We start from the raw sequence: 108,328 nt of genomic DNA on the forward strand, positions 1-108,328 counted from the left end.
CTAGAGTCTGCGCAGTAGAGATTGGTTTGGAGCCAGAGTCTAGAGTCTGCGCAGTAGAGATTGGTTTGGAGCCAGAGTCTGCGCAGTAGAGATTGGTTTGGAGCCAGAGTCTAGAGTCTGCGCAGTAGAGATTGGTTTGGAGCCAGAGTCTGCGCAGTAGAGATTGGTTTGGAGCCAGAATCTAGAGTCTGCGCAGTAGAGATTGGTTTGGAGCCAGAGTCTGCGCAGTAGAGATTGGTTTGGAGCCAGAGTCTGCGCAGTAGAGATTGGTTTGGAGCCAGAGTCTGCGCAGTAGTGTCGTGAGGCAGAGCCGCGGAATCAAACTCCCGCAGACCCAATCAAGCATAACGCCCCATTTTTATAGCATCAAATTACTACCTAAAATCAAACTTATCACAAAAACGAACAATTGAACATATATCAGCGTGATGATAACTACCTTAAATGACCAAAACCATATTTCGGAAAATTGTATTGAAAGTGTAATTCTTTTTATTTTGACTGAAGTCCCATTTGTTTACATAGAGAGGGCGGGGTTTATGACCTGTACTGCAGCCAGCCACCAGGGGGCGATCAAAGAGCCCGCAGCTTCACTTTTTTCCCCTTTATTACTTTTTATTGTATTTTAACAATACACATGTACATATAAATTTCCATATAACAGAGAAAACACACACAAAGAAAGAAAGAAAAAGCTTCTCAGTATTTTACATTAATATACATTATCACCTTTTTTCTTTTTGTCTTCTATCAACACATTTCCAACTCCACCCCATTTTAAAAACTATTTGAAAGGTCCCCAAACTCCATCAAAAATTATGTATTTATCTCTTAATATGTAAGTTATCTTTTCCATTAACATATTTGTTACCATTTCTTTTAGCCACCATCCTATATCTGATGTGCATATATACTTTTCCAATTTAAAGAAATAAGTTGTTTCGCTTGAAGAATACATATATTTATAAATATATACTCTGTCTTTTTTAAATTGATCTCCTTGGGATATAAATGAAATAAAACGATTAAAGGTGACAGTGGTATGTTAACATCAAGGATCTTTTCTTTCACATCTTTCACATCTTTCCAAAAATTCCTAACTTCTTCACACTCCCATATACAGTGATATAGAGTTCCTTTAAAGATGCTGCATCTTAAGCAAGTATCTGGGATATTTTCATTATACTGATGCAATATAACTGGAGTTGAATCCTCATAAACCATTTCTATTGTAGCAGTTTCAGTCGTGTTCATTGTTAGGGATTGAGCTTCCTTGCATGCTTCCATCCAGTCCTCCATCTAAATATCCCTGATCCGATCTCCAAGCTTCCAATTTACTGTTTGAAGAATCCTTTGAACCTGACACCAGCATATTATATAATGAAGAAATTAAACCTTTACTAAAACAATTTCTTGACATTTCTTTTTCCAAAATAGACAACGGTGGCATATCGAGGGAATTATTTTGTGATTTGAGGATAAAATTTCTTATTTGTAAATACTTAAAGAAATGTTTTGTAGGAATATTGTATGTATTAACTATTTCCTCAAATGACATGAGTATTGTTAACATATAGATAGGATTGGAAACATTTTTTTTAAGATCTTTCAATTCTGAGGAATATAAACACAAATTTAAAGGCAGGCCAGACTTAATGGCAGCCGATTCCATATCCACCCAAAACAGAATTGTTCTAAGCTGCACAGCCCAATTATACCAATGAAAATTACACTGTAGACCTCCTCTATCAGCTTCACTTTTAAGGACGAGGGAGACCCACCCGGATCAAATCAGTGACTTGCCGCCACCTGCTGCCAGTGTTAGTTTAATTTTTAATCTTTTTTTTCTGTTATTTAAATCATTTAATATTTAATATTCAAAATGTTTTTAAAAATTCAAAACCTCTGAACCTCATTATTTGTCTTGTGTGTTCTTCTGTGCCACCTCTGTAATACAAATTTATTTCTTAAATACGGATTTCATTTTAATTGGTAACTTATTCTTAATATACTTCTTATTCTTCTTGTTTTTATTCTGTTATTTTAATTAGAAATGTTAAAAAGCTTATATATATATATAATTTTTTATATTTTTTTACATAAAATGACATACTTTTAATAAAGTTACAGAAATGCCATTACAAAGGTAAAAACTAAATTCTCTGTAAATCACTTTAAGGAGTCAAATATCGCCTCATAATGGGAAGGTTAATTTTTTATCACAATTTTTGATTATTGATTAGAAGGTGCTCCTAAATTTTTGACTGTGCTCCTAAATTTTTTTAAGTAGAATTATCCGGAGTAGAATTATCCTTTCCCAAGTCCAAGTGTTAAGAATTAAGATAAATGTATTGTTCAAGTGTAGTGTAATTGAAATATTGTCCATAAAATATCTTTATTTGATAAAAAAAAAAATTATTAAGACAAACCAAATTAGGATCTGCCTTTTGGCAAACTTTTTTTTTCTCCCTTTTCAAATTTCAAATCACATCAGAAAAGCATTTATTTTTTAATAAAAATGAAGGAAATAATCAAAAAGTTGAAAATAAAGTATAGGGTAGGGTTATGGTAGGTAGGAGGGCTTTATTGTCCCAACAAGGTGGCATCCATTTAATAATTTTAATAATTTGAATTAAAATTAAAATTTACACTTTTATTTTTGCATTCTGTTTTATAATGTATTGCAATACTGAGGTGCAGATAATTGCCACTACTTGCAATAAGTAGTATAAAAAACAGAAAATCCTGCTATTTTAACTGTAAATAGAATCTATAGATATTTTCACTAATAGCCGCTGCCTTAAGTGATTCTACAACGGGATACATTTGAGAGATATTGAGTTAGAAAATACAGTAAATGAAGTCGCCTATGATTAGGTAATTAGTCTGATTAACATGACGCACACACAAAGAGACACTCAAATTGAAGGATTCTGTTGTTTCAGGTTTCTAGAGTCTAGGTTTATGTTTTTATGTAGATTTCAAGTATTTTAGTTCATACAATAATATATATTTATTTCAATCCCATGCTGAAAAAAAACTAAAATAGAAACCAGCACATAATTTGTAATGGTTTTACTGATTATAATGAGACTTGTATTGGTTTTAATGGAAACTGTAATGGTGCCTGTTGGTCTCTACTGGTAATTGGTCGTTTAAAAAAACCCCCAAAAAACCACTAAATCCGAATGTAATATGTCCCAAAACACACTACAGGAAACCATTAGTCTTGGTGAATTCTTTAATTCTATGTTTCAGTTTTTAGGTGCTTTATTGGCACAAGTAATATTTGTACATTCCTATTGCCAAAGAATTTCATTATTGTTACAAACAATCAAAACAGTGATATCTTAGCTATCAAAATAGATCAAGCAGAACTGAACCGTTTAGGGGTTTGACATGGACACGTGTCTGGATGTCTTCCAACCCCCCAAACAAAGCACATTCCCATTAACAAACATATTAAAACATTATATCGGACACCGACTATATCACAGTAGGAAACCAGACACCAATCCACCAAAGGTGTTGACCTAAAACACAAACATAGAAGCCAAAGTTTCTGATGGGGCTATAGCCCCGTCCTAGCACCGCCCTAGTACCGCCACTGGCTACAGGTCAGGAAGGAACTCCATAAAACCAGTTTAGTCAGATCTAACATCTGTTTTGATCTTTTGATTTACACACCCTAGGGTGACAGAGGGGTCATATAGCCATAAATCAGGTCATAAATCTGACCATGTACACATATGACAACCTGTCAATCAACGCTGGGTCATAAATCATCCATCTGACACATGGTGTCTGTAACAACTACTCCTGTTTTAAACAAACTTTGCAAACGCCTCTTTTGCAATTCATGCCTCCTCCAACTGAAATATGACAAACATAAAAGTACAGGCATGTCTCAACAGGTAAAAGTAGGCTACTTTCAATAAAAGATACACAATGCAACTTCAAAATTACATGAATCCATCTTCCAAAACGTGCTTTAGTCTTATGCTGAATCACTACACTGTAAAAACTGATCGTGATTTTAACGGTAAAAGACTGTAAAAATGCCACAGTAAAAACCTGTTAAATGAATAACAGTAACTTACTATATATGGTGAATAACTGTAATAGATCTAACCTTTGTTTTCGAGAAAGTAGCCTTAGAATTTGCCCTCATATACTGTCAGAAACCACACCATAAACCTTCATTCACTTGTCCTTACATTAGTTCACTATATAGTCCACTAGACAGTGATTGAGAACGAATGAATGAATTCAGACACTGATGAACACCTGCTGTTAACAAACACAATCACTACAACTGTCATACAATCAACTGAACTAACTTTAATGTTAGTTTGTCTCTGGTTCTTGTAGCTGTGTTTGTGAAGCACATTTGTTATGTCAAGTAAAGCCAAGAGAAATTGTAATTAAGAAGTTTTGGTTAGCTGCTGATGGCCATCATATGACCCGAGTCACTGATCTTAATTAGTGCTAAATGATATGGGTGAGACACAATTCATAAATAAATGAATAAAACACAATTCATGCCGCAAAGCATGCTGGGTACCATTGCATTGCAGCATGAATAAATTATGAAGCTGAATGTTCTTACTATTTTCTTTATTTGCTTTTATTTTGGTGTTGTTTTTGGTTGTGACTTTTCAGTAGACAGTTTTGTGATTTTTTTTTATAATTTTTGATTGTCACCAGTTTTGAGATTCATACGCAGATTGTTGATATCTGTGTGTGTTTAAGCGCTGCTGTAGTTCAATACATTTATTTGTGCATATTGTGCTTAGACCTGTTTAGCAACATTTGATAGCTGTAGTATCAGTGGTGCAAAAACATATCACATATTTAATAAGAGATTAAACATTGGGTAAAATCAGTGAATTAGACTATATCATGATGCTTCTGACGTCACAAATATCAGTCTCATCTGATCATAGATTTCTTCAAATTATGTTGCTTTAATAATTGTTTAATATACACAACTAATTAAAGCAGCCAATGAAAAGCTAACTTTAAAAAGGCAAGGTTCAAGAGCCCAAATAAAGCAAACACTGATCGCCATTATGGTGACTTCAAATGAAAGTACAACACCTAAAATCTCAATAAGAGCTTTTGTACCCATATGACAGAAATAAAATCACAGTGATAAGAAGCTGGTGATGCTGTTTGTGGAGTTATTTCATCACCCTCTGCTGAGATCTTGAGAGATTTAATGTGTTTTATTTCAGTTGATTTCATCTTTGGCTTTGGCTGTAAGTTGTTTCTCTGCTCTTTTTTTCTCTTTCCTTTGGTGATTCTATTTGTTAACAGCAGCTGTTCATCACTAAAGCTCAATCCTCATTTAATTAGTCACTTAATTATCCTATTAACTTCCTAACTGCTTCAGTGTTACTTCAACCTTAGTGTGGACACATATAAGTGCTCTTTAAAACCGAGGATTTTGCTGTGGGATTAAAGGGGTTAAATGTGTGAGATGAAAAAAAAAACACAGTCAAATGTATTTTTAACACAAATATACTGTTAATTTAATTTACGGAAGAACACTGTAAAAAAACCCCCCCAAAAAACAGTAGATTACTGGCAACCACAGCTGCCAGTATTTCACCGTAAAATCAAGAAAACGAAGGATGGAGAAAAAAAGATGGAGAATTATAAAACTATTCATTTAAAGTTGTTGTTTGTGTCTGTAAAACCAATATTTAAAGTTCATTGTAAAATATGCAAAGGCTTATATATATTCAAATATTTACTGTATTTTGAAAGACTAATTCAATTCCATAATTTGCAGTGCTTCATGGGAGCTAGCTGCGATTGTCTAATTGGTGGAATTTTATGTAAACAGATGGATTTATCAAAAAATAAGTCAGGCACTCTCAGATCTGGCCCAGTGGCTCTCAATTAGAGTGTGCTGCAGTTTTTCACTATCGGTTTCCACTGGAAAATTGTGAAGTGCTCTAGAGGTGAGGAGGGCTCAGGCACAGGGCCTGTTCAAATACTCACACTTGTCTTAGACACTTGAGAGCACATGCACACAACAGGAAGTAATTGCACAAGACTTAAAAACACCAAAGTGCAACACACACTAAACCCACACTCCGTTGCAGCATTCGAGGTTTTATCCCATCATGCATCGTGATCTGGAAATAAATTGTGAGACTTTTGAAAAGACTTGTGGTCTTCATGCTCAATTGAACACTTGGTCCAAACACAGGAAATACATCACGCAAGTAGACAAGGGCTCGAATGCAAAGACCACGTTTGAGAATTTGTCTGCCGAAACCATGCGTTAAATGTTAATATATTCTGTTAACATTCTACTTAAAATAGTCTAGAAATTCTGAAAAATATGCTACATGTTTACTATTTACCTGTATATAGAGGTCTATGTTGTAAGTATGTATTTTATTGGAGCACTGCCTCATCTGCCCATGCAGGCGAACAGCGGCTGTTTGAGTCTCTGTCCCAGAGGAACTCTCTGCACATCACTGGCTGCCAATAATGAGTGTTATGGGAATGCCTAACACCATCCCCTGGCTCAGAAAGCTGAGAAGACGGGGAGGGGCTCAGGCAAGTACAGAATAATATGGAATGGTAATGCATACATCAGTGTTACATCACAAGAACCTTCCACTTTTTGAAAACTTTAATGCATGTTTTCAGGTCTTGTCAGATTAAGCATTCAAGCGATTTAAACAGTTAAAACGAGCAAGATGATGTGAAAATGACTTCAATTCATACACATAGTCTGGCACCTCAGACAGTGCGCTATTACTTAAGTTCTCTTTTGCATCTAACCGCGCTTGAATGGATAAATAAACATCACATTAAGTCAAAATGCCCATTTTGGCCAATATTCTCATAAACTAATTTTACGGAGTTAACTGATTTAAAATAAGCAGTTGGGATCAAATCTGAGGAGTCTTCAAAAGCCAGTAATTCTAAGAATGAACATCATTCATTTAAAAAAAAAAAAGAAAGCAGTCCGCTTAATTTTTGCTGTATTTAACAGTGTAAGTCACCAATAATAATAATTTGAAAACTATGCAATTAGCATAAAGGTCCATATGTAAATTACTGCAATAATGGTGCATTCTGTAATCAATACAGCAAGACAAAAATGGATTATTAACAGTTTTCATGTTACAGCTCCCCTAATAATTTCTTGACATACTCTGAAGACAATATGGATGCTATAAATATATTTATTGATGTCTCTGAGACTGCATGTCATAACTCACACAACAGTTATAGCAGGATCTTTGTGGAAAGTGCAACATGTGCAATAAAATACAAACCCAGCCACTGGGAAAACTAACAAGCAAATGTTTAAAATCTTTTAAAAACAGCCTATATTCACTTATGAGAGATGCCTCAGTCAACAAGAAACAATGCAGCTGCAAAATCTGACCTCAAAACCATATGCGCTTGACCTCATTAAAATCTAATTACCGCAAAACTTCATGCAAACACAGAAAAGAAAACGACAATATCAACTATAACTTTACCTAATATGCCAACAAAACAATGGTAACAGCAGAGGCATCCCAAATATTCAGAATTTAGCCTATATTTCAACACTTCTCAGGGGAATGTAATACTTTTCCTACAGAACGCAAAATGCAAATGTTTTGTTAGCAGACACAAAAGCATTGCAATATATTTAATAGACATTTTATGTATCCTCTTTTATTCATCTAGTTGATCTTAAGTGTTAAAGAATGCAGAACGTGTCTGATCATGTCACAATGATTGGTTCACCCACAGTTTCCTCATTCCTTTGTCTGTGCCTGCTTGCTCCATATTCTGAATGAAATAAAAACTGTTAATTCTATAAATGCTTGTTGAAACCGAATCAGCAAATTGCATTGTGTTAAGTTCTTATTTCAGTATAACACTCACTAAATAACTTTAATGTGAACTTAACATTGTGCAGTTTAATAGAATTTGCACAGACACCTGGATACTGCAAAGTGAAAATGATAACAGTCTAGACACTTTCCCCAGGTTTCACAGACAAGTCTTAAACCTAATCCCAGACTAAAATCTAAATCTGAGCTGTTTCAAATGAAAGAAACTTGCTCTGACTGATCTTAAAATATATCAGTGCCTTTGTTTTGTCTCAAGATGCACACCAGTAATGTTTTTTTCTAAGGCACGCTTATAAAAAGTGCATAAATGTCCTAATTGAACAATTGCCTAATCCTGGTTTAGGCTAAGACCTGTCTGTGAAACCGGGCCATTAAATTATAGTTTAAGCATATACAGACTGAACCTCAAAAATATACAAAATTCTTCTCATACTTTAAGTTTTTTACATTTATCACTAGTAGTCAAGGCACTCATATGTATAAAAATGTCACGGATGATGATGGTAGTCACGCAACCGTTATCACAGATAACTGATCACTAGTCTGAGATATGCTGGATTTAAAAAAAAGAAAAGAGATATTCATCTTCCACAAGGCTAACGTTCCAGGAAATGTGGTTCCCAAGAAGTTCTCAAGCAATACTGCCCCCCTTGCATTTTACTCGCACACAATCTCATTTCGCACATGCAAACTTTCCCACAGAACATATTGTGAAGACTGCTTAAGTCAACAAGGTTTAAACTCCAGAATAGGTCCGAAACAGGACATAAAGATGTAGTGTGAATAAATCCATCAGTTTCAGTAGTATTGCATATTAAGGTTACAATCACACTGCAAGAATTGGTGCTCAATTCTGATTTTTTTGGTCCGATCTGATTTTTATATGGCTATGCACATTATCATTTTTAAATGTGGCCAATGTCAGATTCAAGTGTGAATGAACGACATAAGTCACATGAATTCAGATATTGATCAGACTGCGGTCATATTGCATCTGACCTGAATCAATTTAGGACCACATATATGAAAGGGGCCCAAAACAGAAGCAAAAAGATCAGATTCCATGCGGTTTGTGCAGTTCACACTCATGAAATAAAACGATGTGGGTCACATACACAGTTTAAAAAAAAAAGAAAAGTTGAGAACTCAAATCTGCTGAAGCTGGTTGTCTTAATTTTAAGTTGGCTCAACTTTTTTCTTTACAGTGTATGGGAACCATTTAAAAAAAAAAAAAAAAAATCAAATGGGCCACATTTTTGTAGTGTGAATGTAGCCAGTATGAGTTCGACTGAAAATACCCTCATGTCATTCCAAACCTGTAAGGCTTATTTCTGTGAACCACAAAACGGGCTATTTTGAAGAATGGTAACCATTAACTTCCACTGAGTAGAGTACACAACTTTGACTTTCTGGGTGAACTGTCCCTTTAAATTTTTTAGGTTTTTGTTTGTATGAATGTCTGTCTTTATTTTGATTTGAGGGTGAATAAAAGTGTATTTTTAAAATTGTGGTCCATTCAGCATACATGTCTCTTCACGATGTATTTTTTGGAGCTCTAAAACTTTGGATTCTATTCATAAGAACAAAAACTTCTGAAACGTTATTCAAAATGTGTTCAACAGAACAAAGCTTGTTCTGTACGAGCTTGGAAAGACACGATGAGTAAATGAACAAATCGGTTACCTATAAAAGTTAACCTTGTTCAGTTGTACAGAAACATAAGATATGGTGGTGTTGGAGAACCACTTCTCTTTCAAGTATAATATTAAAAGAGTAGAAAACAAAAAGAGTCTTCATCCAGAGTCTCTTAAGAAGTACCTTTAATACAATTTCACCAGGTTATTTTTTTCAAACATGGGTTCTCTCAAGCACTACAGCTGGGGCCTGTACCATGATGGTAGATTAACAAATTCAGAGTTACAGGATTAGTTGAGAGTTGACAAAACCAAACCACTCCAATTGTTTGTCAGTACCATGATGCTGATCATCAACTTTCTTTGTCAACTCAGGCTTTGATGAGGAGTTTGTGGAGCACGTGCACATGAATGTGTGACATCACTGGTGAACAGCACAAGCCTTGGTTTTGCTAAAGGATTGAAGAATGATGAATTTAACTGCATTTGTAATGAAAATCAATTACTTGTTTGTGAAAGAAATTAATTATCTAGCTTTATCAGTGCAGTCACAAGTGAAACTTGTTAAGTTAGTTTATATATAGTTGGAAATATACAGCGATAGACACTCGGACGTGTAAGGTCACGTAGTCATTCTTAAAGCATTATCTATTGATTGTACAACTTGGATTACATAGAATCTGTATATATTAACATTAATTTAAAATAAATGATTTATAATAACAAACAAAAATTGCTTGTGTGTAATGGATTAAGAGAGTTATTTTATATGATTTATATAATTATAAAAGCCAGACATTTTTTTTTTTTTTTTTAGTATTAGTGACCTTTAATTTGGAGCAAGACAAACTGGGGGAGTGACTTTTTTTGTGTCAGACGTGTCACTTTGCTCACATCTGATTGGTCCAATTTCAGTTTGAGATCTCCAACTCAGAACAGAAGCAGGGTAGCCGTGGAGTGTAAGTTACTATGGCAACAAACTTTTCAGCTTTGAACCAAGCCACGTTCATGGAACGTAAAACCCAGGATTGGTGCAAACTTAAAAAAAAAAAAAAAAAAAAAAAAAAAAAAAAAAAAAAAAAAAAACTTACCAGGCCCCTGAACTCAATGGTGTTTAATAGTTTACAAACGTCAGCAGGTCAGCATGGCACTGTGCATATTTCTCCACAGTCTCATGGTCTGCTGAGGGTCACGCTGGTGCACCAGGAGCAGGTCTTTGTGTACACAGGGGTTCTCTCGGTCTTGTGCCCGAATGTCAAAGGTCTTGAAACCGTCGTGTTTCGTTGCACTGATTCCAAGTGCCTTGAAGCACATCCCATTGTAGACGTCATCAATTGGGAAAAAGGGTATGTAAAACGAAACGTGGTAAAGAGACGGAAGAAGGTTTCCAGAAAAAAGGAATCCACCGCCACCAGCATAAGGAGGGTAAGGACCTTCATAGAACGACTGAGGAACATAATATTTTATTTTAGGGTCCCGTAACGGGCTGGCATCAGAAATTACCTGCCCGGTATACAATGCCGTGGCCTTTTCTGGCTCCAGAGACTGCAGATGATCCAGTATCGCTTGAGTGTTAGCAAAAACATCATCGTCACCCTTAAAAATGAAAGACACACGAGGACAGTCATCAAGTAACCACTTGAAGAAAACATGCTCCTTGAGAGTCAGGTTGTAAAAGGAGTCATGAAAATCCCAGACAAGGATATCTCGAAACTGCTGAGCTTCAAATGAAACCAGTTTGTCGAGATTGGGATCATCCACAGATGACCGGCCCAGCAGAAAGACAGTTCGTATCTGAAGTCCATTTTCATACAAGCCTTCTCTTCCCCAGGTCTCTCGGACTGCTTGCCGCCTCTCGAAGTGCTTTGGAATGGATTTGATTGCAAAAAGTAAGAAAATTTGACCCGGTCCGCTCTCTGACGCACACTTGTCAGGCTGATTGATTAGAAGCGGTGGGTCTCGACACTCCATGCTTTGAAGGAAGTCTCCATAAAGTGGAGGGTACGACTGAATATCCTGAATGTTGGTTTGTAGCAACTCAAAACTCTCAGGCTGGCAGTGAAACTTTTCACGTGGGTGTTTGTGTGCTTGATTGTCGATGCCGGAGTCAAACTGCCTGAGGAGAGAATGAAGCTTCCGGTTCCAGAAGGCACCGTTTTTGGGAACGTCTTTTCTGAAAGCCTCAGAAATTGTTAGTGGTGGGAGTTCATAAGGCATAGTACTTTCCATTTTCTTTTTGATGGTGCTTATCACTACAGTTGTTGGTTTTCTAGGTGTGGCAGTCGGAACTGAAGGGCTCTTAAGCAAGTCTTTTTGGCTGCGTTCCACATCCCTTAGCTTGGAAAAGATGACAACGCAAAAGCTGCTAACTAGTGCTACGATTAGTAACTTCAGATACTTCTTTTTCATTCTACAACAACTCTGTTAGAAGCAACGCACTCTTGAGAAGCAAATAAGGATGTTGGTCTTTACAGGAAATGGTGGGGATCGACACTACAGAACGTACTCGTGTTAAACATTCATCTTCCAATGAAGTCAGTTTCTTCAATCATATTTCCACTGATGTCAAGTTCAGCTGTAAGCCTAGCAGACAAGAAACAGTAATGCAAATGAGATCACAAGCATGTGACAGAAGTTATTTATATGAAAACATCACATTGCATACCAAACACCAGACGGTTTCCTCTGTGGTTTGTGTGGGTGATAAATGCTGTCGGTCTAAGTCTTACTTTAACATTTGTGAACTGGCGAACAGTTAAGGTGCGGTTCACTCAAAATAAAATTCTGTCATTTGCTAAAGCTCATGTTCGTCCAAAGCTGCATGCATATGCATTTATTTCATCATATGGACAAAAGAAAATCAACACATTTTTTCAAAGTCCAGAAGTCAGTCATAAATGTTGGAACGACATGAGGGTGATTAATGACGACAATTTTCCTTTTTGAGTGAACTATACCTCTTAAATAAAACTGACTGAAATAGGGATAGAGCTTTGTCAACACCAATAATACCATACATCAAAATTATTATTACTAATTTGTTCTTACTGTCTGCATAATTAACAGACATTTGTGTATGTGGATCTAAAATTAAACTACCTTTTTAAATTTATTGGAAAATTGGTCTCAGGTGATTAATTAAACAGCGCAAGTTCTAAAAGTAAGTACATTTCAGTCCCATGAGGACACGGTGTTGAGCTGGACAGATAATATACAGCACCCGAGAGAAAAAGTGCACGCTTTATGGTCTTAAAACCAATGTAGACACTCCTTTAGTACATTTTTTCCATTGTAAATAGATTATAGTCCTTCTTGGTGTATTCAGAATATTTTTGATCTGGCACATGATCTATTGTTTCAGCATTTGAAGTATACAGCAAAACTTGGCTTCATTTTTAATTGATAATACAGATAAAATGAGGTTTATAGTGGCTGTATCCCAAAGCGTTTAATCATGCATATAACACAGGCAATCAACTGCCCTATGATTTCTACCATATCGGTCTTGACTCATTTGTATTCTCTATTAATACACTGCAGTGTTAATTTATGTAGGATTTGAACACACAATGCATTTAAGCTGTAGCCTACTTTCTAGTAGCTAGTAAGAGTTGAGGTTACTATAGAAGCTTCAGCTACCATTGCAAGTTTTTTAAGGGTGCTAAATACTGTCAGTTTGATTGAAAATGACACTAACGTAATATTTTGAACAGAACAATGAGGCAAAACATAACATGGCTTACCGTGTGAGCGTCTATAAACATTCCTAGACCTGTAGTCCAAACTGCTCGTCTTGACAAGAGGAAACCACGTTACCAGCCACCATCAGAGAGAGAGAGAGAGTGTGTGTGAATGTGTGTGTGTGTGTGTGTGTGTGTTGTTTGACTGTAGTAAGAGATAAAAGCGCTACGTTGACCTGCCTCTTTTTTCCCATCAGCACCTGACTGTCTGTGATTGGTGCTCATCAGCCAACACACCTGAGCAGCTAAATTCTGTGATAAAATACTCATTTTCAACACTATTTAGGGCGGATATTGGGACGCTGGCATGCACTCATTCCTTTTTATTCCAAACAAACGCATTAACTATATCATGAAATATCTCGATTCTCAACTTTATAGATTATGTTAGTTGATCTAGTGAGCGATGGTCAAAGTAACCTAATAATGTAATCTATGAAATATGGGTGTCATGCCATAACATATTTTAATACGACTGACTTTATATTTAATTTGAATTTAACATTGAAAGTTAATGTGAATACTGTAAGTTAGGCTACTAATCATAACACTTTCATTGTACAGAAAGAGAGTAAACAACATTTTAACTCATTATGCATGCATAACTCATGCATTGCAATATAATAATATTAATATAATATAATAACCTAACCATCCTTTAACATATAGCCATATAGCCTATTCTGCGCTCAGTTGCGCCCATAAAGCTTGCACCGGCAACAGTAATGATTATGAATGTGTGCGGGGAAAGAAAACATTTTAATTATTTGTTAATAAACTAGTGCTTTAAGATGAAGTTGCGCATTTCCAACGATGTAATTAGATTTATTTTATTATTTTTTTCTATACTAGGCGCTGCGGTAATAGCGAGTAAAACTCAGATCAAAGGAAAAGCGATCTCTGGCATTCGTTTATTACCAGTTTCTCTGTCAATAATGAATTAATAAATTAAATAATGAACGAATAAATAAATACATTTTACATAATACAAATGCTTAAAAAACGGTCTGATACAATGAAAATGACTTCAAATGTTGAGTAATAGGCTATTAAATGTAGAATTTCCAAATAATATGAAAATAACTGATGAGAAATAACACAATAAAAGCCTTTCATGAACTTGCATATAACCACATTTATCTGTAAATTCACAAAAAGAAAACTCCTTGTTTCCACAAAAAAGTTTCACCTTTGATTAACAGTACACCACTCCAGAATGACGCAATGTCAGGACTGGCTGATTTTCTATTACAAAATAAAAGCCCATATATGACCATGATTTTAGGCAGCTCTAAAAAGGAAACTCGCTGTTTCCACAGACCAGTTTCAATTCAGATTAAAATAAAACTAGAGCTATCCAAAATCACAGGCAGAACAGGTAGAATATGAATTTTTAGAGTTTGCATATTTTGTCGCATATTTTGTAATGCAACATCAGATCGTCTTGAAACTGGTTGAGTGACACCCTGGGGTAGTGGACTATTAATCTGAATTAGAACTGGTGTGTGGAAACAGGGAGTTTTCTCTTTAGAGCTACCTAAAATCAAAGACAAAACTGGTCATATATGAGTTTTTGGAGGGCTTTTATTTTGTAATGAAACATCAGATCCTCTTGAAGCTGGTTGAGTGACACCCTGGGGTAGTGGACTATTAATCTGAATTAGAACTGGTGTGTGGAAACAGGGAGTTTTTATTTTTATAACTATGTGTATTTACAGATAAAAAATGGTTAAATGCAAGCTGTAAAGCTACAGTATCCATACTAATGTCAGCATACCACCATGAAGGATGAACCGCATCTAACAAGAGTAGCTGTCAACGCAACAGGAAACTGTCTGAAAAGGATGCACGGGTTATTAACCTGGCTTGTACACCAAAAAAACATAAAACCACAGCTGCCTTTCAGAATGAAATATGCACCTTGACTGTCTCGTTTCCACCAAAACTGTTTATTTGGAGCTTCATAAGGTCAATATGATCAAACTGCTATGGCCAAACCTTTGGTCACTCGTGCTAATGCTGAGGAATACCCAACCATTCTGAAGGACCACGTGGTTCAAACATTGTACCTGTGCCATGTATCAGCTTGTTAATGCACCAGTGCACACAGCACGACTGGTGACAGACTGGTTTGAGGAACATAAAACTGAAGTTCATCTTCCATGACCAGCACAGTCACCAGATGTGAATATTATTGAGCCACTTTGAGGGAGTAATTTTAAACTTTTTTTCTTACCAAATCTGTTTAGCTCACAGTCCACCAAACAGTGGGAATGACCCTTAATTATATTCATATTTAATTTATTCAGTAAATATACTTTATAAGACTAAAAGTTTCTTTTTCAGAATTGTCCTGGCCAAGATGAGCAGCTACAGAAGTTTAAAAAATGTTACAAATCAATAAATACGTATTTAAAACATCTGCGATTCGAATATTCCTTTACCAGGAAACAATTGGTAAAGTATTTTAATCACTAGATGTGTTATAACATAAAGCTTCTTTCTTTTGTTTCTTCTTACAAATGTAATTTAATGGGTAACAAGTTCTGTGTGTGTGAAGAGCATGCATTAACAATTTGCTGTTGAGTAAGAGAAAAATGGATTTATAAATGAACAAGTAATGCTTCAGTATGCATGTTGATGATGAAGACTAACATGCTATATTATACAACTCAAAATTAGGTCTAAATTGACCATTTGTTTTGAACCGGAGTGCACCATGAGAGAGCATGTCTAAAGAACATCAAAAAGCTGGCAAGTGCAAATTTATAACCATCTCCATAATCAAAAACTGGCAAAAACATAAATAAAATGGCAGCAGGAACTACTCTCTTTTTTTTGCCTCCAATGAAAAACAGGCTTTTTTTCTAAAATGAAACCCCAGCTTCAACTTGCGTTTAGACTGTAACTGATTTACCTGAGATTTGTCCTTTATTTAACCAGGAAATAAACTTTCGTTGTTCATATCTTTCGAATAGGTTCTATTTTACTAATAGAACAATGATTTTCATAGCAAGACTAAATGTTACATGTATTTACCAATGACTCATAAACAATTATAACTGATTACAAGGCAGGCGGAAAAAAGCCAATACTTGTTTCTCACTTTTTGGCAAGTCAATAAAACCACGCTGTACAGATTGAATCAGTCCTTCTTTTACTCTTTTTCTTCTCCATGTGTCAAAATAAAAAACAGGAATAGCATTTCAAATAATTTTTCAAGATTAGTCTACGCAGGAATCAGCAAGCAAAAAAATACAATAAGCAGAGATACAAGGTATGGTATTTCCTCTCTGTGTCAGCCAGATCACAAGGCATTTCTGAAGCTTGGTGTGCATAGCACCCCGTAATATTACAGTAGCTGGTTCCAGCTCTCATGCAACACTCCCTCAAATCTCATTTAAACAATCAGCCTTCCTTTCTTTAGTGTTCTTAGCAGTCTGGCAGTACGGCTGTGTCAGAGAGAGAGAGAGACAGGTAAAGCAAGGGCGTTAAGGCACTAAGAGTTGAGTTGGTGGTAAAAGAGGGTGATAGTCGACCACCATACTGAAGTCACGGTGAGTGGCAAGGGGCAGAGGATCTTAGCGAAGGTCGCTTTCATCATCTTGTATGGATTTCTTGATACGAAGCAGCATGGTGGTGAGCCACTGATCCAGTCGTGAGATGGTGTCATACTCTTTTACCTAAAAGATGGAGAGAAATAACAGTGAAAAGGATGAACAGCCCTGCTGCTGTTCCTATGAATTGACAGCCATTGATAGGTAAGTCATGTGGGTAGCTTAACTCATTTTTAGTGAAACTAGGAAGCTATGGTAGTGAAACAATGCTTCTCTAGTGAAATGAAAATCGTTTAAGAGGTTTTATAAACAACAGAAAAGGGAAGTAAGCGCTTTTCTTACAGCGTCAGTATATGCATCCACATTCTGTTCCTCAAAGGCATCTAAAAGTTTCTGTAAAAAAAAAAAAAAAAAAAACATGTTAAGCACAATTTATCCATTATCCCCCTGTCAGGACCACAATACCACTGCTGTTACCCAACACACTTCAGACAGAATGATTGCAGTCTATTCACAATACTTTCACATCACTGGCATTATTCTTTTCCACAAATGAGAATAAAGTCTTTCAGCAGATTTTTTTTTTGCACTTTTTAATATCACTGCATTAAAAATGACAACAAGCCAATCTAGAAGCATGCCTTCAGAGCAAAGTATACAAAAACAGTTTGCTTTGTCGGTTTATGAATCACCTCTACGGAAAATGGCATGTTTTTACAAGCTGAAAATACAGCAACCTCACTGACTCAGATCAGTAATTACTACTGTACAAAAAAAAAAAAAATACAGTATCATAAAAACCTCTGATTAGCCATAATGTTTTATGGAATACGTTAATGTGCATGAATAAATAAAAGTACAAAAAAAGGATAAATAAAAATAAATTTAATAATAAACGTATTATTGGATGTGTGCCGACATCCAGCCTTACCTTCACCAATTTGCATTCACGTGAATCTGAAAAGGCTGGAAACATTTCCTCATACTTCTGGACGGCAAGCTACAAGGGCAGCATGAAGGACAAAGTATATGAAAGGGAACTGCATAATGACACAGCTGTTTTCCATCAGCTTGTTAAAAGATGTGGTTGGGGTTTACATACCTTAGCATTTAGCATGTCCACACAGAAGTGGCAGAGAGCTGCCTTAAAGAAATAGTCCTTTGCGCTGTATTTCAACAGAGTGCTGTCCATTGCATGTGTTGCAACCTGGAAACCCACCCACACAAATAAAGAAAACTTAATAACTAAATCTTTCCATGTGCAAAAATTTTATATGCAACTTCTTGTTTGGAGCGACTGTATTGACTTATAGTGACCGATATTTGACCCAACAGAGAAAATGCCTGACAGGTAAAACACAGCTTATATTTCTTTGACAAAAACCCTTTTTTTCTCTATTGAAATCCATTCAAAAATAGCAATTACTTTTTTTTTTTTAAAAGCTACATTTTCGCATATGCAAAAAACACACTTAGCATATTAGGCAGTTTTGAGTAAATGTGACTGTATTCTCAAGATCTGTTTGTTAGATAATGAAACCCTCACATTTGATCTGTTTTCATTTGAGGAAATGAATGATAACAGGACTAAAATGTGGTATAAATGTGACACTTTCACTTTTAACAGCTACCTTTATTTACATATCCAAAAATAATGTTGGCTACACAGAGGCTAACTCTGTTTAAGGTAATATTTGTGATTGAACACTGAAGACCTCATATGGCATGTGGATCAGGTGTACTGAAATCAGACTGACGTGGTTTTGTTTACCTGTTCATAGATCTCAATGGCTTTAGGGTACTGCTCCAGTTGAGCTGCATAGATGGCAACTTTGAGCAGGCACTTGTTGGCTGAACTTTGACATCAGAGACAGAGCGAACAGATTAGAAACAGTTTTAGAGCATGACAGTTACAATTAAGGGGAAGACAAATCCCTCAAAAAAGATGAAGTGATAATGAATAATTGTGTCATATGCTGCCTGGAAGGTGGTATATCTCAATAATGGTATCGTAAATGTGAGACGGGGCAAGGGTCTTTACCTTCAGCAAACATGCTTGCTATGCATTACGTACTCATATTGTAACCAAAACCATTCACTAGAAAAGATCTAAGTTTATAGGTAACCTATTTTCTACTGGGCTTTTCTGCATTATCATTTAGGATCGATGAGTCTTGAGCAATAGGAGTAAAAGTAGCTTTAAAACTGCCATACCTCGTGGACTCCTCTCCTTTATAATAGTCTGCCGCCTGTTCATAGTGAGCTATGGCCTAAGGAAAAGGTTATAAAGTATTTGAATAAATCTTACTTTCTGATTCTGAATAAATGATTATAATAATCTAAATAACCAATCAATGTGACAAAAGAAATCGGACCTTGTCAATGTCAACCAGTTCGGTCTCATAAACTTCAGCAATAGTGACGTGGTGTTTCGCCGCAATAGTAAATCGACCCTACAAGACAAACAAATAGTATCACGTTTACAATCTAGGCATGATTAAATGCATAGTTTAGATAAAATCACCGACACTGATGACAGGTGAACAACAGCAATTTCTTTCACAAGTTCAGCTGAAAAACACAACTGCCCATTTTCCTCCACTGAAAGCCATCCAGATTATATTGATAAAACGGTTTCTGCAAGCAAAATATTTATTATATTTGCAAAACAAAATAATAATAAAATAATAATAATGAGTAATTCAAGGTTTCACAAATATCATGAATTACCAATTAAAAAAGATCAAGTTTTGGGGTCAAGAAAGAAAGAAAGAAAGATGAATTCTGCCTTTCATCACAGCTCAGGAGAGTCAGAAGTTAAAGGTTAGAGACTGTGGTTTCATCAGCCATTGTGGGTAATCATGTTGTCATTTTCCAGTTGTTTTTCAGAGAGATTAATCACTTAAACCTTTAGAGTTCTGTAGCCGTATTCACAAACAATTTAATCTTACCTCCTAAACGTTCTTGGCTAGAGGTTTTAGCTTAAAACCTATTCATAAAACTTACTATTTTACTAAGAAACTGGTAATATAAGAGGAGGGGTTGACCTCATTGCAATGGATGATGTCACTTTTTATGAGAGTGCTCTTTTAAATCGCCCACAGTGGTTGGCAGAGATGTGTAGCAGGTAGACAGTGGGAAGGACACTTTATTTGAAAATTATTTGATCCCCTGCTGATTTTGTATGTTTGCCCGCTGACAAAGAAATGATCAGTCTATAATTTTAATGGTAGGTTTATTTGAACAGTGAGAGACAGAATAACAACAAAAAAATCCAGAAAAACGCATTCCAAAGAAGTTATAAATTGATTTGCATTTTAATGAGTCAAATGAGTATTCCCTATCAATCAGCAAGATTTCTGGCTCCCAGGTGTCTTTTATACAAGTAACGAGCTGAGATTAGGAGCACTCTCTTAAAGGGACCTGTATAAAAGACACCTGTCCACAGAAGCAATCAATCAATCAGATTCCAAACTCTCCACCATGGCCAAGACCAAAGAGCTGTCCAAGGATGTCAGGGACAAGATTGTAGAGCTACACAAGGCTGGAATGGGCTACAAGACCATCGCCAAGTAGCTTGGAGAGAAGGTGACAACAGTTGGTGCGATTATTCGCAAATGGAAGAAACACAAAATAACTGTCAATTGCTGCCTATGACCTCAAGAACACCATCCCCACTGTCAAACATGGAGGTGGAAACATTATGCTTTCTGCTAAGGGGACAGGACAACTGCACCGCATCAAAGGGACGATGGACGGGGCCATGTAATGTCAGGACCAGGGCATTGAAAATGGGTCATGGATGGGTATTCTAGCATGACAATGACCCAAAACACACGGCCAAGGCAACAAAGGAGTGGCTCAAGAAGAAGCACATTAAGGTCCTGGAGGGGTCTAGCCAGTCTCCAGATCTTAATCCCATAGAAAATCTGTGGACGGAGCTGAAGGTTCAAGTTGCCAAACGTCAGCCTCGAAACCTTAATAACTTGGAGAGGATCTGCAAAGAGGAGTGGGCCAAAATCCCTCCTGAGATGTGTGCAAACCTGGTGGCCAAGAAACGGCTGACATCTGTGATTGCCAACAAGGGTTTTGCCACCAAGTACATGTCATGTTTTGCGAAGGGGTCAAATACTTATGACTCATTAAAATGCAAATCAATTTATAACTTTTTTTTAAATGCGTTTTTCTGGATTTTTATGTTGTTATTCTGTCTCTCACTGTTCAAATAAACCTACCATTAAAATTATAGACTGATAATTTCTTTGTCAGCGGGCAAACATACAAAACCAGCAGGGGATCAAATATTTTTTCCCCACTGTATGTATGTATGTATATATATATATATATATATATATATATATATACACACACACACACACACACACACAGGTCCTTTTCAAAAAATTAGCATATTGTGATAAAGTTCATTATTTTCTGTAATGTACTGATAAACATTAGACTTTCATATATTTTAGATTCATTACAACACAACTGAAGTAGTTCAAGCCTTTTATTGTTTTAATATTGATGATTTTGGCATACAGCTCATGAAAACCCAAAATTCCTATCTCAAAAAATTAGCATATTTCATCCGACCAATAAAAGAATGGCCATTATGTTCAGTTATGCACTCAATACTTGGTCGGGAATCCTTTTGCAGAAATGACTGCTTCAATGCGGCGTGGCATGGAGGCAATCAGCCTGTGGCACTGCTGAGGTGTTATGGAGGCCCAGGATGCGTCTCTCAACTTTCTCTTCACAATATCCCACAGATTCTCTATGGGGTTCAGGTCAGGAGAGTTGGCAGGCCAATTGAGCACAGTAATACCATGGTCAGTAAACCATTTACCAGTGGTTTTGGCACTGTGAGCAGGTGCCAGGTCGTGCTGAAAAATGAAATCTTCATCTCCATAAAGCTTTTCAGCAGATGGAAGCATGAAGTGCTCCAAAATCTCCTGATAGCTAGCTGCATTGACCCTGCCCTTGATAAAACACAGTGGACCAACACCACCATCACTGACTGTGGGTACTTGACACTGGACTTCAGGCATTTTGGCATTTCCCTCTCCCCAGTCTTCCTCCAGACTCTGGCACCTTGATTTCCGAATGACATGCAAAATTTGCTTTCATCCGAAAAAAGTACTTTGGGCCACTGAGCAACAGTCCAGTGCTGCTTCTCTGTAGCCCAGGTCAGGCGCTTCTGCCGCTGTTTCTGGTTCAAAAGTGGCTTGACCTGGGGAATGCGGCACCTGTAGCCCATTTCCTGCACACGGTGGCTCTGGATGTTTCTACTCCAGACTCAGTCCACTGCTTCTGCAGGTCCCCCAAGTCTGGAATCGGTCCTTCTCCACAATCTTCCTCAGGGTCCGGTCACCTCTTCTCGTTGTGCTGCATTTTCTGCCACACTTTTTCCTTCCCACAGACTTCCCACTGAGGTGCCTTGATACAGCACTCTGGGAACAGCCTATTCGTTCAGAAATGTCTTTCTGTGTCTTACCCTCTTGCTTGAGGGTGTCAATGATGGCCTTCTGGACAGCAGTCAGGTCGGCAGTCTTACCCATGATTGCGGTTTTGAGTAATGAACCAGGCTAGGAGTTTTTAAAAGCCTCAGGAATCTTTTGCAGGTGTTTAGAGTTAATTAGTTGATTCAGATGATTAGGTTAATAGCTCGTTTAGAGAACCTTTTCATGATATGCTAATTTTTTGAGATAGGAATTTTGGGTTTTCATGAGCTGTATGCCAAAATCATCAATATTAAAACAATAAAAGGCTTGAACTACTTCAGTTGTGTTGTAATGAATCTAAAATATATGAAAGTCTAATGTTTATCAGTACATTACAGAAAATAATGAACTTTATCACAATATGCTAATTTTTTGAAAAGGACCTGTATATATGTGTGTGAGTGTACACACCCACATATATATACACGTATATTTATAAGACTAAGAATTTTAGGAGCGAATCATAAAAATAAGGGCATGTCACACACACACACGCGTGTATGTATGGGCTACATTCCGATGGCTAAAGCCCCGCTCACAACAAGAACGATAACTATAAAAGATATAAAGATAACGATATTAGTGTCCACACCAGCGAACGATATCATCTGTTTATTCTAAGTGCACGTGCATCTGCCGCTTTAAATTCTCCAGCACATTATAGCAGGATAGATTCTGATTGGCTGTCAGTGATTTTATCGTTCATCAGCTGGAAAAAAATAGTTCTGGGAGTGATTCCAACGATATCGTTTCTTTGTGCCTTTATCGTTATAGTTGTGGTGTGGACGCTGCTATTCTTTAATACTGAAAGCGATTTTTAGAACTATATCTTTATCGTGCTTGGTGTGAACGGGCCTTAATTCTATTAATCAATTAAACTAAATAGTGCACAAATTAAACCACATTTCAAAAATAAAATACTGTAAGCATATGGTGATGGATAATACAGACCCACCAAAAAAAGGACTGGACTGGGCTATAAAACTAAGAAAATACTTATATATATATATATATATATACACACATTTTCCTAAAAGTCCTAAAATTAGGAGTGACATGTCCCTTATTTTAATGAGTTGCTCCAGAATTCTTGAGAATTATTTATTTATTTATTTTAGCCCCTGGTTATCTCATTCTAAACCACATGCATTGTGTTACAGTGCCCTCTAGTGGTGTATTAAGTCATTTGCAGTATGTTTATGAAAAATTGCTTTGGATGTTTTGAACAATTTCCAAAACAAGTTTTCACAGCAAAAATATGAAAAGATGAAAACAAATGAAAAGTGTCAAAATGATTAGCAGCTCTACATTTATTTGAAACACCATCTACAACCCTCACAGATGAAAGAAAAACTCTTACCATGTCTGTATAGATCTCAATGGCCCTGTTCAGGCAGTTTATGGCCTCTGTGGAGAGAATGACAGAACCTTAACCATTTTCAATGAACTGCATATAGACAGCTAGATCATTTTTAACACGGAAGTAAAAATATTTTTGTTGGTGCATAAAAAGCAATGGGTCTCACTAATAGCTGTGTGAATTATTTGTATTTATATGCCCAGGGCCAGGAGTACAAATTTGTACCTAATTCACAACACGTGCATACTGTTAATGAATATAGAGATTTTGACTTGTGACCAAGTATCCAAAGATAGCCATTTGCATAAAACACACCCAGACCATCTCCATATAATTGGTTTCTGCACAATATTTCAGCCTTTAGTCACAGCTTAATATTTTTGTGGAAAGCATGACATTTTTCACAGAGAGAAAACTCAATTTATTTGAAATGGAAATCTTTTATAACATTTTAAATGCATTTACTGGCACTTCTGATTGATTTTTTTGTTTGTTTGTTTTGCTTTGTTTAAATTTTAACCTTTTGAATGGTTTTGCCTGATGATTTCCACAACAATGTGAAGCAGCGCAGGGCATATTTGTTATGAAGTATAAAATAATTAATGCAAAATTCAGAGGAATACCTTGAGGGTCTGATTTTTTAAAGGCATTGCCAGCATCAATGAAGTTTGTGGCTGCGTCATGTTTACTCTGCATCTGCAGGTGTAGGAGCGCCGCCTGGGAGAAAGCATTTCCTGCAGCTAACAACCACATACAACAAAATGTAAATATTACGATATATATATTACAATACAAATATAATGTGCAATAGACATGCATAGCATGTAAGCTTCAACTACAACTTAAATGAACTTTTGTCATTCACACATTTAAATTAAGAGGACCAAATGACAAGTAGATTTGTATATTGATTTTTATGTTGAAGCTGAGTGCATGTCTTTACCACTCCAGTTCTTGGCCATCTTGAACATGTTTGCTGCCCTTCCATACAAGTCACAAGCATCCTCCATCCTTGAAGAGCCCCTAGTAAAATATAATATTATAATAATAAATATAATTTTGATTTCTAACCTAATCACATTCCCAACACTGCACGCAACAGTTTTTTAAAGTGCCCATATATGAGTCAAAGATAAAAATTTGGTGTGCACATCAAATGAAATTTACAAGAACATTTTTTATACACAGTAAGCATATTAAATGCAAAGTTTACACTTTTACATTTTTACATTTTTTTTACATTTATGTTTGTTTATTTCATTCATGGATATTTTTTTCCCACAAAACTTACTTCATCATCCTCATACATATAATTTATAAAACCATGATGAAAAGGAGGCAGGATGAAGAATATCTTATATTTCCTGCCCCCTCAAAAAAAAAAAAACAACAACAAAGTCATATCCAAAAACTCAACATTTCAAGTCCCCATCAATACATAACAATAACAAATGAACAAACTAGAAACCAAAAACATCAACCCGACACAGATTCCAAAACAAAAGCAAACCATAATCACAACCATCATCATCATAATCATCAATTTCTATGTGTTCATATAAATCCATTGTTTTCTCTTTAAATCCTTTTTTAAACTGAAATATATTTTTACATTGCTTTAGTTCATTTTGCAGAGAATTCCAAACTTTCACTCCCACCACTGAAGTACACATTTGTTTTGCTGTTGTCCTTACAATTGGATACTTAAAATGTCCCTTTCTTCTCCCTTCATTTTCTATAAGAATAAACAAGTGTTGAAGGTTTGTGGGCAATATTTTATCTTTTGCTTTAAACATAACAATAAGTGTCCGTAATTCAACCAATTCTTTAAATTTTAACAATTTAGAGCCAAAAAATAAAGCATTTGTATGCTCTCTATAATCTGTTTTAAATATAATTCGTATGACTCTCTTTTGTAATAGAAAGAGTGACTTTGTGTTGCTTTGGTATGTGTTTCCCCACACCTCCACACAGTAGCTAATATAAGGCAACACCAGTGCACAATACAAGGTTCTCAAGGCCTTATAATCTAACACATGTTTTACCTTATTCAATACAAAAATACTCTTAGATATCTTTTTTTGTATGTATGAGATATGTGGTTTCCAAGTCAACCCTTCATCTAATAGCACACCCAAAAACCTAATTTCCCTAACTTTCATTATTTTTGTTCCTGCTATTGATAATACAATACTTTCATCTTTTTTTTTATTACCAAAAATCATAAACTTTGTTTTCTTTAGATTTAATGACAACCTATTCATGTCAAACCATTCCTTCACTTTAACCATTTCTTGTTCCATACTAAGTACCAATTCATTTAAGTCATTTCCTGAGAGGTAAATGTTTGTGTCATCTGCAAATAGAACAAAATTCAATAACTTAGATACATCGCAAATATCATTAATGTACAGTATAAATAATTTTGGTCCTAAAACTGAACCTTGCGGTATACCACAATGAATTTGCATATTATTCGATTTGTTGTTATTATACTGAACATACTGTTGTCTTTTGTTCAAATAACTACTTAACCAGTCCAATACTATTCCTCTCACACCATATAATTGTAACTTTAATAACAAGATTGAATGATCAATTGTATCAAATGCTTTCTTTAAGTCGATAAACACACCTATTGTGTGTTTCTTATTGTCAGTTGCACTTACTATGTCCTCAACTATATTCATGGTCGCAGAAGTTGTAGATCTACCTAAACGGAATCCATACTGGCTCTCGTTTAACAACTGTTTTTTTTCAATAAATTCATCTAATTTTTGCACAAAAACTTTTTCAAGGACTTTAGAAAATTGAGATAATAACGAAATTGGTCTATAATTTGTAAACATATGCTTATCACCGTCTTTGTATAGTGGGACCACCTTTGCTACCTTCATCCTATTAGGGAAGATCCCTGTTTGAAATGAAAGATTAAATATATAACTTAAGGGTTTAACAATACAATCAATGGTTTTTTTCACAATAATCATATCTAACCCATCCGTATCTGTAGATGTCTTGTTTTTTAATGCATTTACTATAGAAAGAATTTTATTTTCACTAACATCTCCAAGAAACATTGATTGAAGGACTCTACTCCCCCTTATCCCTCCATTCTGTAACCCTGAATTATGTTTTTCAATATTCTCTGCTAGCTTGGGTCCCACATTTACAAAAAAGGAGTTAAATTCATTTACTACTTCGTTTAAGTTTTCAATTTTCTTATTATCCTCGTTTATAAAATAATGTGGTGTACTGTCCTGACCTGATGTACTTTTCCCAATCAGCTTATTCAAAATATTCCATGTTCCTTTAATATCAGTTTTGTTTTTTTCCAATAAGCTCCCAAAATAATCTTTTTTCGCTTGCCTCATTATTGTTGTTAATTTATTTTTATATAGCTTATACTTCATTTCTGCTTCTTTTGACCTAAATTTGATAAAATCTCTATAAAGTTTATTCTTCTTTTTGCATGCATTCTGTAATCCCCTGGTAATCCAAGGGTTTTTGCTAAAACTGTCCTTATATCTACATTGCACATATGGACAATGCCTTTCATATAATGTAATATATTTATCTAAAAAAGCTTCATATGCTACATTTACTTCCCCGACATACACCTCTTTCCAGTCTTGCTCACTCAATTCATTTCTAAATCTACAAATGGCTTCATCTGTCCTTTTTCTAACATATTTAATCCTACAGCCAGCTTCCTTCTCATTGGGTATTTGACAATCCAAAACACAAAAAACTGGTAAATGGTCGCTTATATCATTGATCATCAAACCACTCTTTATTTTACTTTCTAAAACATTTGTGAAAATATGGTCGATCAATGTAGAACATGTTGTTGTTATCCGAGTTGGCTCGGTGATCAATGGAAACAACCCTCTACTGTATAGCATCTCCAAAAAATCACTAGCTGTAACTTGTCTATTCACACTCAACAAATCGATGTTTATGTCCCCACACAAAATATAAATTTTCTTTTCATTCAGTTGACATAACACCTTTTCTAGCTGTTCATTGAATGTTTCAATTTTTGACCCAGGTGTTCTGTAAATACATGTAACAACAACATTCCTCTTCTTTTCCATATCAATCTCCACTGTAATACATTCAAATAAATCATTAATGGCTGTTGTCATACATTCTACAATTCTACATTTCAAATCGATATTCACAAATAAGGCAACACCCCCTCCCCTCTTATCTCTTCTACTGCAGTAATGCAATTCATAACCTTCCATACAAAAATCTACATCTCGAGCTTCATTAACCCATGTTTCTGACAGTGCTATGACAGAAAATTTATGTTTTAAAGACCTTAAGTATTCCTGGATCTTGGTAAAGTTTGCATACAAACTCCTACAATTAAAATGTATTACTGAAAATTTACTGTCCAGGCTAACTGTATCATTAAACTTTTCTTCTGTATAGTAATCACACATAGAATTAATTGTGTTAAAGCAGTGATTTTCTGGATAAATATTGCATTCAAAATCATACAACTTATATTCTATGTATTTAGCTCTTAACAATGTGTAGCCCCTCGTAGGGCCAGAGAAATCAATCTCAGTCATCATTTTCTATAAGCAAACAAATAAACAAATAATAATACCCTACAAATATTATTTTTACAACTGCTGTGTTTAACCAACAAGTACCGCCATATGGAGAACAAAATAAATATCCACAATAAGTCCAAAATCAAAATACAAAGTCGCTGCAATAAGAAGTCCCAATGGCAAAAAAAAAAAAAAAGTAGGTTTACAAAAAAACAGCAGTAGCAAGGGCAGTGTAATATTAACAGCTTATAAAATTTGAGCCTGCGTCTCCAAGAAAACATTGTAAATCCAGATCGATGAATAAAAAAAATAAATAGAAAAAAAATAACCCTACTATATACAGTCATAGTCAAAGTAGAGAGGTGTTTCCTACCTTGATCCCATAGGTACACCAAACTCCCTTCAAAACTAATTAAACATCGGCCAAGGAAAAAAACCTTTCGAGCGCCGCTCAAGAAAAGTAAAAAATAAAATATACTTCCGGCCAAAAACTTGACTAATCCTTTGGTCTTCACTTGGCCCAAAGTTCCTATATTCCCGAAAAGCATGTTTGCCATTATCTTCATTTATAGTGGTCCAGATCCTTCAGCTCCCTAATCATCAACACTTTCTCCGCTTCAGGCGAAGGGCCATTCAATCTTATCAACACCTTGCAATCTCTAGTCCAGGTAGCTTTTATTTTGCGTTCCTTCCATAGCTGCCGAGCAACTCGTGCAATCTCGGCATTTTTAGATGTTAAGTGTTCATTGATGTACACCGCCGTGCCTTTAAGCTTTTTCCCCTGAACCAAAAGTTCCGTTTTGTGTTTACGACTCACAAAACGCATCATAATTCTGGGCTTGGTTGCACGGTCCTTACTTGGTAGAATGTGACAAGCTGTGATGTTGCTCTTGTCCAGATGGATGTTCCTACTTTGAAGAAAGGAAGTTACCTGCGTTTCGAGGGATTCTTGGTCCTTCGAATTTAGACTTTTCTCGTCATCTCTCTTAGTTACCGCGGCAGCATACGTCCTCGGTTTAACATCAAGGCCGCTTATTATTACATCTTCTTTGCGTGTGAACAGTTCCATATCTTCGATTCTGCGTTCCATTTCATCCATCTTCAACACTTTATTTTCAAGTGCAGCAATCCTCAGATCTTTTGCAGTCACACTTTCTCTGAGTTCTCTGATTTCTGCCAAAAGGTTCGTTATCTCAGTTTGCTTTGCTACAACATCTCTTATATCTTGCGTCAATTTCTTCAGTGTTTCGTTCATTTCTTTTATTGTGTCCTCCATCATTACTTTCTTCGGAGGCATTATAGTTGATGACAGACAAATCGAACCTGCTGTAATTGCACAGGTGGTTTGAATATAAAGTCAAACCACCAGTCCTGCGTCTAAAATGCTTGTTGAATCAAAGCGATGGACATTCCAGACGACCAAAATCAAAGCGATGGACATTCCAGACGACCCAGTACACGGGATTCTTCATGGCGTCTCACGTTGAACTTCAGTTCACGTTTAAAACACAAAACTTTAAAACTTTTGTGAAAATGTCAAAATATGGGTGAAAGCGTAACAGATATATTTATTTAAAAATGAAACAACATGCATATTCTGACATGTAGCCTACTTATTAAATATATAAAAGAAAATAAATCATAATAAATTATTATATTTTAAATTCTTGCTGACAAATACGTAAAACCTAGTGGTTTGAAGAATAGTGGCAAAGATTGTTAAAGTTTTTGGAGGCTGCACTGTGATCATTAAATGGAGTTTTGTAATTATTTTTATTCAAAGTAGTGCTGTCAACCGAATAATCGCGATTAATCGCAGACAAAATAAGAGTTTTTGTTTGCATAATAAATGTGTGTTTTCTGTGTATATTTAGTATGTAAATACACACACATACAGTATATATTCTGAAAGTATTTACATGTCTATATTTATATTCATATAATTTATATAATAAAATAAATATATTTTATAAACATAACATTTTCCTGAAATATATACATGCATGTGTGTGTATTTATATATACACATAATAAATATACACCGCACAAATACATATATTATGTAAACAAAAACTTTTATTTTGGATGCGATTAATCGTTTGACAGCACTAGTTCTAAGTATGCCTGGCAAGATTATTTTAGTATATAATCTATTGATACATTAAATTAAATTTTAGTGGGTGTATTCTGTAAATCATGTTAAAAATGTATGCTAGTCATACATATAAAATAGAATAATCCGGTCACATTCAAATGGAAGGGGCAATAAAACAACATTTAAAGCTGTATTGAATTATTGTTATATTATTTTGATGCTAGCAAAGCCTAGTTACATCTCATCATCAGTTTTATGGAAGCTTTAAGCCAGATCACATGACTAGATCTCAACCTTAACAATATAAAGCTATACGTATAGACGTAAACAGACACAAGATCTATGATGACAATATTTAGATTAATTACAATAAATCGTAACTCTAACTAAGTTACATTACGAACTAACAAACAGAAATTAAACTTACAAACGTTTAATATTAAATGTGGTTTGACACTCCACATCCAAACAATCTCATTTGGCAGGATAAATAGTTTTAGACTATTTTTTCCACTCGGATAATCACTTATATGAAGTTCGTGTTTAACAGCTAACTGACTAGCATGCTAACTGTACCCCGGTCGGTCTGTCAGCAGTGTGTTAAAAGTTATAAAACATACCCAAACAGAGACCCAAAGAACGACTGCGAGGACTTCACTTTCTTCTCGGCTTCAGCCATGAGAGCCACGGCCTCTTTTTCTTTCCCGGAGTTATCCATGAATATTGTTTACAGTTTAACTTTAGCAGCAGACTCTGGAATCCAGCCACATCAACACATCTCTGAGGAAACTTCCGTCTGCTGCCTCGTTTCAAAATAAAAGTTCAGTTCCGCTTGGCCATAAATAATCACAAGAAACAACAATTACTGTAAAATAATATTAAATAGATGTATTTGCATAAAAACAGTCTATATATACTTCTATATATATTTCAACTATTTTATCTGTTCATGTGACTATTATCCAAAAAAAAAACTTCTTTTGAGCACTGAAAGTTACAGTAAAAGCCTGACATATAAAATAATAATCCACAATGAAAATTATATTTATTATTATTTTAAAGTTTGCATGTGTTTTATGTTTTTTATTATATTTGATACATCGGCTCATATAGTCTAATATAGTGAGAATATGGTGGTTTCTTGACTTTATTGCATGCTAATTTAGTACATTTTATTTATTTGGGCAAAAGTTCAGGTGAAACTCTGATCACTTGTAGGAGCGCCGCCTGGGAGAAAGCATTTCCTGCAGCTAACAACCACATACAACAAAATGTAAATATTACGATATATATTACAATACAAATATAATGTACAATAACTCAGGCAAACAGGAACAGGGAACAGAATTCAAACGGAACCAAAAATAAACAAACAGAAGGAGACCATAACAACAATAAAACTACAGCACATTGATCATACAACTAAGCATAAATGTCATTATTGTGAGGTATCGACTAGAGTGACAACTGCTATTTACATGCAATTATATGCAAGTGGTCTGTTTTGCTCCTATCAAATCTCAAAATTTCAAAACTTAACATTTAAATGAAAAACAAAAAATAAAGCTAAAAACAATTCAAAATATTGGTATAAGAGTATAATAATGATTCTAACATAACACTAAGCCAAACACCAAAAAAAACGATATATATGTGTATGTACAACCACACACACATACATATATATGTATATGTATATATATATATATATATATATATATATATATATATAGGTATATGTAAGGTGGAAGGACCTCACCCCCTGGATCTGGTGTTCTGCAGTAAGGACCATCTCCCTCAGTTGGACTCTTGAAGACTTCTGGCGTGTGGACGTAAGTTTTTATTCTGATTCATTGTTTATTAAGGTTGACAGCTGCATTTAGAGCCTGTCTCAACTCATCCTTTGCCTAAATCTGTCGCTGACAGTTGTGAAGGGCAATATATATATAGTACAATGTAATACAACAATAACAGCTGTACTAGTAAACGTTCCTCAAAAGTTTTCTCAAATAAGATACTCTCATTTTAACATGATTTTTCTAAAGATTAGGGACCAAATGGTGAATAGTTTTAGAATTATATCTACTAAAAGGCCTTTTGCTTACTAAAAAAAAAGAAAAAGTGTGAACTATACTAATCAGAGGGAAATTTTGATCATCTTGATAATTTAGAGGCTTTAGAAATTCATAAGGTTGCGCTCTTGAGAGTAAGATAAATGGTGCAGAATTGTTTTAGCATGAAAAGATAGATATGAGTAAAAAATTAGTTTGCTTTTACTCCAGATTGAAAGTTGTGGAACAGTCATTCATCATCACTTAGTCAGGTCAGTCTCATAAACTAACCACTACAATACTTTTAAAATATAAACATATATGTGACCCTGGAGCACAAAACCAGTCATAGGGGTATATCTTCATGGAACATGATCTTTACTTAATATCCTAATCATTTAGAGAAATTTGACCCATACAATGTTGACTATTGCTACAAATATACCCGTGCTACTTATAACTGGTTTTGTGCTCCAGGGTCACATATAAGTTAACATTTTTCCAGCAGAAATGTCTTACTCGCTATAAAACAGTGCAGCCTCTGTAAATGTCCACCAGAGGAGGCGCTCTGCTGATGTGAGATGACACTTGCCTGGGCTAGCATGAGGTTTGTGGGGCATCTTTGTGAGGAATTCCCCATGTAGGCACATGACGTACATGCAGACCCCTGAGTGCTGGTCTGTGAGAGGGAATCCCGGCGTGGAGGCGGTGTCCACAACATGTACAAATATTGTGCATGTTTTCTCGTCTCTGTGGTTGCTATGTAGGCTGCCACGTGTTCGGTGCCTTTACGTAACTCTTTTTTTCCATCTTAAAATACGAAATGTCTCATAGTTCACATGGAGAGACTTTGTGAACACATTTAGACGCTTGGTAAGAGGCTTGTGGAAAATAACATGCCATTATGTCCTAAGGGAATATTGTTATGCTGACACAGTGACTAAAACATGTACTTTTTCTGTTCAGTATAATATTTTAATATATCGAGGGGTGAGAACTAGAAAGGCGAGAGCCAAAATAAAAAGTTTACCATAGTTTGATCTGACTTTGTGTGCTGATTTCAATTGTTTATTATTAAAAATGTGTTCACTCGTGGATGACTGTACTTTTGCCAGTAGAACGAGCTCATTAAGGGCTTTCATTTGATATAAATATCTCCATTTCACCAAAAATGTCACCTACGCCCTTCTGGTTCTCACCCCTCTATATGCGCAATCTTTATTTTTTAATACTTTAAGCACCTGGTTTTGTTTAAGGAAATTGTTAGGAGTTTCAGTATAAACTGCAGATGATTATAATGATTTATGTTTACTTGCTCAATTTATGAGGTGGATCTCAAATGCGTGTATGTTCACACAGCCTCAGTCACCTACAAACTTGCAGGGTTCAGGATTGAAACCAGCCATGAAGAAATGTCCAAATAGGGGGATGTTAACGTTTTCCATAAAGAGATTACGTCAAATCCTGAACTTGGACTTTAGGAAACTTAACGGACCCGAGGAAAAGATATTAATAACTCCTTCAAGTCCATCCCACCACCACATTCTTCACCACTGAGTCACAATGTAAACCAGCTAGCAATGGAGCGATGGGTGGATTGCCTCTGTTTCTCATTTGTGTTTCTTTCCACTAAGAAATTTAGGAAAGAAACGGGGAGATACCCTTCCTCTCTTTCTTCACAAACCTGAAGGGTTACACACACACACATATGCTTTCCCAGGTTGTGGGGTTGTGTGAGAGAAGAGGAACAACCCAGGCATTGAGTAAGATGTGAGAAAAGTTATAACACAGCCTCTGGAATGACGAAGAGCTGGAAAGTATAAGCGAAGAGAGGAACGGGTGGTTGTGCTGGAAGATGGAAAATGGTGGTATGGGGTTTTGGCAGGGAGATCTGTGACTCAATGTTTATCTGGCCTGTCACTGAGCAACTGTACAGCATATGTGTGCACAAGACTGCAGCCTTTCTGCCTGCTAGTGCCTCCTTTCCCAAAAATCCAAGACTCGTAAAAGGCTCTTTACATAGAAAGGATACCAAATAGGCTTTTTTTATTAGTGAGTAAATGGAGAAAATGTTAAATATCAACCCAGGGATGTAAAATTAAATGTTATATAAGCTGTTTGTTTTGAGTGAGGATAGCATAATCTTGTTAGAGACATTTGATTTGTGGAATTTTGTTATTTTCTAGCAATAAACATTGCATAAACACAAAAATTAAATATAATAATAATTAAAAGGAAATCGAAAACTTAGTACGGGCTAGCTAGTTTGGCGTAAAATGTTGGTTTATAGTTTGTACAATTTGTTTTCTTCTTCAACACATATCAGTGTTATGCTTTTACAGTGCAGTTCTTTTTGTAAAAATGCCTTTTCAAACCAAAAAGGTACAGTCAAAGGGTCTTTATTCAGCTCAATATATTTACTGTGAAAACACTGGTTAACTGAAGCAGTCAGTGGAACTGTTTACAGTAGTCAGTAAGAAACATACGTTAGTGACACACGTTCATAGTATGCATAGAGCTCATTCTATAAAAAAGACAAAAAACAAAACTGATCACATATAAAGCACATCTCATTTTCGATTTTAAAAGCAAAGACAGCAACATACTAGTAAACTGATTTACATGTGCCAAAAACAAAGCATCAGAAAGGTTTTCACTTGCCTCCTCAGGTCTGCTGTCAAAGGAGTTTCAGAGTTTTAAATGCTTCTCTTGACTTCACATTCTGATTTAGCTGACTACATTAAAAGCCACATGGAAAAATGTGTAAAGCCAAGGCTATAGATTTCTACAATGATGAAAATACTGTAAATCTCTGTTATCTACAAGAGTTTTTTTGCTATCCCTTAGTTCAGGAGCCATTATAAATTCTATAAACTGAGTCGTGTGTAACATTTCTGGATGTGATGTCATATGATTTTACCGTCAGGAAAAGAATGGCGACAGATGCAACATTCCTTCCTAATGACTGAGACCAGTCTTTGGTTTATCATCACAACGCTCTTTGGCTTCCAGCTGGGAATCTTTGAATTGTTGCATTTGAACCAAGAATACAAAGTAAGACATTAATTGCGTGTTACAAAATGACCAAAGTACAAAATGGCACAAAAATACAGTGAACGGAGATGCACTGCAGCTGTTGTGGAGCTGGACAACATGCAGGAAGTGCGGAGATAGATCAGTGGAAGCCATGTGGGCGAATTGTCTAAGCATCAGAGCCTTTTTGTCGGCGCTTGGACGGAGGTACGAGACGGGCAGGCAGCTCTGGGGGCAGCCCATGACCATCAAGTTTCACTTCAATCAGGTGGCTGGCCAGGGCAAACTCCTCGTCATCCAGCATGCCATCGCGATCCACATCTGAGAGCTTCCAGATGCGGCCCAACACAGAGTTTGGCAGCCGTGTGCTCACCATCCAATCTTTGGCTTTGATGCCACTTAGCTTGCCTTCGTTCGGCGCTAGGTTGTAGAAGATCTCATCATACTTGGGCTTGTCCTTTGTCACCACCCATTCCTCATCTTCCTCACCCACTTCACCATTTTCATCCACGGTCTCTCCAAAGGGGTCACCTTCCACAAAGGGTCCGGCACGGGTTCCCAAGAAAGCCCCACCTTGGACCCCAAGTTGGATCCCAGCCTCTATTTCTTCCTGCCTAAGAAGGGGCATGAGTTTGGCAATGTCGCTAGACAACAACTCATCCAGCATAGCCATCAGGTTGGGCTTCAAGGCTTTGAACTTGTTGAAGTCATGTGCCATTAGCTGCTCCTAAGGATAGTGAAGAAAGACTCTTTCAAGCAATAGAAATTGTGTTTTAACCTCAAAACAATGACCAGGTGGTTGCACTAACCTGCATCTTGGCAGAATCAGGGAAGTCTCCAGGAGAGATATGATGCTGTAGCTGAATCTTGGAGAAGATGACCGGGAGCTGGTAGATCAGGTTCTTCTTTTTATTGTCCTTCCTGAAGACAGACGGCATCTCTTGCTTCAAGTAACTGATGATATGGGCATGTACCTATGAATGAAGTAAATGTAGACTCTATTGACTTTCATTGTATTGACACAAAACACTGATATATTATTCAAAATATATTTTTTTTGTGTGTGTGTGTGTGTGCGTGTGTGTTCCACAGAAGAAAGCCATACAGGTTTGGAACAACGTGCAGTAAGTAAATGATGACAAACCCTTGGATGAACCAATCCAAGTGTTTGCATTTGATCAGTTTTACCTTCTGACATTGTCAACAAAACAGTTATTAATGATAGTTTATCGTACCCTCACAAGACGGGCCCTCTTGACCAAGTCATTAAGTTTGCGTAGGGCTGCATTGCGTGGCAGATTCTGGATATCAGCAAACAGGTCTTCCTCCTCCAATTCAAACAGCTTGCGATTATCGGACACCATAAGAGGTTCAGACCAGAAGGATCCGATGTACACTCTCAGAACCTCAGGAGTACCAAACACTTTCCCCAGAGACCACATTAAAGCTCCATACACCCGCATGAGCTGCTGGGTGTCAACCATATCAGCCTTGTTCAGCACAACACGGAGTTTGTCTTCATTGCCCTTGAGGGCCCCGATAGCCTCTGAGAATTCATCCGAGATCTCCAACTTGTGAGCATCAAAGAGAAGGATGATCCGGTCCACACGTTCAGCAAACCAGCGGAGAACTGCTGGAAAGTCATATCCTACAAAATGAGAGAAGAGGTAGAACACAATTAATAAACTGAACAAAATAGACTAAACTCTTCAAAAAAAAGTTTGTGGTGATTAAACCCACCAGCTCTGAATTGATTTGAAGCAAGAGAGTACTTGAAAATCTGAAAAAAGGGCAACTTAAATTCTACTTTAATTCTTTAATTGTTACTTGTTGGTTTCGGTTTAGTTCCTGTCTGACCTTATTTGGTATTTCCTGTTCTCGTCTTGTTATTCTTCGCTCATTTAGATCACCTGTTTTGTATTAATCATCTCGTTTGCTCCTTTGTTTCCTATCCTTTATAAGCCTTCAGTTTTGTTATGTTCTTTGTCTCGGTTTAATGTTGATTAATGGAAATCGTGTGTTTATGTTCATTAAAGACTCCTTTTCGTTTATGCCAGCGTTGGGTGCTTATTCCTACAATTACGACATGTGACATTAATAAGGGAATGAACTGCAAGAAGCATTGCAAATAAAAAAATCTAATTACAACCAACAGTACAATATACAACTATCGGCTACCGTTATAAAATACAATACATTTGATGTTTCAACTGTTCTTGTTTCCATTTTAACATTGACTTCTCTGATTGGCGGGGCTCTTTTCAGGTTAAACTCACACTGGTTTGTGGATTGTAGAGAAGCATACACTATTGCTGTACAACAGGGGTCTCTAATTCTGCTCCTGGAGAGCTACTGTACTACAGATTTCAGTATCAATCCCAATCAAACATATCTGAACGTGCTAATCATAGGTTACTTAGTAATTACAGACAGGTGTGTTGGAGCAGGGTTGTAGCTGGAGTCTGCAGGACGGTAGCTCTCCAGGAGCATGGCTGGAGAACCTTGGAGCTCATGGTAGGCTTGTCTTGAATATTTGTGCCAAGGTAGCCAAACCTTCACCTGGAGGGCTACCTTCCTGCATACTTCACTTCCAACCCTGCTCCAACACAAATAATCATGAACGCCTTAATTAGCTGGATCAAGTTGTTTTTTTGACTAGGGTTGAAGCAGCAGAGTTAACCCTGCTCTATGGATTGTAATTCTGGAACCCAGCTGTTGTGCTCTAATGAAACTATTTTCAAATTTTAAGACCCTATTAGCTCTTTAACGATCTTCTGGGTGATTATGTGCACGTTGCATAAACAATATATACCTAAATAATTATGACAACAGTTGAATCCTGCAGACTCCCCTACATCCCCCTAATACATGTAATACCTTCACATTCCTTCCCTTTCCTCTCCCTGTCACACCTTAATGGCTCACTTTCCCAGTCTGTGCGTCACTTCAAGGAAAAGCAGACATCGACCAGAGAGGTGCAACACTGATAAACTAAGATTACCCAATGATGTTCTCTGTGGGAGAGCCTAGAGAGAGATCCTCTACGGTTTACTCTGAAACATGTCTCAGATCAGTATTGTCATTTTTAAGTACTCCAGTTAATACCAAATATCTGCAGTTTCTCTGAGGGTCTTTATGGGGTTAATTCAGTTTTAACTGTTTAAACAAAGTATTTTTGAATTTTACTGGTAGAAATAGTTTGAAAGGCATATTGTGGAGTATTGTAGAGTTTTCACAGGGGACTAGGGGAAAAGGCTAATACCAGTAATAAACGTTCAACACTGAATTAAAGAGACATTGTAGACCAGTTTAAATTAAATTGGGAAATGGATTGAAATTTGGCATAAAATACTTCCAAACCCCTCTCCCCCTACTTTTCCAGTCAGCTTACCTCGACTCACTCTCTGTTTAGCACCGGAGAGGATCCCTGGGGTGTCAATGATGCTGATGCTCTCCAGAACCTGGTTGGGCATCTGAGCACACTGGAATCTGTCAGAGACAGAGAAGAGGTTTAAACACATCTTGTATTGCATTCAGTGAGCGAACCAAACTTAATAAGTTAATTATTCCTCCTAGTTGAATGGGTAAGTCAATTAAAGACTTAATGTTGTTAAGTGTTATAAGTGTCCAAAATTGTGTAAATGCGCTTCAGAGGCACTGTATGTCTCATCACGTTATGCACAAAACAGCTGTGATTTGATTCCTTAAAAGGGCACAGCACAATTATCAAACATTTAGGAGCTCTTTAGTTAAAATCACTCTCCCCTGAGAAAAGCTGAAAAAATGATCCATTACTCCTATCACAGCTGTTGTGTGTGATCTAAGAAGCAGACTTCTAGCGTCACTCCTCCTAGGCCGATCCATTGTGTGGAAGTGGTGCTTGAAACACACAGGGCTTCCTGAGGGAAAATGACCAGCACTGCCAAAATCAAACAATACTTGCCACTAATGATCTGCGGCATAGAAAAACATGGTCTCTTCCTGCTTTATTTGAGTTTAACGAGTGGAATGCTTCCCTGGGCAGGACGTAGGAGAAAAGAAGTTCTCAAAACATGTTTGCAAAAATACACCCAAAGAGACCGGGGTAAAACTGGATCTGATGAAGACTCCCTGGCACTTAAAACAGTGCCTCCTCTGGTGCTAACAGACAACCGCAAGCTAATTATGTTGAAACTCTCTTGGCAAGGCTAATGAGATGACCTGGACTTGAACTACAGCTTACTTTCCTCCCACAGTTTGGCTACTGTTTAGTATTTTAATACCCAGCATTGCTCACTTCACTCACCAAATTAATATTAATCATACAGTACAGAGGACCAGAAATGACTTAAGTATCATATATATATATTAGAAAATAATGATTGACATGTATACACTCAAATGTGTTCAAGGTGTAAGGAAAACACCAAGTACTTTTTACTGTTACTACAGTAAAACTGTTACTGTTACTGTTACTACTGTTACTACACATGACATTAAATTGAGATCTGTTAAACTTTCTGATCATTTGTGCTACATGAATGCTACTTATAAAGTTAGTAAGCAATCACTCAGAAAACACTTGCAACTGCATAAGCTAAAAACACCTTGGTAACCTCATAGCAATGCTCTGGCAACCACCCACTACAATCTACCATAGTGCAAAGCACCATTCACATTATCTTCAGAAAATGCAAAAATCTTCTTCATAAAATGTAAAACTCATAAATATTTGATTATGTAAAGACAACTTTGAAACAAGGTCTTCTCTTTAAACTTAAGTCTGAATAATTGCACGTGGCAGTTCTGCTTTAGGCACATTAGCGATCATTACCCTCTCTTGTGATATTGCTCCCTTCCACAAGTTTTCCACAAATAAGGAAAGTCCCTCCTACCTTAGAAATTTGGCACGGGTGCTTGAAATTCCGTAGAGCAAAAACTAGCACACTGTTTCTCTGTTATCTTCCCTGCGTGCCCAGAGTAAGCAGACGGATCAGTCGACACATTCTTCCACACAACCCACCCTCATTTCTCATGTCATGTCGTACATAGCAGCTCAGTGTAACATCTGCCTGTATGACTCTATTCACCTATTGAGGAAGGTGTTTCCGAAGGGGTTGAGCTTGCGGAAGGGTTTGTTGGGATCTACTATCAGGGCATTTCCAGGAATGATGCCCTCCACGTCTCCGTGCATAATAGCGGTGAAGCAGTCAGTGGTGGGCTCCGGCCCTATACGACTCCCTGGGACGTCCTGTTCCAGCAGATACCTGCGTTGACAGAACAAAGCCATGGTTACTGTGTTGACAGGATAGTTTTTAATAACCTAGTGGTTTTTATTCTGTCATCTACTAGAACAAACAAAACACTGTGGAACATTTTGGGTTAGTTCAGCTATGCATTTCCATCCAGTAGGCTAAATGACCTACAACCAACCCTTGAATTTAATACTGGGTTCAAAACCAAAGTTATATAGACAGAGAATAAAAAGAAAATCACACCTAGTGAGCTCCCAAGAACCTATCCATGGCCATAACCACACCATAGTTTTAGCTTCTGTCAAACATACTACTGTTACTTTAAAGTCTGTGTAAAGCAATATTAAATAGGCCTATGTGTTCTGAGTTAGTCACACCAAACAAAAATGTTATTAACCACCCAGCCAAATCTGAATGATTAAAAAAAACAACGCCAAGTAAATAAAATAAATTGTCAAAATCTTGAAATCTGGGGGCGTGTCCACTGTCGGAGCTGAAACCACGCCCACTCGCGGGAGAGCTGCCGCCTCAATCGACTATCAAATACCGCTACAACCTCAATGGATGCTTCTTCTAGCATCTTAACTGGATTTTCACAGCCATATAACAGGTAATATGCATTTACAGCCTAGCTAGTAAACTGTAGGCTGTAGTAATTTAAGGTAATATCAGTAACTCACGACTGAGCGGCGACCCACTGCTGCTAATGCACTCTAGTTATATTGTTAGGGCCATGCTTAGTGGCTCAGGCCCACCCAAAAAATCCTCAACACAAAATGGTGAAAAACTGTTTAATGGTCTAACTACACAATTCAGTACTACATAGTTCACAGTCTTTGTAACGTGTTTTCAGCAATACATTTCAAACATCTATAATGTGTTGCTTTTACACAGACTTTAAACCCCTTAAAAGCCCTAGATTCAGAAAAAGCCCTAGTGAAATTACTTATGTAGGATCTTACTTGATGAAGGTGGTCTTTCCTGTGGAGTACTGCCCAACCACTAGCACCATGGGTTTGTTGTCAAAGTCGGCGTCCTCCAGACTCGGTGAGTGGAAGTCATGGAAGCAGTAGTACTGCTCCAGGGGCAGGAGTTTCTTTCGATAGAGTGACTTGAGGCCCTCAGTCACTGTCCTGATCACCTCAGGGGCCTTCTTGACATTCTTGCGTCCCCAGCGTGACATCTTCCACTTGCGGGAGTATTCAGAGTTTCCTTTGCAGTTAATTTATGGCTCTGTTTTGCACTGTTTACGTGTCCTCCGGGATGACTGTGGAGACTCTTCTCTTGAATTTATATAGTGTACCCAAGTGTTCTGCCTCAAAGGTTTACAGTAGTTAAGGGATGTTTGCTGGAGTTATAAAGCAAACTATAATATACAATGTTATATAACTTTTAAGCCCCGAGTTTCTTCTGTTTTAGTAAATGAATTTTTTGCCTGAAAAACATAAAAAGGTAAACGGAAGGTTCAATGGTTAAAGGTTATATTGTATACTGGCATTCTGTTTCTTGGGTAACAGGCCTTGCTCCCATTAAAATGCATTATCCTCTAATAAAGAATCTAAAGAGACGTTTTCAGCCTACAGGGCAAATAGAGTGCATTGTCCATGCATGTCCCTGGAAAATGTTGGAGCTCATTTTGGAAACACTTACACACACAAACTCTGGGTCCACAAACACACATTCATAACTTATTTCCGTACATTGAAAAGAGTGAGCCCTGGTTTTTCCAGCAACGGCTTACAGTGGAAAGTTAAATGAGTGAAGGATTACGGTGTGTAAAGGGCTGAATACACAAGTGATGCATCAAACAAAAGCGTATTCAGTAGTTTTTGTTGAATCCTGACAGGATTTTGCAGTAATTCCACTAATGAGCATTTGGCTCACCGTGGATTCGAAACACTCCCTACAAACACATCATGCTCATCAAAAGGACTTATTCTGAATCAAAATGGAGTTCATGCAGAAGTAATTGCATGTTTCTCATGTCAAGATTGAGCAAAATTTAGAGCATCTGAAAAGACACTAGTTGTGTTGTAAGAAAAGTTCAACTTTTGCACAGCTGCCTTGGCAAAAGCATGATGGTTGGGACTTGACTTTATGTAATAAGACTCACATGTTGCGCAGAAGACGGAAAATGCCTTGTGGCATCCTTCGCCTCAATTGCAACACAGACAGTTGACTTCTTTTGGAGAAGCCTTGAGCTTCAGTTATTTTCCAGAAGTAATACAGAATCAGAACACTGACGTGCCAATAATCGGAGGAAAGGCCAAAGGCAGTTACTCCCTTGTTTGGACCTTTTCTTGGTTCATCATTGCATGCATCAACTACTCCAAACTTTATTCTGAACTATATCTAATCAGAAAGGGATTTTAAAGTGCAACACACAAAGCAAAGGTACAATCCAAAAAGTCAAAGATTTGTCCTCTTACCTGGAGAACGCAGAGTCTCGGATTGAAGAGATGATGAACCTTAACGACTCTTTCTACAGCCCTGGAGGTGTTTCTACACGTGAAGATGTACCTTAGAAGAGCAATCTTTGTTCAAGGCACCCAAGTAGCACCAAGTCAAATGTTTCAAGTGATGGTTCTTCTCTGATTTTTCATGTATTTCAGATGAGAGGTCTTGATCTGATCTTTCTGTGCTTCTGACTCCTCCAACAAAATCAGCTCTAAGGCATGCGCACAAGTACTGCCTCTTTCCCTGCCTATGTTTCTCTCTGCACCTCTTCTTCAAACACTGCCTGACACAGAAGCAGGGGAGAGCCCTGGACGGCAAGTTATGACAATGGGTTTAAACCAGGGCGGGGACAGGGAGTGAGGGGGTGCATCAACAAGCTAAGGTGGAGTCAAGCGTTTTATAGGGAGTCATTCATTTACATAAAGTACTGCCTGCAAACGTGAGGGTGTGGTGGTGCTTGTCTTTCAGTGGACGCTGCACCATGGGGCAATGTATTCTATTATGATTTCTTTGGCTTTTGTTTGATCTAAGAGATCTGTTTACAGAGCAGATGTTCACGTGACTCTTGACGCTGGCATAACAGACCACCTTTGAGAGACCTTTTGTGCCTCTCTGACTCAGACCCGATTAAGCAATGCCACCTACTGGCCAGTAAGATCATTACATATACACAATGAAGTCAAATACATTTCTAGCTATCAGCCTTGAAAAAACAACCAAGTCAAATGGCAAACAGAAACAAGTGATTGTTTCATAAAAGCAAGGTTTAATTTACAGTTTTACTAAATGTACAGTTTTTTTAAAAAGTGTCATTATACACAATAAATACAATACAAAATTAATCTGTAGTACTATCCTTTAAATTCTTACAGTTCTATTTTCTTTTTTCTCTTTACATTATTATTGTTCTTTTTTTTCCATGTCATTGCTTTCACTGTGTTTGCTTCTGAACGGTTCAAAGATCTTTCAGTGATTCTATCTTAAATGTGTAAAAGTGTCTGAACATACATATGCCTACAAAAATAGAAAAGAAAAAGCATAGGGAGGCTTTGTGTCTGGGAACTTTTCACACTGTACTTCAAAGATGCAAAAATGGCTGGTTTTTTAGATATTCAATAACCCCCCCCCCCCCGCCAAAAAAAAAAATTAAAATGAAATTTCTTTGATTAAAAAGGTGACCACATTTTCTGTGCTGTGAATGTTTGATTTGTAAATGTGCTCTTGATTCTGGAATTCACCTACATTTCACTGCTGGTTATACTCTGTATAATTGTGTATGTGACAAATAAAACTCTTGAATCTTGAATGCTTTAAAGCTCAAGACATTTTCTACAGTTCTGGTGACTTTTCTGTTTGTGAATGCTTCATTATTAATTCATGTAGCTGGATAACCAGATTTCATGCCTTAGGGGAGACAAGAGCACTATATTATTTTGCATTAATGAGCCTCTACACAGTGATCACCAGTTCCCGAAAATATAATTTCATGGTAAAGGGGGACCATTCTAACACAGGGAGAAGTGATCCATTATTTTCTCCAAAATAAATTCTCCATAACAACCAAATAAACTACTGATATGACAATTTTCATATCACTTAAAAAGTTCCTGCAATCTGCATACGTCACAGTAATTATAAACATTATTTATTAAATGAATGGTCATATATTTAGCTCTCACAAGTTGAGAGAAATCTTTAAATTGGGAAACCGACGTAGGAACCGTCCCAGATTCGAACCCAGGAAAAAACAGAGGGACAAAATTTTGAAAATCATATCAAAGTGCACTTTTTATACTTAAGAAAGTACACTTAAAGGGCCATATGTAAACCAAAAGAACACATTTCATCAGCACAAACCACAGACAAAGCAAACACAGCTGATCATGGGAAAAGTGTCTCCGTTTGCTTCCCCCATCCACTGACATCCTGCTTTTCAGTCTTTCAGTCAACATCGGCTAAAGGGACTGTTATCTACTGTGCGTCTGTGAAACCAAATTTCCATTTTGTCCTCGACCCCCCACCTGTGGATGCTGAGACATGGGGGCGGACGAGGGTGGTGTGGAGAGGGGAGGCATGGACTGTCTGTAGGAAGGATGGGTTTGGTGCTGATTAGGCAGGTTTTCCCCATGAACCCTCCCTAAAGCCACTTTCCCTGAGCCTCCATGTCCAGGAGGGCCCTGTTGGAGGTTCAGTATACTGTCTATGGCACACTGCAGGTGGTCATTCAGCGAGTCGTCAGGTGGCGGGCTGCCACTGGAGAAACTTGCATTGTCCATATCCGGAGAGTCAGACTTACAGCGTTTCGCAGGAAGTGTGGAGTCTCTGGTGCAGGAAGACTCTCCAGGAGAAGGTGGGCCAGGGGCATGCTGATCCATCCTAAAGGTACCCCTTCCACCCTTTCGGTTTTTGCTCCCTATGCCCTTCAACCGCCCCAAACGGCCACCTTCCTCTGCCTCGTCCTCATCCTCTTTGTCAGAGAACTCTCTGTGATGTTGGTATACATTTTTGATGCCACGGTAGAGGACATCCTCTACTGCTGCGAGGCTCTGCGACTCTGAATGGGGGTGAGACCGCCCATGTCCGCCCTGCCTCTCTAGTTTCACGCTGGCTATCACAGTCCGTTCAGTTTGAGGAGAGGAACCTTGTGGCTGGGGGGAAGCAGTAATAGGGGGTACTGCTGGTAGAATGGGCAACGTATCGCCACCTCCTCCTGGTACTCCCGGCCTGTGACGTGGACTGATGTTTTCACGGTACGTCTTTCGAAGCGGGAGCCGGCAAGTGGTTAATGGTGGAGTTGCCGTGGACGCTGGGTTCCGTTTAACTCCACTTACTTCGTGGTGTTCTAGAGTGCCGTTCATCTGTGCCATAGACGTGGAAGGGGACGATGAAGACCAAGAGGAGGAAAATGAGGGCGTAGGTCCACTAGAGGAAGTTGAGCTACTGGAGGCGGAGCCTGTGTGTGTGGTTACCGTAGTGACAGTGGAAGAGGGGGTGGGGTAAGAAGTTGGAGGAGGAGTTCTAATGACTGTGGTGGGTGGGGTTACATGGGTGAGCTTGACTTTCTGCGGCTGCTCAGGGGGCGGCGGTTGTGGAGTGAGTTGGGATTGGGAGTGAACTGGATCTAAAGCAGTGTTGTGAACCACCTTACTAAATCCCGCCTCCTGTTTGATCTTCAGCTTCAAACCTATTCGCTGGCGTGCCTCGTAGGTCTTGATGGGCGGTTTGCTGGTCCGCTGGGGAAGCGCGACGTCATCATCATCATCAGCAGGGCGGGTGGACGGAGTGCGGCTGAAGGAGGCGCTTGGCGTGGCTGGCTCTGCAGATGGCCGGACCACAGGAGCAGGCGTAGGCGTGGAGCTGGTGGACCAGGATACCGACGCTCCCCCTCCACCTTGCTTAATCACCAGCTTGGTAGGAGGGAAGAGGGCAGGAGTGGGGGCAGCAGCTGGTGCAGGGGTTGGGGTTGGAGCAGGGGCAACGGCTGCAGCTGGAGCAGGTGCGGCTCCCACAGGTTGACCTGCACCTGCTGCTGCTGATGATGATGATGAGGTTCGTACAGAACTCAGCTCCACCTGTACAGGTCTCACTGCACTGCTGTCCAGCAAACAGGAACTGGCCACAAATTCTTCTGTAAAGAGTAACATATGAAGGTGATTAGAACAGCACACATCAGAAAATGCACGGTTCATTCCCGTTTACAATTCACATGCTTTAATGGTAACTTGTATTGAACCCTAGTCATTACCTGGTTTCTCCTTGGCCAGAACCCTGTCCTGACTAAGAGCAACCTTCTCCTCCTGAATGAACATCCGGTCAATCATAACCATCTCTGCAGAGGGCCCCAGCCTCTGCTCAAGGTAACAAGCACACAAGAGACCAATGAATTTAGGGCTCACAAGGTCCAAACATTAAGAGAGATCAATTGAGTGAGATTTAAATGATACCTTTGATTCCTCAAAAAGCAAGTGACGATATTTATCCACCATTGCTTGCGTGCGCTTCAAGAGTTGGCATGAGACGTTCTCAAATTCATCATCCACTGGACAGAGAAGTGTAAAGCCAGAATTACACATCAGCCCCGAAGAGGGTGCCACACAACTACGCTACAGGACCGTAAAAGAGTGTTCACAAAGAGTTGTGAACATTTACCTTTGTGGTAGTCTTCCGGGGATGAAGCCATGCCTTGGTACAAGTGGTACGGCAGCAGTCGATGAAGTGTGTCCTCAAATGAGCGGAAAGGAGAGCTGTAGTCAGGATGGAGAACCGAGCCTTGCTGTTTTCGCAGCTGTTCCAGCATCCTACAAACAGATACATGAGCATGTGGGTAAGAAAATGGCTTTAATGGTTCAAAGACAGAAAGACTTTTTGCCTTTGCCATTAGGAGGTCATGACAGTGTGACTGCCTGAAGAACAATGACACGAAAGCCATATTTTTGTGCAGACTTTAAATTTTTAAGGCTATGGTCTTTAACTTTTGATCAGTTGATGAACAGCCTGTTTGAGTTTAAATGCATTTTCAATAAACTGCCTATTCTCTATTTTTTGTCTCTTGCTCCTGTTTTTTCTTTTGGCATTTTGAAGCAGTACTTACAACCTGGTTATGATCCACCAGAGCAAAATGCGAAGTCTTAAGATTTTTGTTCAGGTGTGTATTCTCAGCTTACACTATGTAATCCGTATGAAATATGCACACAGGCGCATCACTTCTGCAGAGATGACGAGTCCGTGTCGCCGACTTCATCTCTTAAACCGAGAACAAAGAAAGCACTAGTTTATCAAAATATTAATGCAGTCTCCTTACTGTTTTTCACTGACACATTCATAATAATGACTTTTGTGATGCGCTGTGGCAAGCTTTATGCTTGTGCTTAAGCACTTTTTAGGCTATGTAGGCAATTAAAGGCTCCTAATAATGATTTAAATGGTTTATTAATAAACGTGCAATTAGATGACTAATGCTTAAAATGAACAACTACTAGTCGACCAGAAAAATCCTTAGTCGAGGACAGCCCTAATATTTACAATGTCATAAACACTTTTCTCTCACTTCCCCTAACTGTCGTGTGCGGAAGACACTCCGGGCAGATGACGTAGGACATATGTTTGGGGAACAAAACAAAACGCCGGTCATGAATTAAAATACAAAATGAGGATTTGTGAAGAAAAATGTAGGAGGGTTTCGAAATAGGCCAAGAGGAGACTGGTTTTCCTTTTCTGAAGTAAGGAAACTTTGCTTCCTTTGCTCATGTAAACAAACTCGTGCGACAAGCATATCACTCAGGCGCATGTGCTATGCCTACGTCATCATGTTGTAAATATGGATATTCTTCTTACAAAAATGTATCAACAATTGCCAAAAACAGAATTTTTTTTTAATACAACTCTGATTGGATTCGTCTGAAAGAAGAAAGTCATATATCACTAGGATGCCTTGAGGGTGAGTAAAACATGGGCTAATTTTCATTTTGGGTGAACTAACCGTTTAAATGTCATTTTCCCATCATTTATGGGGTTATTCTTGGATTTAATAACATTTGCAATTTATGCCCTGTATACATTAGGGGGTGGGAAACTTCAGGCACTTCACGATCCGATCCGATTCTGAGAGTCACGATCCAATTACAAAACGATTCTTGATCTACATTTTTTTCCCAAATTAATTCTTCTGCTGTGCAAATACCTCTTTACAACTTTACATTTTAACCAAAAGTGCAGTTTCTATGCTTTTTGTTTATAGTTGGAATCTCTGTATGTCAGTACTACTATCTTAAAAGTAGGGCTGTGAATCTTCACTGGTTTCACGATTTAATTCAATTACGATTATCCCTATCAACTCAATATCAAGATGCATCACATTCTCAGTTTTCAATATTACTGCACATGGCTACATTTTCATATAAACTTTATATCAAATTTATTTTGTGCAAAATGTACTTATATATATATATATATATATATATATATATATATATATATATATATATATATATATATATATATATAAATAAATAAATAAATAAATAAATAAATAAATAAAGCAAGCAGGCCACTTTTTAAAACAATTACTTATTTAAAATAAGTGTTCTTTAAGTATCCGAAAGTTTACAAACAATAGTTATGGGTTTTTCTTTTTTTCCCTCAGCATTATTGCCGTTTGATCATTACTGATGAGATCATAGACAGCGGCAGCTTTAACAGACTGCATTCAGACTACACAGATCTATTTCGATATACTGTATCAGATGTTTTGTCCTGCTCCGAAAACATAACTGGCTGTGTGTACATCAACTTCGTATAAAAGTATTCGAAAATGCATTTAACTGCAGCCGCAATCGAGCTTCAGGACAAACAAACACAAAGCGCATGTGAAAGTCGGCATAAATGAAAGCATATCTAAAACATATCTAAAGAAAACACAGCGGGTGGAAGCACACACTGTCAAGCAATGTGCACGTCTCACAGCGGAATTTCTGTGCAATGAAGCCCCACAAAAAAAAAGCAAGCTCAAAATCGATTCAGAATCGTTGAAGAGAGAATAGCGATGCATTGGAGAATCCATTTTTTTCTCCCACCCCTAGTATACATTATGTATATATTACCTAGCTTCTTTGCTTGGTTCCATACTGAAAGGCCTTTTTAATGTTGAAGTCTGTGAAAAGACGAGATACCAAGATTACCATAAATATAACATCATCCAGTTCATTTTAATAGTCTTCTGTAATGTGATTTTGAACCTTACCTGTGTTTGGGGAGCAGGTAGTGGAGGCGCGGGCATTTGAGAGAGTGCAGCACCTAAAACCTGTATCTGCAAACCTGCTTTATTCAGAGTCAGCCCACCAACTGAACTTATGACTCCTGGCTTTGCCTGCAAACCAGAGTCAAGAGTGTTCAAAACTGAGTTGAGATCATTTTACAATATCTTTCCTGCAAAGGTAAATTGTCCAGCTGTAAGCTACTGTAAAAATACCAACAACTACATTTCTCTCACCTGAACAGCCTGTGCAAGGTTTGGAGTCGTGATTCCCTGGTTCACTGTAGCCCCAGCAGACACAGCAGAAAACACTTGAGTGTCATTTGCACCTAAGGTGAAGATAACACTGTAAACATAGGAATATTTGAAAGTAAACATCTAAAGGATACAAATATGCAATCCCCACCTGTAGTAGAGGACTTGACAAGCACAGACTTCTGCTGCAGAAGGGACTGGACTGGCGCTTGGATTGTGCCACTGGCCGTTGAAGTTGCAGCTTGGACTGAAGGCTGATCTGGCATTTTGTTGAACTGGTTTGTGGCCTGTTGCTGAGAGGCTTGGGCTTGAGCCTGAGCTTGCTGCTTAGCCTGGAGAAGAATGTTTTGCTGGACCTGTATAAATCAAAAGCACACAGACAATCATTTAAGTAGAGTTCATATGAAAAAAAAAAACCTTACCCATTACCCTTTTCTTCATAGTAAGTAGTCCTGCCCACAGTGACACCTAAACGTTAACAAAGCTCTGCTCTATATAACTGAATTAACCAATCAAAAATGTGCTGATGGGTGATTTTGTCAGTTGTGGCAGTATTTTCATTTCAGTGCAAACTTTATCATTTTTACTATCTGTTAGAACACTATATAAACTATAAGCTGATGATGCATTACCTGGTGAAGCTTTTCCAAAAGCTGCTTTTGCTGAGGAGAGGGCTGCGTGATGGATGACATAGTCTGCATCTGCGCACTGACCAGCTGAAGGTGATGCTGCTGTTCTGCAGTCAGCCCCGGCACCACTGTCACCTGCTGTTTCACCACTGTAGCTGGCGGCGAGCTCACAGCAGGCTGGAACTGGAACTGTGCAGGAAGTGGCTGTGGAGGCTTCGGGGAACACGAGGAAGGAGGTATGTCTGGCTGCAGGGGGGTAGGCTGAGTCTGAGGAAGAACTTGAGACTGGAGCTGCACTTGTATCTGCTGAGGCTGCTGCTGCTGTTGAGGTGGAGGGGCCGGCTGTGGTGGTTGTGGAGAACCTCCGATCTGATTGTGTATGATAAAGAGGGGCGGTAGAGAGGAAGGCGTGCAGGAGCGCGAGGGAGTCTGTGCCTGAGACTGAGGCTGGGGCTGCGATGGAGGCCGAGATTGCTGGTGCTGGTGAGGAGACTGGATCTGCTGCCCAATGGTTATGGGAGAAGCTTGGGCAGGTTGAGGACTGTCAGTGAGAGTGGGTGTTGGTGCAGGGGTGACCACAGGCTGAGATGGGGAGGCGCTTTGGATCTTTATAGTCTGTGAATGTGCTGCCGATGGAACCTAGACAGCATAAAAGGAGGAGGAGGACGAAGAGAGAAAATAGTCAATGGATGTTTGGTTAATCAGCCATATTTTGTTGAATATTTCTAATTCATCAATTTGGGAAAATGAATTTTTAGGGATGCACTGAAATTTCAGCAACAGAAAGTGGCACCTTGTTAACAATACAAAAAAATACTTTCAACAATCACTTCAACAGCAATGTGAAAGTGAAAAACACCTTACCAAACTAACATTTTGCAATACTGACATTTCAACTTTTCAATTCTGCACAGCAAAAAAAATTAAAATCAATCAACATTACATAGGAGAAATGCATTCAGGAAGATCTGTATTTTTATGTTTGTTTGAGACTTTTCCTCACTTCTCTGAAATATTTGATAAGTTTTAAGATAAAAGGGGAACTTCATCGCAAACCACAAAAGTTTACAATCACAGTGTGAATTAGGCCAGAACTTCTGTAAAAATGTATCAACCAGTGAAGCAGAGACATTTTACAACAGGTAGATAGGAACAGCAGAAAAGACAAAACAATGCTTAAATAGATACCCAATCCCAGGTGCTTCTGAATATATTCTACATTACATTTTTCTATGAGTCACTTTAGGAAATGACAGAACATCGGGTAACTCTAAATGGCTTCATATTTCATGTTGTTTTCCATTTAATTTTAAGCAGTTTAATGCCCTAATGACGAGAACACCAATAGCAAGAGTTTATTTATATTAGTGTTGTACAATTCAGTTTCACAATCATTTTTAATATATGCAAATGGTACCAAAAGCATAAGAAAAATAAAACGGTATCTGAGTTTCAGTTTCAGTCAAGAATTTCATTTCAGTGCATCACTAAAACGATGACTAACTTGCAATCATACCTATAATGTGCAGAAACAAAAAACAGCACAAAAAAAAACACCACACACAGCAAAAATACACAAATACAAGAAGGATAATACAAAAGCAAGAAGAAATAGAAAGGAAAAATCTCTTTTCAAAATCTCAAAAAGACTACAACAGCTTAAGTAGTAAAATGAACAAATTATGTAAACCATACATACTCATAGGTACTGATCTAACATTAGTGCTTTCTGGATACACACTATTGGGGGGGGGGGGGGGGGGGGGGGGGTAAGACAACTGACATGAGGACATAATTTTTGCAGAGAACAACAAAAATTGGTTCACAGAGTACAGACAAGAAATAAAAATAGTAAAAGTCTAAAACTAAAACTGATTTGCTGGTAGAGGGCAAAGGTAAATTCGGGGCAGCGAGCAAGTAATCAAGATCAAATCTTTGAAAGTGATCTTGAAAGGAATTAATTTAATTTCTCTTGGGGAGGCTGGGTGGTGGTGGGAGGGGGGACTGATTGAGGTTAAAAACAGCAGTTACTGAACGTTTGGGTAGCAGAGGTAGTGAGTAGGCTGAATGTTAATATGAATGGACAGGGTGAGTGATAAAGATTTACAGCAGAAAAACTAATAGGAAGAGCCATTGCTCCATCATGACATGCCCATGGGAAAATGCACGAAGATGATGCAAACACACAACCGAAAAATAAAGTCCCTAGAGTTTCATTATTGCATGTGAAACCATTTGAAGAGCAACAACTGCACTGCTATTTGCATCAACCCATATACAATTAGTGTCAATATAGTTCTGCAAGCTTCCTATTAAAAAATGATCGTGCAAATGACAGGAGGAAAGAAATGGATATTGAGGAGAAGATGTTGCATGCAATAACAGTATGGATTAACGGACAAAATAAACCCACTACACTATAATTATAGTATCAATGACAGAAACGGATTACAGTGCAGAAAAAAGACCTGATAAAAACACAGGCAAAAACAAGAGTGAAAATGAGTGAAAGAGCAATAAAAAGGCATCCAAGCCTGAGCAATGACAATAGAAAGACAGGGGGACAGAGAAAGAAAGGGAGTTCTGCTGGGAGACAGTGGTCCAATACGCAGCAGTGGCAGCAACAAGTGGGTGGGGCTTAGTGCGGAGCATGAGCTCATCTACCTTGTTAACCACTGTTGCCATGTGGGCGGGGCCAAGGGAGGGGCTGGGACTCTGCCTCTGCCGAGTCTCGGCTAACAAGTTGTCATGGCCTGAAGGGGTGGGACCAGAACTGCTGCCGCTGACGATAACAGATGCAGGTACACCCACAGCGGCAGGTGGGTCTTTCCCTGCTTGCTGCTGTTGGTCCTAACATGGGCACATTTATCAGTTGAGGAATGGGAGAGGTAAAACAATCATCCAAACTGGTCAGAGGTCAGCTTGGGGATCAAATGTTGTTATGTTAGCTTATTAGCAAAGACACACAGTTTGCAAACAACAGATAAGGTTTAAAGAGAGCACACTGACCTGCTGCAGGAACATATGAAGGGACTCCTGACTAAGGATCATGCTGGAACCAGGTGATGTGAACAACACCTTTCCTGGGCTGTGCTGGGCCTGGGGACCCAAACCCACCATTGAGGACGTGGACGTGGCCATAGTTGGGGATGGAGATGAAGAGGAAGGAACCGAAGTTGCTACTGAAACCGATGGAGTCGTCTGAACCGTGAGAATTGAGGGCTGCGGTTGGGTCTGTGCTGGTTGAGCAGCAGGGTCCGTAGAGCCGCCCAATACCGTGATGCCCTCTCCTGGCTGGCACGGCGCCATGGCCGTCGATCCGCTGCTACCGTTATTAGGGATGCCACCAGATTGCTGCAACGTCTGTAAACTGACTGCTGGGCTAAGGCTCTCCACAGACAGGGAATTCTGTATCGGCATGCCCTGGATGACCGTTTGTACATGGCCCGTTACCGAATGGGCTTGTGTCTGTGTTTGCGCCAAGGACACTGGCATTTGGAACATCTGACCGGGCTGGAGCTGGATGTGTCCAGAGAGAATATGGGCGGCACCAGGGTGGCCCTGCGAGGCCAACACCTGACTCAGGTTGATGTTCTGATTGGCTGTCAAGATCTGATTAGCGATTAACTGCCCTCCAGGCCCCTGACTGGTAATGATGTGACCCCCGGGATGCTGAGTCAGGATCTGACCTCCCGCCTGAAGCCCCGGTAACAGGAACTGGTGGTTTTGGCTCTGCAGGACAGTTTGCGAGGGAATGACAATGCTGCCCTGTTGGTTTAACAAGTGAACACTGAGCGGTTTGCCTGACGTTTGGGGGCCCTGTTGCTTAAAGAGCGCTTGAGAGAACTGCGGTCCCTGCGACGTGGCCTGTGTGCTCAAGACTACGTTTGAGCCAGGCTTCCCGAGGAACGTGACATTCTGAGCAGCTGATACTGGGATTTGCTGCACCCCCAGAGCCTTATTAGCGTCATTTGGCAGGGCATGTGGAGCAGGAAGCTGTTGCTGCTGCTTGAAGACTTTGGGTTGGATGGCACCCCCTTGCGGAGGTTTGGGCTGTATTGGCGTTGGCGTTCGCTGGATGATGACATTCTGCATAATTTGGCCTTGAGGCTGGGTTTGAGATCCAATTCCTGCACCCAAAGAGGCATTACCAAAACCCACAATGCCACTTGCAGCAGCCATTGTAGATGCACTGTTGTTGGTATTTGTGTTGCTTAAGCAAACAGCCGGCCCATTTAAGGCAGGGGACCCTAGAGTGGCCTTGCCCCCTTGAATTAAAAGTCCTCCCCCTGAACTCAAAACAGAGCCTCCAAGCCCAGCCTGCGTTCCAGCGCTTGCTGCCTCAGGCCCAGGTTGATGCAGTTGGTAACCACCCATGGTTTTCGCCAAGATCTGCTGCCCAGATGAATTTATGGTCATTACAGTGGGTTGGCCCACAACTTGAATTTGTCCAATGCCCAATGGTCCAGACTGACTGCCATTCGGTAAGGCCTGAAGGCTCGAAATAGGTTGAAGGGTTACATTTCCAAGCCCGACTTGTTGCATGAATGGCTGGACGCTGATAGCTTTGTTCATGACCTGGGATTGAAGCTGCAGGCCTGGATGTGCCAGGACTGAGCTGAGCATGTCAGGGGTGGCATTAGAGGGTGCAGTAGGGGTGCCTTGGTTTGGAAAAATCTGAGTTGCACCTCCAATGCCCACCCCAGACAGGCCAGCATCAGGCAGGGGTTGGACCACCTGCGTAAGGCCAGTCAGCCCAAACTGACTGAGGTCGAGCTCAGCATCTGCCTCTTGAAGGCTCTGCTCTGTGATGTTTGCCTCTGCCAGGCTCTGCTGCAAAATGTCACAAGGCTCATGATTTGTCCCAACACCATTGCTTCCGTTGTCTCCTCCTGGTGATCCCCCCAAGATGTCATCTTCCAGGAAGTCCAAATCAACGCTGACTCTTGGAAGGCCTGGCTCATTTGTCGACAGCTGAGCCTGTGGCTGGACCTCAGGAACGTGGCCCTGGAAGACACAGAGAGACCAATGTTAGCTGTTAAACCTCGCCACACATTCAGAATGATGAAGGAATAAAATGGCAGGGATGGATCTGGGATGGTGGTAGGCCTCAGGGACTGACTTCTGTAGATGCAGATCTGGTGCACAATGCATCTGGCGCGGATGGCGGGTCTGAGGAACACGTGCTACAAAAAAGGATGGAGACAGGAGGTCGGCACAAATGGGGGATATTACTCACCCCAGTGCTGGAGAAGAACGAGCTGGACGGGTCGCTTGAGCCATCCAAAAGGTCATCAGTGTCCAGCTACAGACAGACATACCCAGGATAGGACAGGCAGAAATCACCACAGCACACAGACAGGCGTGTGAAAGCGACAGGGATCAGATGCATAAGGGGCAAATAGACAGACAAAGAGGGAAAGGAAAGGGAAGAGCAAAGTGAGGACAGTGCACCAATCAACAAGAACAAAATGCAGGCATAACCAAGTTAAAAGGCCAAGCAAACAGGAAAGAAAACAGGAGTCAGAAGACAGGAAAATTTGATTAGTATGTCATATATGTGAATTACCCAAAGAGGAAAAAAATCAGGGCTGAAATTAAGAGGAGCAATTATGTTCTAAAGAAAAGATAAAGCTGGACAACCGGTTGAGGGGCAGAAATGTAAAAATAACCCGGAAAAGGATCGGGAGGTTCAGGGAATTCTTGTTGGGTGAGTGTGCTGTGCTTTTGTGATTTATCTGGGTTACACTTCCAAAGTGGGATTTCTGCCTTGCCCCCCCTTCCCTTTCACTTCAGTACTCACTTGTGTTTCTGATCCATGAAGAAAATCATTGAGTGCTTGTGGGTCACTGTACAAAAAGAAAGATGTTATTCAGCTGGGTATTCCACGCAACTAACATTCAAACTTGAAGTTATGTGCAAAGTTATGTCATTTTTGCTACAACTTACCAAATTACATCTAGCAAGCACCTGCCATCTTCATCATCCATGTCAACTGTAAAACAAAAAGTGCACAAACATTAACCCTGTGAACATAAGTTGGACCATGTGCACTAATGAAAACAAAGTAGAACATCAATTAGCATAAAAGTGAAAACATGATCAAATTTATAAACTGTGATAAAATCACAGTTCTGACAAAGATGTGAATAATATTAAAAGCAAAAATGCAAGATAAAGGCAAATGCTGCCAGTTAAATTAAACCAGTGAGTGTAATGTGTCAAAAAATGAAAGTAAAACTGTATGAAAAAAGAAGCATGACATGTAAACAAATCAGCAAGCTTGTGGTATTATCCAGGCACATATTTGTAACAAAAAGCATGTTAAATCATGACATTAATATTACGGTTACACTGTTCTGCTGAATTTAAGCGATTTACGTTGGACTACAAATTCGTTGTTGTGTTGATAATACAAACGTATGTTGAAATATAAAGCATTCTAGCGGCTTTACGAGGGACTATTACAAGATAAAACGACTGAATGTTTTCTCATGCTTTGAAAGCAGCAGCTGAACTTTAGTGCACTGTCTGTTGCGCGAGAGAAGTTAGAGAAAAAGCGCGCGCATCACCTCACCTCACACACAGAAAAACAGTCAAATATCACTGTTTACAGACTCACAAACTCCAGTTCTCACCAATTAATCACAGTCACAGTCTCGATCTAAACAAATCAAAACCACAAAATGAGGAGGAGGAGGTAGGCGGGGACGCCACTAATGTTTGTTGGGGGTAAAACAGTGTCTGTGAAGAGCACACAGACCATTATAAACAAATATCAGCGAAAGCTCCTGCTGTCAGAGGTCTGTTTTGGGTTATTTTGAGAGCATCTCGCACCAGAAGAGCATGATTGGACCTGCAGGACACGGCGGTTATTTTCGCATTTGTGAAGCTGTAACAACTCGCTCCACATTCCCTCTGCTGCAAATGCATTTATTTGCAACATTTTTACAAGTTTATCCGCACATAACGCCTTTAATTCGCTTTTTTAATCGCTCGCTCTGCTGCAGATTCAGTTAGCTGGGCTAGCTAGCTTCCTAGCTGTAATATGTGCGTTTACAGACGCAATACGAACAAATCTGACAATAACTGGCTGTAAACACGTAGTATTTGTGCCGTAAGGGCGCATTCACTGGAGCAATGCACGTAACTGGTGAATATTCGGTGTCCGGGCTCCAACAGACGCAGTTGCGTAGCCTATCTTTATCCTGCTAAATATGAGTTTATGTTGGAATACTCTTGGATCAGGGGGGTATGTTTGGGAATTCGCTGTAAAACCATCCTGTTCGCAGACCTATGCAGCGGGCCGGCTAGATGAAGCAGGACGAGGTGAGGTCTGCATGCGAATGTTGCAGTAGTTATTGAGAATTATAGAGAAATTACTACATTGTATCAAACTCACCCGAGACGATAAAGGTGCAGGCGGCGCGGGGTCTCCAGTACGGCCCTGCACGGGCTCCGCGTCAGGACCCAAGCATAGCGCTCACAAGCAGGAAACAGAGGCCCGCCGCGATCGCCTGATTAATAAACAACACTACACTGTAGTAGTTGTTGTTGTTGTTATTACTGCAGCAGCACGCATTTGCCCGTTTTATGCTTTATTTGTGCATCAGTTTCACTGTTAAAGTAGGGCAATATTGTGCTGCATTAAATAGTTTCGCTGTTGTATACATAAGATACAGCGTTCAATGACAATAGTTTAACCTTGATATGACCAACATTAGACAAGATAACTCAATACCTAGACATTTATATTTTTATAATTTTATACATAACTCTAGCTTTCCTATAATTACAATGATATATACATTAAATGTGTATATAAGTAAGCTGACTAACCCATACCCCCCATTTTTTAAATAAAATAAAGTTTGTATAATTGTATAATAAATCACATTTAGGTATTATTTCAAACAAGTAAGAAAGAAAGAGTGTAATCAATGGGATGTAAAAGAACACATAAAAGACACATCTTTGCTTTTTTGGTTTCATAATGTTTAGTACAGCAAAGTTTTAGTTTTTTTAAGTTTCTCATGCATCTATGACTCTCTCCCCACCAACTCCACTTCAAACGGATGATCACGAGCGAATACAAAGACAATAATGACTTTTCAGTATTACACAACGTTTTGTTTATCTTTTTTTCTGAATTTTTGTTTCTTTTTTTCTGAATTTTATTTTTAATTTTTCCTGAATTTCTTTTGTTTCCCCTGAATATTTGTTTATCTTTTTTTCCCTATATTTTTTATCTTTTTTCTTCTGAATTTTTGTTTATCTTTTTTTTCCTGAATTTATATATATATTTTTCCCCTGAATTTTTTTTTTTTCCTGAATTTATATATATATTTTTCCCCTGAATTTTTGTTTCTTTTTTTTCCTGAATTTATATATATATTTTTCCCCTGAATTTTTGTTTATCTTTTTTTCCTGAATCTATATATATATTTTTCCCCTGAATTTTTGTTTGTCTTTTTTTTTTCCTGAATTTGTTTATATTTTTTCCCCTGAATTATTGTTTCTTTTTTTCCCCTGAATTTATATATATTTTTTCCCCTGAATTTTTGTTTATCTTTTCTTTTCTTCTGTATTTTTGTTTATCTTTTTTTTCCTGAATTTTTGTTTCTTTTTTTCTGAATTTTATTTTTTATTTTTCCTGAATTTCTTTTTATTTTTCCTGAATATTTGTTTATCTTTTTTCCTGGATTTGTTTTATCTTTTTTTTCCAGAATTTTTCTTTATCTTTTTTTTCTGAATTTTTTTTCTTCTGGATTTTTCTTTATCTTTTTTCTTCTTCATTTTTCTTTCTTTTCATTTATCTTTTTTTTCTTGTTGATGTTGCTGTTTTCCTCCAAAAAAGTGATGCAGTCATAATTTCCCTCAATGCATTTGAAATAGATACAATTTTAACATACGCATAAACATAAACATTTCTACTATTAAATGTTTTGTATATATAGATTTTAGCCAAATGAATTAATAAAACTGGTAAGCACATTTTCCCACCACAACAGAGAGATGGACTCTGTCCACAATAACAAACAGGCGGTTGTCTGAACAGCTTCTCCTTGGGTCCGGATGTTTTTATGACAAAGGAGTCTGTTTTGATGAAACACTGGGGGCTCTGATTGGCCCTCTTTGTTAAACATCACAAATAAGGGGTGGCTCGACCTCAAGCATTACAGTAGAGGATTGGCTTCTTTGTAATAAAGGCTAAAATTAACCGTTTGCCCCTCACAAAAAGGCATTTTTATGAAGTATGTATAAGGGGCGTGGTCTTCCTTGTTTACAGCCATTGATTGGTCGCAGGTGAAGTGTGACAGAAATATATAATAGATCTTCATTAGTCCTCCAGTCAATAGAGACGTCTTCCTTCAGCCATGTATCGTATTGTATCGATAGAGTATTACAAATATTCTCATCGGAGACCAGCCAATCCGCCACCCTTCATTACTCCAGTAATAAACTACACCGCTCTCCAGCAGAGGGCGCCGGTGCATCATGGTGACTCTACTTCCGGTGACCACCAACGAACAAAAAACACAGTTTGTTTATCTTCTTTTTTGGACATGCTTGTTGTTGTTGCTGTTCTTCCTCCAAAAAAGCGATGCCGTCATTGTACATTAAACATTTCCCTCAATGCATAGATATCATTTTAACACACGCATAAAGTCTTTTAAAAATAATACATTTCATATTATAACCTACTGCTATTTCATATCGCACAAGTCTGCTCCTGTTAACATAAACAATACGAATAAAATACAAATCTTAGTAAATATAAGATAATTCGTTCAGAGATACTTCCTGTCTTGTTTTTAGAAAAGAAAAAAGCCAACCAAATTATAATATGCTTTAAATTAAATTTCAGGAGGGTTGATATGTTGTTTTTAATTGTTTTAATGATTAAAATACAATTTTAAAATCATTTTTAAAAACCTCAAAACATGGGGAAACAAAATTAGCTAACAGGTCTCTTTGTTTTGCATAAAGACACCAAATTTAACAAAAACGGATGAAATCTTACTTTCGGGAAGATATGCACTTTCAGTTTATATTTCTGTAATTAGGGAAATATTATAAACTGCAGCGCTATAATTTCACTTCTCCTAGTTTCCATGGTAACACCAACATTCTTTACGACAGCGTACTGCCGTGTTCTGACAGACCGGTGTCGTAGGTTTTTGCAGAATCACCATGGCGTCTGTGTTGAAAGAGACTGCGGGCTTATATGAAACATTGAAAGCCGAGTGGAATAAGAAGAACCCAAATCTTAATAAATGTGGGGAGATCCTGAGCAGGCTAAAGGTAGGATCAATGATATATAACAGCAATAATACTTCTAAACTGTAGAAATAAGCCTTTGATGCAGGCTGATGAGCAGTTAGCATTGCTGCTAGCTACGACTGACTCCTGTTGTTTATCAACAAACAATGTATTTTTGTGTTTGAGATGATATATATCATAAAAGCACTGATGAGTTTTAGTGAATTGTGTGGTTTTGGGTTCACCTCCTCCAAAGTACCAAGTTAGCTTGTAGATATACAGTAGAGATAACTTATATTAATTGATTTCATTTATACTCATTCACAGGTCATTTTTCCGAATTATGTTATCTTGCATGCTCTTATTGTTTAATATCTTGGTTATTATGATAAAAAAATAATGCACAGGTCCTCAATTGACAGTGGTGAGGAACCGATTGGTATTAAATCTCTCATTTTATGAACTTGAATCTGAACATTTTAAGAGTACATGTTTATTTTTGGCAGATATCCCTGTTGGAGTTGAACTTTCTACCAACTACTGGGACCAAGCTAACCAAACAACAGCTTATCCTTGCCAGTGAGTAAATGACACTATCTGAATGATTGATTTATATTATTTGTTATTAATATTTACTAATTCTGTTTTTGTAGGAGATGTTTTGGAGATTGGAGCATTATGGAGCATTCTAAAGAAAGACATCCCCTCCTTTGAACGCTACATGGCTCAGCTTAAGTGTTATTACTTTGATTACAAGTAACTTTTTCTTCTGTTTACTCACTATCAATCAGAATTGACTTAATACGGGCTAACAGTAGTTGTGCTGAAATCACATTATGGCCTACTACGCATTATGCTGTATCTTTAGTGTGATGAAATGCAGCATTCAAAAGGACTGGATTTACAGGAATCTACATGAAAGTTTACAGCATACTGCATTTCTTTAAGAAATAGATTAGGATTCTGTGTACAGTTCTAGTTACATTTTCAACATGTTGTACCCTGAATTGTTTTGCTGGCTTTTTCTCGACTCTTGACTCTCGACTCTTGTTAAATGTCACAGGGATGAGTTGCCCGAGTCAGCCTACAGGCACCAGTTGCTGGGTCTCAACTTGCTCTTCCTGCTGTCTCAGAACAGAGTGTCTGAGTTCCACACAGAGCTGGAAAGACTGAGCGCTAAAGACATCCAGACCAATGTCTACATCAGACATCCAGTGTCATTAGAGCAGGTGTGGGACACTTTTTTTTCTCTTGGTTCTTATATTAATTGCATACAGCGCTGTCTGTTTTTCCTACCTTTTTGTGTCTTTATTTCAGTATCTGATGGAAGGTAGTTACAACAAGGTCTTTCTTGCCAAAGGAAATATTCCTGCTGAGAGCTACACCTTCTTCATTGACATTCTTCTTGATACTATTCGGTAGGGGTTATTTATAGTCTTGTTGACTAAATGTAGACTATGAGCAATGTCATTGAAATGTTTTGTTTTTTGTTTGTTTGTAGAGATGAGATTGCAGGTTGTATAGAGAAAGCATACGAGCAAATTCAATTCAACGAGGCCACACGGGTGCTTTTCTTTTCCTCTCCAAAAAAGATGACAGAATATGCGAAGAAAGTAAGAGTTTGATGTTTGTCAAATATTGTCACTAGGCCTGTCATGAATTTTGTGATTAGCTGTCAAACAAATAATTGCAATTAATAATTGAATTCTCTTTTACTGGGAATAAAGTATAATAATAATAATAGACTTTATTAAAAAAAAACAAGCCCATGTGATATAGTTAATGAAGCAAATTCATCCAAAAAAATGTTTAAAATATTGCAACAGATTTGGAGATCACTTGCTCACCAATGAATCCTCTGCAGTGAATGGGTGCCGTCAGAATGAGAGTCCAAACAGCTGATAAAAACATCACAATAATCCACACCACTCCAGTCCATCAGTTTATGTCTTCATGTTTGTATTTTGTATGTTTTTTTGTATGAAACAAATCCATCATTAGGATGTTTTTAACTTCAAACCATTTCTTCTGGCTAAATTACGAGTCGTATATCCATAACTTTCTCCAGTGAAGATGTTGTCTCTTCTGAATCAGGAGAGAAATATGCACAGATCATGCACCTTTAACAAGCCAAAACGGGTGTAAACATATGTTTGTGGAACTGGAGATGGACAGTAACACTGGAGGAAGCGTTATGTGATTAAGCGTTAAGTTAAAATTCCTTCAATATGGACTTGTTTCTTACATACAAGAAACTTTTCACTTCACAATATGTTAATTGATGGACTGGAGTCATGTGGATTATTGTGATGTTTTTATCAGCTGTTTGGACTCTCATTCTGACGGCACCCATTCACTGCAGAGGATCCATTGATGAGCAAGTTATGTAATGCTACCTTTCTCCAAATCTATTCCCATTAAGAAACAAACTCCTCTACATTTTGGCTGGCCTGAGGGCAAGCAAATATTAATTTATTGGATAGATACTGATATGTTCATGGTCTGGCTTTTGTGCTCTGCAGAGGGGCTGGACCCAGAGTCCTGATGGATACTATTCATTCAGTACCCAGCACCAAAAGACAGAGGAAGTGACCATCCCTTCCTCAGAACTGGCCCAACAAGTCATCGAATATGCAAGGCAGCTGGAAATGATTGTGTAGTGCGGATATAGCAGCGTTTAGACAAATGTATACATAAAGGTTCATGTTTCTTTACCCAAATATTAAAATCAAACCAATGTACAGTGGCCATACATCTGTACTCAGATTAGACACAGGATGACATGACTGCAAATAACGACTCTCAGAGGATGAGACCAGAACTCTTTAGCCTACAAGTTATTAATAACTACCTGTATCAGGGTCTCTCTGTATGATTGTCTGCTGGGTGTGTCAACCTGATGAACATCTAATGACTGAGTCTCAAGTTGTTTTTTTTCCTAAATAAACATTTAATATGTCTTATTTTGAATATTCACATGTTGTTCCTTTCAACAAGTATGGTTTATCGAGTGAGTTTGTGTAGAGCTGTGAGGAAATTGACACTTTGTGTCACAAGACACTTCTGGTGAATAGAACGTTTTTCTGACTCTTATAAAATGCCTCGTGAAACTGTATAAATAACATTTATATTGTGTTAGTTAGATGCAGGAACTACTGTGAAAATGTGTCTTTGTTTCAAATGCAAAAAAGTGAGGTAAGCAGTTAACTTGTTTTCTAAACTGATTAAATATTATGTGAACTTTGACAGAAGGAAGTCAGCATTTGCAAGAGTGGTTCATAGTCTCCTTTATGTTCAGGCTAGACAACTAAGGTTGAGTCACAGATGCATTAAGATGCACATTTACACACGTTTGACTCACCATCCTCTAACATTTAGACCAGGAGTGGGGAACGTTGATCCTGGAGGGCTGGTGTCCTTGCGGAGTTAGCTCCAACACTAATCAAACACACCTGAACAGCTAATCAAGGTCTTCAGGGTGCAGTTAGTTTTTTTTTTTCGTTGTTCAGGGTTGGAGCTAAACTCTGCAGGAGAGTGGCCCTCCAGGATCAACGTTCCCCACCCCTGATTTAGACGCAGGTCAGCTCTCAAACAGTGTTTGCTTTACATATGCTAGTGCCCCTCAGGATATACTTTTGTTACATGTTATATGTTTGTCATGACAGATAGTTCTCAAGATGTTTTTGGTGGTATCAAGCTGGGGTGTCATCTTCTATCCTTAAATGCAACACCCACTTACAAAAGGAATCATCACTGGTTTCTCTGAAGACCACGTGGAGGAGTTGTTGGAGAATCATCTACAGCAGAGGTCTTCAACTGCTGGTGACCCACTGTCCTGCAGAATTTAGCTCCAACCCTAATCAAACATACCTGTTAAATCTGAGTCTTTTCTTGAAAACTCACAGTCAGATGTGTTGAAGAATCTACAGTATCACTGCTTTTTTAATTAAAGCGGCTTCTCCCAGCATGGAAAGCCACGGCTTCTGTATGATGTGTTGGTGTTTATCCTCTGACCTGGGTCAGTACTCCTCTTAGCAGACTGCAATAAGGTTGCATTAGTTGTATTCTTTGCGGTTTTGCCTTTGTTTGGCCCTTCATGCTGCTTTTTCAACTCCAGGTGAGGGAAGAACTTGTAGTGTCATCAACTGGTTTCGATCCTACAGTTGAGGGATTTCTGAATGGTTTTGGTGTCAGATCCCCGGGGCCTAAACATCTGTTTTCATTTTCTTCTGTGCAGGGTTGACCTCTAATTGAGAAGCTTCTTTTGACAATACAGATGACCCTCTTATTTTATAAAGAAAAGTAAACCAAGAGAAGTTTAATGCAAAACATGTCCAGGTTATGTTTAACCCAATAAATAAATTAAAAAAGCATAAAGGAAATTAAGTATTTTTTAGGACCCTTAGGATTGTGGCATTATTGTTAACAGAGTTAACTGAATACCTGTTTTCAAATGTATTGAAACTGTGCATTTTGCATTTTCATAACTCAACCGTGTCAATCAGAGGAAAGTTTCCTTTTTTTCACTTTCTTTAACACTTACTTTGCACGCCCTTAATTTCCCCCTCTTGAGTTTGTGTCGCATGTTTTCTTGCACTTCAGCATGTTGGCTTTAAGTGGAGCTGGTACCCAAGCTGGTGCCTTTTTGGTTGTAGCCTCAATTTCCCTGGGCTCTTCAGGTACAATGTGTGCTGTCTAATAAAAGATCTGCCCTTGTTAGCACAGACTTTAACCTTTCCACTCTTGGATCCTGTTGAGGGCCCTTCCTCTCTGTAAGGTTTTAATTTAACAGTATGTTACTGTGAATACAGCAGTTGACATGTTGGTTTGTTCATTATATATATAGACAGATTCAAGTATTATATGAGAGAATGGGGCTTTTTTTTCCCAGAAACGACGATTTTGTGTCAAAAGTCATTTTTCCAGGGGTCTGTACCATGAACCAGCTTTCGTGAGAAATCTTCACGGTCTTCAGATTATTACATTATCTCCACTGCTGTAACCTAAATTCAATAAGCTGTGCTAAACCTTATATAGCATTTGTGCAAAATACAGTTAAAGTACAAAATATCTCCAACTAAAAGTGCATTCGAGAGATTTCTTTTAGCTATTGATTATTCCTTAATTAGGTGTTGATTTTTGTTCATTTTATTAGTAACAATAATCATTTTATTTTTCGTGTAAAATGACTAGGCCTATATTTGAGACAAATGACTACAGCACCTGGAGAACATTATTAATAAAAAGCAAAGAGAAGAGCTTTTGATTAATTATTATTATTTATGTACACTCTTGCATTTTGTATATTTGTTATTTAAAAAAAATCTAAAGAACAAATGCTATAGACCAATAATAGTGATAATATAGGTTTGAACGAACTAAGAAACAAGAACACATCACAGAAGTTCTAAAACTTGATTACTCGTGTCATTTCCGTTCAGAAGACAATACTATTTTTCAAATGTTACACATTTTTGAATGAATCCGCGCGCAAACATTATTTGACGATATATTTTTAATTAAATAAGCAAACTATTTATGCACTACCGTGCTGTAACTTCATGCACTTTATCCAAATGCTTGAACGGGAGCGAGTCGGGCTGTTTATTTGAGTAATAAAGGCTCAACGCCGGCGTGGCTGTTTATCAATGGTGGGCTATCAGTGATCATGAATGGAGGAGCTGGAGATGAATGGAGACTAGCTGCTGTGAATTCTGTCATGGCGTATAGAGCTGTATGGAGCTGTCCAAGGTACTGAAGCGTTATCTATCGCTGATCAACCGAGTCTGTGCACTTACCACTCTGTTATTAGACTATTGATCATTTGCTATGTGTAAACATTTCTCTCACTAACATTAGCAGCCACTCTCTGTTCAGTTTTGGCACTGGTGGCTGTTTATGCACATTTATAGAAGCAAAGCGCTCTGAATGTCCTGACAGCCACAAAACTGGACCGATGCGACTCCCACTCAGGGACACAGTGTCCATCCACGAGTGTGTTTAATATGAGTGTGTGAGAACTGCTGTAGACAGGTAGAGAGAGAGAGAGAAACAGGGAGGGAGTGATTGAGAGAGAGGGAGAGGGAGGGAGGATGATGATGATGCTGCCGGTGGAAAATGGCTGCTGCATCCTCGAGCCCATCCGAAACCCTATGAAGGTGGACAGAGAAAGACAAGAAAATGAGAGCAACGAGTGCAAGGAGTGAGTGAAAGAGAGACCGTGTGCGTGCGTATGTGAGCGAGAGAGTGAGGACGCGCGCGCCCGCGCGCGTGTGTGTGTGAGAGCGCGCGAGAGAGAGAGTGTGTGTGTGTGTGTTCGGTAAGAAGGGGAATAAAAAAGACGAGAGACCGGGGGGCAGCCAGCTCGAAGCGGCGGGCAACACCGAGCCATGGAGGGCGAGTAAGTCCATGCATTTTTATTTGAGCAGAACAGACTGATTGATTTGCAGCACCTCTAATGGACTGTAAGATGCTCATAAACACTATTACGCAGCTATGCTATCAACACTGTGCACCATATTCTCCAACATTTGATGAATAACGCCACTGAACGGGCCTCGGCTGAAGTGCACTAACGGATATAAAACGCCTTCAATGCCGCGTGAAAGACGAACGGGGTGCAGTAAGAGACGGCTTTTTTGTCTCGAAGATGAGTGTGTGTGTGTGTGTGGAGGCTCCGCGTATAACCAACAAATACATCCGTGAATTATAAAACGTTTCGTTACAAATCGACGAAATATGGCGAGTTTTCGGGAGCACACTGGAGGCGGAGAGGGATGCTTTTATCAACGCGTCTCGAGTTTCATTATGATTTTTAAAGCCAAACTTTATGAATGAAATGTGATTTTTCTCTCACCCCCTCCTCCTCTTCCTCTTCATGTCTCCCCTCCCCCCAGCGCTTCTCTTCTTCTTCTTCTGGTCCATATCCTCCTTTCATCCACTCATCTGCCGTGCTTTAGCATAGATGTGCTTTATCCATTCATAAAATGAACGAATGAGTGCGCGTGAACGCCTGCTGCAATGGCTTATAATAACCGATGCCGTTTAATAACACAAACCGGGCTCTGAATCAAAATGGATGTGATTTGATAGCTTATTGTAATGGAGCTTGTGCCTATGAGGGCCTGTATGGGCGCGTTCATTGATGCATCTCAACTCTTCATCTCCACACATTTCATTCCCCTCAGGCCATTCATTTATTTACGAGCTACTCCCCCATATGGAGCCATGATGCTCTTTGTTGTTTGATGTCGGTTTCATTGTAAACGACTGTATTAAAGACTTATTAAAGAGCGATGGCTGGAAACGTGCGCGCGCTGAAAGAGTTATTAGATTTTCCTCGCCCACGTGACCGTCCATTAAAAAATCCTCTCATTGTTATAATCGTGCTTCACTGTTTATATATCCCCTGTAGTTTCGGGAATACACAAAGCGCACGTGACGTTGTGATTTAAGATCATTCAATCCATTTAACACGATATAACAGCCCATGCCACACCATCTCGTCCCAATTATATTAAAGGGCGATTTTTTGAATACCAACCATAAACTGTCCCTGTTACCTGACAGATATCACTAAAATGGGCGTCTTGACAAACCACACCTGTCTGTGTCTCAGCAGAACTAGTCTTTTCCAGCGAATCAGAAACGTTTGCGAGTTCGGGGCGGAGTTTTGGAAAGGGGGCGTGTCATGTTCATTGGCTAAATCTGGCGAATGGATGTTGCCAAAAGAGGTGAAATCCATTGCACCTTTAACATCAGCATAAAATGATTTTATGGGCCCTATTGTGGTACACATGCATTCAAATGTCTTAGTAATATTTTAACAAATAACATGCTCCGCCTCTAAAATGACTCTTCATTTGGACTAACATCATCATCATGGCGTGGGCAGGGAAAAGAGCCAAACATGTTTCATCCAGTCTCCTCCAGTCACGTGTCTGCTGCTAGCTGTGACCATCACATCAACCATACTGTAGCCTAAGACTGTGAGGTGTGTTTCCCTCCCAAAACCCAGATCTCCAGACTAACCTGCTTGCATTTGGACGATTGTAGAGGCAAAATTTCAGTCAACATGAAATCAAAACTGAACTACTGTTTTAATGCGTGTTCTTTGATGGCTAGTTCATAAGTGCATGCTGTTTCAATTAATAAAATCTTTCTTTTATTTTTTTACAGATGTAATGTAACTTGCTCATTGTCTGAAACATCCTTTCTTTTCATGATCTAATAAAGTTCAAACCTCACCTTACCTTTTTTCTCACTGAATATTCACTCGGAAATATGTCCAGAAAGATTACAGAAGCAAAATGGTTCATGAATGCCATCATTTCAGTGGAGATTGCAGGCCAATAATAGTACTTCCTTACACATCTTCACACTGCATCTCTGTGTCTTTTCCCTATTAATTGTCAGTTAACTTCCTTTTGAGGCTATTTTGATATTTTGTACCGATGGTTGTATTTTCTTCTTTAACTGCCTATGTCTCAAAGTCTGTGTTTGTGTGTGTGGGTGTGTGTGTGTTTGCGCTCAGCTGGATAGTGCACTCACTGCTTTCACTTCCCTAACAGTGTGCGTGTCCGAGCGGTGGTGATGACACGTGACGATTCTAGCGGTGGCTGGGTGCCCCTTGGAGGTGGCGGCCTCAGTCATGTGATCATATGCAAGGGGCGGCGCTCTGAAGGTCGTGGGCGGAGAGAGTACGTCATACGTGGAGAACGGCTACGCGATCGAGCAGTGAGTGTGTGCGTGTGTGTTCATGCCTGTCTTTGAGTCTACTGATGTTCCCTCAGCCTGACAGTCCTGGTCGTTCTGGTAATCTGGTAGTTGCCCTAACGAGTGGCCCGCCGGTGACCCGCCACTCTCTTTTTTTGTGCAGCCTGTGCTGGAATGCGCCATTCAAAAGGGTCTGGTCTACAACAAGGTGAACCCCATCTTCCATCACTGGCGTGTGGAGGAGAGGAAGTTTGGGCTGACCTTCCAGAGTCCAGCTGACGCCATCTCCTTCGAGAGGGGGCTTCAAAGTGTCCTTGAGAAGCTGGACAGAGGTACAGAAGCAGCAAAAGATAGTGAACAGGAAGCTGGAGTGAAAGGATTTAATGTAGTTTAGAGGTTTAAAGCCAAATAACCCTGTTGTTCTGGCCTCTAAACATACTATTACAGTGAAGACGACGATGCCATGCAAGGATATTGCTAATGTGAACTCCTAGTTTTATTCTTGAATCTATTTTTTAACACTTCCCTGCAGGATCTGACTCGCCATCCTCCTCGACACCTGAAGAGGGAGACACTGAGGATGACGGTCAAGCAGTGAGTGTTTTTATCAAATCAAAGTGCTTCACATTATCTGGTTCATCTTTGTGTCTGTCTGAGAATTACTTTGTGCCTAGATACTCATCAAGTCGTGATAGACATTGAAGTCAAAAAATCAAAACTGACTATTTATTGTCTTATGCGTTTCTGGTCTTATTGTGTATGATTCATTCCAAAGAAAATAGTCTTTGTACTCATCAAAACTAATCAAAATGTAATAACTTGCTTTGCTGTTTCCTGTGTAAAATCTTGACAATAATTTATTTTTTGAATACTATTCAAATGAAGTCAAAGCTGAATTAGTGAATGACTCATTCATAAAAGAAGAAAATCCAAACTACACATTTACACGTTCTATCCTCCATCTTGTTGCGTAAGCATGAGGTGGTTCTGCATGTTTGATGACTTGCAGTCTGTCTCAGTCTCATACAGGGAGTGAGTCGTCATCCAACAGCAGAAAAGAGATGCTGCCCAAACCCATTACCATTGTGACAAGTGAGTCCTCCTCCACCTGTTTTGTGCGCTCCACAGAGGAGTTTGCGTATGGGACAGGGCACACCTGCACGACGCAGACCCCGGCCCAGGTAAAGGATTCACGTTGCTTGAAAGTTGATTCTAGTATATCCGTCAATGCCGCGTCCATGTGTCCAAAAAAGGGAAATATAGTTTAAAAACAAACGTGTACTCTTTGTATTCATGTGGTTTTGAAAAAACTTTTAAACAATTTTCAAGAAATGGAGTAGTTAAATGGGAAAAATGTCATGTGGTTCAACCATCAATAGAAAGCAATAAAATTGGAATACATTTGAATGTATTCATATTATGTACAAAAAGCTTTTAAATAAATATTTTAAGATATTTCTTTAATATATAAATATGAATTTTTAATTAATATTAAGTTTGTTGGGAGTTGCACCATATGACATTTTACAAGCAGGATGACCAACAAGCTTGATTTTTATTTATTTTTTTGACAAAAGCTTTTTAAATGAGAGCAATTTCATTCAAATAAGCAGTGAAGCAATTTTGCTAAAAATACTACGCAAGGTTTTCTTTTCAAGAATTTCATCCTTTTTTAGTGAGGTTTTTTTTTGCTTCATAAGGCGATTGTACAGGGTGGGCCATTTATATGGATACACCGTAATAACATGGGAATGGTTGGTGATATTAAAGTCCTGTTTGTGGCACATTAGTATATGTGAGGGGGCAAACTCCTCAAGATGGGTGGTGACCATGGTGGCCATTTAGAAGTCGGCCATCTTGGATACAACTTTTGTTTTTTCAATAGGAAGAGGGCCATGTGACACATCAAACTTATTGGTAATGTCACAAGAAAAACAATGGTGTGCTTGGTTTCAACGTAACTTTATTCGTTCATGAGTTATTTACAAGTTTCTGACCACTTATAAAATGTGTTCAATGTGCTGCCCATTGTGTTGGATTGTCAATGCAACCCTCTTCTCCCACTCTTCACACACTGATAGCAACACCGCAGGAGAAATGCCAGCACAGGCATCCAGTATCCGTAGTTTCAGGTGCTGCACATCTCGTATCTTCACACCATAGACAATTGCCTTCAGATGACCCCAAAGATAAAAGTCTAAGGGGGTCAGATCGGGAGACCTTGGGGGCCATTCAACTGAAGCTGGCACGTTCCCTGAGTTTTTCCAGCAAGATGGTGCACCACCACATTATGGGTGCCAGGTCCGAGCATTCCTAGATGAACGGTTTCCTGGAAAGTGGATTGGTCGTCGTGGGCCAGTTGAATGGCCCCCAAGGTCTCCCGATCTGACCCCCTTAGAAGAGTGGGAGAAGAGGGTTGCATTGACAATCCAACACAATGGGCAGCACATTGAACACATTTTATAAGTGGTCAGAAACTTGTAAATAACTCATGAACGAATAAAGTTACGTTGAAACCAAGCACACCATTGTTTTTCTTGTGACATTACCAATAAGTTTGATGTGTCACATGGCCCTCTTCCTATTGAAAAAACAAAAGTTGTATCCAAGATGGCCGACTTCTAAATGGCCACCATGGTCACCACCCATCTTGAGGAGTTTGCCCCCTCACATATACTAATGTGCCACAAACAGGACTTTAATATCACCAACCATTCCCATGTTATTACGGTGTATCCATATAAATGGCCCACCCTGTATTACTCTGACTTTTTTTTACTTTATCCCCACCAAAAAAAATCTAAATTAATTTAGAAATCAAATTAAATTGAATTCAGAAATGAAAAACATGTTCATCACAGAAATGGTGCATTTGAGTCACTGTACACTCTTAGAAAAAAAGTACCGTTACAAAAAGTACTGATATGTACCATTTAGGTACTAAAACATACCTTTAGGTTACTAATATATACCTTCCTGTAGCTCAAGCTGTAAAGCATGGTTCTAGCAATGGAAAGGTCATAGGGTTAAGCTCCCAGGGAAAGCAAGATCTGAAATGTGTAGTGTAAGTCACTTTTGTATAAAAGTGGGTAGCGCTTTATTTTACAGTACTGTTCTGCATGTACATACTATGTACTTATTATAACAATTAAAATAACTGCGTAACAACTATGTGCTAACACTGAACCTACCCCTAAACCTAACCTTAACCCATGTAGTTACTTCATACTACCCAGTACTTTTTTACACTGTAAGTACATGTACTGTAGAATAAAGTGTAACCTAAAAGGGTCTGTCAGATTCATAGAAAAGATGTACCTTTTGAAAAGGTGACAGCTTTTTAGGGTGTATTCACACCTGTCTTGTTTGGTTCAATTGAATCAAACTCAAGTTTGTTTCCCCCCTTGGTGTGGATCTTTTGGGCAGGTTGAATGGATGAACCAATGAATGAATGATTTTAGCACGTGTGTTTTTGTTTAGGGTGTATTCACACCAGGAAAGTCCGCTAGTTCACTTGTTTTGGTCCAGACCAAATACACTGTTGATTTTGTTTTGTTTGGTGTGGTTCGCTTTCACACTGCCCTTTTTGTAAGTGATTCTTAAATTGTAAACAAAACCACACATGTGCTAAGGTCATCCATTCATTGGTTCATCCATTCAATCGTACCAGAGTTCTCTTGGAACCGGACTGAGACCACCTCTTCAGCTGGGTCTCGTTATGGTTGTTTGGTCCGCACCCGAGTGCAATTGCTGTATACACACCTGCCCAAAAGATCTGCACCAAGGGGGAAAACGAACTTGAGTTTGATTCAATTGAACCAAACAAGACAGGTGTGAATTCACCCTTACAATTTTTGGTTCACTTGCAAAAGAACCACACCAAAAAAACTAAACAAATCGACATTGTATTTGTTCAAGTGAACTAGTGGACTTTCCTGGTGTGAATACACCCATCCATGTATGAATGAAGTGCATGTTTATTGTATTTTTGAATAAATGAATTGATCCAGACTTAAAAATCGAGGGTCATGTCACTGCCTCTCCAGCGTTATATTCAAACCTCGCTCTTCTCTCACCGCAGATCCACACCCGACCAGCCCAGCACCAGCTCACCCAAGTTACCGCCGTTTCGAACCCTCCGGCACCCCCTCCGCCTCCTCCAGCTCCCCCGACCCCCCCCATAGTGCCCCCTGCCTCCTCCCCCCTCTCTCCGCTCTCGCCCACCATCTCCCTGCTGGAGGAAGGGGACCTCCACAGCCTCGACCCCTGCAAGGACCTGTGGGGTACGCGTGGCTACGAGGACTACCGCCGAGCCGGTGCTACACGGACCAAGGTGGGCGGGCTGACGGGGGGCGTGGTGGTGAGCGGCAGCCAGGACAAGTCGGAGCTTTGCGTGGTGCGCTTTGAGAAAGAACTGGCCGGCGTGGGCACCACGGGCTGTGATGTCACCGTCATGCTGGACACCAAAGGCTCTCAGCACAACTCTTCGCCCACCTGCATGCCCAACGCCGTGCCGGGAGTGTCGTCGGCCAGCGGCTCCCCGCAGGAGACGGGCAAAAGCTCGCCCTCGCCCTGCTGCATCCACACCTCACTCGCCACGCCCCGCTCTCGGACTCGCAAGCGAGGGGCCGGCGGAGGGGAAGCCATCTCACCCGACGACGACAGCTCCTGTCCGCAGGGCTCCTCCTCCTGTTCGTCGCGCTGCGTGTACTGCCGGTCCGTCTTCAGCGCCTCCGAGAACGGACGGGGCCGCTGCCGGGACGCTCCCGATCCGGCGCTACACTGCCTGCGCCAGTGGACGTGTGTGTGGTGTGCGGAGAGCCTGCTCTACCACTGCACGTCGGACTCTGAGGGCGAGTTCTGGGAGCCGTGCTCGTGCGAGGACTCGATGGGCGGCCGGCCGCACACGCTGTGCTGCGCCCGCTGGACGGCGCTGTTGGCGCTGTCTCTTTTCGTGCCCTGCATGTGCTGCTACCTGCCCCTGCGCGCATGCCTGCGCTGTGGGGAGAGATGCGGCTGCTGCGGAGGAAAGCACAAGGCCGTGCGATGAGGCCTGACCGGGGGGAGGGCGTGTGGGCGGGGCTTATTGTGACGGGACGGGAGCACAAATACGTTGTCGTCATTCGAGGAACAGCCGTAGAGCCAGATCTCCTACATAAACCTTCACGATAATATCCCCTCGCCCCCTCCGAGGCCGTCTGCTGCAGTCAGCTCTTTCTATTCTCTGCTCGGACCCTTCATGCTCGTACCGGCGGTGGGTGCATGGGTTCGGGGAGATCGCTCTCTGATTTGCTGGTCGTTGGGGTCAGGGGTCGTCTCCGGGAGGTGGGGAGTGAATGGGGGATCAGTGACGTGTAAACAATTAAGTTTTTTTTTTCTCTTGGGTTTTATTTTTTATTTAATTATGGAGAAAATATGAGATGAAAAATGTTTATAGCTATGGTTATCAGATCTTTATTTGAGTATCTAATTTTACTTGAACTACTGAAAGATATTTTTTGCAATTGATTTAACGAATACACTCCCCTTGTACCTCTAAGTTACTGAGTTTTACCTCAAAGTCCAGAGGAGAGGAAGGCAGATAGACTTATTTCGAGGACTGTGTGCTGTGGTGAGGTTTTGTATATGGTCTTTGCGGTAGGTTTTTCACGTACGTTCGGCCAGAACATATCTGTGAAGGAGAACATGTTGAAGTCGTATCACTTTTAGTTGTTTGAGAACAGGGAACGTGATCGAGGGCAGTTTCACCAAAACCACCACTTTCACCACATACATGCTCATTCTTCTGTCAAGAGAGTATAGTTGTATTGAACTTGCCAGCAACCAAGAATGTTGCCTATATTTGAAGTATAGACCAAAAACGTGGAGAGATAATCTAGACGTGAATCTGCCTAACATTTGCACAGCAAATGTGAACCGAGGCCTTGAAATGTAGTTGTACACGCCACCAAAAAACAGTGCAATTAGTTATTAGTAAGAAGTAAAGAATAAAAGAGCAAAGGCTTGTTGTGTGTGACACAACATTTGAACTTTATCTGTCCATATGGCAACAAGAGAAGTACTCAATCATTAACTATAACGAGTTACAGAGCACCTCACGTGTGCTTTTGGGTCGTCGCACCGTGTCCTAAACAGAGCAACGAACTGACAGGACATTTTTTTCTTGGTAGCCCCGCCCACAGTGAAATCCCATTGGCTGGCTGTGACTGTGTTACAGAATATAATTTTGTTTTCACTGTGGACAGGCAAATGACTTGACGCTGAAAACTTTGTTGTCTGGCTAAAGGACGCAAGAATTTAGACCAATCAGTTCAAACACTGCCTGGCATAACGGTTTGGACCTCAAAGTGTTAAGAAACATTGCTTTAAAGATCTCGAAGCTGCTATTTCAACTCCCCTAAACTTGTCTTACCTCGCTGCTAGTAATGAGGAGTTAGGGAATCAGACACAGCCCTGTAGTCAATGTTTGAGTTAGGAAGACAACGCCTCTAAATTATGATATCTATGATGGGGAAGAACTAACGTCCAAACTCCAAGAGGTTTCTCCATCAATGTTGTATTAACTGCTCATTAGAGTCACTTTAAAAGAAAAGGGTTTTTCAGCAAGATGAACCACTGGACCATTCGATCTACACACATGCATTGTATTTCATTGTCCATCTGGACTCATTTCAGTCCATTTTCGAAGACGTGAAACATTCTTTCTCACACACACTCACTCACTCTTTATGGGCAGAATATTAGACATGAGTAGAGAAACACAAAAAGACCCAAAAATAGCACTGGAAAAAAGAACTTAGCGAGATGAGACCACCCTTGAGGGCCCTAGTCATACATCCTATTAATAAATGTGCCTTTTGATTTATTTAACCAATAATCTATCATTTCTAAGTAACGACGTACCTAAATACTCATTTTCTTTTCCAGGTTGTTTATTTCTGCCAATGTGCATATTTTAATATGTATGTGTCTATTAGTTTGAAAAGTAATCAATGGAAAATATTACCTGTTTATATATTTATTGAGATATTTATTCTAATTCTTTATTTATTTTTGGAGACGGGTTTTTATTTTCTGTGCTGTCTTACTTCTCTGACTTTGTGCCAATTTGCTGCTTTGAGGTGTTACATATCGTGGGTTTGTATCATTAATTAAACCCTAACTCTATATTTTAATGAAAAGTTTGCACTCTGAATCGTGTTTACATGTGTTTATGTACTCTAATTGTGGGACGGCATCATTCAGCATTCACTCATAACCACAATATCAGTCTGGTGTATTAGAGCACAAGACAGCAATAGTGCATTGTGCTCCATTCAAACATCCAGTTGGAAAGGCCGAATATCATGAAGAAAAGTCATATTTCTCCCTATTTTCAAAGGAAACACACAAGAATTTATATTTTGCATAAAGAAAAGTAAGTTAATATTTTCAGGGCAAAATATTGTCCCCCCAAAAAACAAACAAAAAAACAGAGTAATGGAAATTCTGTGCAGACAATATTTTTCAAATCAATATCAATAAAAATGAAATTAAAATCTGTGTATTAGTATATTTAACAAACACTACCTATATCCTCATGTAATTTAAATAATTGTACAAATAATTTGTATTATAGTGGTCCAAATTACAAACTTACAGAGAATTGGGAGGAGGACGTGCTTGGTTGTCACGAAAATAGTGTTAAAAAATTATTTTCTTGAAATAAGAGCCAGACGATTTCTGACAGTTCTGTTTGATATACATTCAATAATCACTCTGACCACTAGCCGGTGCCAATTTTAACCACAAACATTCTTGATTGTCCACAGGTGGGTGCCTCAGTCAGTGTAATGCAATTCCAGAGAGTAGAAGAATTACATCGAGAGAGTTTTCACATTTATTTAAAAATGTAATATAAATACAGAAGAGCTGGATGGACAGAAAAGATCTTAAAGTGTGAGCATGTACCAATGTGTGAGCTCAGGACAGGTGCTGGCGCTTGTGTTTCAGGATCTCTGTCGAGGTGAGAGTCAGGTCTTTATTACAGATGTCACAACGATAGACCCTGGTCAGACCTGATGAAGATGATGAGGATGCTTGTACGCTTTCAGACTCTGAAAACAAAGAAAAACATTTACTGTGCAGAACTGATAAGCGATATTCAAATCTAGAGCATTTACAGAAAAAATACTGAAAATATTATTGCTAAGACATGAGAAGAATTAAATATAATTTTGTATTCGAAACTAAATATTAAGATATTATAATAGCTATAATATAATATTATTTATATTTTGAATAATTTTTCATTTTAGACCCCCCCCCCCCCCCCCCCCATTTTTTTTCAATTTTAAACTTGTGCAAATTTTGTAATATATATGTAAATATATTACATTGCTGATATTTGTATCTGTCAAAATAATTTTCGAAATCTACAGCCAGCCTAATTCACTTTCACAGCTTCATTGTGTTAATAATCATGGTTTTGCAAACTATTCTTCAGAGAAAATGTTGAATAAAGAGTTGGAAGCTTAATGGTGGTGACTTTGAAGTCATGTGACTGTGATGTAGTTCATTTAAAGCCTATATTTAGGTTTTTAATTACTTAATTGCTCCAAAATTCATAAAAGTTGTGTTCATGGAAATAATAATATTGGGTTTTTGTTGAGGGAACCAGGGTGACGCTAACTTCCAGGTTGGCCTAGAAAAATACATCATCACTGCACTGCTCTATAGTAATACATCCAAGCATCTTCTGAGCCTTATAGTGAAAAGACAAACCACAAAAGCTGACTTATAAGAGCACAATCCTGCTTCCTGCCGCTCACCTTCCTCAGCCTGCTGTTCCTCTGGGGGCCTGCAGGTGGCCTCGTGTTGCATGCGCTCCAAAGGCGTCAGGGGCATGTAAAGGTCACAGTGAGGGCAGCTCCAAAAACTGCGTAAACATTCACTGTACAGGTCCTTAGAGTCCTACACGACACGCATTAAAAAACATAGGAAGTGGTGCTATTAGAGCACTGTAAGAAAGGGGTTTTAAGCACATCCTGTTTGAGGAAGAGCACTTACACACAGACAGTTGTAGGTAAAGTAGCTGCACAAACGCAGGCCTCCTTTAATGGGATCTGGTTCGGTTTTCATGCCAGGAAACAGAGAGCCGATAGCCGAAGCGGAAGACAGATCGGGATCCAGTTGGGGTCCGATGTACAGGTTCTGAGACTGCAGCGCTGTCAGACGCCTCAAACTGTAACTAACCTATGAGAGAAAGTCATTATCATGTGCGTTTGATCAAGATTGATAGTATATAGGGGTGGGCGATATGGAAAAAATATATCACGATTTTCTTTTTGGAAATATCATGATTCACGATTCTTTGTCATGTTGGTTTTACTATTTTACAAGTTGTCTGAGCATTACAGGCAAAAATTTCCCTATTATAAACACAAAGCCTTTCAAGGTAACAAAAAAAAAAGAATGGCAGATATTTAGGCCAAAGTGGGCGAAGCTAAAAATATTTGTCATTATTTTATCTTTCTTATTAAAAAATAAGAACAAAGATACACAAATATGCACAATATACAAATAAAACAAACAGTGCTTTATTTTCAGTAATTTAGCAGGAGTATTCAATGAAATTGAATGAACAAATATAAAAATTAAAAATAGACTGATTCCTAAAGCAACTGTATTAAAGTTTTTCAGTCAAGAATAGAGAGTGATTTTTCTCTTTGCATTTTGTTGTTTTATTAACGTTAAAGGAATAGTTCACCCAAATATAAAAGTTCCACAATCAATTCTGTCATAGTGTTTTATTTTTATACCATAATTTACTCAAAAGTTGTTTTAAACCTGAATGAGCTTCTTTCTTCTGCTGAACATAAATGCTATTTTGAAGAAGGTGGAAAACCAAACAGTTGCTGGTCCTCAGTGACTTCCATAGGATTTTTTCCTACTATCAAATTCAGTGTGGACCAGCAACTGTTTGGTTACCCTCATTCTTCAAAATATCTTCTTTTGTGTTCAGCACAAGAAAGAAATTAATAGAGGTTTGAGACAACGTGTGAGTGAGTAGCACGATACTATGATATTTCTTCAAAAGCAGATCGTGGAGACATTTTTATCGTCCACGACCAAAAATCGGCATATCGCACACCCCCAATAGTACAGATGCATTATTATGTTTGCCTCTTTACCTCGGTGTATAACAGAAACCGCACGAGTCCTTCACAGAGCTTATCCAGTTCTCTGCGGGACACTTTGGGCCCGTCTGCCCCGAGTCCGGCGGAGGAGCCCGGGCCGCCCTGTCCGATCTGAGCCTGAAGCAGCCTCTCCCATTCACCCCGCAGACTGAGGGCCGAGGAGAGCACCTTCAGCGCAGAGTCTCCGTCAGTCAAACCCAGCTCCAGCCAGCCGTCCACCACCATCCGTGTGCAGTCAGCGTTACTGTCCACAGAGCTGGCCACCAGCAGCAGAGCCTGTGACAGAGAAGAAAAAGGACTTCTTAGCAACATATACTACCGTTCAAAAGTTTCAAGTAGGGCTCGCTGCAGTCCACAAGATCCAGGGGGCGGGGTTGGATCCACATCTAGGGGGTGGAGATTGGTAAGTTTAGGGGTGGAGATGGGTGGGTTTAGGGATCAGGGGGTGGAGATGGGTAGGTTTAGGGGTGGAGATGGGTGGGTTTAGGGATCAGGGGGTGGAGATGGGTAGGTTTAGGTATATGTAAGGTGGGAGGAGTTGGATCTGGATCCAACCACGCCCCCTGGATCTTGTAGGCTGCAGCGAGACGCTCCTCAAAAGTTTGGGGCTGGTTAAGATTTTTAAGTGTTTTTAAAAGAAGTCTCTTAATCTCAGCAAGGCTGCATTTATTTGTTCAAAATACAGTATAACACATGGTCCCACTTTATACTGGGTGGCCTTAACTACGATGTACTTACTTTTAAATTAATCATTTGATACAATGCACTAATTGTGTACATACATGTTTTTACATTGTAATTATATTTAAAAAAACGGAGTGTCTATTTACACTAGCTCTGCCCATTAACGTGTGATTGAGCTAGTCAACACTAAAAAAAGACGACAATTCAGCATCAGTTTCAGCGGCGTAGATGGTAGGCGTTTACCTTTTTACGCGACTCGAGTTCGAGCCCGCCTTTTGCTTTTTTTCTCCCTTTTCAAATGTCATAATCGCATCAGAAAGGCATTTATTTTCAATAAAAATTAAGGAAATAATCAAAAAGTTGAAAATAAAGTATCGGGTAAAAAACCTTAATTTCTTTTCGACTGAAGAAAGAAAGACATAGACATCTTGGATGACATGGGGGTGAGTAAATTTTCAGCAAAAGTTTTTTTTAAAAGTGAACTAATCCTTTAAGGTTTTATCATGATTGACTGCGATTTAACTGCGTTGACACACAACATGCCTTTGTTAAAATGAAATAAAACCACTTCTCATAAAGAACAAGAACATGGTCTTCTTTTTAATGAAATACCAATGGTTATATCTATAGGCTAATTATGCATTCATTATAATAACTTGTTTAACGTATTCTTCATTCTTTCAAGCAGACATATTTATTTCTATAAATAAATTTAGATTCATCTTTAGGGCTACTAAGGTTTTTTAAAAGTTAAAAAGTAAATAAATAAATTTAGATTAATCATTAGGGCTCCTAAAGTTAAAAAGTCTTGATTAACATTAATGACTCGGACAATAGCAACTAAATTAGGCTGCTATCCCTTTAAAACCGAATGCACGGATGCAATGTACTGATACACGTTCTCCCTACTGTTTACGTTCACTTAAGACGCAATCAACTGTGTTTACGTGAATACCTGTCAAAACGGATATTTCGACATCATTTTTTGTGTATTTCTCTGTTAATGCGACGTGAAAGAGTACATGTGCTGTGAGAGGTGCTTTCTTTCACTGCGTGTATGCTTCAGAAAACGGGACCGAATTGAGTTCTCTCTTGCGTCGTCAGATTTATGCATATGCCTGCTCTTCTCTTACTCCCACATATTGACATTTTTGAATGTTTTATGCGCCGTGCAGCAAGTGTGTTTTAGCTTATGTCCCGCCAGTTCATATGTTCGCATCTAACCTCCGAACCACACAGCAGATTCCTTCTGCTTGAATCTCTTCCCAAATCGTCTCGTTTTTATTCGTTGATGAAAATGTCAATAGATTTATGTCATAATTTTTGACATTCAAAAAGAGTTTTCGTTCGTTATCGTCTCGTTGTCGTCAGTGAAAAAAATGTAGTTGACAAATTATTCGTCAGCGAAATTAGCACTGCTACCCATCCCACCAAACCTGCCCCTAACCTTACCCGTATCCCACCTCAATAGCAGCAAAAGCGTTTTGTAATGTTATATGAACACAATAAGTACAATGTACCTACTTTTTGATGTAAGAACATAGCAGTTAAGGCCACTTAATATAAAGTGGGACCTAACATATTATATATATAAAATATTTTAAAATTTAATTTAATGCAGAGTTATATTTTACTTAACCTAAAACCATAAAAATCATTTTCGTTGCTTGAAATAAAATAATCTAACTTAAATAAAACCAAATATTAAAACCCTTCAACTTCAGCTAGTTGCCAAAGCAAATTTCATGTAGTTTAACTTAATGTACTAATGATAGAAATGAATAAATAAACTATATATACTGCTTAATATTTTTTTCGATACCACAATGCATTTTTTTCAGGCTTATTTGATGAATAGAATAGTGTTTATTTGAAAAATAAATATTTTGTAATGCTATAACGCTTTACTGTCCATTTTTGATTTGCTAAATTGCTGAATAAAAGTACTAATTTCTTTAAAAAATCCTACTTAGCCCAAACCTTTGTGTACTTTGTTTTTCTTGTTTGTTTTGTCTATTATCATGTTTTCAAGGTAAGTTTAAATTTAATGACTCTAAAATTGTAATGTTGTGTAGCCATTGAGTAATAAATTAATAAACAAAATTTTTCTCACATCTTGAATATATGTGAGTGTACAAATTAAATTTTATTAAATGTTTTAAGTAAAAATGATTTGTAAAAGTTTACTTATTTAATTTAATTGTTTTATTATTTCAGAAATATCATTGGGCTTTTTTATAACATGTACCAACCCTGCCTTGTCTTTAAAAGAGATTTATTGCGTTTTACACAGTCATGAGGGTCTGCAGGGGTCCGCTCTATCTATTTTGTATAAAAACTAAATGTTGGCAGCATTTCAGTGTGTTTCTTGGTTCAAACGGTAAATAAGGAAAAAAAAGAAAATTCTATATGAGGGTCACTATTTTCCCAGCCGTCACTGACCTGTAGTGCTGGTACCCGCAAACAGTTCGAGATGTAAGGCTTGTTTGTTTCCAGCAGGGTAACGAAAGCCAGTAACTGATGCCTGTTGCTCTGGCCTTTATCAGCACCTACAGAGAGAGGATGTAAGAGTACAGCAGTGAAACGGAGGACAGAGTCCATCATGATTCCTGTCCCATTACAAAGAGGTGCATGTACCGAACTCGCTGGACTCGTGCTCGGGGACATGCAGAACTTCAGGGTCACTGGCAAACACACTGGTTGGGTGGATCACAACGCCTTGTTTATTACGTGTGTGGAACACCTAACACGCAAACACAAAAGAATGTTAGCTGTCCAAAGCTGCCTGATATTACTGTGTATACTCGTGAAGCCGTTACCTGCTCTGAGTCTTTGCGGGTTGCGTTGTGCTCATCTGGCATGGCCAGCTGTGGGTAAAGGCCGCGGCACAGCACCAGTTTGAGCAGAGCCTGCTGCCGCGATGACAGATCTGCACTGGCGTATGCAGATTCCTGCAGCTCATTCACATTGTGACGCAATTTGAACTTGACTTCCTGTAAGAGCCAGGCAACCAAGGATTAGGGTCATATTCATATTAGGGTTCTCCTGGGTCATATTTCATAAATAACATTTTTCAAAAATAAAATAAAGCCTATTTTTGACTAGGATCACCAAGGCTGCATTTATTTGATCAAAAATACAGTAAAAAATACTGTGAAATATTAAAATTTTACATATTTTCTAATTTAATATATTTGAAAATGTAATTTAAAATTCTCTTTTCTTTCCGCCTTATGCTATAAAATCAAAATCAGCTGAGGCACCTGTATGTCCACAGCCTGTTCAGCATCATCTCTTCTCTTCTTGCTCGATCCTGCTCCTTCATCATCAGACCCAGACAAGGCGTCTCCCTCCAATCCTTCCTCCAGGCGCAGAACTTTCCTCTTGGTGTTCTCCTGGAGCTCATGGTCTCGTTTCAGCTGGTGTAGCTTCTGTCTCTCCGTAAGTCTCTCTCTGCGCCGGGCTCGGTCCTGCAGCTGTGCCCTGCCGCCTGTATTTGCCTCCAGCAGACCGTGAGTCCGCAGCAGCTCCTGCAAGAACCAGAAGACACTGTCAAGGTCAGTCACATGGGCAAACGCAGCTGAAGCTGTTAGAAAGTCACAGAGGAAACCGTTGATATAGAGCCGCTGACTTTAAACTGTCGTCTGAGGTTGACCATTTCATAAAGCCTCTGTTCCTCCAGCCCTCTCCTCCTGCACCACTTTCTGGAGCCACTTCCTCTGTCTGCTTTCACCTGTTGTCATCGGATATATTGATATTATTAGACAATATGGTTATTTTAAGTTACTTTTAGTTTACCTTTGATGTCATCTAAAACACCCTCACAGTTCAACTCTAAACCAGTAATAATCACTAGTAATAACACAGTTATATTTGGCAAATCTCAAAACAAATATCTATTTACTATACATGATCATTGTGGTATGTAAGTTCAATTGTAGCATGATTTTAGTTTTTGAATTTGTAATTTATTAGGACAAAATTGTGTATAATTATAATACTGCCCATTTAGAGTTTATTATTGGCTTACTAACACTTCTCACAATAGTTGAACACTGTCTATGAGTAGTATATTTTTATTTAATGCTATGTCAGCATCTTAGGCTATTTTCATGGCGAAAACAATTAAAAACATTAAATACAAGTATAACAAATACAATAAAAACCAGCAAACAAACAAGTTATAACACTGTCAATGAAGACTTTACATATTATGCATTATACAGTTAGGGAGCAAAAGGACTAAAAGTATGGAAGCCCATTTTTGCCATGAAATAAAAGAAAAAGGTAGCTTGTGACTTTTAATCTCACAATTCTGACTATTAGTTCTTAACATTAAATCTTGCTATTTTTCTCATAATTATGAGTTTATAACTCAATTTCAGCTTTATACCTCACAATTTTAAGAAATCTCAGAAATCTGTTTTTTTTTGTCAGAATTGCAAGTTTGTTAGACAAAATTAATTCCCAATTAAGCTTACAATTTATTTATACATATAATAATCCCTTGCAATTTAGATTTTTTTTTTCTTCTCTGAATTTTGAGTTTATATATCTATTATGAGGTGCCTAACGTTGTGGATGAAAGGATCTGTCTGTAATCTGTATCATGATGCATACAGTAAATGCACATTTCATTCAAGACATATTTTGGCACATTCCATTTCATATTAATATGAACAGTAATAGTATTAATAGTAACATTTTATTTACTTTATTGAATATTTATTAAGCAACATAATTATTGTACAAAGAAATGGTGAAAAAAAATAAAAAAATTTGTAATGCTCATGCAGGCCTCCAGCGCTGATACACAAAAACAGGCAAAGAGGCCGAAAGACTGACCTGCACCCAGGCATTAAAGGTGTTCATCAGAGAGAAGGGGTCACCCTGGTTGCTGTTCAGGGGCTGGCGAGTGGTGGAGCAGTCAGGGTTGTGCTGAGCACTGCGCAGAAACGGAGACTGGACACTCAGCGCAGCGGCAACCGTCAGCACCGGCTCCACCAGCTTAAAGACTGAACCCAAAACAAGCATTTTTCCTGGACAAACACAAGTAGGAGCATTTACAATACCATTAATTCATTAGCAAGCTTAACTAACCACACAAAACAGCAGCTAAGGGTTTTTTACCAATGACCACATCCACAGGCAGTTGAGCCAGCAGTCTGCCAATGGATGTGAGCTCCCCGTGTTCATCTAGCGCCCCCTGTTCTTTCAGATACATCACTCCAGTCTGAATACTAGAAGCGGGAGGAGGGTCTATGAAGGCAAAAGTGCGAGGGTCACCCAGACCCATGCTCTTCATCTGCAGAAACATCATTTAAAACATGTCTTAGTCCAGCATCTCACTTAGTTTTTATAATTATCTGTTAAAATTATGCCCCTTGACACCATGACTTAATTATACAAAAGCACTGTTTTATGATTTTCATGAAACCAAAGATTCGTTTCCCCAAATGTGAGAGGGCACCTGTAGGATGAGGGAGTCTAGTGCCACCCTGTGGATCTCAGGAACAGGATATGGGGCAAAGGCGTCGTAATCAGATTCAGAGTAGAGTCGGTAACACACTCCCGGTCCAGTTCTGCCTGCTCGTCCCTTCCTCTGTTCAGAACTGGCCCTGCTGATCCAGAACTCCTGCAGCCTCTGCATCTTGGCCTTCGGATCAAAACTCATCTCTTTCACCTTTCCTATTGAGAAACAGTGATGTTTCAACATTAAGAAAGGACGATGATATATAAAAGTTGGTGGCAGGCTCTGATAAAATGTTAGAATTTTAAATAATAAAATATTAGTTGTGCTCATAAGTTTGCATACCCCTTGCAGAATATGCAAATGTGTTAATTTTAACAAAATAAGAGAGGTCATGAAAATTGCATGTTATTTTTTTATTTAGTACTGTCCTCAATAAGCTATTTCACATAACAGATGTTTATGTATATTCCACAAGAAACCATCCCGATCCCCGACTGTTTTTCTGTTTTGTGATAGTTGTTCATGAGTCCTGCGTTGGTCCTGAGCAGTTCGACTTCCTGCTGTTCTTCAGAAAACCCCCCCAGCTCCTGCACATTCTTTGGTTTTCCAGCATCTTCTGCATATATGAACCTTTTCCAAAAGTGGCTATGATTTTGAGATCCATCTTTTCACACTGAAGACAACTAAGGGAGTCATATGCAACTATTACAGAAGGTTCAAATTCTGATGCTACAGAAGGAACAACCATGCATTAAGAGCCAGGAGGTGAAAACGTTTTGAATTTGAACATCAGGGTAAATGTAACTCCTTTTGTCTTCTGAGAAACATGTAACTATCTTCTGTAGCCTCTGAAGGGCAGTACTAAATGAAAAAATATGGTATTTAGGCAAAATAAGAAAAATGTGCACATCTCCATTCTGTTCAAAAGCCCCCCCCCCCCATGTAAACTTTTAAACGGGGTCATTTTTATAAATTCAGTTATTATTTTTCTTGTGAAGTATATATAAACATCTGTTATGTGAAATAGCTTATTCAGGACAGAACTAAACAAAAAAATAACATGCAAATTCCATGAACTCTCTTATTTTGTTAAAATTATTAACATATTCGCATATTCTGCAAGGGGTATGTAAACTTATGACCACAAATGTATATATATATATATATATATATATATATATATATATATATATATATATATATAATTTTTCTTAAATTTTAAAATGATAAAATATATATATAGTTATAATATAATATAATATATAATATATATAGAAACTAGGAAAATAATAAATAACAACAGGTACCTGAATCGACCACAAAGCGCACTCCATCTATAGTAACTGAGGTCTCAGCAATATTGGTAGAAATTATGCACTTTCTCACACCTGGGGGTGCAATGTCAAACACCTGAAGGTCAAAGTTCACACATAGAGAAATGATTTAAAACTAATATACTGACATAGTTTATAAACCATTCAAATGTTTGGGGTCTTTTTTAATGTTTTTGAAAGAAGTCTCTAATGCTCACCAAAGCAAAACATTTATAAAGTAAGAAAACACAGTAAAATTGTGGAATATTCTAACAATTTAAAATAACTTTTTTTCTATTTTAATATATTTTTGAAATGTAGCTTATTTCTGTGATGGCAAAACTGAATTTTAAGCATCATTACTCGAGTTAAGATAAGTGGAAATAAGAATCACAGATCAAAAGCTAATAAAACGACAACAAAAAAACATCTAGTGCAAAGAGATAATGACGAATCCACCATCTCCTGTCCTGAATGAACCTGCTCTAGTGCAGATGTACCTTATCCTGCTGGGCCAGTGAGAGTGTGCTGTGCAGAGGAAGGACGATCCAGCGCTGAGTGTGTGTGGCGTATGTCTGACAGGCCTCTTGGATGGTGGAGATCTCAGCCACTCCGCTGAGGAACAGCAACAGGTCTCCTCTCTCCTCCGGCGGGTACCGCTGGTCAATACCCTGCAGCACACGCAGGTACGGACGCGGGTCCAGTTTCTCAGAGCGGGACACGTGCTCTTCTGGAGGAATGGGCTGGTAGATCACCTACACACACAAGCACGCGAGAAACTTACACTGCAATTCATTCACAAAAAACAAAGTATTGAGAGCTCACCTGAATGGGGAAGAGTCTGCCTGGCACCTGCAGAACAGGTGCGTTATTGAAATAGCTGGAGAAGAGTTTGATGTTGATGGTGGCCGACATGAGGACCAGCCGCAGGTCTGGGCGCAGGGGCAGAAGGGAACGCAGCACTCCCAGCAGGAAGTCACAGTGCAGGTGTCTCTCATGCACCTCGTCCACGATCAGCACCTGGTACTGGCCCAGGGAATCGTCCCGCTGGATCTGCCGGAGCAGGAGACCCTCGGTCAGGAACAGAAGTTTGGTAGCTGTGGTGCGGCTGGTCTCAAAGCGGATCTGGTATCCAACCTGAAGACAGAACGTACAAGACAATATGTATTTGGAAACTGTTTTCTCTGCCAAGATACTTTAACTCAGTCCGTTTGCATTTAGTATGAGTTTTCTTGTCATATATTGTGATAAAGAAAAATTATAAAATTCATATTTCTTATAAACCACTTTTATTTGTATAGTGATTCTGCTAATGATTATAGCTATATACACAGTTATATTAATTAATGATTGAATATATGCATGGCTCTCTTTCTCTCTCTCTATATATGAAGAGTTCAGATGCAAAAATGCCATCTGAATTTTCCCTCTAAAATTGGCATTTTTATCAGACTCCTATGTTTACGTTCAGCAATTTTACTCTAATGACAATGTATAGGTCCTTTTCTATGCAATTAAAGTGAAATAACTGAAAATAAACATAGGAGCCTTATAAAAATGCTCATTTTAGAAGAAAATTTCAGACGGCCTTTGCATCTGAACTCTTCATATATATATATATATATATATATATATATATAAATAATTGTAAACCTGTATGTATATACATACATGAATATATAAATAGAATTATAATGTAAAATTATGAAATAAGCATTATTTTTATTAACTATTCTCATTAATTGGAATAGTATTTCTGTTAATAATTCCTGTTTAAAAAAAGGTCAGTTTCAACTAGCCTATTATATTATTATTATTATTATTAGCCATTAAAGAAATATGCAAACAGAAAATGAAGCCTGTAAACATTTAAGAATTTCTGCATTCATTCCAATAAGAGTACATTTTTATACCTAATTCTCATTTACATAATGAAAATCATCCTGTATGTGCAAATCGTATTTGTTTATTTGTTGTGAAAATGATACTGATCTTTGTACCTTGGAGCCGTACAGGTTGAGGCTCTCAAAGCTGACTCTCTTGGCCAGTGAGATGCAGGCAATGCGGCGTGGTTGAGTGCAGGCTATGTGGTTGAACCCTGATGCCAGCAGATACTGGGGCACCTGTGTGGACTTTCCACACCCCGTGTCTCCAGCCACCACCACCACAGGATGAGTCCTCACCATCTCCACTATCCTGTCCTGGTACTGGAAGATGGGGAGGCTTTTCTGCTCCTTTCTCAACTTGGAAAGCTTGCTGAAGCTCTGCTTCTGGTTGAAGTCTAGGAAATGAAGGAGGGCAAGACGGCAGTCTGTGATCTCCTGCCTGCCAGGACCAGAAGGGTCCCTGCGCCTCTTGTGCTCAGATCCTCCCAGGCGCTCCTCTATGTCTTTGGAGCACACTGAGATGTTGATCCTGTACCTGGCATCATAATCCTTTGGAAGCCCCAGATCCACAGATCCAGACTTCTTCCTGGCTTCTCCCTCGCGTGACTCCTGCCTGCTGGATTTGGCTGCAGACATCTCTCTCTTGGCTTTGAATCTCTGGAAGCGCTCAAAGAAGCTCCAGAACGCCTTGTGTTCGGCGCCGCCAGTCTGGATGTAGTCATGCTGGCGGAAAAACACCTCGTCCAGCTGGGCTCGACACCGAGGACTGTCCCAGTCCCAGCTCCGGCTCTCCTGTCGCTGATGGGACATCTTTAACCACACACAGTGCGATTATCTCACATTACTATTGTTAATATTTATAGTGGACTTTTCTCAGCTATTGTAAAGCACATTTGAAGCTACATGTTTGGGATATTTACGCTTCTTGAAAAGGTGCGATACCGGAGCGTTAACTTGAGGGGACCGTTTCTGGTCTGTCTGTGTTTACAGTCCGGCTACTGCGCGTGCCAACACACAATAGTTCCTACAGCAACAGTTCAGACGTTCAGCGTGTTTAAATGAAAATTACTACATCAAACATCAAATACTGTGGATGAAACCGGTTTGTGGAGTGCAAAGATGCCTGCATCCCTCATGCACTAGTATATTTATCTTTTTTTCCAGTTTATGGACAGTTAACATGATAGCAATGTCCCATAAAAACAATATTTTTAAAAATATTTTAAGTATAAATATAGTTTTATGACCTCACAGTAACTGACTGTAAAGATTGCTTTTGCACAAAATAAAATAATCCCCTCATATACCACAGAAGCATTTAAATAGCTGAGGAAAACAAACATAATTTTGGTTAAACTTGGTGAAATTGGAAGTTTAAGGAAATTATTTAAAAAATGTACAAAATAATTGTCCATTCACAGGTGGACAACTGCATTGTTCAACACGATTAACAATGAAACGGCAGATTGTGTGTGCTATTGATTGACAACATCTGAAATCACTGCAAGTCTGTATTTGAAGTTTTCAATCATCTGTAGGCATTTTTCACAAATTTCACACTGTATTAATCAGATACACATTTTATTTGTGAAAGGTTGCTAAATTGTTAAATCATGGCGAATGAAACATTGTTTTCGTTTCTAAATGTATTTTTAGTGTTAAATGTAATCCCTGAATCAAATTTAAATCACTCCAGACTTCTTTTCAAGTGTTTCCACGTGTAACTCAAACTTTAAAATCACATTACATACATACATTTTGCACAAACGTCATGAAAAGACTTCAGATGTTCACATTTAAGTTTGTGAGCGCGACACTAGAAATACACACTCCTTGAACCAAAGAAAAGTGAAGGTACAGACCAAAAAAAAAAAAAAAAAAAAAAAAAAAAAAAAAGCTAAATCAATCACATTCAAAAAATAAAAGCTTCACTTTAAGAATGTATTCACTAAAAATGACAAAACTGTTAAAAGGAGAAAAATCTGATTTATTTACATATCTTTAGACAGAATAAACCCCTCATACCGCTCTCCTCTTAAAATATACAAATGTATAAAACAATAGTTAGACAAAACAGGTCAAAAGTCCATCCCTCTCTTCAGCAAGGCTATGCTGGGTTATTCCACATATGTTATTAAAACATTTGCCACCTGAGAAAACAAAACGGTTCATAAAATCTCACAGTTCATTATAATCTTCGAGCAACTCATACTCCTGTCTTCTCCTTGATCCAGGCCCTGAATTTTGGCACGTTTGTGTAGATGCCTGGCTTGTTTCTGCGAGCACAACCGTCACCCCAGCTCACCACTCCCGCCAGGAACATGCGGTCATTCATTGAAATGGACATAGGGCCGCCAGAATCCCCCTGAGTGAAGAAAAAATAGTGTTGTTTAGATGGAGGATACTGACATGTGAGCAAACAAAGAAAAATAAAGAGAAACCGTTAAATAAAATGGCAATTACATTAGGGATGCCCAATGTTAAAATTCCAAAAAGCAGATAATCATATTTTGATGAATAACCAATAAATGGCTGATATTAAAAGTCTATATTATTTAGTCTAAATTAACTAAACATTAAACCGTATAAACAAAAATCATTTTAAATGCTTTATGTATATACAAATACACACATGCACACATTTACATATATTAATATAATTTATATTATATATAAATATATTTAATATATAAACATAACATTTTTCTTAAATATATACATGCATGTGTATGTATTTATATATACCTAATAAATATACACAGTACACACACATATACTGAGTAAACAAAAACTTATTTCGGATGCGATTAATCATTTGACAGCACTAAATTACAACAACAATAATAATATGTATATTGTACGATAACCGATAAATGGGCAATTTTAAATTCAATACTACTTGAAAAAATAAAACTATAAAGCAAAACACAAACATATTTTAAAATGCCTCAGTTGATTTTTGGCATTGCATCACTATCATGCACAATATGAAAAATCAATATTCATTTCAAGAAGATTACATTCAACAGTGTTATTTAAATAAGTGATTTTAAAGATCAACCTTAAGTGAGCATGGTCAAAGATCTAAATCTAAAAATAGGGAAAATTAGCATTAATAAGTGAATATCCAATGTCCACCAAAACTGATATTGTAAGAAAGAAATCTCTAATACTGATTATAGAAATAAAAATATACATACAAGTGCTCATGATTTTTCTTTTCAAAGTACTTAAAGTGTGCTTCTGCTCCAGTGATCAATAGACTTCTGAAACCCACCTGGCAAGCATCCACTCCTCCAGCCAGAACGCCAGCACACGTCATGCGGGATGTGATCTGTCCATTCATTAGTTCATCACACACCGTGCCGTTGATGATGCGGACATTCGCTTTCTGCAGCACAGGTGCTCCAGCGCCTGAAACACACACCACACATTTACTGAATGGTTTTATTTACAATATTTCTAAATCTTTGTTAACATTAGTTAGTAAGAATACAAGTAATATTCATTGTTAGTTTATGATCACTCAAGTCCAATAAATACACAGCTTTTTGTTTTATAGTGTATTAGTAAATATCAAAATCTGCTAACTAATAACATTAAGATTAATAAATGCTTGAGTGGTATTTTTCATTGTTTATGTTAACTAATGGAACTTTATTGTAAAGTGTAACTGATAGGAATGTTTGATCTCGGGATGAAATATATCAGGCTTTGTGAAAGGTATGCAGCATCATTGTGTAGCTCTTTTACTGACCCCCTTCTCTAGTGGCACCCCAGCCAGTGATAGTGACCGTTTCACCAGTGGGGAAGACGTCAGTGGCAGCGGGCAAGCAAATGGTTCGAATGGTCGCACTGAAGGTCACAGGTGTGTCCAGCTCCATCAAAGCGATGTCATTGTCATAGGTGTAGGCGTTGTAATTTGGGTGAGTAATGATTTGTTTTAGGACTCTCTTTGTTGCCTGCTGTTTCTCTTTTTGTCTGTGGAGACCCAAGTATGCTTCCCATGTTCCCGGCTGAGCATATCTGTGAATTCATCAGAAGTACAGACATGAATGTTTTGTCTGCCATACTAAATGTCTTGAGTAAGAAAACCAATGTAACCAATGACCGATATAAGTTTAAGACTGAACGGTTTATATTAAAGCAACACTATGTAACTTTTTTTTTTTTAAATTTCTGCTTTGATAAGATGTCCTGTATCTGTGTATAGCAGTGTGTTGACCACAAACAAATCAATGTTTTCCAAAAGACGCATGCAGTTTTATTTTTTACAACTAGAGGGCCAAAAGTTACATAGTGTTGCTTTAATATATGGTCTTATTTTCAATCCAATTGGCAATATACCAAATCAAGATACTAGAACTTCTGCTATTTAACACATTCACTTTTTACATGATAATTTCTAAAGTCAACTCTTCTGCTCACCAAGGTTACATTTATTTGAAGGAAACACATTAAAAATAATAAAATTGTGACATTTTACCATGGACATGTTAATAAAATGTATTCTATTTGCATATGTTTTGTAATTTATTCCTATGATGGCAAAACCAAAAGTCATTCTAATATGCTGAATTGCTGCTCAAGAAACTTCTCATTATCATCAATGTTGAAAACATTTTTGTGGAGATCATGAAATACTACCATTAAATGTTTGGGGTAAGATTTAAAGATGAAAAAAAGAGAGATTCATATTTTTATTCAGCAAGGACACATTAAATTGATAAAGAGGCAGTAAAGACATCATAAGATTTCTATTTCAAATAAATGTTGTTCATTGAACTTTCTAGTCAAAGAATTCTGGAAAAAAAAGTATTGTTTTTTGTTTTGTTTTTAAAAGCCAGCAACAACTGTTTTCAACACTGACCATAAAAATAACCATTATTAACTGAGCACCATTAATAACAGATGACAACTGAGCATGACTTCTGAAGGATCTTGATGTAGTAATGATGCTGAAAATTCAGCTTTGATCACAGCAATAAATGACAGTTAATTATTTTAAATTTTAATAACGTTTTACTGTATTTATAACCAAATAAACACATCCTTGGTGACATCTTTTCAAAAAAAAAAAAAAACGTTTTTTGAGATAAAGTGCTTTTTTAGGCCAGAAATGTTTAGTTAATGCTGTAGGTTTCTCAAGTCAAAGTTCTAGATTAAAGAGAGAAAAAAAAGAAAACAGAATATTTACTTGATTTTGGCATCGTCTTGTACGCAGTGGGCAGCCGTCACAAGCCATCGGTCACTGATGACTGATGCACCGCAAACATGTGCCGTGTTTTTAACGTGCAGGCTGACCTGCCATGGGAACTCGCCCACATCGGCTTCCTGCCCACCCACAATTCGAGACTTTGTGTAAGCCCTCTTGCCACAGTCTAGAGGAGAAAGAAAGAGCAATAGAAATCAACATTAAACAATGCAGGATGTGTGTTGAAGAATAGATGTGAGGAAGCAGATGCCACACACCACATTTGGATTCATCCGAGTTGTCGCCACAGTCATCTTGTCCATCACACATAGGGTTCGGTTTGGTGATGCATTTGCCATTATTGCACGCAAATGTTGAGACTTTACAAATATCTGTAAGACAGAAAGACAAGCAATGAGAAAGAATGAAGAGAAGGAAACTGCTTTCGACATATATTCTCTGAATATTTTCAAATACAATAAAAAAAGCTAACACTAAATTAAATAAGATATCATCACCTCTTGCACAGCCTTCTTCATCTGAGCCATCTTTACAGTCGGCATTCCCGTCACACTTCAGCTTCTCTGAGACACACTGATCGTTCTTGCATTTAAATTGTCCAGTCTTACATCCTGTCAGAGAAGAGGGCAACTATGTTAAACCAGGTGAGGATGTGGTTTTGAGTGGGAGAGAATGAGGAAGAGAGAGAAGACAGAAGCTAGTAGTCGTCTTGCTGTCTGGCACATCAACAGCCAGCCTTTGGGTCGTCAGGTACCTCCTGAGGAAACGGGTTTCAGAGGAATTTCCAAATCACAATAAGATCATGTATTGAATTTGATCAATACATTTCTAAGTCATCTCCTGTAAGTTATCACATTTTGGCTGGAAACCTGTTGTACGCAATCTACTTCTTGCCTTCTGTCCTCTGATCGATAGTTCATACTTTTTTAGCAAGAAATTTTAGCCTCCTTCAGGTTCTTTTTATTCTGAAATCTTTTTTTATAAAGTGAATGCAAGAATAACATATATATATATTTTTTTAAAGATGAACATTTACTTGATGGAAGCTACTTAGGTTTACTTGATTATCCATACAGCATTTTTTGAAAAATCCAGTTAAAATATCAGTATTAAATATGATACATTAGGCTTTTGAAGAACGTTTATCCCTCAGTCATCACTGTTTTGTTGCGCTGCATTTTGCCCCCCCACAAAAAAAAAAAAAAAAAAAAAGCATTTAAATCATATTATTAAATCATTATTGGGAGATACAGAGTGGCAAATGATTTTTCTAAGCACATTACACAAGTAGTTGATTACACTGTTATAAAGTTCTCATTTATTTACACAATATCTGAATTTCATTTTTGAAATTTAAATATCAGCAAATGCACCAAACTGCATTTTGCTCATTTTGTGCCTCTGAATAAAACCGATGTGTTTTTTTCTTCCAAGCTCCATATTCTCCTATATAGTGCTACTGTATATGATCCATAAAAGCTTTTATCTAAATATTATTTCATATGACAGACTTTCATGGTTAACTAACATTACTACATTATTAAAACAGGTATTTGAGAACTGAAATGGCATAATGGTATTGTTAACTCGTTTCAAATTTGATATGCTTTATATATATTATCCATGGTCCCCCCTGATTAAACTAGAAATCTAAGTGAATAAAATACTGATTTCTTGGTAGAAATAGTGATGAATATTTTAAAAAGCCTGTAAATAATACATCTATGCTGTATTACAGTATCTATTGAATGTTACGGAAACAATACATTTACCTAGGTATTCATGCATATTCCCGATATAGTCCGTGGAGGCAGTATTTCTCACATTTAGATGCATATAGAGGGTAAATTGAAAGAAAAGACAGAGAAAGGAAAGCGGAAAAGGGTCCTACCACAATTAAGCTCATCTGTGTCATCTCCACAGTCATTTACGCCATCACACTGCCAGAACTTCGGCTTACAGAACCCGTTTCTGCACTGGATCATGCTGGCGTCATGCTGGCATTCTGAAATCCACATTCAAACTCTGCATATCTGAACTCGAATTCATATTCAGAGAGCAAGTGTGCAATTCTGTGTGTGAATTTAAGACAATGTTCACTGCGCACTTACGGCAATTCTTCTCGTCTGTGCTGTCACCACAATCGTTCCAGCCATCGCAGCGCAAGGATGGCCTTACACAGCGTTTGTTGTCACACTGGAACTGCTCCGGGCAAGCTGAGAGATTCAGAAACTAAATTTACTTTAATGTTCACGCTGACATCACTGGCATTAATTAGTCTATTTTTTCCATCTTAGGCCAGACTGCTACTACAATAGTGAAAGACCCATTTTTATGTCTTTACTTACGGTCAGAGGGCTCAAAGACCTCGTAAGTGGAATTAAAACCTCGGTCTACTTGTGACGAATCCGATTTGAACACAACCGTCACCTTGTTACTGTTGACTGTGACCATGGTATTGGCAGGCTGCTGCCCACACAATGTGCTGCAAAGAAACATACAAGCATGTGCATATGAAACATCCAGCTAAATGATTACAAGCACTGGTGGTTTAAGATCTGGGCTGGGGAATTTAAACGTTGTAAAAAAACAACAACTACGTGTTGTATAAACCTAATCCTTCACAAATACAAGATTGGATTGAAGTTTTAAAAAATATATTTACCATGGAGAAAATTGCATTTCATGTGAACCTTCATGGATATACATTTTTTAAACCACTGGACCAAGTGGTTTGAATGTTTAACCCCTATTGAGCCAAATACATTTTTCCTATAATTTTTTTTTTATTGTTGTGACTTCTTCGCATTGTAAACAGCTTTTTTTGTGCTGAAATTGAAAATAATTTCAAGAGATATACTGATTTGTAATTAACATGAAGTGACGTGGGAAACCCGTTACTTTTGATTCCAACATAAATGCTCTGCTTTATATTAATCTCATTAAATAAGATATCAGCAAGTTGGAAAAGCTGTAAAAGTGACAAATGCCATAAACTGATGTTGTCAATTGTACCCTTTATGTAATTAAAAAAAACACACACAATAGTTGATTGTAAGCCTTCACCAGTATGTCCTTGAGCAAAACATTTAAACCCAGACTGATTGTTTCTATAACAAGTGTACTGTACACCACTTATGAATAAAACTAAACAAGAGGTGAACAACATGCGACTATACTGGTATTAGTCAGATTTAGCAATTTATTTATTTATCCCAAAATTATCCGAGAGGAAAAATAACCCTATAGTTTTTAGCCTTATAACTCTATCCAAAACATTTCTCAGTATTTACGTGCTCCAAAATGACAACCTCCGAACCACTCACATACATATATATATTTATTTATTAGGGCTGTCAATCGATTAAAATATTTAAATCGCATGATTGTCATGAGTTAACTCACGATTAATCTCAACTTAATCGCACATTTTTATTTGTTCTAAAATGTCCCTTAAATTAGTTTTTAATACTCTAATCAGCATGGGCATGGACAAATATGGGTGCTTTATGCAAATGTATGTTTATTATTGAAACCATATTCAACAGAGCATGAAGACTAGACATGTTTCAAAAGGTCATAATGTTTTTCAAAGAACTTATTCATGTCTATTAGACACATGAAAAAATAAATACCAGGTTCCCATTACACACTAACTAATGTTAAAAAAGTGAAAAACGCAATCATCCACCCCTTTAAGCCAATGGGAATTTTGTTCTTGTTTCAAGCATAAATCAAACTAAATTATTCGATTTTTTTTTTTAAGACAACATTTCTTGTGTAACATTTTCTTCTCAAAATAAATGGATATTGATATAATGATGTTTAGACATGTTTTTTATAAAGGAAAAAAAAAAAATAGAGGAACATCTAAAAGTGAAAAGTCCAATGCTGTCATACGCTTTATCAGCATGTTTGGAGGAACATCACCCAGCCAATCAGACTTGAGGACCAGAACTAACTGTTGTACAAGAGTCAATTCTGTGAAATGTCTAGAAGTTTTAAATGACTGACCTTTTACCAACAATCTGTACATTATCTTCTGGGCAATTCGGACTCCCTGTAGAAACCATGAACTTGGGGAACTTCAACTTAATATATTTATTTTCAGGAACCTTTAACAATAGAGATGGATATTACACTGTTATAAAAGTGGTTCAACATGACATTAACTGGTTCAAAATGTGTGTCTCGGTCTTACCTCGATGTCCCACTGACATGTGGTGCTGGCTGGGTAATAACTGGGGAAGTTGGGTGATGTAAAACTACCAGAGGATCCACCCAATTTACCACCACATGCAAGCTCTGTTAAAAGGGGATAACCATTGAGAGAGGTGCATCAACATTTCAGAGTAAAGCATGCTGTGCTATTAATCAGTAAAGCTATGTTTTTGTTCAGCCAGCCAGGATTAATTTTTACCAGGGCTATCTCGACTGATCTGAGTGACACGGGCTCTGAAACCAGGAAAATTCCCTTCTTCGTTGGTTACAAAGGTGACCAGCATAACATTCCGGGACGAGATGAAGGTTAAGGGATTACTGGGAGAATAAAAGCCACACTTCCTGTTTAAGAGAGAAAGAAACTTGCATTAAACTTTCTTACAGTTGCATATACAGCCACCAGATGGTACTACAGCCACAAACACAACTCACTCTGCCATAAGGTGTTTGTCCATGGCGACCAACGAGTCATACACTCTCACAAAGTCATTTGTACAGTTTTCTTCCAGGTTGAAAGTGTCAAAAGACAACTTCAGCATGTGGCCTGGATCTCCCCGAAGCTGCCACTGCACAAAGGAGTTTGGAGTATAAGGTTGGTCAGGGAAACCCGGTGATTTAATGATCTCTTCAGCAGAACTCTTGGCGTGCTGAGTGAATCTCTTACTTGCTGGACATACAGAAAACAAAAGGTTAATCTTACACATTTATTATTGGATACATGGTATAATAATTAGTTTGAATGTGCTTAGGGAATACAGTCCTGTTCCAAAACCCACTGAGCTTTGGTCGCTATGATTTAAAAAAAAATGCGTAATTCAGTCATAAAAGTGGAATTTAATGTATATTTGGCAATATGAGAGCTCCCCTTATGAGTATTTCAGCATTTAATTTGCTAAAACTACCATCAGATACACAACCACCAAAATAAAAATTTAACCTGAAGAAATGACAGAAATCTTTTACTATTGTACGACAGAATTGAGTTCCCCAAGTAATAACAACAATAATGCAGCTTATTTATTAAGGAATTTTACAATTTCTCAATGATGTTTTACTTTAAACAATAATCCTGTCAGGCAACACTTTTGCCAAAACATTTAAAAGGAACTGTTAAAATTTTATTTGATAACATTTTAATAATTAATTCCATGTGCATTTATTGGATTACCACGGTATTTGATAATACATTTGTATTAAATAAATAAAAACACAGAATATAGAAAAATTTTACATTTCATATGGCACTATTATTAGTATTAATTTTAATACATTATTAAACAGTTTTATAAATTCAACTACTTAAATGGAATCCATGAAAATGGAAAACACAGAATTTAGGAATGAATAAAACAGAATTTGGGAAAAATCTAGATGTATTCATAGGGCTCTATGAACCGCTTTGATGTCTCCTGCCTTGCTGCAGTTCATTATGGGATTGCTGATGCTGCCTTAAATTTGCAAAAATATGGTATCTTAGCATAATTAGGTTACCTTTTGAAACAGCCTTTGTTAGGAGTGCATCTATGATATCTTTAGTTGCTTTCTATGGAGGCAGCTCACTAGGTTTTGGAAAAGAGAGTATATGACAGACATAAGTAATGCACTACTCACTCCTGGCGTTTGAGAACAGACGTGTGTCCAGTGCTGTAAACGAAAGATTGACACAGTTATAATAAATCTGTCAGGCTGAAGACATCAATCTGTGCTTCAGTATCATGGGAATTCACATTTTCTATAATATAACAAGCAATCTAGAAATCGCTATCTAGGTGAATCTCACAAAACCCGTCAAGAACCAAGTCACATTTCACCCCACAAAAGACTTTTTTTTAATGATAATTAACCACACTCCCCCAGATCTCATTAATGTAATGCAAAAGAGATAATGATCTATTATTTAAAGTATATTTATACATCTGATTACTGTTGTACTCTTTGTAAGTTTGTTTCTTTAATCAACGTTCATAATTGAATATATAACCAGCAGTGAAATGCGGCGTCATCTTGGTAATCCAAAGTTTCTTAATGCAAAAGTCTCTTTATCCAAATTTATGCAAATTATGATTTTTTTTATTTAGATTTTAGAGAAAAATAGGACCCAGACATGTTTTAATGAGATCCATCCATCCAAAAGTATTACCTGAAGACACAACGTGATCAAAGACCAGGGGACCTTGTTGAACTCTGCGAACTTTGGTGTTATACATTTCACTTAAGCTGCTCACAGCCCGATCCACTGCTGCATCCTGTCCCACTGGAACAGCAAACTCTGACTCATAGTAAGCTATTACACTGCCCTCACTGCAGAAAGCCAGACAGACAGATTGAGATTAAAACTGCTGAAAATGTACCCGCCATCAAGCCATCTAGGATGTAGATGAATTTGTTTCTTCACCAGAACAGATTTGGAGAAATGTAGCATTAAATAACTTGCTCACCAATGGATCCTCTGCAGTGAATGGGTGCCGTTAGAATGAGAGTCCAAACAGCTGATAAAAACATCACAATAATCCACAAGTAATCCACATGACTCTAGTCCATCAGTGGATTTTGATGTGAGAGGGGAAAAAAAAAATAAATAAATAAAAAGCGGATGGATTTTTTTTTAGCACCATGATGGATTATGGATTTACGTACAAACTTGTGGATTATGAAAAAACACAGCCTAACACTTCACAAGACATTGACAGACTGGAGTGGTGTGGAGTGGATTGTGATGTTTTTAATGAACTGTTTGGACTCATTCTGACGGCACCCATTCACTGCAAAGGATCCACTGGTGAGCAAATTTCAAATTCATCTACATCATGAATGGCCTGAAGGAGATTTTCAGAAAATTTACATTTTTGGGTAAACTATTTGTTTAAAAGCATGTGCATTACCAAAAAACATTAAAAAAAAAAAAGTCACATGTAAACGTACCTGAAGGCTTGAACTCTGGAACCAATGTAATATTTTGACAGTTCTGGAGACTCCGAGTACATTATATTCAGCTAAACATGAATAAAAAAAAATCAAAATGAAAAACTTTTCACTATCGTTACTATGAAAAAACAAATTAGTTTCAGTTTGGTTCTCACCTGATCCTTGACTTTGTCTGCCAAGTTTGTAAACTCTGCACTGTCCGGGTTTTCATATGCATCCTCAAAAACTTGATTTGTTATCCTAAGCGAGCCGGTGTAAATCTTCTGTAATTTCAAATCTTTCCGGACTGCAGACACAAAAAAATTAACCAACAAACACATGATCAGCACTATCATGACTGACACCGGTAACAGTGTTATGCTGTCTGTGACTGCAGTACTGACTTACAGTGGAAATGCCAGACCAGAAGCCCAATGATCAAAGCCAAAACGGCTGCCAAGATCACCAGACCAACAATGATCCCAACCTTCCCAGGGCCCCTCTTCTTCTCCATTTTTTTATTATCCGATGCTGGCAAGAACGTGACAGCTGTGTCCCAGTCCTTGTCCTGAACACAAAAGAGGCAAAATACTTTTGCTCTTCTCTGTAAATTCCAGTGCCTCTGAATTTAACTACATAAAGTCAGTTTGAATAAATAAATTAAAAATTTAAATTGCAGCACATAACAGAATGAGATTCTGATTGAGAACAGAAAATACACAGTAAACTGCAGAGCTTTTTTTGACAGAATAAGCACAGATTCATAGGCATTATATAAGAGCAGCATCAGAACACTTCCCTTGATGCTCATACTGCTCCACGCAACTTCAAAGTCTACATGGGCTTTGGTTTCAGAGGAGGAGAGAGAGGCAGTGTCTCAATTTTATAAAGCATTTTTTATAAAGCAATGCCATCCATCATATACACCATGCTTGTGAGAGTTGTGAAAATCAGGACAGCTTTTACTTTAGTTACTTATTATTGTAATGTGTCCTTTAACAAAACAAAGCATTAAATTTATATTTTTATCCAGAAAGGATGATTGATCAAAAGTACCAGCACCACATTTATAATGTTACAAAAGATTTCTATTTCAAATAAATGCTGTTCAAAGAAATGTGGAGTAATGATGCTGAAAATACATCTTTGCATCACAAGAATAAACTGCATTTTAAAATACATTAATATAGATAACAGTTCTTTCAAATTGTAATAGTATTTCACAATATTACTGTTTTGCTGTATTTCTGTTCAAATAAATGCAGCCTTTCAAAAAAGTTGTATTTGTGAATTTTATCCATGACGATAAACTGATTGAATCATGAAAAGTGGACATGACTAGAATGGAACTTGTCCTAGAAGTGAGGTTGCAGTTGACTATAGACGAACCATACACAATAACACCAGGAATGAGTATTAAGAATGTAAGCCGTGTTGACTTTAAACCGAGACACATCCCACTGGATACTCAATCAGCCTGATGAAGGAAGTAGAAGGCATAATAGGACATGCTATTCCATGTGGTTAGAGCAATTGTAATGAAACATCAAAAGCTCACTATATTTGCAGAACACAATTTTTTTTGTATTCAGTGAGTCTTAGTATTAACCTTCAATAGGCTTTTTAGAATTGCATTTCAGTAAATATTCTTAATTTGTGTGTAAAGACAGTTGTTTAAAATAAATAAAAGGACTTTGGGACAAAAGAGTGTTTACACTTGATGTGAAGTACAATACCTATCAAAAGTTTGGGATCGGCAGGAGTTTTTAATGCTTGTGAAAGAAGTCTCTTGTGCTCACGGAGACTGCATTTATTTGATCAAAAATACATTAAAATAGTAATATTGTGAAATATCATTACAATTTAGAATAATAGTTTTAGGTTTAATATAATCCTGTGATGCAAACCTGAATTTTTCAGCATTATTCCAGTCTTCAGTGTCACATGATCCGATTTGATTTGGTGGCCAAGAAACATTTTGTATTATTATCAATGTTAAAAGCAATTAATTAAGCTTAATATTTTATGGAAATTGTGATACATGTCCTTTACTAATAGTTAAAAAATATTTTTAACAACATAAAAGTCTTAACTGTCAATTTAATGCATCCTCACTGAATAAAAGTATGAATTCCAAAAAGATCTTACGGACCCCAAACCTTTGAATGGAAGTGTACTTTGCTCACTATGGAACACCGGCCTACAATTGAGTCTTTTATAAACATTGGTTGTCTCAGTTATCTCAGACTGCTGTCACATGACCTATATTTCATTTAATTTGTATCAAAAAATGTGCCAAGACAAAAAGTCCCACCTGAGCTGGAATTCATGGAATAAATAGAAACTTTTATGAAACAAAGGCTTTGGATTTTGCTATTACATCCAATGAAGCCAAATATAAACGGCCAGTCCCCAATGAGATTTTCAAGGACATCTAAACATTTAGTAGTTTTTCTCTTTGCCACTGCATATTTGAGACCACAAATTTAATAACAATGATAAGGATGTTCTAATGTCAATTAAACTTAAATTAATTTGATTACATTTACAAACTGTCATGCATTAAAGGAACACTCCACTTATTTTGGAACTGCCCAAGAGTTAAACAGTTGAGTTTTACCATTTTCAAATCCATTCAGCCGATCTCTGGGTCTGGCGGTGCCACTTTTAGCGTAGCTTAGCATAGATCATTGAAACGGATTAGACCATTAGGATCTCGCTCAAAAATGACCAAAGAGTTTCGATATTTTTCATACCATGGGTGCAGCAGGCACAATGATATTACGCAGTGCCTGAAAGTAGTCCCCAGCTATATCATAACTAGTTACCTAGCTGCGTAATATCATTGCGCCTGCTGCACTCATGGTACGGCAGCAAAGTTCCTTGATTATTACGCCGGAATGAGAGTATAGTTCCTAGCCATATCGGCCTAGAAAATCGCAACTTTTCATTTTCCGTAAGTCTTAGTACACGATGTAACTACAGAAGAGTCAAGTTTTAAATAGGAAAAATATAGAAACTCTTTCGTCATTTTTGAGCGAGATGCTAACGGTCTAATCCGATTCAATGATCTATGCTAAGCTAAGCTAAAAGTGCTATCGCCAGACCCGAAGATCCAGTAGCCCCTAACTGCAGAAAAAAGATCCAGGGGGCGTGGTTGGATCCACATCTAGGGGGTGGAGATTGGTAGATTTAGGGGTGGGGATGGGTGGGTTTAGGGATCAGGGGGTGGAGATTGGTAGGTTCAGGTATATGTAAGGTGGGAGGAGTTGGATCTAGATCCAACCAGGCCCCCTGGATCTTGTGCTCTGCAGTGAGGACCATCTCCGGTGATCGGCTGAATGGATTCAAAAACGGTAAAATTCAACTGTTTAGCTCTCGGGGAGTTAGAAAACGAGCCTATTTCCAAAAAAAGTGGAGTGTTCCTTTAACAGTGCCAAGTAACGAGAGACTAGAATAATTGTTCCTCTTCCAATCAGACTTGCTTTTTTTGTGAACTTAAGACATTAAAGTCAATGAGCAACGCAAGTCCAGCTGTAAATGAGTTAACTCCACCTGAGTTAAGCGGTTGACATTCTATGACGACATGCGTGATGCATGAGAAGCAGCTGATCACTGCTGAATAAGTGGGATATCCCTGAGTCATTTTCAGGTTTCATCTGTGGGGGTGTTGTCTCATAGTAAAGCTAACTGCTGTAAGCATGTCGTAACAGATCTGTGGAATGCGTGCATCTCTACACACACCGCACATATATATAGTAACATGCTGTGGATCATTCAACTCAAAACTGATTCCTGAAGGCATTGAAACATCAGTTCTTCTCATGAACACCAAAACACTTAACCTGCTCATTTAACTAGTATTGCATACACAACAGTGCTCAGCTACAAGTTAGCCATAATGTAATGTTTTAAACTACGCCAAAATCTATACAATAGATTTTTATCCTATATATCTTATAACTCGGTCTTTTTATATTTACCATACATTTATTTTTACATTAAAAACACACAATTCATAAACCATACTACGTGCAGGATATTTTGAACTGGTTCATTTATAAAAACCTTTGGAATTAACCAACTTTTTTCCAATACTACATCTGACAGAAAGAGAGACGGCATTTGATTATTTTGAAAACATCTGAGCGGCTGTCAAACTGCTGAGTGATGCAGTTAAGTTGCGTCACTTCTTTTACTTCCCAGCACGTCCAAACTAGTGACAGACCGATATTTGAGATCTCAGTTAGAGATTTTATAAACAGCCCTGTCAAAGGGTGAACATTATGTTCTCACGTATTTTGAGTAAATATTTTATAAAAGGAATATTCATTTATTTTTGCAATATAGTGAATGTCTCATTTGCTAGTATAATATACTTGGTATTATATAGGTCAACAGTCATGTAATACACTGAAAAAATACTATTAAATTTCACAAATTACAAAAATGGCAAGTAACATTAAATTAAAATTAAGATATTAAGTACAAAAACTGAAATAGTATTTTCTTTTCTTGTGTAATAAAAAAAGAATACCAATAAATGTAGGCTACTATTTAAAGACAGCGACTGAGACATACGCTATGCACTTTATTTAGTGTCTCATTTGCGGTCTTTAATTAGAACAATACATTTATTGGTATTGGTCAACAGTCACCTAGTACATGGTGTAAACTGTGTAGGATATACTACAATTTTCACTCTGAAATGGCAACAAACATACTAAATGAAACATTAAATGTTTCCACAAAGACTGAAATAGTATTTGTTTTTATAAAAATGTACTTCAATAAACTTTATTTACAACCATTTTTTGTGGTACCTACATTGGCTGCTGAAAAACCCATATGGGTCACAAACCAAATAATTTACCAGAAGTGACTGTTTTTAATCCCGCCCTTAAGACAAGCTAACTATAACCACACAGACATGAACTGCTGCTGTAGAAGCACTTCATTTAAGGTCTTGTGAATGTCTATTGACACACTATCCTCACAGACGACAATGAAGCACAGCTAATCCAGTCAGCAGATCGACTTAAACATGATTGTCTACTGGTGATCAATAGAAATGAAATCCCCTACACATGCAAACCGATCGAGATGAAAAGGAGTGAGTATCAGCCGACCACCCCAGCTTGTTCTTACGGAGTTACTACAGACAGGAAATGATGCCTGTAACATTTTAAACAAATATGGTCATGGAGTGACACTTCTAAGTTTGGTAACATAATGCACTTAAACATTAGGTTGTGCAATGTGTCAATCCTTCAAATAGTCAACCTACAAGGCCTTTCAGATCAATTTTCCAACACATTTGGAGGCCTGGAAACCAAACTCATATGATTTCCTGATATTTGCAGGTTTTCCATGAGCGTGGGACCCTTGATAGTAATAGATATAGATGGTAGCAATACCAATACCACCACAGCCCTTGCAGATCTTGATATGATGCCTTCTACTAAACAGGCTGGGAATGCATTCATGTGATAAAAAAATGACCACAGCACAGCTTTTAGGACAGATGTGTGATATTTCAGTTATCAAATTGCTTAAAAAAGTACATCAAGTTGTTAATATGGTAAAGGCCTGATGAATCTTACCGAAGAACCGGGAGTGTAACGCATTCCTCCATCAATAGGGTCCATTTCTGAGAGAACACCAGGAGAATAAACCCACACTTCCACTTCTGCTGACAAAACAAGACGAGTAATTATTATAAAAAAACACGCATACTTGTTATTCTCAGATGAAATCAAACAAGTGTGGAAAACAACAACACGCCCATAACAAGTAAATATCAATTAAATCGTCCTAATAAAAACTTACAAACAAACTAAGACGTGTATGTCTCAAAAACGAAATGAGAGGATTAAACTGAGGTACATTTGCTCTTCCGCAGAGAGAGAAGATAGTTTCGTCCACCTGTGAGATATTTCCGGAGATTCGCTCTACAGGTGAGCACTTCCCACAAATAACACTTTAAAAGCCAATCTCTAAACTACAAAACAGCTCGAAATACATCAAAGTACGGTGACCACACGCGTTAACAGTCTAAAACAACTGCAGGTATATTTTAAGCATAGATATGACTGTAGAAATTCAGTATCGATGTTTGTTCAACGGAGTGACTCACCTTCCGCGGGCGTGTCTGTATCTTGGAATCTAGTGCTGCCTACTTAGAGCGCACGGGTGGCCAGTATACTTAAACTGCTTCGGAATGCGCCCGTGGGACCGAAAAGACTGTCTAGGTAGGGCGCCTAATAGGATTTGAGACATAGCCTCAAATGCAGTTTACCTCGGTGTGATACAAAGTAGACTTGCAGGTTTCTGTTGCATAAAAATGGCGTTTCCAAGAAGTACAGCTCACTGGAAAAACCGAGTACATTTTATATAGAAATGAAGACCGTTTCCAACCAATACAAATATACATATAATCTGAATTATCCTACGTAATCAGGTAAAAAAAAATAAGTACTTAATTACCTTTTAAAATACTCTTAATCAGACTAGTTCCTTTTTTCTTTATTGCATGATTACATATTATTCACACAATAGCAATAAATTATTCATCATTTATTAATTCTCTCGAATTCCTCTTTTTTATCTTTTAAATTTTCCTTTCTAAAATAGTCTACTGCTTATATAGGCTACACTCAGAAAATATACATTTTTCACTTTCGAAAGTCTTCCAGTTTTATGGATATCCACACAGAGATCAGTCATTATTG

At 38.2% G+C, this 108,328-nt stretch overlaps 8 protein-coding genes across 15 annotated transcripts; 2 read left to right on the forward strand and 6 right to left on the reverse strand.

The window, feature by feature from the left end:
* Positions 1-9,681: 9,681 nt before the first annotated feature.
* LOC306888003 (N-acetyllactosaminide beta-1,3-N-acetylglucosaminyltransferase 2-like) lies at positions 9,682-13,385 on the reverse strand. 2 transcript variants are annotated; one of them, XM_079446091.1, is made up of 3 exons: positions 13,255-13,385; positions 10,603-12,094; positions 9,682-9,963 (listed from the first exon to the last, which is right to left on the reverse strand). In XM_079446091.1, exon 2 carries the CDS (start codon positions 11,918-11,920, stop codon positions 10,643-10,645), a length of 1,278 nt encoding a protein of 425 aa, XP_079302217.1. In that variant the 5' UTR covers positions 11,921-12,094; positions 13,255-13,385; the 3' UTR covers positions 9,682-9,963; positions 10,603-10,642. The 2 variants fall into 2 exon arrangements, with proteins under 2 accessions (XP_079302217.1, XP_079302216.1); XM_079446090.1 differs by having other exon boundaries at positions 9,682-12,094.
* Positions 13,386-15,187: 1,802 nt separating this feature from the next.
* On the reverse strand, positions 15,188-31,133 carry LOC306888073 (alpha-soluble NSF attachment protein-like). Of its 2 annotated transcripts, XM_079446202.1 has the most exons (12): positions 30,956-31,133; positions 24,616-24,695; positions 24,296-24,412; positions 23,673-23,719; positions 19,184-19,261; positions 19,023-19,078; positions 18,580-18,664; positions 17,911-18,015; positions 17,740-17,808; positions 17,151-17,201; positions 16,799-16,934; positions 16,388-16,703 (listed from the first exon to the last, which is right to left on the reverse strand). In XM_079446202.1, exons 1-11 carry the CDS (start codon positions 31,051-31,053, stop codon positions 16,833-16,835), a joined length of 888 nt encoding a protein of 295 aa, XP_079302328.1. In that variant the 5' UTR covers positions 31,054-31,133; the 3' UTR covers positions 16,388-16,703; positions 16,799-16,832. The 2 variants fall into 2 exon arrangements, with proteins under 2 accessions (XP_079302327.1, XP_079302328.1); XM_079446201.1 differs by having other exon boundaries at positions 15,188-16,934.
* A 3,270-nt stretch (positions 31,134-34,403) lies between these two features.
* LOC306888769 (EH domain-containing protein 2-like) lies at positions 34,404-43,406 on the reverse strand. Its single transcript, XM_079447209.1, has 7 exons — positions 43,083-43,406; positions 41,616-42,088; positions 40,489-40,665; positions 38,811-38,908; positions 36,655-37,067; positions 36,229-36,393; positions 34,404-36,146 (listed from the first exon to the last, which is right to left on the reverse strand). Exons 2-7 carry the CDS (start codon positions 41,834-41,836, stop codon positions 35,589-35,591), a joined length of 1,632 nt encoding a protein of 543 aa, XP_079303335.1. The 5' UTR covers positions 41,837-42,088; positions 43,083-43,406; the 3' UTR covers positions 34,404-35,588.
* Positions 43,407-43,860: 454 nt separating this feature from the next.
* Positions 43,861-58,199, reverse strand: LOC306888628 (BRD4-interacting chromatin-remodeling complex-associated protein-like). Of its 2 annotated transcripts, none has more exons than XM_079447066.1 (14): positions 58,148-58,178; positions 56,695-56,740; positions 56,549-56,594; positions 53,755-55,752; positions 53,410-53,595; positions 50,749-51,384; positions 50,268-50,472; positions 50,099-50,190; positions 49,850-49,975; positions 49,710-49,759; positions 47,260-47,408; positions 47,055-47,149; positions 46,856-46,958; positions 43,861-46,738 (listed from the first exon to the last, which is right to left on the reverse strand). In XM_079447066.1, exons 2-14 carry the CDS (start codon positions 56,733-56,735, stop codon positions 45,078-45,080), a joined length of 5,388 nt encoding a protein of 1,795 aa, XP_079303192.1. In that variant the 5' UTR covers positions 56,736-56,740; positions 58,148-58,178; the 3' UTR covers positions 43,861-45,077. The 2 variants fall into 2 exon arrangements, with proteins under 2 accessions (XP_079303192.1, XP_079303193.1); XM_079447067.1 differs by having other exon boundaries at positions 43,910-46,738; positions 46,856-46,961; positions 58,148-58,199.
* A 1,693-nt stretch (positions 58,200-59,892) lies between these two features.
* Positions 59,893-63,971, forward strand: LOC306888629 (26S proteasome non-ATPase regulatory subunit 8-like). The gene is made up of 8 exons (XM_079447068.1): positions 59,893-60,287; positions 60,889-61,050; positions 61,515-61,587; positions 61,662-61,764; positions 62,072-62,237; positions 62,326-62,426; positions 62,510-62,621; positions 63,531-63,971. The coding sequence occupies exons 2-8, from the start codon at positions 60,940-60,942 to the stop codon at positions 63,666-63,668; spliced, it is 804 nt and encodes a 267-aa protein (XP_079303194.1). The 5' UTR covers positions 59,893-60,287; positions 60,889-60,939; the 3' UTR covers positions 63,669-63,971.
* A 5,113-nt stretch (positions 63,972-69,084) lies between these two features.
* Positions 69,085-90,250, reverse strand: LOC306888184 (putative ATP-dependent RNA helicase DHX34). Of its 2 annotated transcripts, XM_079446360.1 has the most exons (17): positions 89,372-90,250; positions 88,197-88,508; positions 87,872-88,126; positions 87,366-87,468; positions 86,056-86,273; positions 85,716-85,890; positions 85,431-85,624; positions 84,217-84,318; positions 83,849-84,115; positions 83,405-83,578; positions 83,223-83,328; positions 83,028-83,134; positions 79,896-80,177; positions 78,772-78,957; positions 78,534-78,675; positions 77,674-77,819; positions 69,085-70,045 (listed from the first exon to the last, which is right to left on the reverse strand). In XM_079446360.1, exons 1-16 carry the CDS (start codon positions 90,065-90,067, stop codon positions 77,686-77,688), a joined length of 3,453 nt encoding a protein of 1,150 aa, XP_079302486.1. In that variant the 5' UTR covers positions 90,068-90,250; the 3' UTR covers positions 69,085-70,045; positions 77,674-77,685. The 2 variants fall into 2 exon arrangements, with proteins under 2 accessions (XP_079302486.1, XP_079302485.1); XM_079446359.1 differs by lacking the exon at positions 69,085-70,045 and having other exon boundaries at positions 76,983-77,819.
* LOC306888185 (uncharacterized protein) lies at positions 70,722-74,773 on the forward strand (the record flags this gene model as incomplete). Its single annotated transcript, XM_079446361.1, has 2 exons — positions 70,722-70,904; positions 73,805-74,773. The coding sequence occupies 2 exons, from the start codon at positions 70,722-70,724 to the stop codon at positions 74,771-74,773; spliced, it is 1,152 nt and encodes a 383-aa protein (XP_079302487.1).
* A 573-nt stretch (positions 90,251-90,823) lies between the features above and the next one.
* Positions 90,824-107,757, reverse strand: LOC306887967 (suppressor of tumorigenicity 14 protein homolog). 4 transcript variants are annotated; one of them, XM_079446034.1, is made up of 20 exons: positions 107,734-107,757; positions 107,201-107,286; positions 102,006-102,165; positions 101,774-101,904; positions 101,616-101,686; positions 100,834-100,994; positions 100,305-100,337; positions 99,126-99,360; positions 98,893-99,035; positions 98,674-98,777; positions 98,487-98,587; positions 96,821-96,957; positions 96,584-96,688; positions 96,364-96,477; positions 94,970-95,083; positions 94,730-94,843; positions 94,455-94,638; positions 93,015-93,283; positions 92,535-92,671; positions 90,824-91,622 (listed from the first exon to the last, which is right to left on the reverse strand). In XM_079446034.1, exons 2-20 carry the CDS (start codon positions 107,243-107,245, stop codon positions 91,464-91,466), a joined length of 2,517 nt encoding a protein of 838 aa, XP_079302160.1. In that variant the 5' UTR covers positions 107,246-107,286; positions 107,734-107,757; the 3' UTR covers positions 90,824-91,463. The 4 variants fall into 4 exon arrangements, with proteins under 4 accessions (XP_079302160.1, XP_079302161.1, XP_079302163.1 ...); XM_079446035.1 differs by having other exon boundaries at positions 107,523-107,740; XM_079446037.1 differs by having other exon boundaries at positions 90,825-91,622; positions 107,484-107,740.
* Between the last annotated feature and the right edge of the window lie 571 nt (positions 107,758-108,328).

The sequence above is a fragment of the Barbus barbus genome (assembly GCF_936440315.1).
Source record: "Barbus barbus genome assembly, chromosome: 22".
Lineage (NCBI taxonomy): Eukaryota > Metazoa > Chordata > Actinopteri > Cypriniformes > Cyprinidae > Barbus > Barbus barbus.

Excerpts from the sequence above, each read along its gene's own strand:
- LOC306888003 (XM_079446091.1), bottom strand. The coding sequence starts at position 11,920 with ATGAAAAAGAAGTATCTGAAGTTACTAATCGTAGCACTAGTTAGCAGC.
- LOC306888073 (XM_079446201.1), bottom strand. The coding sequence starts at position 31,053 with ATGGATAACTCCGGGAAAGAAAAAGAGGCCGTGGCTCTCATGGCTGAA. Across the intron at positions 19,079-19,183 it reads AACTGGTTGACATTGACAAG|GCCATAGCTCACTATGAACA; the intron begins GTCCGATTTCTT and ends CCTTTTCCTTAG. Across the intron at positions 18,665-19,022 it reads AAAGGAGAGGAGTCCACGAG|TTCAGCCAACAAGTGCCTGC; the intron begins GTATGGCAGTTT and ends CTGATGTCAAAG.
- LOC306888769 (XM_079447209.1), bottom strand. The coding sequence starts at position 41,836 with ATGTCACGCTGGGGACGCAAGAATGTCAAGAAGGCCCCTGAGGTGATC. Across the intron at positions 37,068-38,810 it reads TAAACAGAGAGTGAGTCGAG|GATATGACTTTCCAGCAGTT; the intron begins GTAAGCTGACTG and ends CTCATTTTGTAG. Across the intron at positions 36,394-36,654 it reads AGAGGGCCCGTCTTGTGAGG|GTACATGCCCATATCATCAG; the intron begins GTACGATAAACT and ends CTTCATTCATAG.
- LOC306888628 (XM_079447067.1), bottom strand. The coding sequence starts at position 56,735 with ATGGATGATGAAGATGGCAGGTGCTTGCTAGATGTAATTTG. Across the intron at positions 56,595-56,694 it reads TGCTTGCTAGATGTAATTTG|TGACCCACAAGCACTCAATG; the intron begins GTAAGTTGTAGC and ends CTTTTTGTACAG. Across the intron at positions 47,150-47,259 it reads CCCGGAAGACTACCACAAAG|TGGATGATGAATTTGAGAAC; the intron begins GTAAATGTTCAC and ends TTCTCTGTCCAG.
- LOC306888629 (XM_079447068.1), top strand. The coding sequence starts at position 60,940 with ATGGCGTCTGTGTTGAAAGAGACTGCGGGCTTATATGAAACATTGAAA. Across the intron at positions 61,588-61,661 it reads ACAACAGCTTATCCTTGCCA|GAGATGTTTTGGAGATTGGA; the intron begins GTGAGTAAATGA and ends CTGTTTTTGTAG. Across the intron at positions 62,622-63,530 it reads TGACAGAATATGCGAAGAAA|AGGGGCTGGACCCAGAGTCC; the intron begins GTAAGAGTTTGA and ends TGTGCTCTGCAG.
- LOC306888184 (XM_079446360.1), bottom strand. The coding sequence starts at position 90,067 with ATGTCCCATCAGCGACAGGAGAGCCGGAGCTGGGACTGGGACAGTCCT. Across the intron at positions 84,319-85,430 it reads CCTTTAATGCCTGGGTGCAG|GTGAAAGCAGACAGAGGAAG; the intron begins GTCAGTCTTTCG and ends CGATGACAACAG. Across the intron at positions 84,116-84,216 it reads ACCTCAGACGACAGTTTAAA|GAGCTGCTGCGGACTCACGG; the intron begins GTCAGCGGCTCT and ends TGGTTCTTGCAG.
- LOC306887967 (XM_079446034.1), bottom strand. The coding sequence starts at position 107,245 with ATGGACCCTATTGATGGAGGAATGCGTTACACTCCCGGTTCTTCG. Across the intron at positions 94,639-94,729 it reads CTCGGATGAATCCAAATGTG|ACTGTGGCAAGAGGGCTTAC; the intron begins GTGTGTGGCATC and ends TTTCTCCTCTAG. Across the intron at positions 92,672-93,014 it reads GGGTGCCACTAGAGAAGGGG|GCGCTGGAGCACCTGTGCTG; the intron begins GTCAGTAAAAGA and ends TGTGTGTTTCAG.